General features: G+C 42.6%; 5 protein-coding genes across 5 annotated transcripts; 3 read left to right on the forward strand and 2 right to left on the reverse strand.

Annotated features, from left to right (window-relative positions):
- Window positions 1-15,165: 15,165 nt before the first annotated feature.
- Window positions 15,166-30,286, forward strand: RXFP1 (relaxin family peptide receptor 1). The gene is given in 16 exon segments (XM_088528141.1): window positions 15,166-15,271; window positions 16,596-16,667; window positions 18,082-18,153; window positions 19,320-19,391; window positions 19,912-19,983; window positions 20,739-20,813; window positions 21,109-21,180; window positions 22,035-22,106; window positions 22,851-22,922; window positions 23,494-23,565; window positions 25,205-25,276; window positions 25,405-25,634; window positions 27,295-27,705; window positions 28,203-28,421; window positions 29,984-30,159; window positions 30,161-30,286. Coding segments are annotated over 16 exon segments (1,890 nt in total). The 5' UTR covers window positions 15,166-15,266.
- A 2,208-nt stretch (window positions 30,287-32,494) lies between these two features.
- CUNH4orf46 (chromosome unknown C4orf46 homolog) lies at window positions 32,495-33,675 on the reverse strand. The gene is given in 5 exon segments (XM_088528142.1): window positions 32,495-32,815; window positions 32,960-33,002; window positions 33,004-33,045; window positions 33,047-33,097; window positions 33,584-33,675. Coding segments are annotated over 5 exon segments (384 nt in total). The 3' UTR covers window positions 32,495-32,659.
- Window positions 33,674-47,046, forward strand: ETFDH (electron transfer flavoprotein dehydrogenase). Its single transcript, XM_088528092.1, has 13 exons — window positions 33,674-33,707; window positions 35,246-35,392; window positions 36,150-36,379; window positions 37,009-37,090; window positions 37,324-37,442; window positions 37,744-37,821; window positions 39,622-39,768; window positions 41,586-41,726; window positions 42,711-42,854; window positions 43,541-43,709; window positions 45,469-45,651; window positions 46,009-46,230; window positions 46,483-47,046. Exons 1-13 carry the CDS (start codon window positions 33,674-33,676, stop codon window positions 46,644-46,646), a joined length of 1,860 nt encoding a protein of 619 aa, XP_088384218.1. The 3' UTR covers window positions 46,647-47,046.
- Window positions 47,047-47,492: 446 nt separating this feature from the next.
- Window positions 47,493-56,765, reverse strand: PPID (peptidylprolyl isomerase D). The gene is made up of 10 exons (XM_088528093.1): window positions 56,672-56,765; window positions 55,095-55,235; window positions 54,871-54,977; window positions 53,980-54,168; window positions 53,059-53,181; window positions 51,699-51,805; window positions 49,912-50,053; window positions 48,353-48,439; window positions 48,221-48,263; window positions 47,493-47,676 (listed from the first exon to the last, which is right to left on the reverse strand). Exons 1-10 carry the CDS (start codon window positions 56,754-56,756, stop codon window positions 47,588-47,590), a joined length of 1,113 nt encoding a protein of 370 aa, XP_088384219.1. The 5' UTR covers window positions 56,757-56,765; the 3' UTR covers window positions 47,493-47,587.
- Window positions 56,766-81,873: 25,108 nt separating this feature from the next.
- On the forward strand, window positions 81,874-110,904 carry FNIP2 (folliculin interacting protein 2). Its single transcript, XM_088528094.1, has 18 exons — window positions 81,874-82,188; window positions 87,280-87,406; window positions 90,610-90,744; window positions 91,287-91,387; window positions 91,466-91,537; window positions 92,221-92,321; window positions 92,487-92,576; window positions 93,607-93,678; window positions 94,292-94,421; window positions 98,719-98,920; window positions 99,454-99,542; window positions 100,383-100,529; window positions 100,651-100,820; window positions 103,256-104,552; window positions 105,276-105,432; window positions 106,593-106,793; window positions 109,559-109,674; window positions 110,763-110,904. Exons 1-18 carry the CDS (start codon window positions 82,007-82,009, stop codon window positions 110,839-110,841), a joined length of 3,468 nt encoding a protein of 1,155 aa, XP_088384220.1. The 5' UTR covers window positions 81,874-82,006; the 3' UTR covers window positions 110,842-110,904.
- The last annotated feature ends 10,992 nt before the right edge of the window (window positions 110,905-121,896 follow it).

The raw sequence follows: 121,896 nt of genomic DNA on the forward strand, positions 1-121,896 counted from the left end.
GTAGAGATATTGAGAAGTTATTTTAGAGAGCATCAGGGCTGAACAATTATGATGAGCAAAACACAGGGAGCAACACTGTGATAACAGTTAATTATATCCCAGTGGAGATCCTGTGTTAAAATCATTTAAGTGACTCGTGGTTTGCCTCAAGGATTAATAGCTTTGCTAATGTGTCTAATAGCCACTGCAGCAAGGTGTATGTGGGTCTACAACTTTTACCCAGGGGAAAAAAAGATATCAGCGGTTTTTATTCTTATATGAGACTCTAGCATTTAGTTTTAATAAATTATTTATAGAGGGTCTTTCCTATTAATAAATTTTAATAGGACAAGATTACCATTACTTATTCACAGATCATTAGAAACATTTTCATGAAAGTATCAACTTCAAAAGAATATTTATGCTGCTAAAACTGTGATATGTTAAAAGCACGTAAAAGTTAACTTCTTATTTTGATCACAAAATACACTGGACTAACTTTATTCTCGTCCTTATCATTAATTGTCCAAAGATTTGCTTGTCTCCTTTCATGGGAAGAAGCTGAATAACTCAGAAAAGAACTGCTAATTCAGCTTTAAAAAACTATCTTAGTATTTAAAAAGGTTCAATAATTGTGTGTGCAAGATTTTTTCACTTTTTTTTTTTTTCTTCCCCCCTCTGCCATTTGGCCATTCAGATACTTCTGATTAGAGCTGCCCAATCAGTTGTCATCAACATTCTTGGTCAATCGTTCATGTTTCTTTTTCTTCTTCAGTTGATTTGTGGTATTGGGCTTGGCTGATATCATCATTTTAATGATATATCTTTGAAAATAAAGGTTACAGTCCTATGAGCTCTCCTCTATGTGGCAGGAAAGGTTTTTGAAAACCAGTTCATATAGCCTTATAATAAATATCAGCAGAAGTGGGATTGTTTTTTAAAATGTACTATTATTTTGAAGTATTCAGGCTAGTAAAAATGAGACAAAATCAACTCAACTCTTTATTGTTTCATTGTTGACTCTTTCCATTTTAGTTTAAATATTCTCTTTTTAGACTAATATTTAAAAAGAAAATTTTAGCTGTCTTGTTCTAGCCCATTTACTACCAGGTATAGGCAAAATACAGGAACTAAAACTTGTGGGGAAGAAATAAATGACATTTTATAAATTTACATTGGTCTTGCTGAAAAGAACTTCCTTTTAAAATAAGAACAATAGCTGCAGCAAAAAACCTACTGACTACTGTGGTTAAAGTATTAAAAATTACTTTAAAAGTAATCATTGAAATTTAATCATTTCGAATCATTGAAATTTAATTTTAAAACCAAGATCAAGGGCCTCTTTTTGATTATTCATCTTAGTCTACGTTTTGGTCTCCTCTCTTGACATGTCCTTTTGCTGCTATTTGCTCTCCCAGCACTTCAATCTTTTCTTATGAGTACCAATCTCCTGTTAGTTTTTGCTTCGTGTCAACAGCATCACATCTTTCACGTGTTGCAACAGAATGAGAACTTCTTTTCTTTTGGAATTTAGAACATCTGAAAATAATTCTGACATACTTTATTAATCTTGGGAATGAGGATATATTGCTGTTATATTGACTTTAAAATATTCTGACTAATCTCCAGCTGAGGACTTGGTAAAGGGCAGTAGCCCAGACTGTTCCTCTCGGGCTTCTGTAATAAGTGCAGGGTCTCTTTTTTGGTTGGTTGGTTTGATTGTATTTATTTATTTATTTTTAACCAGCAAAATCCTGCTTCAGTCCCCTTGCTCTGAGAACTGCTTTGTGAAGTAGTTTCATTTCATCAACCTCAACACTTTCTAATTGATAACTGCTTCAAAGGGAAACAGACATATTGGCTTATTAGGCTGATGAAATTTGAGTTATTTTGAGCTTGTTTGTGAAGTTGGGTCTTCATTTGATAAAATTTAGCAAACTGTGAAAATACTTTGCTGCTATTATGATATACTTTTATTTGAGGCTATAATAATATGATTGACGCAGATGTAACTAACAAGTACCAAACAGTGAATCATACTGCTTTGATTAATTTAATTGCTTTTGACTCTATCTAATAAGCTTGTTCTTTTTCTGTGATTAAACCATATTCATTTGTCTTTTGGAAGCTACAGGTGATCAGCCATTTCTCCTCCAGTGTACACGAACCTTGTTTGGTTTCTCATACACAATTTGTGATTCAAAAAGAGGATCTGTCTTAAAGGCTTCATGAAATTTCTTGAAGAGTACATAGAAAAAGTGAGCTTTAGGAATCAATTTAATCTGAAGGAAAAAAGTATTCTCAGTGAATACCTTGCTTTTGACTTGTCCAAGTGTGTTTTTGCTGTTGATTCAGTCTGCTTTTGCTTTCATGCTCTCTTTTTGACAACATGAGAGGAATCGGAAAAAGATGGAAAATAGCTAAGTATATGGTAATCAGAAGTGTATTGTTTTCAGAATCATGAATATGCACTAAACTGCAGAACATTGAAATGAAGTGGCAAACGTTTTGTCAGCAAGTTGCTTGTTCTCGTCTCTGCTATTTCTTTTCATAACAGTTCACCCATTTCTTTTCCATTTATTCTAGATATGCTTCAAATATACTAATGCTTATTGCAATCATTATGAAAAAAGGTACTTTGCTCATTTGGAGTAGCTGAAATGTGTGAGATTACCTCTATACCACTGAAGAGTCAAGTAGTGCTTCTCTATATTATCTATACAAAGGTGAAATTTTTACTTGGAATATCCGGAAAAGCAAACATTATGACAAAATCAAGTCTGTCACAGATTTGCTGTTCCTGTCCTTGCAACCGAGGCACAAACCAAGCTGTCCTGAATTCCACTTTTTTTTTCTCTCATTTCTGCCTCTGTAACTAATTCATTATGCATACCTTAGCAATTTTTAGGCTTTTTTTTCTTTTAACCTCACGGTTTGCTGTACTTCCAAGGGCAGGTTCAGGTTGGTTTTCATAGGGTTTGCTGATGGTCTTTCTTTGCTGTTATAGGAGGTCTTATGCTTTACAATTCTAGAAGAAGCAAAGATGAGATGCTCTATCCTGGCTGAACTGTGAATGAGACCCTGCTAGACAAATAGAGATGCCTTTGGAGCTTGATGTACATACGAACCACAGGAGTAACCTGAGGGTTAACACAAACAACTACGAAATAAGATATTTCTTGGTTCAACAGCACTGTAAAACAGCGAAGGACATGATGGAATAACCACTAATCGGTAGTTCTTGGAGCTATTCTATCAGCAAGTTTAGCTGCTTAAGAATTGGACAGCGAAGCAGGAGAGATTAGAAGAGCAGTTCAACCACTTCATAGTGGAAGATCAGTAAAGGGTATTAAAGTTAGCACCATTAACACAACATGAGAAAGGTAGTATGATAGATCGTTATCTTGACATGATGGACTCTAGTGCCAGAATACCTTGTAAAATAAGAAAGAGGTTTTCGTTCTGGTTGCACAATGTTATCTTTATCCATTCTCCTCCCCTTTTTAATTTTCTCCTCCACACTTTTTAATTTTCTTAATCCAGAAGAGAAACATTACAATTTTGTCTAGCATTTTACACTTTCTTTTCCTCTCTCATCTCACTTTCTATCTTTGTCATCTTTGCCATATATTTCTTCAGAGGTTTGGGTTTTTTCCACTCATAAATCTCCTATGATCTGCAAGCTCCAAACTTCTGTCTGTGTTGCATAAACAAATGATGTTAACAAGTCAGGGCACAAAGACTGGTGCTTTCCACAATCAGACTGGGAAAAACTTGTTCAAGTTTTTGTGGCCTCGATACCTTCTTTCCCAAACAGATCAATATCTGTCATGCCAAGGTCATCCTCCTGAACACAACTTGAGTGATTCAGGTTACCAAAAAGGCAATAAATTTACAAAGAACTTATAAAATTAAATTATAAGAAATAATTCATTCTTTCACAAAGAATGGTTTCTAAACTGTGACAGAAATTAAATGACTAAATTCAGGAATTAACATTTATTGGAAAATTCTACGAAAATCCATTCAGTGCTACCTTGAGAAGATTAACGTCATAATTTGGAATATAAGCTCTATAGAGATCAACTTTTTTTAAGCACAACACTCAACTGTGAGCATCTTCAATGTGCAGTGAAAAAGGCCTGACAAAATGTATGCTCTTTCTTTTTTCCACTTCCATTTGCTTTTCCATATTGTTTTCCTTAACAGAATCTGAACTTTGGTCATGACAGATGTATATGAAAGCAAATTAGCTTTTCAAAATCATGCAATAGTTGTCTCAAGGGATGCAGAACTTTCCCTTTCTATGGAAAACACCCAAAATACACAGAATTCTCTTTGATATCTGGAAATAATGGGAATAATTTCCTTCTGATATTGTACCTACGTTTCAAAGTTCAACAGCTGTAAATATTTTTAAGGGTTCAAATGCAATTTTTTTCCCAGATGAACTTTTTATGAATTTGAAGTACTTAATTCACTTACAGATGATTCCTTTAGTCCAGAGGAATAATGAGAACAAAAGCAAAATATTGTAAAATAACATGTTCCTTGTTGTACTGAGAAACTTGTATAGAAGTTTCACATTTTGTGCTACAAAAATAGCTTGAAAAATAATTGCATGTTTCAAAAGTGGAAATTTATTATTTGAGCAAGCATTATGTCATGGTTAGTGGAGGCTGTGGAGTATTTCAAGTGCTTTAAGAAATCAGTGAAGCTTGAAATATAAATTCCAAAATAAAGTGTATGTTCACTAAGACAAATGTTAGTGGTAATGAAGATTTTTTTTTAAGTACTTCAGTAATTAAATTTGCAGGTCTCTGCAGAATGCTGCTTTGCTGGGCAGGCTTACCAACGCTTGGGGAGTGCGAGAAGCCTTGGTAATGTTCTTACCTGATTGTACTTTGTCCTGTTCCGAATATATTGGAGACTAAACCAGTTTTCCTCTGGGGTAGTATAAAACTCTCCATCAAGCGCTGCTGGGAAAAAGCTCATCCTGTCATGGAGCCTGATGTAGAACTTGAGCTGGCACCCTGCAGTCTGCTGGAAAAGCAGTACCACGGTTGTTCTTCACCTGGAAAAAGTGGCAGGATTTGCACTGGTGGGACTGGTGAAAGGGGGAATTGAAGTGCTGCAGTGCAGAGTGCTGAGGAGCAGAGGATGGGCAGAAACCAGAGCCAGTGCTCCAGCCAGCCCAGGTGTCCCCCAGCAGCATCTCTCTACCTTCTCTCCCTCTGTTACTCGAGGGAGGTCTCTGTTTTGTCAAGGGACTCATGAAGCAGTGGGCTCAGCTCAAAACAAACTGTGCACCTGAGCTCCAAGTGGACAGACTCTGAACAACGTCTCCTTTTTGTGGGGGTGAGGCTGGTTGCTCTTCCAAAAGGTTCATAATTGCAGGTACACGTTAGTCATCGTTCAGCAAAACTGTGCCACAGAGCTACCCACATCTTTCCTGTTCTTTGATACTCAGTCACTTTACATCTAGTAGTTGCTTTAAAATTGGAATGTATTTACACGTATCTTTAAGGTCCTTTCCAACCATAACGATTCTATGATTCTATAATTCTGGCTTTGTGTAAGCAGGATTTATCTATCTGGGGCTGAAACTTCAGCACAAATTAAGCTGTGTAGATATGGGCAGTATTATCTGGTGTATTGCTATAATAATATCTAGTGCAAAGAGAAAGTATCCATTCAACCTGTGGCTGGAGGTCATTTGTCCTGTATGATCAGTGTTTTCATCATATTCCTGGGATATGTGGGGAGGAGTTACCTTGTTGCTTTATATCAAAGCGAATTTTACTTAGTTTAGAATATAAGTGTTTCCTGCCAAGTTAAAAGCAGTTAATACACTCTTACAAACTGCATGTTCAATAAACTAGTGTGTATTTATCACTTGATAGATGCATAAATGAGTTTATAGGAGCACCATCCCAATGATTTTAAGAAATGTCTTAAGTGAGCACGTTCCTTCTGTTTTTCTTTAGTCATTGGCGACTCTTTAGAAGATCCCCTTTCCGGAGCCGGTGCCACGTGTCCCCTGGGCTACTTCCCGTGTGGCAACATGACCAAGTGTTTGCCCCAGCTGCTTCACTGCAACGGCGAGGATGACTGCGGGAATCAGGCTGACGAAGACAACTGTGGTAGGTGACCAAGATCTCTGTTTCTGGAGCAGGGGCGTTGGACTAGATGATCTCTAGAGGTCCCTTCCAACGTCAACCATTCTGGGATTCTGTGGTTGCAGTCTAGCATTCCCTTAAACCACACGCTGTTGACCCTGAGACGACTGCAGGGTATTAGCAATAATAAATGTTCAATGTATGTAGAGGGTGTAGTAGCTATTCTCCACCCTCTCACCCCTCCCACACACAAAAATAGACCTAATTAAGCTGACAAAAAATAATATCAGGAGTTTCTCCTATGTCCCTTTTGATTTTGGCCAAACGTTGTTTTTCCATTAATGGTAGGAGAACATTTCTGAAATAGATCAAATGTGCCTATTGTTGGTTACACACCAACATATGCAAAATGCAGAAATTCTTTGTGGTATGATATTTTCAGCTGAACCTGTTGTATAAACATACATGTCACGCTCCCAAAAAGTTCAAGTGGTCTTATGCTGTAGCTAGGCACAAAAATTCATATAATACATGCTATCATGTGCTGAATTTCTTCCATTTAGGTAGAAATCTTTCTAGAAAATCTGCTTTGGACAAAGGGGAGTTTTCAGCCTGAGCAGTAGATGGTTGAATGTGAAGGTTTCCCCTGTACAGGATAGTACATTGGAGGTGAGACAGATGCTTGCACTTCTGGAAAGGCACAGTGAGGGCAGCTGCTCTTCGTCTTCGCAGGACTTAGATGGGAACGTGAAGTCTGTCTTCGTTTTTCTTGAACTGTGGTGCCCAAACAAGGGCACTGTTCAGCTGGTTCTACTCTAGTGCTGTTGGACTGAGCGTTTTGTCGTGTCTTTTTGGTTCAACCCTGGATGATTCACCCCGCTGTGAAGTTTGTTGTCTTCCCACGTGCATCATCAGCTCCTATTCTGAATTCTCTGGTCCTCAGATACATCTCTGCAGAGATGTGTTCTTGTCATTTGTTTTCACTGCTGGTGTATGCAGCTGATTGCTGTGCCCACATGCAGGATCTTGTCTTTATTCTTCTCACATTCAAATTTCAGGGTGTTACTCCATATAAAAACCTTTTTCTAGTTTTATGTCCCTTCTTGATGTCATACCAATAATGAACAAGAGCCAGTTTTATTTAAGACTTTGTTCTCTTTCTGTAACTATTCTTTTGTATAATATATATTCTCCTAACTAACTTCTGTATTTGTCACACAGTGGCAGAGGTTGCTGGAGGTGGTACCCTGTCACACTGAAGTCCAAGCACAAGTCAACTCTTCAGTATGTTTATTTGTGCTCTATTTCTGTATCAACACGTACCAGCAGCTCTGCTCTTCAAGTGCTTGCTAAAAGTGTACAGCTTGATCAAGTGGGGATTAGGATAGACACAGATTTCGTAACAGGATAGATGAGATTTCTTAGCCTGCAAGACAGTTCTGCAATACCAAAGGCTCTTCTAGATATAGCAGTTCAAGACTGAGTTAAACTCAGGTTCTGAAAGCCTAAGTAAGAAAAGATGAAGAGGCATCGTACTGACTCATTGATCAAGCTAAGTCATTGGTGCTACTCTTATATCTTGACCCCATATTCTAATTTAGAAACAGATAAAGTGTATAATGCATGAAGGTCCTGTTCAGCAGCGATGTGTTGCTGAACACTGAGAAATTAAATTTTATTGTTTGAACAAAGGAAGAATCATGGCATTGCTTAAGTACAGTGTATTCTATTAAGATTTTTTTTAATATCATTATAATACCCCTACACTCCAGTAACTGTGCAAATCTTTGTGGGGTAGCTGTTTTCTGTCTATCTTGCTTAAAATGTCAAGGAAAGAAGCCTCACTGATTAGCTCCCAAGAAACTATCCAGCTGTTTCTTCTGCTGTAGTTTCCCGGTACCACTTCAGTGTTCCTGCCCTGTGCCAGGAGTTGTGTCTAGTTCTTCCTATCCATTTTTTGATTTACGAGTAGTTTCCAGTTGAAGTAACTGCTACTGGTTTCAGAAGAACAGTTTAAATTAGTCCATTTTGGTGTTTGCATATGTAGCACCAATGAGAATTATAATTTTATACAGTTAGGTAGCTCAATTTTAAACTCTTGTGCGTTTCTATCTGTCATAAAACTGAAAAAGAGCTTTCAGACAGGCATCCTACAGGATTCAACCCAGCATTATAGGATAAGAAAATTAGCAATTACCCTCAATTCAGAAATTCTTTATGTACCACAAGTATAACTGGGTAAAGGAACTGCTTCAGTAATTATTTTTTCAGTAATGATAGAGCATTTTCCTAAACCTACAAAATATTATTGTAGGGAAGACTTGTATGTATCTTAAACCAGTGTTGCAACTTAAGGAAACAGAGCAAAAATCTACCATTAACAGGAGGGCTGTTTGTTTGTTTTTGTGATGGAAAGGACAAATCTGCTGAATGATCCTGGAAAAACTTCACCATGCTTATACCATACTTGAAAAAACAGATATTCTAAACATAAGCAAACTTAAGGTGTAACTGTTTAACAGAAATGAGTAAGTGTGCTGCATATTCATAGCATCTGTGTAGCCTGGATGGCTGCATCATGAATGAGGCATTAATGGAAGAGCAACTCCTGGTGCTTATTTAACTCACACTCTACTAGCTGGAAATAATGAAAGGAGAACGGAAAGAACATCATGCTGGAGTGTCCTATCCCATCTTTTTCACAAGCACGGTCTTTAATTATGTAGTATTCAGTGGGGCAAAGTAGCTTGAGCTATTTTGAGAACACCAGTTACCTCAATGTTCAGAAACTTGGCTTCTGGACAAATTTTCTGCAAACCCTTTCTTTTTTTTTTTTTCTGTTTTTTTGGCAGCTAGGCCCTGATTGTGGTGTGTGCACTTGTCTCTAAATCACAGTGTCATGGCCACATTTTTCCAGTGCACTGGGGCGAGCACAGGTTTGCAGATTCAATTCAAGAGGTTTCTGACCCTCTGGAGGAGCTTTTGGCTAAATGAACTCCTAAATTTCTCCCAGGCCCAACGGTGCTCGAAGCAAGGAACGACGTTCAGCTCCCCACAGGTCGCCCATCGCAGTTCCTTTGGCTCCGTAGGGTCCATGGGCTGGGGGAATTGTGGATATGGATTTCCCAAAGGACTTTGAAAGCCTTTGCAAGTCTCTTGCACTGCAGCTGTGGGTACCGCAGTCAACATGACTTGTTAAGCAGCTCTAACTTACTATCCCTTTTTAACAGGACCTATCAAATTCAGTAGGTTGAAAGATAATAAAATTCCTCCATAGACTATAGACCTGTTTCCTTGGAGCTTCTATAAACTTAAAGAATTAAGTTCTGTAGAGCCTTTAATTCCCCTCCTATAGCAGAAATCCACAGACTATTTCAAAGCATCTATACAAGATATATATATTTTACTATTAGCAGATTGCTTTTAAGGGGTATGGGATTTCATGGACACATGACTTTTGTCTTGGCACGTTACAGAAGTCTTTGATAATTATATATTTTAAAGATTAATAATGAATAGTATTACAGTTAGACACATCTTTTCCTGGCATGGCATTTTTCCTGTCATACTTGAAATTAAAAAGTGAACTTTAGGATTTTCTGAGACACCATTCAGTTTTGAAAACTCTAGTTTATAACTATGTTTTGGAAGCAGAAGGGAAATACTTGGAAGTCAGTGGTGTGCTCAGAATGTAGCAAATATCTGGCAAGAGATCAGGTTTTCAAGCTTCACATATACATTTTTCATGCGTACAGTTATCTATGGCCAATGTTCTCTCTGTCATTGCCACTGAATCCAGAATAAATGCCATTGAAATAATAGCAGATTTGCACTGATGTGCAAATATCAGCGAATTTAATAGCTTTGCTGGAGTTCTGGAGGCTTTTAATCAATTTATTTGTTGAGATGTTTAAATATTGGTGATAATTAAGAGGAACTATACCCATATGTATATCTGATCTGTTAGTTTTCAGCAGATTTTGTCTCTACTAGTCTCCACAGCAGGGACTTAATGCTAGAGGAACTCTCGAGAAACACAAAGTTTTAGAAAAGTATTCATGATACTAGGTTATATTAATTTATTGCCACATGTATTTCAAAATTGTAAATACATCAAGAAATAAGAGTATAAAATAAGATTTTTATATAGAGTTCAAAAGTGTTGTTGTATAAACTTATGAAATTCACCTATGCAAGTATTTCACAGGAGTAAATTTAAATACATTTTCAATATTTGGAATTTTTTTGGAAATTCAGGCCTATTTTTTTGTCTTGCACCGAATGACTTAAATTGCCTTAAAATCAAGAAGAAACTGGTGCAAACACTTCATCTGACTGATCTAGAAAAGTGTACACCTTATTTGAACTGATTTAATTCATTCCTGCTTTCCCAGGATTGCACTGTATTGTGTAAGTACCTGAGCTAGTTTTCAACTAATCATTAAACTAAACTAAAATGTCATTAAACTAAAATGCCTTTTCTTTGGCTGCTCGGTGTCCAGTTCTTAGGTTCTTCATTTTTTCCATTTGCCAGATAGAGGAACTTGGGTGTCTAAATTGGGGCTGTGAAATTCACTCCCAAAGCCAGGTGCTCTAGGCATTGCCACAGCCATCACTGCAAAAATCTAAGTTTGGACTTGCCGTAAGTAAAAAATATCTCTGCTTAAAGAAAATAAGTTGGTAGCACCAAGAGCACAGGCAAAAAACAAACAATGTCACCGTATCTCTTTAGAAAGCCAAACAGCAGAGCTTGGGCATCTAACTGGAACCATGTCTCTGTATAATGACCCGTGCAGACCATGGGAGAAAGACAAACTCTAACTGATAGTGCTCTTTTCATACGTGCTGTGTTAAATATGAGTTGTATTTTTAATTGAGTGGAGCAGATATTTTCTTGGATCTGTCATCACATGGATTATTCAAATCTGTAGCTTGCTAGGATTAACATTCTCGTCTGCATTCTCATTCGCACCAGAAATGGTAGTTGACAGAATTTTAGCAAGGAGCAGTGTATTAAAGCATAGTCTGATAAGTCCAGTTTACAATTACTCATTACATTTATGCTACGTAGTGGAAGATTTGCTGATGCCTTGCTTTCTCAAATCTCATTTTCACAGAAGTGCAGCCAACATAATCTATTTTTGAACTGGTTCAGGAAAAAAGACATTTCTCATTTGAGCTGTACTGCCCAAATGACAGATTTGGGATCATAAGACCAGTACTATGACTAGTCATTTCTTAAACTGTTTGAAGAACCTCATCTCAACGGTGATAAACGGGTCACAAACCAGCCAGATAAACTTTAAATGATCACAAAATGCTTTACAGTTCTGGCATGGTGAGGCTGACTCAATGGTTGTACTAAATATAGTTGTTTGCACAGTTTATGCATCTGAGATTTGACAAAACAGTTTGGATAAAAGGAAGACCATCCCATGCTTTGGCACAAAACTTGCTCCAAACTAAACATTTTTAAATGTCAGAAAACTTTGAATAACTTGTTTTGTTTTATTTAGACATGCCTTTGTATTTCTAGTAGAAGAGAGAAAAAACAGTGCCATGAGAAAAGCCAGTTATTTGAAATGAATTGACCAGAAAGTCCAGACAACTGGAGCACTTCCAGGACAAAATAATCCCTCTTCTTTTCCCTGTGCCTTTTTTCCCTTCTGTTTGACGGCCACACAGCAGCCTCGTGGCTTTCTTGACAAGGTGGAGAACTTCCCTTTGCAGCAAAGCACCACTTGGTTTCCATCAGCGCAGGGGCACTGCTCACTCTCCTCCTCCCAGGTACAAACTGCAGTGATGGTCTCCTTTTACAAATGCTTTAGCACTTGGCAAAGCATTCTAAAAGTGCTAAAAGCTGGAAGAAATCCTCATCTATCCACACTTTCATCAGGAGAGAAATGGAGAAAAAAAGGCGACTTATCTGGCCCTTGGTTTGACAACACATTTAAGGCTTTTATGGCTTTTAAGTATATATTCAGATAAGTTGTCTGAACCTTTTCCTTATTCTATTTCTACACTAGTTCTACTACTAAGTTTGAGGGATGCTCTCCCATTTGAAGAACCCGTGGTTCATTAGCCCTGAAGGCCATCTCGTCCCAGGCCCAACTGCAGGGCAGTTGCCTTGCAAGGTGCTTGCTGCTTGGCTCTGTTCCCAGCACTTCATTCATTGCAGATATCTCTGCTGTTCTGTAAAACACTCCTGAGAGGAGCTTCTGCTGAGCACCTAGAGCAGGCAATGCCATGGGGCTGCAAGCTGGCAGGCCCCTTCCCCTTCCTCTGCAGGGCAGCAGGCTTCTTCCAAAAAGGATCTAATCTGGCAAAATTGCTGGGGGATCCAGGCCACCAGGTGCTCTTGGGGAAGTGACTAAAATGTGCTTGAGTGCCTCTACTTTCTCTCTCCAAGTGGGCTGCTGAATTTCAGGGCATAATTTGTTTGGGTTTTCAAGTCACCAAGAAACTTTTCCAGTCTTTCTTTTCTCTTTATGGACCATTCCTGAAGACAGAGATTTAGGTTTGCCTTGAGTCTCCTTTTCCGTTTATACATAATGAATGACCAAGCAGATGAGGTTAGTCTGCCTGGAGTGCTTAATCTTTCATAAGATCATTTACACAGCGTGTAGAGCGTGCAGCCTTTCCGAGCAGCTCCGTCTGCCCGCACAGCACAGACAACCTGCTGGAGATGCTTCCAGGGCAGGGTGGTTTTGTTACAATTTATATATAAATTATATATATATATATATATATGTAATATATATAAATTATACAATTATATATAAATATAAATTATTTTTATATATATTGTTTTAAAAATATTTTTTAATTTTTATTTATTTTTTATTTTATATATACAATAAATTATTTTATTTATATATTTTATATAATATATAAATTATATATATAAATTATACAATTATATATAAATATATACAATTTATATACTCTATATACACATTTTTTTAATATTACATTTTGAATTGTAATATACCATGACAATATAAGCGTCCCTGCAGAGAGGGGGGTGTTATGGCGGTGTAAATGTATTTTATTTCTCCCACCAGTTTCCAAACTAATAGATAGCGTAGCAATGCTTACTTGAATACAAAGGCTTATGGAAAAATGTCCACAGGAATGATACTGGAGTATAACGAGTATAGTACAGCCCAAAGGAGAGAGCTAAGCCAAGTCATCCGCAAAGTTCTTAATACAGATGTTGGGCAGGGAGTTTCATTAGAAAGTAAGTTTAAATTGCTTTGCAATGCTTTGGACCCCCAAGCGTGCCATTTCAGAAGAGAAGCTAATAGTTAATTTTTGTGTGCGTGGGTGGTGATGGTGCATGTTCCTGTCCTGTTTCGGAGGCGGTTACACGATCAGTTATTTAAAGATGTCAAATGTGTAATAGTCCCCAGAGAAAAAGATCTGTAGTGTTTTCCAGCACCGCCGTAAGTAGGAGTCCCCATTTGTGGGAAGGAAGTGAAAGATCCTCACTTTCTTATTGCATTCAGAGCTATGAGTTACTGTGCTGCACTATATCTATGCACAGGGACCAAAGTGGTAATATGCAGTAATGCTTTATTTAAGAAAACGCCTACTGAGCGCAAGTTAAGCCCCATGATTGGAGGGTGTTACATGTTCTCTGGAAAAGTGCTGTTTGTTTGCATTTAGATTTTGAGCAAAGACCTTATTTGGGTATGAAATAACTGTTCACCCATTAGGGTGTAATTGTTGAAACAGCCTCTCAAAGAAGTGCTGAAAGATACAGTAATCATTTTAGCTTTCCTGGACAAAGAAGTATAACGTGAGTAATAAACCCACACATTTAGGGAGGTAGAGAAATATGATTGCTTTAATTAGTGCACTTTCTTGTGTACTGTGGCAGAAAGTGAATTGTTGAAGGTAAAATAAACCGATCCTTTTAGGTAGATTGTAATCTCAGCACCTATTAGTGGTTAAACAGCCAGCTAAAGAAAAGGTCATTAAATATGCTATGAAAAGTTCTGTAGAAATCATGTTGCTGCAGTAAAAACTGAAGCAAAGGGCCATACAATGAAAATTACTGAAAGTCTTGTTTTTTATTATACTATTAGAAAATACTTTGAAGTGATATTTTTCTTTTTTTTAATTAGGAGACAACAACGGATGGTCTCAACAATTTGATAAACATTATGCAAAAGGCAGATACAATAAAATGAAATCTCCGTATGTATTTCAGACGAAGACACCTGAGTGCTGTGAGTAATTACAGGAATTAATTTTGTGATTATTGCTGATGATTCCCAGAAGGAAATACATACAAAATATGCTTATCAGAAATAGAAATACAGTGCAGTGTCATTTACAGTTAAGAAGAATGAATGTCTCAGACTAGTGAATGCACTGAAGCTCATTTAAGTGATTCATTTTTTGTAAAGGAAATATCAGATGTGCCAATTAGAAGGGTAATATAAATGTTTATCTAAATATCTGAATATAAGAAAAAGCCCGTGAAACATGCATATTTCAGACTGAAAACAACCTCCCTTCAAATCCACTTCTTCCCACATTAATTGTTTAAAAATATTTTCAAAATAATTTCTAAGAACTCACTTTTTTGGACATTCTGACTCTGTCCACTCCAAGTACTAAGTTAAATCTAATCAAGTCTAGGGAATAGAGCATGCAGAAGGAATCCTGATCCATTGATATCCTGTTTTCACCTGGTGGAATTGTGCTCCCTCTTGTCAAGTATAAGAGAACTGAATAATCAAAAGGATAGTCCCAAAAATCTAAAACAAACAAACAGTAAACCCTACCAGATGAGATTCCTGTATCGAGTCTGTATCTCCTTTGCAAAATCAATTTTAGAGAAGCCAGGAAATAATAGAATTGTTTCATTACCCCTTGGTGTTCTTTTGCAAGGATCTGCCTCCATCTAAACGAATTATGCAAAAACAGTGCAAGACCTGATTTAAATTCTGTTTGACGTAGTCTACGTGTCTTTGTGCTAACTACTCTTTTACACCATGCTCTTTCCTCCTCGTCCCATCCTACCTGTTGCCACAACCCCTTTCTTGTCTCCATGCAGTGGCCGCCCCCGTGCCAGCAGAATGTAGGTGCCAAGGGCTGGAGCTTGTCTGCGATGGTGCCAAGTTACGTGCTGTCCCTTCCGTCTCTCCAAATATAACCATGATGTAAGTAGAGCAGAAAAGTGGCTGCTTTGGCCACTGAATATCAGTTCTGCAACCGTTTTGCAGCTACAGCCTTGTAATTACGACCAGCTGGCTCGGCGCGGGGCTGTGGGAGCCAGGTGCCCCTCTCTGTGAACACACATTCATGGTTTTCAGTCCAGGTTGTCTCTGTGTAAAATAAGAGAAAAGGAGCTAAAACAACTCTATGTGAAATAGTCTTTTTGTATTTGTAACCATGGCCTGGATTAGCTACAAAATCACAGAATTTAAAGAAATCTTAGGGAAGTGTTACCTTTTAAGATATAATGCCCCAGGACTCTTTCATTATTCTGTGGTCTTACCAATATTCTTATTCTATATTTCTCCTGATAAAGTTAATAAAGTTAAATTTTGCAGACTCACCTGTCTGAGCAAATCTTTTTAGTTCTCATTCCATCCCTCTGAATAGGCCATTATTAGAGAGGCCTCATCTGGGCTGGGTCATCAAACAGACAGGCATAAACTAAACTTTGCAGGAAAAGAGAGGAGGAAAAGAAAACAGCTGATATTGCTGGTGGATCTTTATCTGGTGTTATCTTCTCACTATGCCCCCAAGGACAGCGTGCCACAGGAACAGCTCCCTGCGTTTGCAGGGATGGATCCTGGTTTTCTCCTGTCACTCAGCTGCCCGCCTGACGGCTTCATGGTGAATTTTGGAAGGAAGCCTGAGAAATGCAGACTGTGGTTTCCCATCCCCTATTGCCCTTCCACATAGACTTAAAATCTATTAATTTAGTGGTATGCCACGTGGCACATTTTTGATCAACAGCATTGTTCTCTCTCCTGGTTCTAAAGGTGATACCCTTGATTTCACTCCCCTAAAATTAGTTGGTGATTTTGGATCGTGTAGATAGGGAGGATTGAGAGGGAACCCCTTGTGTGTAAAGAAGAAAGTGGGGCCAAGTGCTTGTAAATATGGAGCAATAGGTAAGGCACATGTGTCTGTCCACGGTCTCCTCCTAATCCATTAGCCCAGATTCTCCCCTAGGGTGATCTCTTCATTTTCATCGATCAATGCAGTGAACTTTGATTTGGTTTAACATATCGGATGGAATTTAACACTAAACAACATAGCTACTCTTGCCTTTGGTTAATAAAATGTATGGAGACGCTCCTGAATATATAAATTAACCTCTCTGGAAATGCTCGATTTATTACAGAAATTTCTACCAAATTATTTACCGTGCAAATGCATTTTACTACATGAAGTCATTGGACTTGCACCAGACAGGATAAACTCAGCTTCAGCATACTGACAGAGCTTTGCCATATGTGTTTGTTTCCACAGGTCTCTCCGGTGGAATCTGCTAAGGAAACTTTCTGCTGATATTTTCAAGAAATACCAAGACCTTAAAAATCTGTAAGGGAGTCTTTCAACTTAAAATCTCTATGAAATCCCTTCATTATAATCTCTTTCTGTCTCTCTCTTTTTTGTCTCTCATGCACTCATGTCTTGATCTTAACATATATGAGACAAAACTCCACAGAACTATTTTCAAAATTCTTTTTTATCTTTCCCTTAATTCCATCTTGTAATTGTGTAAACCGCTTTCCTCAAATAGCTTGTTTTGGTTTCTCTCTACCCGCAACATCATGTATTCTACATATTAAATTTTATTGTCTTGATTATTTTATACCAGAAAAAAAGATGAACTTCTATTGCGTCTTAAGGAAATTACATTTATAATGAGCAGTAATAAGCTACAAGCAGTGAAGGTAACTGAACCCATTTTTGCTGCTAAAAGTTTGAAAAAGCTGTCCATTGCCATAGGGAAGCATAGTTACATGGCACTTAGGTTTGTTTCTATTTATGTTTGGAATCACAAGTCATTCATTAATTATGTCAGAATAGTATATGCTTTATGATATGTTCAAAAATTCATAACCCTAATGAGTTTGATTTATATAGAATTGGTACAATTAAGAAACTAAGGCAGAAGTCTAAAGCAGGCTGTATTGTAGTGCGTTTAAGGTTCCTAAAAAACTTACCAAAATTAACTTCACTGAAAACTGTTTGTACTGCAGCACCATCTTGTGTTCACCAAGGACCATATTCCCTTAAAACAGCATTTTATTGACTTGAATAGTGCTTAACACAATCACATTTTGTAAAAGTCACACTTCTCATTGGTTTTTCTTTTTTAAATTGGTATTTTAAATATTTCTCAGAGGATAAGGCCACAATGCTTTACAAGGATTTAATATTGGTAGCTGATAATGTGTTAGAACTTAATTGTCCATCAAATTAGATAAAATTAAACAGAAGGGGGAAAAATTAATATCCTTTATTTTACAGAAAATCAAGTTGCATTTTACATTTTATTATCTTTAAGTAGCTGAAAGGCTACATTTTATATTAATATAAATAGCAACTTCCACATCTAGTGTAAATTTGACCTTTGCCATGCAACATTTTGCTGACAACAGGGCGTTTCAGCTGAGTGTGGAGATGTGGTCACACAGACAAGGCTGCAGGATGAGGGCCTAAAGGAGAAGCTCCTATAAAATCATTCCTTTGCACATCTTTGCTAACACAAATACACCTTTGAATGAATTTTGTAACCCTGCCATTGGTTTTTGTTTCTTTTAGTACACATTTGAAGGCTTTGCAACTGCAGCTGTGAAGTGGTTATTGTGGAATTTAAGATGTAACAAGCTCGACAGCTTCTCAACTATCACACGTGAATTCAATTTAGTTGATAGATTTTGATTGGTGATTCTTGCTTTGCCTTTGCATGCTTAGAGAATTAATTGCTGCTGCTGTATCTTCTTAGGTATCTTCAGAACAATAAGATCAGAGCTGTCTCCGAACGCGCTTTCAGAGGTTTATACAATTTGACAAAGCTGTAAGTATTACTGCACGAATATTGAGGTAGAGAGCAATGGGAACAGATTGGAAAGTTGCTAGAGCTGTTTTTCTTATTTGTTTCAATATTAGGAAATTGCAAAATGTCCAAACCTTTAGCTCAATGGTTTGACTGAGAAAACAAAGATCGATTACAAAGTATACATGCAACATCTGTCCAGACACGTTCATCTGGCAGGAAAGTACTTTTGAAAATACAAGACGGCTCCATGTTTTACTTCTATTCCACAAATCTGCTGCATTTCAGAGGAAGAGAATATGGTAGTTATCTTGCGTTAAGTCAGTGGGAATGAATAAGGAATAAACAAAAAAAAAGAGAGCTTGGGATGAACAAAAACTCTTTAACTTCACTTTGGCTAAAATAAGCAAACCAAAGCAGGCCAGTATCAATAAAGAACTTTTATTTTTACTTTGCAGCAACTTTATGTATTACGTTTCTAACTTTGAGGGAATTAGGTCAGTGAAATAGATGATATATAAGCTGCATTGTTAAGTTCAACTTTGTTCTGCAATGGTTTTAAAGAGTTTTTTTTTTAAAAAAACGTTATTATGCTGCTTAACTTTCCTTCCAATAGACGTGGATGATTATCTGTTATTCTACCTGTTACCACATTCCCAGCCTGTTTATAGCACCACCTTTACTTGCTTTTTAACCAGTTTTGGTGACTAAATTTATGACAAATGTCTTGAGCAAAACCTGAATTTGTTCCCAGGGTATTTTTTGTAATAATTCACTCCACAGAAGTAAACTGGAACAGGTCTAAAGTATAACAAAGTGAAGATGGTTAGCCTGAGTTTTTTTGTTGGTTGGTTGGTTGTTTTTTTGTTTGTTTGTTTGTTTGTTTTACACATAAGACAAAAAAAAAAAAAAAAGATTTATACCTTGCTTGACTTTTCTGTGAAAGATCATCTGCACATTTTCTGCTCTCGTAAGCACTGGCTTTCTGATAGACAGAGACACAGACTGGGAATATATATTTTTTTCTATTATACTTAGTGAGTTCTTTTTCAAAAAAAAATCCATAATTATAAAAAAAAATCAGCACTATGATAAATTATAAAGGAAAAAAAATCTTATAATTCATTTTCACATAACTCATACTAATCACGTGTTCTATTCTCTATCTTTTACTGATTTTGTTTCAGATATCTGAGTCACAACAAGATAACCAGTTTGAAGCCTGGTGTTTTTCAAGATCTCCACAAGCTAGAATGGCTGTATGTTGTTTTCTTTGTATGTTTACTTTCTTAAGGAATAATTAAAGCCACAAAAAGAAATATTTTTATTGCTTTGATTTCTGTGGATAACATTATTTTGTGCTAGATAGTAACTAAGGAACTCCTATCGCACTCTGCAGCTGCTTTGGTGTTGCACAGAATCCATTCAAAGTATTGATCAAAAGTGTATTAAAAACTGTGAAGAAAATAGTTTTCCTTAATTGAAAGTAATTCACGTAAGCTAAAATATTTCAAGAATTATTCAAACTATGCTGAAAAAGGGAATTAATTTGATGAATGCTCTGATCATCTACGGAGCAGTACATTTATTTCTTTAAGTAGGGCTTTTGAATATAAGACTCTTTTATATATATATATATATATATATATATATATATATATTTTAGTAACTGGCACTTGAAGAAAGCCGCTTCCAAACATGTTATTTTTTTTAATCAACTGTTCAGTTTAAGACTGTAATCCTTTGTCAATCTGAGATTTGCTTTGCTCTAATTTGTAGGATAATTGAAAACAACAGGATCAATCGGATCTCTCCGCTAACGTTTTATGGGCTCAGATCACTTATTCTTCTGTAAGTACGGAATAAGAGCCAAAAGTATCACTTGAAAAAGCGGAAAGAACAGATAAATTTAAAAGTATGTTTTAAATAAAAATGTAATTTGAATTTTAAACTCCCCATGCCCTTGTGCCTGCTGTTGTGGTGGAGTTTATTCCTCAGAAATGTAGCCATCCCCGGGGAGCCCATCGCTGCAGGCCTTTTTGCATGGATAAATGACCCAAAGGGAGCTGTGAACTGCCCAAATCCACAGGAATGGAATTGCTCTTATCGAAGTCAGGCTGGAGACCAGCCGGGATGTCTGTGATTCTCCACCTATCAAAGGAATTTACGATCAGTGTCCCCAGCAAACACTGAACTTGCCCCTAGGAAAATCCGTGTCTCCGGGTCGATAAGGAGGCGGCTGAGGAGCTGTGGGTTGGGATGCGCCGCACGGCAGCGGGAATTCCTGCCGCAGGAGCCCATCCACAGGCTCCGGTTCCACTGCGGCCAGGAGAGGAAGCTCCCTCGGCTGCCCCGTTCCTCCCTGGCTCGTGGAAATTGCAGGTTATGGCGTAACAGGAAAGCACGAGCCGAGTCGTTAACTGGTATTTCAAAGAATGCCACAGAAAACCTATGGAGGTTTTAAAAAAAATTGTGCCTCCAAAACTGTGAAAAACGATTCTAGCTGTGACTACCTAATATTCAAAAGTAGAAACATAGAGACATTTTTTTTCTATAATGTCATTTTTGGTTGATACAGCCAGATAAGCTGTTTTTCTTTTCTCCAGAGTGATGATGAATAATTCTCTTGCTCGTTTGCCTGATAAACCTCTATGCCAATACTTGCCAAGACTAAACTGGCTGTAAGTCTACCTTTTTTTCACTAAAAAAAGAATCGTTACTGTGTTGTCCTTGAATGGCATTCGATGCCTGGGGGCTCCCTGCATTGGCTCGATGACCTGAAGTCGTCAGCTAGGGGTGTAGAAAAACTACATGTCTGGTTATGATTCTCTTGTGAAATCCTGAACTTCTGGTGAGATTTATTTATTTATTTTTTTATCTTGGAAGACTTGTCTGAATGAAATTAATTAATTTTCAGTGTGTTTTTTGTGTTGTTGTTGTCTGTTTGTTTGTTTTGTTTTGTTTTTCATACCACAGAGATCTTGAAGGCAACCATATCCATTACTTAAGTAACGTGACTTTCATCTCCTGCAGCACTCTAACTGTACTGTAAGTAACAGCACATACCAGGCCACCCTGATGAGATATATCCATGCTGAACAACAAAGTTATCCATGATAGCTAACATAAAAGTTCCTTAAATATTGTGTGATATATAGATTTCAAGGATATTGGATATATACGGTGGAGATATATAGATCTCAAGGCTCTGTTTTAATTGAACACAATACACAATAATCACCATTTATAGCATTTTTCAACATCAATATATGTGATTAAACTTTTACTGAAGTGATTTTTGACTGATATAAAGATTTAGGTTTTTTTATTATTATTTTCTTACCTGGAAAAGAAGACAAAAATCTTCCCATAGAAAGACACAAACATCTTTACACATACAAAATCCTTAGCTCACTTCATTGGCTGACTCGCTGGTGCTCTTCAGTTAAAGAAATTTCCCCTAAGTTTCCTTAATGCTGATGTAACCATTCAGAAAATCCCTTTAGCCTTTTGGTAAATTCGTAGGCTCCACAGGAGCTGCCACATTCAGTCCTTACTGTTCCACAGTACTCAGATTCTTGGTTTTCTCCTTAGTTATAAGATCTGGGTGCTACATCTGCAGGGCATGCACAGTGCTGTGTGACAGAAGGTGGAAGGAAACGCTGCACAACCACGTGCACAACCTGGAATTCTCAACCACCACCGGTTACTAGTACTGTACTGTCCTGCAGGCATATTAAAAAATCAAGGCTCTGAATTAATGGGGCAGATGCTTGAAGATGCTTTTCATAACAAAAGATAACAAAAACAATGACAATAAAGTTTAAAACTTTACACAAACTTTCTTTAGAAAACAAATATATTTCAAGAAGCAGCAACATAAGCTTGTTTTATTCTTTCAGGGTGATGAGAAGAAATAAAATCATCTCTTTAAATGAAAACAGCTTTTCTTCTCTCCGGATGTTAGATGAATTGTGAGTTGATTTCTTCTCTTATTTATAGAAATGACAAAGATTTATAATTTAGAATTGTGTGTTTTGTGTGTTTACTGTGAGTTCTGTTTCTTATAATCGGAAGATATCATCCATCCACAGTTTTATTCCAAATATTTAAGGAAGAAGAAATAGCCAATAAAATACATACTCAGTGTGTCAAATACTATTGCTCTTTTGCTCATAAGACTGTTATGCTTCCTGAATAAAGTCGTATTAATCAAGTATCACTCTGCAGTTGTTGGCACCTTCACTGTTTTTAAACAAGCCTGTGGTTGCAGTCAGATGGAGACCTCTACTCCTCTCTCTCCAAAGTTATTAAGATCTTCCAAGTTCAGTGAAAACAAGCAGCAAGACAGAGAAAAGAATTAAGGAGAAGGTGCAGTGCTGGCCAACCCAGATGAGACGTGAGGGGAATTTTCCAGGTTCTTGAAGCCCTAGTTAAAAACATTTTTCCTTCTTTTACATGTAAATACAATAATTAAAAAAATACTCATCTAATTACCTATCTGAACTAACCAGGTAAAGAGGGCTTTGATGGATCATGTTTTTCTATCTGCTGTTTTAACATTATTTTATAGTCCAAGTTTCCGATAACCTCTGTAAAAATGTAATAGTCTACTTGGTAAATGGCATGAAAATCTCTCTTGAAATTATAAAACTTTTCTGTATTATTATTGAATCTACTAAAAACTTACTATATCCCACCTATGGCTGTTTCCACAGAGATCTGGCTAACAACAAGATTGAATCACTTCCTCCATATATATTTAAGGATTTAAAGGAGCTTTCACAACTGTAAGGGTTTTATTATTATTATATGTCATTATTCATTCAATATGATGTTTTCAGTCATAAATGCCTGGAAGGAAAAAAGCATCTTTGCTCATTTAAGCTCTGCCTAAAAAATACTTATCTGAAATTCACTTTTATCTAAGGGAGCCTGCACGCTGAATCAGAACAAGGGTTTCTCTGCAGAATCCAGGAAGTCTGAGCTTTTTGTAGACAGAGCTGAAATGGTTAGCAATGAAAAGTTCCTAATGGGAAAATGTTCAACCTGGAGAGTCCGGCCCCAAATATGCACTTCTGGGGGAATAGGAAACGCAAGAAAGAGGAAAGAGTTGTAGTCTCTAAATAAAACAAAGTCCAAAAAGTTTAATTAATAAGTATTTCTATGGTCAAAAACCTAAAGTCGGTCTTTCCACTGGTTTAGTAAGCCAAAGAGCAGTAGGTGAATGTTGCTAATGCCCGTTCGTGATCCCGTGCAGTAGGGCTGAAAGTGCAAATGGCTCATGTTGTTTGACTTTCACCTTAGAACAAGATGTAAAGAAAATGTACAAACATACTTATGTCCATGTTGCATTTACAGGAACCTTTCTTATAATCCAATTAAGAGAATACAGATGGATCAGTTTGATTTTCTAACTAAACTCAAATCCCTGTAAGTATCAAGTTTTTATGTACAAGAATCTTAGCCATATTTTCTTCATGATTAAGCAAATCTCTATAGAAGGATGTTACTCGTAATACCAGAATATTTTTTATAAGAAATAATATTTGAAATATTTTGTATTTATTGATGTCGCTCAAGAACTTTAGTCTGGAGAATAACTACTAACAATATTCAAATTTTTCTTCTTGAAATACCATCTCGTGTTGGAAATCATTCCAGCGCAAAGGGATCATAAATCCATCTTTACAAATGACAACCTATTCCATCATTACAGAGAAAGACTAAAGCAAATTATGTGGTTGGTGCCAGATGACTGTACCGCAGATAAGTTATTACAATGCCAAATTCTAAACTCATTTTCAACTTTGCACAACTTGTATATAGAACTTAAGGGCCATACAAAGCTCAACTGAGGCTATTAGTGCCAGGGACAGATAGCATTAAGATACCTAAAAACAGTAATTTGAAAGGAATTGGGTATATGCATAAGTCTGATTGGGATATATTTCAGTTCTTACATACACTGGTAATATAAATCAAGTCAAATCTAGCTGTCAGTTCAGAGAGGGGGGTCTTCCAAAAATCTTGCTGAAGAATGTAAAGGGAACTTGCAATGGGTGCACTCACACAGCAGCTCCGATGCAAATTCCATAATTCCCTAACAGTCGGGATGCAGCTTATATGTTAGTCATTATTTAATTGCCAAAAATCCATGCACTTGAGTGAAAAAGAGCTTCTATATATTTAAGATAATAAAATCAATAGATCTTGAGAGAAGATCTTTTCTAGGAAACAGAATGTCTTTATGTTCAGCACTCTTTATATCTGTGGCTTGTTTATTAGTTTGAAAAGACAGGAGTAGCCGGGGACAGCATTCCCCCAGATTTATTCCAATCCATAAGTAAAACAAACCAGTTTCCATGTTTAGGCCTTATTATTTTCTCCTAGCAAGACTGCCTATCAACCCAAATTTGTTTATTTGCATTCCATGTTACTCTAGTGCATACCATTGACCAGAAAACTTAAGTTGTAAAAGAACATGTACAGTTACATGTTACTGATCTGACACTGCAGAGGAAATAATTGTGCGATTCTCCTTATATTAAACAAATTCTAAAATAAGCAAACCCACCTATATGGTGTGAGTAAGCCCTTGCACAGAGTGTTGCCCATGCCAGTTTCCTGCTGTTCTTGACACAATAAAAAGTGAATTCCTGCAGTGGCTTGTCTGTCTGGTAAGCGCTCTCTGGGATTAAAGAAAGAGGAGAAATGTGAAATATTGCTATTGCAACAAGTGGTTATTTTTCCAGAGATGATGAAAGAACATCAGTAGATCAATACTTTGGAAGGGCAACATAATAATTGTATATTGTCCTGCTGAGAGCACTAAAAGAGCCTCCTTTGCGCTTTTGGCAGAACTGAGTTTATTGGAATTAAGTGCAATTCATTTTACTTAATTTTTGCTTCTATATAGATTTGCCATTTAAGTTTCAAAGGGATAACAGGTTAGATGCAGCTGAAGTTCATCTCTTCATATAATTATAGGAACACAATTAAATGCTCAGTAAGCTTGTTGTGTTACTACTGAGTTTGTATTGCCTTTTTATTGAGAGTGTGTTGTTTGCAGCAGCTTAGAGGGCATTGAAATCGGAAACATTCAGAGAAGAATGTTCAGACCGCTTAGAAACCTTTCCCACATGTAAGTAATCTGCCTTCTTTGGTTTCAGTTGTGCAATTTACAAAATACTGAACAATTAAAAACAAAAAAGTCTGAATCAAAAATCATCCAAATTGAAACTTCTTTCTTTTTCTCCCCCTCACAACTAGATACTTTAAGAAATTTCAGTACTGTGGATATGCCCCTCACGTGCGCAGCTGCAAGCCAAATACAGATGGGATTTCCTCCCTTGAGAACCTCTTAGCCAGCATTATCCAGAGAGTGTTTGTGTGGGTGGTATCCGCCGTCACTTGCTTTGGGAATATTTTCGTTATCTGCATGAGGCCTTACATCAGGTCGGAGAACAAGCTGCACGCCATCTCCATCATGTCCCTCTGCTGTGAGTATCCCAGCGGGACGCGGCGCGCTCACAGGGAATGACAACGCGGAACGCTCTAGCTTGTGCACCGGGAAGTCTTCGTAGATGATGTCTCTGTTCAGAAACGATAACCAGGTGCTAAACTGCACCTTTCGTGCCTGATTTTGCTGCTGTGGACATCATGTCAAATTCCCACTTTCTTCAGTAAGAGGAGATAAAATTCCAAATTTTTCAAAAGACCATAAATCTAGATTTTACTATCTAATTGTGAATAAATACTAATTCGTGTGTGTAAATATCGTGTGTGTTCAGATAGTTATACTTTTTTGCTTGAGCAAATAGTTGCGTGTGCAAATACAGCAAATCAATCACTCCCAGCTCTCCAATACTGAGACTTCTGCTTCTCAGTCCAGTCCTAAAATCAAGGCAGTCTTATGGATGAACTAACTGAGAGTGCAGTCAGGTGAAACCCAAGTACCCTGTGTTTAATTCGTACGCAAGGGGGTCAGTCTAAACTTACATATTTCACAAATTGATTTAGTTGCATTTTGAAAGGTAACTGACAACCACGTATAAAATAAAATGGCAGCATTCCTAAATAGAGCATGCCCATGATTTTGAAACTTTGTTGGCTTCTTTAGCCATCGGAACCAGAAGTCTGAATACCACTGAAAAATTCTAGCGAAAACATGTGAGAAGCCTCTGTTGAATATGTGAGAAGGTCTGTGTTGACAGCTCCTCTTTTCTTCCCGGGGCTAGTATGACACAAACGCTTATCAAGCCTTTTCTTAGACAGCTCATATAAAACAGCCTAGAGGATAAAAAGAGAAATTATGATATTCCAAGGTATTTAAAAAAGCAAGGAAGGCTTTTTGTCCTTCTAGTTGCAGAAGACTTGAAAATGAGAAGCAAATTCATCCCTAATGCTTAGAAATTAAACAAGTCTCCAAATTTATCATCTCTTAAGCTCATAATTTTTAAGCCCATGTTGTCATTTTCAAGGGGAATCAAGCATATGTCTGCACATGTAGGATCCTGAAGGATTTACACCAGTGACAGTCATTTTAATGCTCAGTGTGATCCCTGTGGTGTTATTCCGATGTGCCCAGGAGCTTCCCTTTGCCTCCTGCCTTTCACTTCTGAGCTAATGGGAGAAGCGGGGTTGGTGTCTGCCAGGTTTGCCGAGTACCTTCAAGCCTTGCTAAAAGGTTATGCACATTATTTTGGAAAACTGAACGTGGACAAATCAAAACTGACCTCTGAATCTGGCAGTTTCTCTATTCAAAGCAAACTATCCGCAAGCTAAAAGGCAATGTCAAAAGAAGACCTGTTCAAAAAAGTGTCTTTTTTTTCTGTCTTTGACAGAAATACAAATACATAGATTTGAGCTTCTAAAAAGTAGTTTTGGAAACAAGTATGAAAGCAGAAAATCAGTCCAACAGATGAAAATTCAAAAGGAGAAAAAAAAAAGTTACAAAAAAGGAGAGAACTTTTATACTGCCTTAATTATAAATCTCAATAGCATTCTAACTATAATATTTATATCTATCTACTCATTAGCTGACAGCTGTAACTATACATTCATATGTACTTGTTTGTATGTCTGTTTTAATATACATATACACAAAGAGCATGGAAAATTCAGATGTGTAAATAATGATGTTAAGCACTATGCCCACAGGTGCTGACTGTCTGATGGGAATATATTTATTTGTGATTGGAGCTTTTGATCTAAAATATCGTGGAGAATACAACAAGCACGCTCAGTTATGGATGGACAGTATTCATTGTCAGTTGGTGGGATCGCTGGCTATTCTGTCTACAGAGGTGTCAGTTTTGCTATTGACTTACCTGACTTTGGAAAAATACATCTGCATAGTTTATCCTTTTAGGTGTTTGAAGCCCAGAAAATGCAGGACAATTTCTGTTTTGATTCTTATCTGGATAATTGGGTTTGCTGTTGCTTTTATCCCACTGAGCAATAAGGAATTTTTCAGGAACTACTATGGCACCAATGGCGTCTGTTTTCCTCTTCACTCAGAACAATCAGAAAGTTCAGGAAGTCAGATTTATTCTGTTGTCATTTTTTTAGGTAAGTTGTTTTCCTTCTTTACAACAATTACAGGTATAATGAGCCTAGTTTTTAAGACAAGACAGCTTTGTGTATGTGATGTCCACAATTCATATTTAGATGCTTCTATAGGCAGTTATAGACTTTTTCTAGCCTGAATATTTCATATTAGATATTTACATATCTTGAAATCCATAAAGTGCTCAGAAAGTAGAAGTTAGATCCACCAAGCACCTGAATAAATAGATTTTGTCAGGGAAGTAAAGAAATGTTAAGACTAGAGAGCTATATAATTTGGCTCTGATTAATGGCAGCCATTAATCAAGTGATGATAATTAAAATATATATTTTAGTAAAGTGTTCAGTGTTTTGAGTGAAGACACGCTCAGATTGGCCACTTAGTGGACTAACAGTTTGGACAAAAGATATCTCTAATGTTCCCCAATACACAAATAAGTGGCGTGTGGAATTGCTGTTATGTTTTCAAATAATAAAACTAATTTTAACTTCTCAAACAGGTGTAAATTTGGCAGCTTTCATCATCATTGTGTTTTCCTATGGGAGTATGTTCTACAGCGTTCACCAGACAGCTATTACGGCTACTGAAATTCGGAATCATATTAAAAAAGAAATGACTCTTGCTAAACGTTTCTTCTTCATTGTATTTACTGATGCACTATGCTGGATACCCATTTTTATCTTGAAACTCCTTTCTCTACTTCAAGTAGACATACCAGGTATGTTCCTGCTTTTGTGCACTTTGAAGCCCATAATTTTTAATTTAGAAGAATAACCGAATGAATTGAACTATATTGCTACAGTGAAATGTACACTATGTATCTCTGTAAAATCCACATACACACTATAATGAACTATATAGTCCATTATATTACTGCACTGAACTATTAGTGTAATCATCAGAGATTACTTATCTTCATTAGAGACAGCCAAGACAACAGATCTTGAAAGTCTGTCTGCGTAAGATACATATAAAATGTCCAAAATGTCCTGCTTGAAGTTGTTGGCTTTTAGCATTTCAGTCTTTTGGTGGTGCTGCTACCTGAATACAGTTCAAGCACAATGACGCTTATAGTTGAAAATATCAGTTATATAAGGCAGTTTTATCAAAGTATTTCCTTATGCTGTGAATAAATTCCTGCATGTGAATAGCCTTAATTTTAGCCTTCGTAGCCTTAAAAGGTAAAAAATTAAACCTTATTTTTTCCATTTCTTTGTAGTAACAGGAAATGCTAGAAAAACAGACCCCTTAAGTAGGGCTTGTAAATGCTTTTGGAAAGAACATGTTAGTATGAACAGTGAACACAGACAACTGTGTGAATTTACCTACAGGTGTGTGCATATATATTTGTGTATATATATATGTGTGCGCACACACACACACGTTATCTCATACTTTGGTGAGAAAATGCTTGAGCTTTGGGGTTATCTTTTGAAATGTCTGACTTACATGAAAGTTATGAAATATCTGAGTTAGGATGATCATTCACAAAATATTTTCAGTAACACAAAGTCTTCAGAATGCTTTGTTGTGAAGTGATCCACTACCTGAAAGACTTGACTTTTAAAGACAGGATTGTGGGGGGAAAAACAGAAGCAATGCCTGTCCCACAGGTAATGAGCTGACTTACCTTCTGAGCAGGGAAAATGACAGCCTGGTGTAGGCAGCAGAGGACAGGAAACCTTGGCATGGGAAGAAGGTACGAAAGGGGGATACCAAGAGAGCAAGAAGAAAATAGGGCTGTACACACTGCATGTTGCATCAGGAGTGGAGAACTCCCAGTGTAGACGAGCACAAACATCTCAGGGAAAAGGGATGAGAGGAGCTTTGGACAGGATCTAATGGACACCATTGTAATTATGATTAATTAGGGGAATGAGATCACAGGAAGAGAGAGGGAGCTAAGTGGATACAAACAGACGTGGGGCAAGTAAATGCAGCTTAGGGAATGCATAGGGAAATGGGGAGCCTTGTCACAGATGTCTTAAAAAAGTGGGAGGCAAATGGAACTGCTGGGAAAGTGGAAATCATCAGGATTTGCAGGGAGCCCTTGAAACACGGGAGGGCAGTACCCGTGAGGCCGTGGGAGGAGGGGGTTGTGACTGTCACAACAGTGTCAGAACGTGAACTGAGCCCAGCAGCGCCAGACCCCACACGCTTCTGGACTGCAACTTTTAAAAGGCAGCTGCACCCCAGCAGCGTGACGTGCTCCTGCTGACTGATGGGTACAACCACTGCTACATGTTACTGCCTTTTCTCTTTCTCCCCTCCCTCCTGAAGGTACCATAACTTCTTGGGTGGTGATCTTTATACTGCCAATAAACAGTGCTTTGAATCCTCTTCTCTACACTCTGACTACACGACCTTTCAAAGAAATGATTCATCAGGTCTGGTACAATTACAACAAAGAAGATCCAAAAAGAGGCAAAGGCAGTCAGAAAACATATGGTCCATCTTTTCATTTGGGTAGAGATGTGGCCAGCGCATGAAATCAAACCAAAGCTTTCGAAGCCTGTTCTTTGTACAGACTCCTCTGAAGCATCAGTGACCACGCAGTCCAACCGACTGAACTCATGCCCATAACTACCACTGTGAACCTTCATGGGGACATGTGCACTGTTAGCTTCACCCATGTGCAGATACTGCTTTGCAGCAATGAGGAAAAGAAAGGAGGGGACACAGAGACTCACCAGAACCAGAAGTCAGAGCAGGAAGATCCATCAATGCACCTACTTGCAGGTAAAACTGATAGGAAAATAATTTCTGCATCTTGCAACAGTTCCTGCAAGCTCATCCTTGACCAAGATGAAAAGGCTGTCTTTAATCCCTCTTCCTCTCCAACAGCACTTGAGGAGTTTTAGTCTTAATATCTTAATAGGTATCCTGCCACCTAAGTCTTAATCACCTTGTGAATCTAGTTACATGCATTATGGTTAACATAACTTAGAGAGCACAACATTCAGCACTTTTTTTTTTCAGTATTACTGTACTCTCAGTGTTACAAAGGTAAAAGTCATTTTACCTTTTTTTCTGTGTACAAAGATGATTATTTTAGACTAGGTCTAAGGATCAGGTAGCAGCAGTTTCTTCACGTATATCTACTCAAGAGTGCATTTTTCCATTACAAATGACCCTGACTTCCTTATGCCTCATCTAATACTGCACTCTCAGTCCAGCAACCTAGAAGTCCAAGATAAGAAAAATGCCTCTTTTGCTGTGAGGATTTTAAAGATTTCTAAAGCAAAGCTAAAAGATACTTTGATGTTTGCACTTAACTTCTTAAATATGTAAGAAGTAGAATTCAAGTTTAGTGTGACTCACACTTTAAATGTTTACAGAATTTTGGAGTATCTTAAACATCTTGTTTCCACTGCTGTATGTTTTATTGAAATAAAGGATGATCTGCAGATCAAAGTGACTTCTTCTCCAAGTTGTTTAGCAGAATTTTAGGTTACTGGAAAAAAAAATGGCCAAGTGAAATCCTATAATAAAGATCGTCCTTTTGATTACCATTAAAGCTCAGCATACTCAGTGACCAAAACTGCTTTTTATAAAGAAACTAAGGACAGTTGTCCTTACTTTTACTTCTTTATATTTATAGTTGTTTATGTATGTATTCAATGTGTGTGGGGGGGGGGGTTTGTTGGTTTCCTATGAGTAACCTTAGACTATCAGTTAATTCAAAACTTGATGCAACTTCTTTATTCTTTTGTTAACAAAACTACAGTTTGTCTTTTAAAAATCCTTCTACCACTGAAAATCAGGCTCACAACAAGTCACGGTACAGCCCCATTCTCCTGAAGCTTCCCATTGCATTTCAGTGTTATTTTTTCACAGTGGTTTGGTAGGGGTACAGACATTTCGATGCAGCATCATAGAATACATTTCTATTTACTACAGGTCAGTCATTTCTTCAGACCAAAAGGTCCTGCTTAATCTAGTGCCCACTGTAACATATTACTGCTTGAGGCAGGTCATACAACAAGCCAAAACCATAAGTTGCTGTCCTATAGATGTGAGAACACAGTTCACAGACTTTTTCTCACTGAAAGAACTTTGCACTAATACTTAAAAATAATCCATCCTAGCAGGAACTAAGACAAGTATATTTCCACTATACATACGTTTATGGTTCATGCATAAGGCACTTCATATTTATTATAAGAAGTCAGGTGTAACATTGTTTGTAATTATCCAAGTCTTTGTAAAAGAAATGCAAGGAAGAAATATATGAAGAAATATATTGCAATACTGCCTACAACAGTGAGATGGGGGATAGGGTGGCTTTATCTGTAGCACTTAAATAAGACCTTGTAAATAAGGATAGTGAGGTCTTACCATCCCATCCTCAACCTGAAGAAAGAGAAGAAAGAGTGTGCATAGCAGGACAGAGAAGTTATTCTGACGGGCTTCTCTGGGGTTACCAGGACTTCTTCTAGCCCAGTGAAATGGTGATGTATCTTCATTGGATACCACTTTCCCACAACTGCTGAGTTCTAGAGGTACCTTACAAGTTACCTTTGTTTCCCTTATATTAGCAAAAAGGAAAGTTCTTTCATAGATGAGATTACCTGAGCACAAAGGAAGAGTCTTAAAAGTTACAATTGACTACTCCCCCTAAACAGTTATTTTACTCAGAGACGTATACATAGTATTCTTACACATACAAGTTATCAAGTATTTTCCAAAGAAGTCTCTCCTACCTCAAGGGGAGTAGTCGATGAAAAACAAGATAAACCCATCACATGAAATTGCTAAAAAAAAAAACTTGTTTAAAAAACACTAGGCACAGTGTGCGGTAACACGTGGAGGTCTAACATGAGCATACAACCTGGTATGGCATGATCCCAGCCACGCTGCACTGTCACAAGGCAGGGCCAGCAGGAGGGAAGGGCTGCGCGATGACTCCCCTTTCAGCGGGCGGCAGCCGTTCCCGCGTTTTCCACCATGGCGCGGTTACTCGCTGGGCTTCAGGGAATCGTAGCCCTCCTTGAGCAGGTCCCGCCACGTTTTGAGAAACCTGGCGTTTTCCGAGCATTTGGTCGCAAGCTCCTCCACTTGGGCCGATACTGCAGACGTGGCCTCCAGGATCTTTGTCAGCGAGAAGGCGGCCTGGAGGGCAGAGCGAGAAGCTGGCGGGGGTCCCAACGCACCGGGAGACGACCCCGCCTTCCCCCTGCCCCGTTCTCTCGGTGCCGCGAGTCCCGGAGCCGCCGTTACAGCCCCGAGCCCGCTTCGCGCCGCCGCCTCACTCACGTCGCCGATCTGCATCTCCACTTCCTCCAGCAGCTCCGCGGGCGTGCTCGGACGGCCGCGCCGCCCTGCTCCAGCTGCGGCGCCTGCGGGCCGGCGCCGGGCGAGCCCGAGGGGAGCGCCGCGGGCTGCAGCGGCCCGCTTCAGACATCGACCTCCTCCTCCACCGCCCCAACGGCTCCGCGCGCGCCTCAACGGCCGCTCCGCCCCGCCCAACGGCTCCGCGCGCCCCAACGGCCGCTCCGCCCCGCCCAACGGCTCCGCGCGCGCCTCAACGGCCGCTCCGCCCCGCCCAACGGCTCCGGCGCCCCAACGGCTACACACACGCCCCAACGGCCGCTCGCCCCGCCCCAACGGCCGCTCGCCCCGCCCCGCCCCGCCCCAACGGCCGCTCGCCCCGCCCATACCCCGGCCGGCTCGAGGGGAGGCCCCGCCCACTCCCGGCATGCCCTGCGCGGCGCACCGGCGCCTCCCGGCTCGGGATCGCGGGCGCCGCGCGCGCTGCACGCCGGGAGGGAGGTGGCTCTTCCCGCCGTCCCAGGCGCATGCGCGGCGCCGCGCGCGGGGGCTCCTGGGAGCTGTAGTCCCCGCGGCGGGGGCGGGGCCGCGCTGCAGCAGCGCACGCGCAGGCGCGGCGGGGCCCGGGGGCGAGCGCGGGGGTCACGGCCGGGAGCTGCCGCCGCCGCCGCCGTTACAGCCGCCGTCGTTGCTGTCGCCATGTTGCCGCCCTTCTGCTCGTCCTCCAGCCGAGGTAGCGCGGGGCGCCGGACGCGCGGTGCCGCCGCGCGGAACTGGGGCAAAGGTCGGCGCGGCTGTGGCGCCGCCAGCCGCTGCTCCCGGCCGCCTCGTCGGCGTCGCCCCTGGGGAGGCTGCGGGGTTGTCCCCTCCTTTGCGGGGGCTCTCCGCTCGGGTAAATGTCCTCGCAGGGTGGACTGATCCTCTGGCACCTGCAGCGTCTGGACTAGTCCTTCGTTTGCTTGTTTGTTCGGTTTGACGCTTTATTTTTGCCAAGTCGTGAGTGTATTTCTGACAGTGCTGTGTGGCTGCCTCAAGTAAGGCACCTCAAAAACGAAGTTGAGGTGTCGCGTTCAGGTGTGTATTGGCGCAGTTGTTACCCTGCATATGAAGTAGCTTGTTCCCAGGTGCCCTTTTGAAGCTGTCCTGTAAAGGGCTCCTCTGCGCCTTGGTAAGGAAACACTTGTTGCTTATGGCAGGAACTTTTATGCTATGCACAGTACGTGCAAAGCTGCTGTTAAGAAACTGTCCCAGGTGATAGTTTTGGGTCATTACCGTGCATGCAGAGACCAGCGCCTCAGCTGCCACCATGCAGTTATGGTGGCGGATGGTTGCAGTGGCCTCATTAGTCACCGCTGGCCGTTTCCATCGCGCACCTTTGCAGAGTTCCTGCGTTGCAGGTGCAGTATTCTCCCCCTCGGCCTTAAAATTGGACTAAGGGAGTCTGTAATGAAGGAAAAAATACCTCTGAGCGTGCATTAGCTGACAAACTCGATAACCGTAACTAGTTTTGGTGCTGCGCTTACTAGTTCTCTGAGTACAGATCACACAAATACAACTTGAAAACATGGTTGATTGATTTTTGTGAAAGTGGGAAATTAGAACAAGCACGTGACGTGCCCTTTGGCCTCATTTTGTTTATTTGAAACTCGTGTATTGGTCAACTTGCATAATGAGAATGACTAATTTGTTGTGGCGATAATTAAAGTTTCTCTAGGCTCTACCTGTATCTCTTCCTAGCTTTACCAAGGTATATTTATTTCAGTCGTGACTTTTACTGTAGATTGTGACACTAACCTTAGATCAGCTGCTATGAACAAGCAGCCCAGGCTGCGTGTCTGAATATGCGTTAAGACTGTGAAATGGATGAACTTGCATGTCCTCTCTGCAGTTGGTTTAGCCCTATTTAGTGATGTCTGCAATAAATCTTTTTGACATTAAAAATGAAATAGGAACCTAAAATGCCTTTTCCCTTTGCACGTGCACGGTATGGTATGTCAGCTGTCACACTTACTGGGTGGCTGGTGTCCTTGGTCCTTGAGTGGTATGCACTTAAAGGGAAAGCTCCCTACTTGGTACATTTGTAATTTTATATAAAAAAGAAAAAATCATGGTTGCTGAAAACTTAAAAATCTGTACATACATTTCCTCATCTTCATTTCTCCTTCATTAGTCTTCTAATGTGCTGTCTTTTTTGGTGTGCCACTTCTATCTCTGAAAAATAGAAAATTTGAGGAAGCAAATGATTTGACAAATCTGTTGTTGTTCTTTCAGCATGTCTGTGTTTTCGTGCCTTAAAGCTGATAAAGAGAAGCTGCCTCCCGTCAGTGCCTACGGCAGGATACGCATCTGCTCCCTCTGTGCCTCGCATAACTACACACTATACTATTCACCCTCGGGACAAAGACAAACGATGGGAAGGTAAGGGAAACCAGGCCTTTTAAAAGCTTGTTTGTATTATTATGACTGAGTTTTAACAACACTGGAATGTGATGCTGCTTTTTTTTTCTTTTTGCAGAGATTCTGTTAAGTACTAGTATCTGAAGTGTAATTTTGTGTCATTGGCTCACAATTACTGTATTTAGCAGTGTAAAATTGGGTCAGATTTGAACTTGATTCTAGCTATGTCAAGAAAATACATAAATTATTTTTACTTAGATAATTAACACAACCAGATTTAATTCATTTGGGTCTGTATATTTTGCCTTTTTCAGTTATTCTCGCAGGGGCATTTTGTGACAAAATAAGGGGAATATATATCTCTGGCCATTGCTTGCATGTACAGCAATTTTAATAGCTGAGTTTCCAGAACTGTCCCTGATGAATTAGGGTAAACTAAAATAACTTGTTCTGAGAAAGGATTTTTTTCTTCTCTTTCTCTCTTCCCTTGAGTTTTACCAAATGTCTTCAAGACAGCTAAGCCACTGTTCTCTTATTTTTAACATTACTGGTGCTTTTCTACAACATATAGAGGTTGAATATGTTTTTATGGCACATCTTATCACTGCCAAAGAGCTGATTTTAAAGTGACTAAGTAAACGCTGATGTCCTTCTACCCTACCAAGTATCCTGTGGAATTATCCTTTTTTTATTTGTGTGTGGTAGCAGTGTCACAAGGTGTGATTTAGTGAGAGAGTCGGGAAGATCTGAAATACGTCTGTTTTGTCATGTTTTGTAGGAGTCAACATGGAAAGGTTTGCAGAGGAAGCCGATGTTGTCGTAGTCGGAGGGGGCCCTGCGGGTCTCTCTGCAGCTATTCGGCTCAAGCAGTTAGGCACAGAGCACGGCAAAGAAATACGTGTTTGTCTGGTGGAAAAAGCCTCCCAGATTGGAGCGCACACCCTTTCCGGTGCCTGTCTGGAGCCACGGGCCTTAGAAGAACTTTTTCCAGATTGGAAGGAGCGGGGGGTATGTATGAACGTATACACATTGCAGTCCATCTCTAGGCTGGGATAAACTCCTTCTTGTATACCTTTGTTCCATTGAAAGTGTGGTGACCTGTAAAAACCAAAACAATCAAAGAAACCCCCACCTAACTTATTTCTAGTCTGTTTCCATCAGTGCTAACTTTTATGTCTAAAAAATATCTTGTGGCCTTAGGTTTTTCTACGGTAGCTTTACTGCACATGCAAAGTACGTGCAGGTTTGCTGCCTCTGTGCAGAATCCAAGTCCCGTGCATAAGCAGTAAGATAATGGATTCTTTGCAATGTCAGACTTGCTGCTTCTACACAGCATTTTTGCATGTGCTCAGAAAATGATATCCAGTACACTGATTTTTGTCATGTGGTACATGCATATGTACAAACTCAGAAGACATTGTACAGTTTTGTTTGTTCAGTAGCTGTGTTCAGTCTCGCCTCATGACTGTTTCATTAGGGTACCTTATCTTTCCTATTGTGAGAAGTATGTCTGTCCTATAGAAGTGCTTTATTAGGTCTTTCACTGGCTACCAGTTTGATTTATTTTTTATTTTATTTTGTCTTTTCCTGACAGGAAAAAATCATTCAGTAGTACTTTTTTTTTTTTTTTTGTCTAGGCTCCACTTAATACTCCTGTAACTGAAGACAAGTTTGGAATTTTAACAAAGAAATATAGAATTCCAGTGCCAATGCTCCCAGGTAACATTCAACGAAGAACTCTTTGGTGAAGTGCCTTTTCCTTGGTGTCTTTTTCACCTTTTCCATAAATGAAGCAATTTTGTTTCGCTGTAGGACAGCGAGTGTCTATACAATACGGTAATTGACTGTGATAAGGCTGTAATGACACATGACCCTACTGTGTCTTCACAGCTGTGAAGTTGCAGCAAAGGATGCAAAAGGTGACGTGTACAATTTTTTTTTTGTTTTCTTAGGACTTCCGATGATTAATCATGGCAATTACATAGTGCGGCTGGGACACCTCGTCGCGTGGTTGGGCGAACAGGCAGAGGCCCTGGGGGTTGAGGTGTACCCAGGCTACGCAGCTGCTGAGGTAACAACAATATCAGTGTCTATGGGAGAGGTCCTGCACCCTACTTCACCCCTTAGCACTTGTGCATTCACAGGATTCCTCTTCACAGAAGTGCACTAAAAAAAAAATGTTTGTCAATGCCCCAAATTCCCAGCCCAGATCCAGAAAAGGGCAAGTGGACCACAGAGTACCTGAGCAAATGCATAATCTTGACCATTAGATGACTGAAAGACTCAGTGCTTATAAATTCTGAAGGTGCTTTTTTAAATGAATGGATTAAAATGGAAGTTATTATTTTCTAATTTTTACAATATTTTCGAAGGTTCTTTTTCATGAAGACGGTAGTGTGAAAGGGATTGCAACTAATGATGTAGGCATTCAGAAGGATGGAGCACCTAAAGTAAGTAACCTTTTTTTCGGTATCTAGAACTTCAATTATGGAATTGATATATCTGTTTCTGGTGTCCTCAGTAACTTTGACACATCTTGAGAAAAGTTACATTACTCGGTACTGAATCTTAAGGATTCAGTTCTTCCAGCCCTACTTATGCAGAGGTTTGACACATGGAAGTTTTAGTTTCAGAATAATGCAAGCTGCCTCTGCAATCAGTGGGAAAAGCCTTTGCAGAAAAGAGGCTTGCTTGAGGGACTCGAAGGGCAAATTGCAAGGGTGCTTTGGCATATTTGTGTTCAGGGAGCAGAGGCAGAGTTCCAGGAGCTCCCAGAGGAGGTGGCATGGAGAGCTCTCATCCAAATGGTGGCTGACAGTGTAGGAGAGGTTCTGTGGCCGATTTTTCCATGGCATTTACAGCTGCTGTCACATTTGTTGACAGACTGTCTGCAGTGCTGGGGCAAGGTACACACGGGATCTTCCTACCTGTTTGCTGGTGGCCCACACAGCTTTGCTTGCTGGGTCTGGCCCAGAGTGTTGGACTTCGGCCACCTCAGTGGGATCCACAGCCCCTCGCAAGCCTCTTGGTTCCCCATGCAGCACACAGGGCAAACCCAGCACTTCAGAGTAACTCACAACAACAGAAGTAGCTAACTACAGGAATGCCAACTACAGGATTCCGTCTGAAATTTCTCTCAAATTTGACTATAAAGCTTTTTCTCCTACTTGCATAAAAATTCAAGTTTAATTCCACATTAGGAAGCCTCTGGGTTATTTTCTCCATTTAAAATAGGGGGTGAGAAGAAAGGATTCATTCTTGTTTTAAAATAACAAACCATTGGAGGAGGAACTGAAGGTAGGGAAAAATAAGGCTATTGTGTAATATTGCCTTTTTCCAGGACTATGCATGTGGATACGCACACACTTCTTTTCAGCTATATGTTTTCTTCAGTAGGAGGTGCAAGTAATACATACCTTTGCTGTAGCAGTTAAAAGCTCATTTAATTTGCAGTGCCAAAGCCCCAAACTATGAATTTTTTTAAAGCTTCTGCAAAATCTAGAAAAAAAAATCCTTTTTCTTTTGTGAGAACATGTCTTTTATAAACACTTTATCTGCTCACTTCTTAAATTTGTAAATATGTAGTCTGCCACTGCTGCAAACTTCTGTGAGCATTCAAGTGTATGAGCAGCTCTTTTATTAGGTCAGCTGATACTGCCTCCAGTAAAAAATTTGGGGAGAAATTGTTCAGTGCTGATACCTAATACTAAAGCAATTTTATTATGTGTTTTAACATTTAAGACTGAATATTTGTTACGGAAACATTATTCTGAGGCGTGATGGGTTATTTCATTTTGGAGTGAGAGTAATATAGGTTTTGATGGTGTGGTGTTTCTGTGTAGCCTCTGTCCCATGTGCATACCTGGAACAATGGTTCATTATAATGTGATTTTTATGAGCAGAACTTAAAATGTGAAGTTATGGGTCAAGATTCTTTGTTCTCTTGGGACTCCTTTGCAACTGGTGAACAAGCTGATGTGATATAAGGATCTGTCTGATCCAGAAAAGATTCTTTGCAGTAGAAGAGTGATGATTAACTGTAGTGCTGCTCGCTCTAATCAGATCCCCTAACTAGCCTTGCTGGGAATGCATCATGGTTAGATGGGAAGGCCAGCTGGATTAGAGCTGCAGCATGTGATGGTTTGCAGTGGCACAAGGTGCTGTAAAATCATCTTCCTGACCTGCGTTCTCTTGTGGTGAGTTTGGTGTGGCACAGATCTAAATGGCTAATTCCATGTCTGCTTTTACAGGCTACTTTTGAAAGAGGCCTGGAACTCCATGCTAAGGTCACAATCTTTGCTGAAGGTTGCCATGGACATCTAGCCAAACAGCTGTACAAGAAATACAACCTGAGGGAGAACTGTCAACCCCAGAGCTATGGCATTGGCTTGAAAGAGGTATCCTGTGCACAGTTGTAACAGCTAAAGAAGATACTGTAAAGCTATAAACTAGTTGTTTCTGTTTATAAAAGGTTAGAATGATAAGTTTCGAGCTTCACTCTCAAACTCCGCAATCTTTGTTTAATTCTAGACTTGGTCAGAGAGGCTTGTTCTCTGAATGTTGCAACTGTTTCATTTTGGCTACTTTTTGTACACTTAGAGCTAGAAGTAGTGTAGCCTCTGAATCCACCCTGCTAGATGCCTTATGCCACTTTAATTTCGCCTGTGAAATCTGTTGCCTGTATTTAATTTCAGCAGTTTCAGTAAATGGGCAAAGAATTCACACTGTCTAATTTTATATTTATTGGGGTTTGGGGCAGGGGAGAAAGGGGCACCTGCTCAGGAAAGAAAAACCTTCTGTGGGCTCTCTGTGTGCTCATTAGAGAGCGAAAGGGGCTGTTCCAGGAGGTGATTCATGCTATCTGAAGCACCTTATGAATAAGCTTTTTTTTTTTCCCAAAAATTCCTGAATGGGGGTCAATTTTTATTTTTATCTTTTATACATATATATCTTTTATACTTAGTAAAACTTGAACTAAACTATTACTGATGAAAAAGAGCTGTTCTATTTAGAGTCTATACATGGTTTGACTATAACAGATTCATTTCTCCATCTCTTTAAGCATGTATTTCCAAATACAAAATATCTGTAAAATGATTATTTTATAATTTTATGGCTATTAACTGCTCTTTAAATGTTGCCATGTATATCATAGTCTTAATTACAATTTTTAATACCTAAGTCATAATTCAAGCAGAGTTTTGCCATAGAGTTCCTGTGTTTTCAGATGAGACTGAGGTTTCACTACGACTGCTTTAGCAAATGGTCCAGACCAATAGGAGTGGATCTGTAAAGTGAAATGGTTGGTGCTTTTGAGCTCACATCCATGCTATGCACATTTCAGGGTTATTTTTACTTTGCCCTAGCCTAGTCTGGTCCCATGAACTGAGTGCCCATTTACAGCTGGATGCTCTAGATGGGCTCCTGGAGCTTGTCTTCCAGTTTAGTTTCATGTGAGGAATCCAGTTCATGACTGCTTCATGATGCAAACCAAAGTACAGTAAGTGGGGACAACCAAGAGTCTTGCTCAAAAATGCACTCCTTAATCCATTTAGACAGTACCTAGATGTTCCCTCCATGCCTAAGCTGATCTAATGGTGCTTGACTGCTAAATAGCTCCACTCTCCTTCTGTCACGAGGCTGCAGCTGGAACTGTACTTCCATGGTAAAGAAATGTTTGCTCAGATAATCAGAAATTTGACCCATTAGTAAAAAAAAACGAAGGTGTTTCTACAAAATCAGCATGGGTCAGATGAGTACTAGAGCTGTGCAGGAGAGAGTGGACACAGGGCAACCTGTTCAGGGCAGCAAGTATTTAGATCAACTCAGCCAACCAGTTAAGCTCTAATAATGTTTCTCAAAGAAAAAGGTCAATGTAGTCACTGCATTCGCTGCAGAATTATTCATTGATATCACCAATGAAAAGCAAGATCTTATGGTTAAAATAAAATTTGGGGGTTAGTGCTGGAGTCTCAGGTTTTCTGATGTACAGCATTTCAAGCAAGAGAACTAATAGCAAATACTTAAACAATAATCCAACAGAAGTAGTTGTAACTCATTGCTTCATCTTTAGCTGTATGAACTTAAGTGATAGCATAGTAAATTCAAAGTATTATTTATGCAGCCTTTTTCCTTATGTACTTAGTTATGTGTTTGTCTTTTGTATTATTGGCAGACCCTTACTTTGGTTATTAAAACACTTTCTTCATTTCAGTTATGGACTATTGATGAAAAGAAGTGGAAACCAGGAAGAATAGAACATACTGTTGGCTGGCCCTTAGACAGACATACTTATGGAGGATCCTTTCTTTATCACTTAAATGAGGGTGAACCTTTAGTTGCTCTTGGGTTTGTGGTGAGTAAGGTTTGAATGAAAACATTAATATTACATATTCGTATCTCCTGTTCAAATAGGAGAAAATCCAACTTCTTTGTGCACATACACGAACTTTTTCTGTTTGAACTTTATACCTTTGTCATGTCTCGGCTGATTCTTGGAATAGTATTATCTTATTTATTTTGAAAATCGTTTGTGAAATCTAGCAAGAAGAGCAGGTGCAGTTCCTGAAAGCACTGAGTGGCTAGAGAAGTCGAGGAACTGTGTGTTGCTGACTCGATATGTGTGTTAATTGTCTGAAATCTTAAAGGAGCCAGAAATAATTCCTTTTGACAAAGAGAAAATTCAGCAATAAAAGTTCTTTAAATATATATTAAAGATGGAAAATGCAGGGTGTATCCTTGGGCAAGTTCTCACACGAAATGTGAATCCTGGGCTTTCAGCCCACTGGAGTAATCTTTTTCTTTTGCCCCCTATTCCCATTTTCTGTTTACCTCATTGCTCTCTGGTGCATTATAGAATTTATTGAAGTTATAACTGACTCAGCTAAATCATGTGAAGAACTGCTTAAAATCTGTGAGTGCAAGGACATAACTATCTAGAAATAATTGTTTGCCTCTCTCCTCCTGCTTGTCTGGAGGAAACAGTTTTTGAACACAAATTTAAAAGTTAAATTCTCCCCACTAAACCATTTTTAATGTAATGTCACTGTTTTATTTCAAAGGCAGATGGAAGGCGCTTACAGTGCAATTAAACACTTTCCATGCTTCATTCAGGTTTTGGGTAGGTCCATCAAAATCCTCAGGCTTGCTTCTACCGTAGTGTTGATAGAATGCACTTTTGGCAGTAGTTCTTTAAGTAGAAAGATCCTGGGGTTAGTTCAATGTGAAATAGATTTGAAGTGTTGATGTGGCAAGACACAATTGTTTTCTTTTCCGACTTCGTTGAAATGTCATACTTTATTTTCTGTGGTTTGCATTTAATTTTTCTTTTTTTCTTCAGGTTGGCTTAGATTATCAAAATCCCTATTTGAATCCATTTAGGGAGTTTCAGAGGTGGAAGCACCATCCCAGTGTACAGCCGACTTTGGAGGGTGGAAAAAGGATTGCCTATGGTGCCAGAGCTTTGAATGAAGGTGGTTTTCAGGTAATTCTACTGTGGCATTTTTTACTTTAGGTGCTGGGTCACGCCGCTTGTCTTGCAGTGATTCCGCTTGCATACTGTCAGGAAATGAAGAGGAATGGGGCCAAAAGCTTTGCTGGGCAGAGGAGCCTCCTCGTCTCGTTGTGGACTGGCTGCTCAGACTAGCTAGGCTTAGGTTCTGTCCAACTCGCAGTAAGCTGATCATGAAGTTGCACGATTAAGTAGTTCCTCTGTACCTACTTTCAGTAAAAACTCCTTATTGAGGAATCACTTCAGTGTGCATAACTTAAGCATGAAAGCAAATGTTTGTCTCACTTGTATCATGGGAGTGCAGGATATTTTCTTAGGAAAGAGGTTCGGTGTCACTAATTGTTTTTAGATTTTGATGTCGGTATTGCTTCACACGGATGTACCGTTGACTTTTTCTTATCAGCCTGCTGTGGCAACCCTCATGACCATGCTCTTTGCTCTTTTAACATGCAGTGATGCTAACTGCATGGCTGGGGGAAGCTGTGCCTAACTCTTGCTTGCTTACTCGAACAAGATTACTCACGATTAAGTAAAGCAGTTCTGGTGTATTTTTAGACAGTCCACATGAAAAACATTCATGGCACTCAAGCCTTATGCCAGTTTGATTTCCAGAATGAATTTTCTTTTCAAAAAAGGCAAACCTTTTGCTTCCTTTTCAGTCTATACCCAAGCTCACCTTCCCAGGGGGATTATTAATTGGTTGCAGTCCTGGGCTCATGAATGTTCCTAAGATTAAAGGGACGCACACGGCAATGAAGAGCGGCATTCTGGCTTCCGAGGCCATCTTCAGGCACCTGAGCAAGGAGGATCTCCAGTCAAAGACACTAGGTAAGATGGCTGCACTTTGCTCTCTAATGCAGTCTGGGCTCAACTGAAGCACCAGCTGTTTAGCTCTAACTAAACCTGTCTGACAGAATTAGTTGGAAATAAAAATAAATCACAAATGTGCTGGTTTTAATATATGCGTGTGTGTGTGTGTGTATATGTATGTGTGTGTGTATGTATATATATATATGCTGCTTGTAGTGACAAATCATTTAAGAAACAAGCAATTTCACAATTTTTCTTGGTTATTGTGATGCTCTAACGCTAGTGGTAGAACAAAAGCTTTAAAGAACATCCAAAAATAAGCTTACACTTCCTGTATAAGTAAAGAGAATATATGACTCCTCCCTGAAAGTGTGTTTAAAAATTACTGCTTTTGTTTTATGATCCAGAAAGCCTGCAGAATCAGAAGGCAAAGAATTCTAAGTAAAATGAAATGTAAACAGAGGTGTGAGGGGTAAACTTGAAAAATCGCACGTGATTTTAGTAATTGTACTGTTAAGATGCCTTTCCCCCCTGTACTTCAGGCCCCTTCTTCCATCTTTTGCTTTTCAAGAGCCTCTCGCTGTCAGACTATTGTGTATTTCCTATTACATGTGATTCAAACACATTCCAGCAGCCACCTGATCCCAAGCGCACTGCACTGGTTATTTAAGCCTTGCTCATTCCCTTGGCTCTGTTGACAAAAGCTGAACAGAGAGGTGACCCAAGTGGAATTCCGTTGTTCTGGCGAGGGACGCTGCAGCCAGGTGCCACCTGATTATCGTTTCAGAAGGCTCTTCTCCATACTTTGGATTCATCCCTACAGAAATCAATCTGGTCATCTGGTTTTGGGTCAATAAACCACACAATGCGCTGGGCTATGCTAAACAATTGAAACTTGTAGTCTAGTATAGCCAGGCAAAATGCTTGGAGCCCACCTAAAATAATAACCAGTCTCACCAGGTTAGTGCACCGCTCTTGTTTGATTATGGACAGATTTTATAAACTGGTACCAGTTTTGTTAAGACTGCGGAGTACCAAAGCACAGCCTCTCTGCTGTGCAGAGGTAATAAGTGAAATAGAGGATCTCAAAAAATTCATTTGAAGGTCTATATATATATATAAAAGATATTTGCTCTGATTTAATTACACTGCAGTAGAACGGTGCATTCAGTCATCTGCTGAGTGTGCAATGTTTGTAACGTGCATAAAGGTTGTGCTCAAAGAATGCAAACCAATCACATGTTTTTGGTGGGACATCTTTCTTGTTAACTTGCTGCTTAGAAATGGAGGGAAAAAAAAAAAAAGAACATTCTCTAGCATTGAAGTCCACCCTTGGGTCATGATGATCATTACTGAAATCAGAATGATGATGGCTGCATAGCTCGTGAAGCAACTCTGTTGAACAAGATAACTCCAGTACTGAATCACTGGGCCGTAGATTCTACTTGTGAGTATCTGTTTTTCCATAGGGGTGCCCCTATTGTGGCCTTGTCTGTCTTTTTGTTGTTGTTGTTTTCTTGCTAAATTTTGAGGCAGGTCAGTGCTTCCAGTGGCTTTTGTAATAGCAGCTACAAGGGAGCAGATACCTGTTGATAAGTGCCAGTGAAAACATGTTTTAAAGAGGTTCAAATAGGTAGTCTAAGTAGATATCCAGTTTGCCGCTCGGAAATTATTTTGCTGCCTTCGTTGCTAACAATTATTTACTCAGCATTTATGTTTTATTTCAAGGATAGCCTTTCTGTACTGCAAGTACCTAACAAGTCCTCTGTTGCATTAGGACTTCACGTGCAAGAATACGAAGAGAACCTGAAGAAGTCCTGGGTTTGGAAAGAGCTCTATTCAGTCAGAAACATCCGCCCATCCTGCCACACTGCACTCGGCTTGTATGGAGGAATGCTTTACACGGGTGTGTTTTATTGGATACTGAGAGGAATGGAGCCGTGGACGTTAAAACATCCAGGTAAATATTTTTATTATCTTTTGAAAGATACCGAGTATCTATGTCAGGCTTTTCTGGGTGAGGTTGAAGCTAGAGCAGATCTGGTCAATATTCAGGCAGGGAGGTCTCAATGTCATAAAGAAATTGGTGCTAAAGCAGCAAAGGAGATTTGGTCATATTACTCAGCAATATAAATGAACACATTAGAGTAGTCGTCTACTTAGCATAGTTTTGTCTCGTGAAAAAGACCACCTGCTTCTGTAGGCAACTTCATCACACTAATGGCAACAGCAAGAGAAGTCTGAATAGCTTAGTTCAATTCCAGTTGAGTACTACAAATTATATTAATTCTGCAATACATTTATTTACTGTCTTTAGGACCAGATTTTGCTCAACTCAAGCCAGCCAAAGACTGCACACCTATTGAGTATCCAAAGCCTGATGGAAAAATCAGTTTTGATCTCCTATCATCTGTGGCTTTAAGTGGTACAAATCATGAACACGATCAGCCTGCTCATTTAACCCTAAAAGATGACAGTGTCCCTGTGAACAGAAACTTGGCTATATTCGATGGACCAGAACAACGATTTTGTCCAGCAGGTAGGTAATAAAAATGAAATGAGTCTGAGTCTTTTTTGCAAGATAAAAGGCAAAGTACTTCAGGATTATTCTGCGTAGCCTAACACGTCCTGCAAGTTTGCTGTCTGTCCCAGCTCTCCTTCCAGAGAAGAGCTCCCATGGAGGTGTGAATTCATGAAAACTCCCTTCCTCACACACTGTTAAGGAGGAGTAGAGCATGTGTGCAAGGGGAAACTATTTAATGAAGTGCTCCCACTCTTTTCCTCTTCCCAGGAGTTTATGAATATATTCCTCTGGAAACGGGAGAAGGATCAAGACTGCAGATAAATGCTCAGAACTGTGTCCACTGCAAAACATGTGATATCAAAGACCCAAGTCAGAACATTAACTGGGTAGTCCCTGAAGGTGGAGGAGGACCAGCTTACAACGGGATGTGATCAGCTGAAAACTGTTCCATGACTTGACCTCCAACAGATAAGTTGGAATGTTTTATGCTGCAGTGTAATTGAAGTGCAGCACTGACTTGAATGTTAAACAGTTTGAGAGTAACGTGCTGTGCCAAATGTTAGGTATGACCATTACATTAAATGGGAAGTCAGTGCATTCAGGTTAGACCCCAGCCTTATTTAAAAAGAACTTCTTCCCAGAATGCAGTGGCAGGCAGAAGAAAAGTTCTTCTCGGGCCTGAAAGGAAGCCTGGATCTTTCATTTACTGCTGAAGTTCAGTGAAAACAGCAGCCCTATGCAGAATCATGGGTGTGGAAGAAGAATTTAGTACCTCCCCTTAAAAAAAACAAAAGGTATGTTTTCTCCTTCTATTTGAAATTATTTACTAAAGGCAATTGTAACTTGCAGTACAGAAAATAACTCAGTCTAGAAAACTGTCACTGATTGTTACACGTTAGATAAAAATCTATATTTATATATTTTTTCCTGAGAATAATAAGGAACCTGTTTGTAATACAAGGAAACCTGTTCGCAATACAATCTGTAAAGCATTTAAAAAGATAACAGTATTTTTATTCCTTACAAGAAGGAAATCAGGCCTGCTCAAATAAAATAATAAAACAAAAACTCTCATAGAAACTGCCTAGCTTGTTTTTATGCTAGAAACAAACTTCTTCAGAAACTTTAATTATTAAGCTGAAATAAACACTATACCTTAGCAACTACCATATCTGAATTACAAAGCCCCTGTTAAAGCTAAAAAGAAAGAAAAACAACTTAATCCTTGAACAGTTTATCTTTATTGTTAGACTTTTAAGTTGTAAACACTGAAAACAGCAGTACAGGGCAACTGAGAGAAGAAACACTTGCCTACAGCTCCATTATTCTTTTACAGAGTTAGTGCTTAGGTTTAAAACTTCCGAAAAAAATATCAAGCAAACATTTTAGCATAAGCTGCCTTCTCTTTCTCCTTTTGGGCTTTCATCTTCTGCTTGATTCTGAGTGTTTCCGTTTGGATAGCTGCTTAAAAATAAAATCCATGATCCCGTTATAGTAATCACTTTTCATTAGGCTTCCTAATATGCCAAGCAAGTTACTTATATTTATTGTAAATGCTAGAACTGCATTTAATTTCTATCAGGTCAGATATTAACTGCAAAAAGACTCTTCCCTTAGATGAAACAAACTAAAACTACAAAATGGGGTGATAGGAAAAATAGTACTGATGTCAACATAGAATTTATAATGTAAAAATCTTACCCAATAAGGTATTAATAAAACCAGAAAATTACACTTTGAGGGGGCAGAACTTCCTCTGGGTGCTGCTGACCTACATAAGCAGAAGGGGACCTTTTACCCCACGGCACCAGAGGCATCAATGTTGTATAAAAAGTTTTTTTTATACAACACTCAGTGGGCCTTGTGCTTGACGGATCAGCATTTAAGTGTCAGCAGCTGTCAGAAGCCAGGATCTTATATGGGTGTAATGGGTATAATGTCCCATTTTAATTTGTTACATTCTTTAAAAAGAGATTAAAAAAATATATAGAGAGACAGTTTTTACCTTTGTCTTCAGGGGCGATTTCGTGAGCCTTTTTAAGATCAACCTTAAAGAGACAGAAGTATAAGTGAGTAACTTGATAAAGCATTTATATTAAATATATATGTATGTGTATATATGTAATATGATCATTACCAATGCCTGCTCGAGATCCTTTATTCCCTGCCATCCTTGAGCCCGTCTGTAGAGAGCTTTAGTATTTGCTGGATCTATTTTAAGAGCCTGTAAAATGAAGCAAATAGCCCTGTTAGCATCAGCGCGCTGCACAGAATACAGAATACTGTATTTTAAGAATACAGTTCTATGGTTAAGGAAATCTCTTTGCACAAATACCTGGCTTCATTAATTTATCATTTTTAATCATTGAAGAGTTACAGGCAGTAGAAGCCACATCCATAATTCTCTCTAAATCACTTTACTGTTGTCTGTGTATGCAAGGAGCTTATCCTGGGCTGCGTGTCCACTACAAGCCTGTTCTGGGTCAACACAGAATTAAGTGTCTTATGCACACATATGAGCATTGTTTTTCAGAGGGACAGATGTGCTCACGTCTATCTTCAAGGAAGGGTGTTGAACAAGTTCAGCTCTTTCCAATTCCTAATTTACAGCAAACAATCCCTGCAGTGCAGACTGTTAATTTACAAAGCATCTGGCCTGGGGAATCCTCCCTGAAGGAAAGGGCAGGGTTTCTCATAAACCATTACCTTGGCCCGTACTGCTTAGTCAGTTCTTAGCAGACTGCTGTTCCGATTAAAACAGTGATGTGGTGTAGAATGCATCTTAAGAGAGCTAAGCTAAACACATTAGAGAAATCTAGTGCAGCTGCAGTGTTGTATTTATTTAACAATTCTATCATCTTAAGGAAGGAGAAAAGGTTGCTTTTTCCATACCTGCAACTATTATGATTAATGCCACTAATTTCTATGTGTAATACTTAAATGCTGTCTCAATTTTATCATTTTCTAGAGGTCTGATAACTCATGATTTTTTTATCGTTCCCCAATTTGTCCATTTAGAATGTGAGCTTATGGCTGTTGTGCATATCCTCAGGCTAGACAGCAAGCTAGCACTTTAAAGACCGACCCCTCACACAGATTAGCTGAGATCCCACCTTCCACTATAAAGTCCCAGGAATGTTCAGATTTTCTGCTAACAGATGGAATTCCATACTCAGTTTCCTTCAAAATTTCCAAATTTAACTAAATTCATGCTTCCTCAACTGCAGTTTTTTGTCAGTAGGTCTAGGTCACTAGTCCTATTTTTTCTCCTTAATTTTACTTTTGAAGTACTTTCATATTTATCATTTGTTTATTTTTTTCTTTTTTTTTTGTTTCTTTCTATTAGCTGGTTTCATATCACTACTCGGCCTCCCTAAAAAGACTTGAATTAGAAAAGTGACTTTAACTGGCAAAATGGCCCCAGTAAGTAAAATGCTTTGCTCACACTAGTCTTCTAGAAGTGATGTGCTCTCATTGTGAACAGTTTAAGTCCTTGCATTGTAAGAAACCAGCTCTGATCTTGGGGAACAAGACCCACATTCACAGTTGGAGCTTTGCTGTGGCAGTAAGCACCCGAGGTCACCCTTCTGCCTTGATGACCTTCAGATCAGGAGCCTGTTAAGACTCCAAAAAGTTTTCGGGCTGCCCTTATCTGTATAGCCCAAATATTAATGAAAACATTAAACACTAAATTACCTCTGAGCAGCTCTCAATAGCTCCTTGCCAGTCTGACAGTTTTAGTTTACAAGCACCAATGTTTAAAACGCAGGTCAAAGCAACGGTCTTTAACTTTGGTTTGTCTGCTGCCTCTGCCACTGCTTCAGAAGCTTCTACATACCTGCAAGCGAAGAAGAAAAAATAAAATAAATTAAAAAAAAATATATTTACAAAGAGCATGTACTAGTGCTGTCAGCTTAACTTCCATTTTGGCCTGCCCTTGGCTCTCTTTCCAAAACTGCATGCAAACAAACTTCTCCAAATTAGTATTTTCTCCTATTTGGAGAAATTCCATAGTCTTAACTCCAGGTTTCAATTCCACTGTTAAAAAAACTAAATGTATCACACCTACCCTGACAAAAGGTGAAGGTTTCCCTAGAAAGCATGTTCCTATTCCTTAACTGTATTAACTGCATCTTTTTTCATTTTTCTTTAAATAACCGAGCTACTCGGGGTGGCAGAAGCCCCTGGAATTTATTTCGATGACCTTTTGCTCTCTCCTTCTCTGTCACCAACGTGTGGCCAGAAGCCCCCAGGCAGCCCTGCCGCCCTGTCCCGGTCCTGGAGAGCTGCCTGTCTTCCTGCCATTCCATCAGTGGTCACAGCTCATTTCCCTTTGGAAAGGAGGGAATTCTACGGGCTTTCCTAGCTCCAGCATCTCCCTTCCCCTGCTCATCCTGACCAGCCGCGCTGGCACTGGCTCCGGACCCAGTCCCCTCCATCACTGCTCCCTGGGGAAGGGGACAGGCAAACTCTGCTCATCCGCATGCACGACGTGTGATGCTGTCAGGTTTTTAGCACAAAGGGTTTAAGGACTTTAAGGGTTTTACTTAAAAAATACATAGGGAATACCACATTTTCACCTAAGAGAGAGGGAGAGAGGGAATGGAGAGCTATAAGATATAGTTCCTTGAAGATCCATTCCAGCCTTTTTTTCTGTAACATTCCTAGAACGTTTATGTATACATCCTATTTATTTCAGACTTTCTATGGGGCTGTGATAGGTTTTTTGAGCACAAAGGGAGAGGATGCATTTTGGGTTAATATTTTAATGTTTGTGCTTCAGAAGGACATCATTTCTTTGAAATGAAGGCAGTTATAACTCAGATACCTCATTAAATAGGCCTCAGTTCTTTCTCTGTCGTTATTGTTACTGCTAGTGACTGGTAATAATTACGAAGCTAGGGATAAAAGTCAGTATAAATTAAAACAAAATCATTGGAAGAAGCTCAACTGCATAAAGTATGAAAGAAGGAAAACAAGAACAGAAAAATCATGATTTTGAATTACACATGAACTCAGGATGATGATGGCACAGTGCCTCAGAGCACAAATAAGGAATAGAGATGAATTAAGTGTCATATTTAGATGCGATATCTGCTGAACTTACCATGTCCTACAGCTACTGATTGTTAGAACTGAGATGCAGCAGCATCTCCTGCCCTTCCCTCTCCAAATACTCAGAATGCTACTGTGCTCCTCCTCCCCCTTACACTCAGCTCAGCAATACTGACAGAGGAGCATTAGCAAATGGGAGCTGTAAACAACACCTCTTGCACATAACTCTTACTTAGCAAGGAGCAAAAGTACTATCTGAGTTAAGTATCTAAAAACCAAGCAGTTCTTTTCTTGATTCTGGAGTCTTTACAAAAATTAAGGAAAAAAAAAAGCACAGCATCAAGCATTTTAAAATACATTTATCACTGCTTGATTGCAATGTTAATTTGCATTACAGAAACTACCTGATTTAATGATGATAGCCTTACCGTAAACTTTTACTATACTTTTTAGCTGCCACTGCCCAATTTTGGGATTTGAAGAAAGTATTTCCTATATTCTTTATGTCTTCTGCTATGGCCACAATCTTGTCAACCTAATAAAATAGATGAAAAAATATAAAGTATCAAATTACTTATGAAGAAAGTCTTGATTTACTTCATCTTTCACAGTAGGATTGTATGACTAGCCTCTTTCAAAAAATCACTATAAAATCTCAGAACAAAATTATTCCAATTTAGACAAATAGTGGTTTCAAACCACTCCTACAATACTCCCTTCTCTATGTAATACCCCATAAGTAATGTGAAAGATGAATTTCCTAATACCTTTAAAAAAGATAAAGGAAAAAGAAAAGAGAGAAAGCAGTTCAATCCTCCAGTGCTGCTGCTTTATCAGTTAAATATGTAAAGGTGTTGACTGACTGCTATTTGTGGAAAAGCAAGATATCTTAATAATCAAAACATAAGTCTATGACTCCTTAATCCCAAGGATACTGTCTTCTGCTTCTCAAAGCAGTATTAATCACCTGAACACACTTCTTTTTCTCTCAGAACTCTTTTCCCTTGGTTTTCTATAGCTAGCTTACATAAACAAATTTAAAAACAGGGAATACTGGCATCTACCAACTTCGGATCTGAAGCACAACAAATGCTACCCAAGCAATTTTCCAAGTTAAAAGTGTTTCCCAGCAGGCAGATATATGGTCTGTCTGGATTGAAGTTGTAATGTCTTTTTGCTCTTCCCTCCATTTCTGTTTTTGTATTTGGAATCCACATAGGCAAGCCCACTTTCCCCTCAGAAATCACTGTCTGATTAGCACAATTTGTGCATTTCATTCACACAGTAAAAACCTGCACAACAGCAGAGTTGCTTTCACCCATCTGCCTCCTAACCCTCACTGCAACCTGCAGTAGTTAGATCTTCAGAAGAGGTTGGTCTTTAAATATACCCTTAAAATATTAATAATGTCATACAAGAAAGTGTGCAGGTGTGACATGAAGTTACACGTTTGAGGGATGGAGTCCGGATAATTCTACCATATCAGGACAAAAAGTCTAACAACAAAAAAAAAAAGCTAACATGAAAAAAAATTAAGTGAAACATTGTGCTTTTAGTTATTGGGAAAAATTAGTTGTAGTTAGCACTGGAAAGAAAAAAGACAGCCATCCTCTCCCCCAGCATTCTCTAAAACTCACTGTTACATCTGATCAGTACTTTGACTGACCTTGAGAAAAAATGCCTAGTAAATTGCTCCCAGACACCATATAACTTGGGTTACTTACAAATCTTGCTTTCTCTTTTGTAAAATAGTTACCTAGAAAAACAAACAAACAATCAAACACTTACATCTTTTAAGTCTATATCTGAATCTTCAGGAAAATCTGGATGAGCATCTCCAGAGCCATCCTGGGGAACAATTCCCCAGTCTTCTCCTTCCTTCAGCTCTCCACATTCTGCAATAACACACAACTGGGAAAAAAAAAAGAAAAAAAAAGAGCATAATACTAGTACTGTACATCAAGACAATTTCAGGAAAAAAAAAAAGGGATTCTGTGTTCTCTGAAATTCTGTAAAAACGCTCTGTCATCTGCTGTTTGGGCGCAGTGATTTCAGAGGCCACTAAGGTCTTCTACTGCCTTCAAGCACCAGGATCCAACCACACCAGACCCCCTTTCTACAGAGCTGCAAGAGGAACCAGCAGTAGAGCTGCAGCAAGCGAGGACTTCACAGCTGTCATGTTAGAGGTGACTGCTCTTTTTTTCAAATTGACAAGTCTTTTCAAGTTACAGGTACATTTTCCCAACAGTGACAAGCAGACATGAACTGCACTCTGGTTGCTTTATCAGACCTACAACAGTTTCTGACATAAAACTGAAAAAAATCCACTGTTTCATTTTTCTAAAACACCTCAGAAAACAAGTAACCATTTTAATAGTTTTTAATCACACAATCACTTTTTTCCCTTCTCAATACCTCTAACAAAAATGTTTCAGATCGGAGGAATCTACAATCGTGTTAAGTCTGTACTCTGAATAAGTGACAAACAAGACCTACAAAGTGTTTACAATAGGAGAGAATGAAAGGCTATGGCTCAATACTTCCCCAAAACAACTTGCTAAAAACAATGCCTTTAGCATTCTTCTCTAGTAAACGGAAAATAATTTTTAATCCTCCTGAAAAGGAGGTCAAAGCAATTCACAGTTTTCAGTCGAGACATCAGCTAATGGAAATAAAACCAGGCTTCCTAGGCAGCGGGATATGACTTACCTTAGCAGGCTTTTCTCCGTTTACCTCTACGTTCTCTAACACTTTAAGGACGCCCATTCCCTTGATCACTTGGCCGAACACCACGTGCTTCCCATCCAGGTGAGGAGTAGGCACCGTTGTAATAAAGAACTGAGAGCCGTTGGTCCCAGGTCCTGCGTTCGCCATGCTCAGCAGCCCTGGCTTATCGTGCTGCGTAACAAGAAAATCACAGCCAAGATGTACAAGATGCGCTACAAAATCACACAGCTATTACCGTGTATCGCAATGACAACTTAAAGAACAACTTCGGAGATGTTGCACACAGATTTACTAGTGCTAATTTTAACATGCTACTTGTACCCATCACGAGGGCACGTGGCAAATGCCAGTTCTGCACGTGTACTTGCCACCTCCTTGGGGGTGGCCTGACCCTGCAGCACTTCTTCCTTACTCCTTGTGCAGCCTACAGACTGAATTCAGAGCTGCTGAATTTAGAGACCATCTGAGACGTAAGTGATGCTCCTGACGGGGTCATTCAAAATCACTGGCTTCACCAAGAAATAAAACCAAACGCCACTTAAACCAACTTCATGTGATGCTGTCAAGAGCAGTACGTATCGGTAATTTGCCGTTTGTCAAAATAATTTCCCTACTTCAGGCAGAACTGAAATATTGTTTCAAATGAATTTCTAATGGGGCAATTAAAAAGTTTCAAATTATTGCTGCCTTTGACATGTTTTCTTTAAGTAACAGAGACTTTAAGGACAAACTAGTTTAGCTTTTTTCATTGCATTCCCTTTCTAGTGCTTAAAAGACATGCATTCTGTGGGCTGAAGAGCACTGGGATTCCATTCAAATAAAAATCACTAAAACTTCAAAAACTAAACTCAAGCTCTATTTTCACTGGAATACCTTATAATGAAAGTTTTCATCTTCAAATTTTTCACCGTATATACTTTCTCCTCCTGTGCCATTTTGATTTGAGAAATCTCCTCCCTGGACCATGAATTGCTTAATAACTGTAAAAGAAGATAATGATTAAATCTAGTGCTCCTGGATTTTATTTAATATTATTTCAAATACCAATTTAAGATTTCCATTGTCAACTGTGTAACAGAGGATTTCCTAGAGCTTACTTCTATGGAAAGGGCATCCTTTGTAATGGAGGGGTTTTCCGGTGGTGGGCCCCGTTCCCTTCTCGCCTGTACATAACGCACGGAAGTTTTCAGCAGTTTTAGGTACGATGTCTGCAAACAATTCAAAGACAATCCGGCCAACTGAAACGACAAACAGAGGGTGAGACGTTTTAAGGCTTCTCCTAGGCACAATCGTGTGTTGAGCACTGTAGGGCAAAGGCATTTTTATTAAGAGTGTTATTAAGATTATTAAGATTATTGCTTCTGGGGATTGTTTCATGGCAAGCACCAGCGAAGCTCTACTTAAGCTTTTAACAAAAATATTACCAGCAATGAATTGCATTATCAAGAATATCAAAAATAGATATCATATCTGCACACAACTTATTCTCTCTGGAGCTAGAAAATACAGACTCATAAGACTGATGATATTAAAGTCTGCAATTTTTAGACAAAAGCAAGGCAAAGGTTTCATACATATGCACACACAAAGAAGCATCATGGTAACTCTCATCTGAGGCTAAATGTGCATTATCAATCTAACTGCTCATTCTCTAGAACACTAGTTTTAGTTACTAGTTACTAGAGGGTAACAGTAATGCTTAATATGTGTATGAATAATGGCTGTTATGGATGCAAGAAAGAAATCATTAAATCCAAAAATATGCATGTTTTACCTAATGTAATCGAAAACTAATTAGATAACAGAGCCCCATAATTGATAATCAAGTTCTATAATTTTTTTTTAATAAATTGGCATGTCAGGTTTCTCGCTCTTGGCAGCTGCCATCAGCAATGCCACAGTCTTCTCATCAGCCTAACATCAGTCAACTAGTTAACATAATTTCATTCATTCTAACGGCAGCCACATGTAAACAAATTAATTCTAATTAATACAGGAACGAAAGCAAATTACAACCACTGGCAGTCAATAAGGCACTTCTGAACCATCAAACAGCGCTCCTGACTTTCTCCCAAGCAGCAGGGCGAATGGACCGGGCGCAGCGCTCCGGCAGACGGGACCTTGCATCCCAACCTGCGCTGTTTGGGAAGCCCAAGCTTGTGGACGGGGCGCTCAGGCTTCCACCCCGGCATAGGCCGTGCCAGCCTCGACACGGGGGATCTGGAGGAGGAGGCCCAGGCCGCCAGCTCGCCCTGTGCCTGCTCCTGGCCAGCCTTCCCTCCCACCCCGGCCCGGGTAGACCTGGCGCCCGCCGCGCACATTGCGCCCTGGCCCGGCCCGGCCCGGGTAGACCTGGCGCCCGCCGCGCACGTTGCGCCCTGGCCTGGCCCGCGTAGATCTGGCGACTGCCGCGCACGCTGCGCCCTGGCCTGGCCCGGGTAGACGTGGTGCCCGCCGCGCACGTTGCGCCCCGGCCTGGGTAGACGTGGTGCCCGCCGCGCACGTTGCGCCCTGGCCTGCCCGGGTAGACGTGGTGCCCGCCGCGCACGCTGCGCCCCGGCCCGGGTAGACCTGGCGCCCGCCGCGCACGTTGCGCCCTGGCCCGGCCCCGCCGCGCACGGAGGGCCGCGGCGCGGCCTCCCCGCCTCGCTCCCCGCGCGGGCCCGGCGCCCACCTCGCTCGCCGCCGACATCCACGTCGAAGAAGGCGCGCGGGTTGCGGGGGTTGCCGGGCCGCGCGGCCGGGCTCGGGTGCGACATGTCGCCGCGGGCGGCGGCGCTGGCCGTTCCGGGGCGGCGGGGACGCGGCCGCTTCCCGTCCCGCCCGCTGCGCGCTCCGCTCCGCCCCGCGCGGCCTGGCGCGCGGCTGGCCCGGAGGTACCGCGCAGCGCCACAAAATGGAGGCGCCGCGCGCGCTGGGGGCACAGCGGGGCGCCGGGCCCGAGCGTAGCCCCCCTGGAAACGCTGCTCGCCCAAAGGAGCCTCTCGCTTCCCCAGGCTGCGCTAGCGCGTCCTCAGGCACTGCCTTCATTTCAGGGCTCATCCTGGGGTGCGTTAAGAAGAGCGTGTCCAGCAGGTCAAGGGAGGGGATCCTGCCCCTCTGCTCAGCCCTGGTGAGGCCACATCTGGAGTATTGTGTCCAGTTCTGGGCTCCACAGGACAAGAGGGATGTGGAGCTGCTGGAGAGAGTCCAGCGCAGGGCTACGAGGATGATCAGGGGCCTGGAACATCTGCCCTATGAGGAGAGGCTGAGGGAGCTGGGCCTGTTCAGCTGGAGAAGAGAAGGCTGAGAGGGGACCTGAGCAGTGTCTAGAAGTACCTCAAGGGAGGCAGTGAGGAGGATGGGGCCGGCCTCTTTTCACTGGTGGCCACCGACAGAACTAGAGGAAATGGCCAGAAACTGAAACACCAAAAGTTCCACAGGAACTTAAGGAATTTTTTTTTAATAGTGAGGGTGACAGAGCCCTGGAACAGGCTGCCCAGAGAGGTTGTGGAGTCTCCTTCTGTGGAGATCTTCAAACCCGCTTGGACGCAGTCCTGTGCCACGTGCTCTAGGTGACCTGCGTGTGCAGGGGTTGGACTAGATGAGAACCTGAGGTCCCTGCCAACCTTCAGCATTCTGTGATTCTATGATTGGCTCCTGCAAATGTTTCCTCCCCTAGTTCATGTCGCATTTGAAATTTTGGACGTGAGCTCCATCAGGCTGGTTTTCATCTGTGGCGCAGGATGGCTTCAATATTAGGAAGAGCAGAGGGCAGTTGTAATTCCCAGGTTGAAAGGAAGGAAAAAGTAGCGCTGATATTAATAACAGTGCAGTGCATGTCGTGCATTGTGATTGTTCTCACAGCCTCTGTGCAGATGTTGAATAAAAGATCAGCCTTGAATGCTGTTATATCTCACATCTGGGAAGCCTCAGCAGAAGGAAAAGTCATGTGCTGCCATCTGGGAGCACTTAGTGAGGGATTAGTGGAAGCAAATGAAGGCAATTCTCTCTCTGGGCCAGAGGTAGCCAAGAGGGTACAGCCTAGAAGGAACTTCTTTAACACACACCTGAGTGAAATGCTTTTTATTGATGTTTGCTTGCTTGCTTTCTGTAACTTCCCTTGGGAGCTGCTGGCAGCTTCCCCTGGGGAAGAAGCACCGATGCGGTCCACGCAGTCCCTGCAGGTTTCTTCCCTGGCCACGTTGTAATAGACCGAGATTCTAGGGTAATCATTCATGTTACAATACGTTCATGTTACCCTATTTGCTCGGAAGAACCCACGCGCAAGGTACTTCAGAGGTACCAAGGAAGAGGCAATCCCTAGGTAGCCTACAGCCTGACCAGACAAGACAGGAAAATAATGTGAGCAGAATGACTTACCTTACTCCGATAGTCATCCAGGCACTATACGACTGTAATATACTCTAATATAGTGTATATATACTATAAGTATCAATATATAGTAATTGACAATTGCAAAAAAAAAAAAAAAGGCATAAAGTCACTTCTTTTGAGAACTTACTGGCTGATTTTTCGTGATCAAATTAATACATTGTCGTATGCTGAATTAATAGGTAAATAATCCTTTTCAAAGTCAGAGATATTTTTAAAAGTCCTTTGAGCTCTCTTTTCAGGTAGTAGAATTACTGACTTGTGATCCACTAATGCTTTGTGATCTCGTAAATTAAAACTATTTCCTGTTATGCAAATATTGCCTATAGTTAGATACTTCTAATAGTTTGCTTGGTACATATTTGTAAAGCAATACCTCTTGGATATAATTAATAGCTGAGTTGCTTGTTAAACTGTTTTTATTTTAATTCAAATATTTATTTTCCTGCCCATACAGCTTGGGCAACCCAGTAAAATTAGTTTGAATCTTACCATTAGAAAAATGTGTATTGGAAAGGCTAAAACCTGAGGCCTTTGGCAAGTCATTCTTGCTAGGGGTGACACTCCAGGGTGAGTGCACTCAATGTCAGTCAGAGCAAGGGTCCTTTTCATGTGGATCTTATATAACCCCTGGCCTCACTTTCAATATATGTCCTGTATATTTCTATAATTTCATGTAAATATATAGCGATATTTTTAAAAAAAATTATCACCAAAAAGCAGCTAAGTAGGCCCTCATCATGACTGTATTCTTTATTATAATAGAGAGTCTTTTTGGTCTGTATCAAATGTAGGTAGCATGGAGTCCAAGATGATCAGCATGGATTAAAAGATGATAGTGCAGCCGGTAAATAGTGAGGCCAACCACAGATTTTGCCTTTTAAAATTTGAGACACGGTGATTTCCAGCTAAGCTTTGGAAGGCTTCCCAGGCAGGAGGGCTACAAATGCAATATGCCAATTCTGACAACTCTGCTGCACAGGGGAAGCAAACCAGGTTCTGAACAAGCGAGGGGACACGAAATGCACCTTTGTTTCGTTGCATGTTTTATTATGTACATTAATATTTACCAATGATTCTAAAACAAGTAGTTTAAGTAATTAAGTATCACCCTTTAAAATGCCTTTATTTTTTCACTGACTTTATCCTTCATGTAAAAAGAGGGTGAAACTGCCTGTCTATATTAAGGCAACACCTTTATGTGATTGTTGAGAGGTTGGGGAAAGTTGCTGCAGCAACAGCACGAGTTACGTAACACTGCACTCGGTGAAGGATGAGTAAGCTGGTTTGGAGGGGGCTGCAAGCTCAAACTGCCTTCCTGCCGGCTTCTCCCCCTCTTTGTGAGATATAAGACATTTTGTAATATGAAGTTCTCAGTAGGAAGTCATTTAGACTTACTGTGCTAAATAATAAGATTAACGATGTGTATTTGTTAACCCCTAAACTCTCCCTATTTCTTGATACCACATTTTACTCAGGCTGTGCGAGGTGGCAAGGAATCTGACTCTGTTTATTTTACAGTATCCAAGATGTAGCTGATGCCTTGTAAAGCACCGCAAGACTTACGTGAATTCATACAACTTTATAAAATATGCATCACCACACCAAGGAGTAAGTAGGTCTTTGAAAGACGTCCTGGATTAACCAACTTTTTTGTTAAATCTTCAGCACTTACCTGTTCTGGCTTCTGGTTTCTTTTTTTGTGGTTCCTGCAAAGCCTAGTTCTTGCTACAGATGTTTAGGGTGATTTTGGACCTGTGCATTCAAGACTGGAAAGTCATAATGGAGCTAAAAGCTTAATCTAAGTTTAGGTGGTGGATAGGCTAAGTATGACTTAGTAGACTTGGCTTTTATTCCAGCCTATCCTGGCCATAAAACTTAGTTCCTCTAGAAAAAAAAAAAATCTTCATAGAGATGTATGTTCTGTAAAACACAAGAACACATACTGAAGCACTCACCTATTTTAGGATGTAAATGATCCCTTTTATGTACTGACAGCGCTCTCTGTACAGAAAGAGACTGGCCCTTCAGTACATATTATGAATAAGATTTTGATTTTCATGTGGCATACTTGTATTTTTTGCATCTCCTTTAAGAGTGAGGACTGTAGAGACACCATGTTGCTCTGAATGATGTTTGCTTTTGAGGTGGTACAGCTTTGCTTCCTTTACACCTGCTCATATTTTGCACACATGGGATAGTGAAAAATCTTGTTTTGCCAGGTGTGCTTTCCAGCCAACTCCATTTGGGATGGGATGGTACATGCTGATTTTGAAAGCTCCTTCCAGGTCCTCTGCTGATTAAGCTGTGTTTGCCCCATGATTTTTGAAGAATAAGCTTCAGGAATAGCGTGCTTCTACAAGGAAGCAGTGTCCTCATGTTCTGTTATCACTTTGAGAACGTACTGACAGTTGCATATATAAACAAAAAGTACTGTGAACTGCTGCTGGGCATCAGCCAAGGCACAGGGTGCATTTACTGTACCATTTTTGCCCAGATCAGAAGTGCACTTTTGCATCGACTCTCCCATTGTCCCCAGTAACTGCCTTTCTCTGCATCTTGGAGCAGTAGCTGGATTATTTGCAGATGAAACTGAGTCAGGTATCAGGAACATACCCAGCGTGCTCCGGCCACTGGTAGTTGTTGTGTGCGCAGACCAGAATACAACTAGTCCAAAATAAGTCAGTTTATGCATCTCTATTACAGTAATTTCTGTGTGAAAAAAAAACCCTGCTATACAATCTACCATGTTGCTGACACCCTTTTTAGAACTGTGAGCTTGCCAGGTAAAGGGTATTTGGCCTGTCACATCTGCAAAGTACAGTGATTTGCATTTGCTGTCAGCTAGTAGCTAATGACCCAAGCATTCAAAAACTTCAGGGTAGTATCCTTCACTCCTCTTCAAAAAATATCACCCTATCACTATCTGATTTTTTTTTCAGATCTTTTCCCTTCTTTACAAAGCACACAAGACTTAATTTGTACCCCTTGCAGTGCTAAATATGTGCAGTGAAAGAAGATGCAGGACTTGTCACAGGGGTCTCTTGTGCTGTACATTTCAAAAGCCTTTCGTGATTTTCTAGGTTTCCTGAAAAAGAGGGAAGATGCTGTGATTCTGCTTGCTTGCTGCACCTCAACTGCTGGTTGAAAATGAGCATTCAGATGCATGTTCTCTCGATGGACCTGTGAAAATGTAATCCCGCTGGTGGACAAAAACGCACAGCCCTTCTCCCTCCCAAGTTAAACAAACCAAAACAGGCTCCAAACAGTGCCCTGGCAGGGCCAGGCTAGGCTAGGCGGCAGGGCTACTGGGATGCAAAAATGTGCTGCTTTGCACAGGCCACGATTGAAGTCAACGATCGGATTCCTGAAAGGAATCAAAGTATTTCCACAGTTCTGTGTTAGGGAGCTCTCTAGTATGGAGACCAAGTCCAGAAGAAATTAGATTTAAACTTCTCCAGATCAGATCTGTAATTTGGGTTTCTATATGTAGCAAAGATTAGTTGCAAGGTGAGATTTTTCCCCACAGACTTTTTTTTTTTTTTTTTTTTTTTTTGGACCATGGATTTGGCTGTTGTGACAGAAAGTCAAAGCCCAATCTACTGTAGCAATTACTGTAGCAGTGATATTCCAGGATCAGCCTGTGGAAAAAAATAAAAAAGGGAAAAAGGAGTTACTATTTTGTACTAGTTTATGATGTGCAATATATAGTGCAATTATGATGTGCAATATATAGCGTCCAGAGGTTTCCTTAACTGGGAGGAAAAGGTTGCTGGAGCTCAGGAAAGGGAACAAATAGATGCTTTACACGTGGGTATGTATAAAATGTACACAAATGGAGCAGACACACAGGTGGTACGTTCCATAGGTACAGGTGTGTGTATGCGTATATACACAGAGCGCTGCATGCTGCGTGTATGTGTACCCATGCACACACACATAAGTGCTGCCCACGTGAGTGGATGTCGCGACAGACACGTGCGGGGGCTTTGTCGCGCCCCGCCGCCAACGGCTCCAACGGCTCTAACGGCTCCAACGGCTCCAACGGCCGCGCGAGCCAGGGGCGTGGGGGGCTCGTGCCCCTTTAAGGTTGGCTCCGGGCGCTCTAACCACGTGCTGGGGGCGGAGCCCGCGGCGCAGCCAATGGGGAGCGCCCGAGGGGTGCGGCGCGTCCCGTGGGCGGGTCGGCCCCGCGGTCCCGTGACCGGCGGCCGCCGGCAGCGGGGCGGGGCGGAAGGAGGCGGGGCGGAACGGGGCGGAACGGGGCGGGGCGGAAGGAGGCGGGGCGGGGCGGAAGGAGGCGGGGCTGCGCTGCGTGAGGCGGGCGGCGCGCGCTGCCCTCGTCTCCCCCGCGCGGTGCTGGGCGGCTCCGCGGCGGCGGGGATGCTGCGGCCGCCGCCGCCCGCCGCCAGCGCCTGAGGCGCCGCGCGAGCCGGGCCGGGCCGCGCCGGGCGGGCAGCATGGCCCCCACGCTGCTGCAGAAGCTCTTCAACAAGAGGGGCGGCGGCGCCGCGGCGCCCCACGGCCGCGCCCCGCGCGAGGGGCCCGCCTTCAGGTGAGAGCCGCGGGAGCCGCTGCGGAGGCGGCGCGGCAGCCTCGCGCCCCTCGCCGTGGGGGCTCCCCGCGCCGCGTTCCCCCCTCGTTTGGTGTCTCAGCCATTTTATCGGCCCCGCATCGCCACCCCGCTGCCCAGCGGAGAGCGGGGCGCCGCTGCTGCTCCCCGCTTGTGAGCGCGCGGATGCGCGGCGGGGAAAATGGCCAGCTCTGATCGCCGGTGCCTTATATAATCTTTATCCAACGTGGATTGCTGCTGCCTCCTAATCCTCCTTGGCTGGGGTTGGGGGTTTGGAGCTATGGTCCTGCTGAGCATGTGTCCTGCTCCCAAGGCCAGCCCTGGTGAGAAGAGCTCCATCACAAGCGTGTGTGGTAGCCCCGTGTCACCCAGCGTGGGCTGCTTGGTCTTGCGGCCACATAACCTGCAGGCTCGACCTGGAGCCGGGGCCTTCCCTGCTTAGACTACCGGGAGCGCAAAGGGAGGCCGAAACTGTCCCTTATCCCTCGAGCGAGGGCCGTGGGCAGGTGTGAGGGATCCACCTGCGGAGGGATGCTTGGTACTTGGTACAAGTACTTGGTATCGGAGGCAAAAACAGCTTGACGTTGTTAGTTTGAGGTTCTTGAGCTCTTTGAGGAGCTCCATGCAGGCAGATCCTGTTCACAATGTGTATCCTGTTTTAAGTCAATAAAATTGGTCTATCTGGAACATGTTGGAAGGTTAGGGGCCCCCTCATTCCTTAAGTTTGATATTGCACTTTTTTTCCCGCATTTTGAATAGCATTTAAATGATGTGGCACTTTTTTTTTTAACAATATTGTAAGTGGTCATTCTCTTTATTTACCAATTCACCATCCTCCTGCCCCTTCCCAGTTGTGTTTTCAGTATATTTAAGGTTAACAAAATTATGAGAAGCATTTGGCATGTGAAATCTTTTTTCCTTTCATTATTTTTTTTCCTTCCTTATAGTTTTTAAACGTGTTGCAACGTTTCTTTCCAATGATCTCTTAGCGATTTGCAGAAGCATACTTAATTGGTTCTTAGAAACTGTACTGCAACTTTCTAACAGGCTTTCTGTAACAGTAATAGGATAGTGATAGCGTAGTGTAGAATAGTAATAGCATAGGAATCTCTGTTGAAATGGAAACAGGTGATTGGACCTAAGTAAGGGGAAAGACTCCTTCAATAACGTCGACGTTAGGTGTGTGGTTCTGGACGCTGTTGGAGGCAGAGTTTGGGGGTGGTTCTTTGGGGTAGCAGCAGGGCTGCGTTTAGGGATGTCCCTGCTCTCTGGAGAGGCCCTGGAGGGCCCCGTGTTGATAACACGTAGCCCTGCACCTTGCATTGCTGGGAAACTCTTGGAAGTGCATCTGCCTTGCGCACCGCCTCCCCAAAGCTCTAATAAAAACACCGAACACGTCGTTATTAGATATTACCTCCTCTGGGTTGATTTACCCTGGACCCTCCAACGTAGCTGAGAAGCCTTGCTGCTTCAAGCTTGGTCTTCTTGTCTGGAAACTGCGTTGCAGAGGGCTGAGGCTTGCCTGGAACAAGTCCTGTGTGTTGGTTCCAGCGTCCTGCCCTCCTTTAAGCTCGAGTTAAAATGTGACCAGGTGTTGGAGCTGCTACCTCCCTTTGGTTCTGTGGAGAAAAGCAAGCTTCAAATTCCATGTTCCTTACCAGGACAAGCTGGCACAGGCTCGTGGGAAGAGCGTCACGGTGCGTATATGTGAATGTGGAGCCATGGGGAATGCTTTCCTGGGTGCATCAGCATTAACATTTTAATTTGGATGAGCAGTGTGCTTTTCAGAAACTCTCCCAATTGCCTTTTCTTGGGCTCACGCAGCCGAGGGGCTTCAGCGTGCAGCCTTTGGGTTAAGCAAACCTGGAGTGTTTAAACTGCTTCAACTGCTAATGGGCTTCCAGTCCTTGGGACCAGGCAAGCAGTGCATTTGAATTCCATGGTACAAGGGTAGTCTTTAGATTGGTAGAATATTTATTTCTAAAAAGAGAAATTAGAAAACAGCTGCAGGTTTGGGTATTTGTGTTGTAATACTGTATTTTTTTCAAAAAGTTTTGTGCACAGTGCAAAATATTCAAAGCTTTTTTAAAAAAATTATTACTGTTATTACTGATTTCTGCTTCTCTTAAATAAAAATGTTGGGTACTTTTCAACAGAGAAGTTTATTTGACTGTAGTTTAATATCTTTCTCTTTACCCCTAACTCTGAGAAACCCCAGTTACCTCACTTGTAAGAAATCGCTATTTATGTGTAGCCCTTAAAATATTTCGTATCCCCTTAGCAACTGTAACTTCCCTTAGAAGAGTGAGATAGTGGATGCTTAGTACATTTTTGGAGTGCAGTGTTCTGTGCTCAGCAAAAAGCCAGTTATTACTGCAAAAACATCATCATCTCCTAGATTTTTTTAAATTTTAGGGATGAAGCAGGGTATTTAATAAGCACAGTGTTTTAAAACTGGAGTATCTATCTCTGATGCTAACTGAATACTTGGGTAAGGTACCAGGGAATGGCTTTAAAGAAGTGAATGTGGGTTGCAGGTCATTTGATTGTACTTAAATTTACAGCAGTTCATGTGTAATTGATGAGATTTGCTTTGCTGTACTTTTCAACATGAAAGACTGAAGTTCCCTTTAAACCGAAGCTAAGATTTTTCAAATCTCCTGACAAGGGATGAAACTAGTATAAAAAAAGCCTCTATCTAGGGCATGTAAGAATGAAGAGAAATGCTTCAGCCTTCTTGCAAGATTAGGCATCACTTGTAAATGTGTTGTCTCTGCATGCTGATCTCTGGTAAGATTTCTTTGATATTGATATATGTAGCAAAGGGGTGTTGAGAATAGGAAACAATTTAACTTCATATGAATTCTGCAGAATGTGAGGCTGGTGTTTCAGCTCGGTTTAGAACTGGCAAACAGGCCATTACTTCAGCTTTAAATATCAGTTGCTCCTTCTGGTGTGTCTAATGGAACGGATGTCACGTTGTCGCTGCAGGATATCTATCTGGTAGCAGTTTGTTAGCTTTGGTGTATGAGATCATTTATTTGGCAGTTGATACTAGTAATTCCTTTGGTCATAGTGCTAAAGTGCTTGGTGAGATCCCACTCACTAAGCATTATTTCACAGTATTTATTAGCAGCCTGGCAGTATTCCACCCTGTGAGAGAAGGAAGGAAAGCAGTAGCGAGCTGTCAGCTTGCTTGCACACCGTTTTGTGTCATCTTGGTTCAAATGAAGTGTGTCCTGGTAAATTCTTGCAGCCTCGCTGGGTTTCTTTTGAGCTTCTTGCAGCTTTGCAGACATCCAAAGAGCAACAAAACTACTAAGCACCTGGGGACCTCTTCACACATGGACTCTACATATCTGGTCTGTAAATCCCTTTAAAAACATTTGAAGAAAAATAACAAGATCACTATTTTATGTGCTCTAGGAGGGGAAATAAGTTCTGGATCAACTCTGAGCAGGGGTGCAGGGCACATTAAATGGCAAGTGTTGGTTGTATACCTCTTTACTGACGGCTGAAGGTGGGCCTTAAGGTGCAGTATTATACCTCTGTTTTGACATTACCCTTTCTTCAGTAATGCAAGCTAAAAAGTAAGTTTTGCTGAAAGACATTGATTACAATCTCACAACAAGGCAACAGCTCGGTGAGGAAGTGACTGAAAGCGTGATCTTCTAGAAAGACCATACCTGGAACCTAGACCTACAGCCTGGGGCTCTTTGCAAGGAAAAAGACCAAAAACCCAAGTCCTTAGGTTTTTGAGCTTTGCAGGAATAAAGACTGTTCTTCTCCCTCCTAAATTGTTTGGTTTTCCGCTCCCCCTCCCCACTTCCGTCACTGAACAGCCTCTTGGTTTCTGTTAGCCCTCCTATGAGAAAAACTCATTCTCTTTTAAGTTCACAAGAAGAGATCCTTACTGTTTTTTTTACCTTGGGCACCTAAAAAGCTGTGCGAAAATGTATAGAAAAGCTGTATTTTATGTGTAATGAGAGGGAAGGGAGATGGCAGGGGTTTGACTTAGATGTTATAGTCATTAGTTATCATGCTACCCTGCTTTGACGTGGTGGGATGCAGACGTGTGTGGCAGTGGCCTTTCGCTGGAGTTTTGGTCCAGCAATAACAGCAGACCAAAAGCTTTATGCGAGCAAACACCACTCAACTGCTGTGTACTACAGAAAATGTGGTAGTCATTTTCATAAAAGCAAATTATTTCTTGTTCTGGCCTTTCATTATTTTTTCCCGTGGCATTTGGAAGCCAGAAGGCTGCTGCAGTGAAGCTGCTGAAGACTCTTCTTTGCAAAGAATTCCTTGCTGAAAGCAGGAGGCACGTGCTGCAAACCTCCATGAGATACCTGCTCCCGTAGCTGTTCTTCCCAACAGCAACCATCGCTTGGTCGTTTCTACTAAGTGCATCCTTGATTGAGGATCTGTATATCATCTGTAACGGTAATGTCTTAGACAAAGTACTATAAGGAGAATGTTTTTAGAGTATTCCCATTGTCAGTATTTGCTACGCAAAGGTTTGTTAGGTGGAAGATGAGAAGTTTGATTGTGTAGGGTCGTTAACAGCCTTTCTGGAGTGAATAAGTGAGAAAAGGAGGGCTCCAAATTGGACACTTCTTCTGTGGAGACAGAAGATGTGTCTGCCTGCACCTTCCCACGCCCTTCCTGTGCTAAGTGTCTGATTACTAGGGCTCTGGCAAGCGAGCTGAGCGTGGCTGCTCGCCGTCATTCGCCCGTCGTGCATGAATCATCTCTCCTGTGTGTTCTGCTTCTCCTTCCTACTCCTGGGCTCGGGTTGTTCTCTGTTCTGCTTTCTCCCGCTCTAGCAGTGCTTGCATCACTCCATCCACCCCGTCTGGACGTGTCTGTCACCCAGGTGCTGTAGCAATGTCATGGTTCGTGTGCGAGATCTGGGTCACGAGACGAGCTCCAGCGCGGATTGCGAAGCAAACTGCCGAGGCGCGAGAGCTCTGGTTTGGTTTCCTTTGTAATGCCTGCACCTTCTCAATTACACTTAGGGCAATACTGGTGCTTTTACGTAGTAAACAGACAAAATACTTCTGTTTTACCTGCCGGAGCACTTCCAGAGCAGGGGTAAAATTCTTGATTGCATTGATTGTACAGACATGATGAGTTTTACATTGAACTTACTGCCGTTAGAGCTGGCTCGTGCTCTTTCTTCCATGCATTACACTGAAGTGAAAGTCGAACACTGTGGTGTAATTACTGAACCAGGCTGGAGCTTCCTCTGCAGCCTGTTCCCACCGAAACGTATCACAGCTCAACTCCTCTCCTCCAAGGTGCTCAGTGAATTCTCACATGTGCTAAGAAATCAGGTGTATTAAGTAAACAAACTGTCAGTATTCATTTACCTTTCTAATAGGGGTGCTAACAAGCTTAACTTGGTGTTGGCACCTTCAAATTACAAGCCTGAACAGCTTACTATGGTGTAGCACTTTATAGTGAAACCTGAAGTTTTTTGGCATAATCACTCCTAGCCTTTATTATCATCATGTCTGCTGACTGTTTCATCAAAGAAAAGTGGCTTGAATAAACTTGGTACTCTGGATTTCTGTTAGGAGTCTTTGCACTGAATTCTGAATCCAAATATGACCCAAAACCTGAAACGTGTCAGCTTTGGGGGCTGGATGTGTGAGTGCATAGATCCAGGGCACAGGAAAACTTAATAGATTAGATAGGAAACCCATGAGAGAATGACCTGCAGACTCGTGTGTGTAGTTGTAAGTGGGTTATTCTTGAATAAGACCTTGACTGAATGTGGACCACTTCACAAAAGTTAACATAATGTCATAAAGTCAAAGCCTTGTCTGCTCTGGAAAAACAAACTTTCACTGACCTTTGTAACTGTCAACAGAGACCAGTTAATCGACATCTTAATGACCACATGCTTCTGTCACCTGGTGGTGTGGGCATGAGAACTGACCCAGCTGCCACAGATGAATTAGGTGCTTGTAGATGCTGCTTTTGCTTGCCTTTCCTTTCACATTCACACAAAATGACCATTTCCTACGTGTTAAACCTTAACTCTAACTTGTGCTTTAAAAGAGAAACAAAATCTCCTGTAAGAAGAGTTGTAGATGTTTTGTTGCTGAAATGCTGCCTTGTTCAGCAGAACTGGGCTACACAAGGTGGGCAGGTAGCTCCTCAAGCTGCCAGAAAGGAGGGTCAGTTAGTGCTGGTGCAAGGAAGAGGCTGAAAGGGAAACGGGGAAAGTTCATGCCTGTTCTGAAGCTTCCAGGCTTGGTTCTTGGCAAGCTGCTGCATGGTTTAGCCCTTTAACCTTCTCCCACGCCGTGTGGGAACTGATTCTTAGCTGGAGCTTGTGGCTGCCCTGGCAGAGCTGCTGGAGCTGCCCGCGGTCCCATCCATGGGGAGAGGCTCTGCTGCTGCCGGAGCCGCTTGGTGCTGGGCTCACACCGAGGTGGCCCGGAGGGCTCCTGCTCCAGCACTGAGCTCCGAGGGGCTGTGGGAAGAGCTGGGCATTGGTGGCGGCTTCGCCTCGCCGGGCAGACAACCTCGTGGCCGGTGTCTGTGCCCTAGAGCTTGGCTCTTGTGCTCTGGAGCCTGGCTCCTCGCCTGGACAGCGCGGAGCGTACGTGGGAGTCAGCTGAAACGGCGTCAGCAGCGTTGCACAGAGCTGCTAAACCACAGCAGGGCAGCGAGCAGGAAAAGTCAATCCTCCCTGCTTATCAAGGTATCATATACAGTGTCTGCCTGCGGATATATAAGGCTTGCTTACTAAGCACCCAAAACCATTTCACGATTCCAGGGTGAGTGAATAATACTTGATGACTTTAGTTTTTGGGAAGTTGTAGAGGAATGGTTAGAGAGCCGCGGACATGGCTGCCTAGCAGGCCTGCTCAATTCCAGCCTTCAGGTTTCAGTGAAAGAACAAAGGGACTGCTAACTAGGAGATAAGGAAGTAGACCAAGGTCAGAGGGAATAAAAGAGCTGTTGAACTAAAAGGATGAGCTAAACAAGTAAGGGGGGCTGTAAGGGTCTTAGTTAGATCATTGTCTACCAATTAGGAGCCTGTGTAATTACATCACTAACTGTTAGAATCATATAAATGTACTGCATGTAAGCTAATAGAGGAAGTCAGTTCCAGCTTCTATGAAGTTGATGTCTGGCATTCCTGACCCGCTCCAAGCTGCAACAAGTGGCGCCCGAACAGGGACAAGATTCCGAACAGGGACAAGATTCCGAACAGGGACAAGATTCCGAACAGGGACTGGTACAGGGACCTGGCACAACGGTGCGGGATTCCGGAAGCGACGACGTATGAGTGCAGCCGAGTGATCCGACCAAGAAGGTGGACCGGAGCGGGTAAGCCGGCCGTGATTGCGCACACGGAAAAGGCGACGTTGGGGGGTGAGAAGCCGGGACCCGGGACAAAAAGTCGACGTTGGGGGGTGAGAAGCCGGGACCCGGGACGAAAAGTCAGCGTTGCGGGGCGAGAAGCTGGGACCCAGGTTGCACGTGCAAGAATAGAGCGAGAAGCTGTGGTACAGCTGCTGCAGGCGAAAAGAGAAGCAGCAGTGAGTACGAAAATGGAGCGAGAAGCTGCTGTGCAGCTGCTGCTGGACTTATTAGCAAAGAGGGAGGCAGCAGTGAGCATGAAGAAGCTGTATGAGCTGTATAAATGGGCTAGAGACAAGGGACACTTGCAAAGACCCAAGCTGAAGCGAGGGGGTTCTGAGCCCCACCGTTGCCCAAAGGACATCACAGGGCCACCGCCAGATCGTGAGCCTCCCGAAGCTGCGAGCAGTGTACCTGTAAGGGCCTTTGCGAGCACTTCAGGACCAGGACCGCCACGCCACCGAAAACCGCTGGTGTCTGGAGATCCATTGCCAACCCCCCCTCCACATGCGTCCTCATCTGTGCCTGTGGTGCCTGCACTGTCTGTGCCCCCACTCCCGGACCACCCCGTCGTGCCTAAGAACGGCCCGGCTGGGTCCAGGACTTGTTAGATCACCTTGAAAAAAGGAGAAGGGGGGCCGGGGAAGAGAAGGCGAATGAGATCAAGGAGACTTATGTTGCTGAGGGCTTGACAACAGCCAGGAGGGAGGTGCAGGGGGATTTGATCCGTCTTTTAAAGTGGGGGTTGAAGAACTGTAATGCTTTAAGTGAGGACAGAAACCATTAGTAGGGCTATTATTTCTGTTTGCTATGTTCATCTCTATTATGTGTTGTATCCTTTGTATATTGATGCCGAAACGAGGTATGGTTGAAAGGTGGAAATTTGTATGATCCGTAGAGTCATAAAACTATTGTACAAAACAGAATCCAAGACCTTGAGAAAGAAGATGTTTGCCTGCCCAGGCTGAGTGATAAGGAGCATGGAGGCGGCTGCTCAGCCAGGCTCATAGCTGACTCCTCCGAAAGCAGTTGAAGGCAGCTGCTCGACCAGGCTTGTAGCCAACTTAACTGCAAACATCCTCTAAATTAATTTGAAGGTAAAACATCCGAGAGGGAGGGAGATGAGAAAGGCAGGACCCTCGGACTGACGGCTGGGACCACTTACTGGTAAGCGCACCTGCGCGACCAGGAGGGAAGGTTATGTGACTGAAGGCGGAGTTTGTCCGCCCCCTGGTCTGCCTGCTGGCACGTACTGGCCCTACGTGGCAGGATGCACCGGGCATAAACAGACATTGCAGAGAGAAAGCGGGGGGGTGAGACTCCTAGCACCGAGACCCACGTTGTCTCTGCGGGGACGCCCGCCGCGTTAGGAGCCTGTCAGCAACCCTCTAATCTGCCAACTCAAGAGAATGTTCAGTCTCAGTGTCCTGCCGACAAGTATTACCTCATGAGTAATTAGGCATACTTTGCTTCTTTAACGTGCTTTCACCTGAATAGCCGTAGCAACTTTTTTCTGTGTGATTATTGCCGAATCCCAAACCCATTCGCAACCTAATTGACAACGAGGATGGGACTTGGCAATTGAGACAGTGGAACTCACTAGTGGAGTGCACAGCTACGTGAGGTCGTGCCACTGGATGGAAACTGTGTTTGTGCTGTTTGTGTGTGTGGTCTTTAGATCTTTATTGTGTAATATATATATCAGCAGAGAGGGCTGAATAAGCACAACAGGAAAGTGCAGAATTTGAAAGCGGGAAAGCCAGGAATAACTCAGACTATGGCACCCCCCCGCCCCCCAACCAGTGGAGGATTGGGAGCCGTACTCTGACTTGTATCCTTGGAAAGAGACTAGGGAAATACTTCAGCATGGGAAACAAGAATGAAGCGACGGCCAAGCTCCAGTGCAACTGGCACGGAAGGACCTGCAACAGTCCTTACAAATTGTAAAAGCCTCAATGCTACTGGAGCGGGGGCCTCCTTAATATATGGAAATCCCAAGCAATTTCTGGGGAGGAAACCAAATTGAAGCTATGCAAACATAAATAGAAATGGAAATCGAGAACCTTTCAAAATGATTGGGACATCTTAATAATCGATTTGAAAGATTGTTTTTTCACCATACTATTGCATCCTGAGGACCATGACATAGTGGAACATATGAACCAAACGCTGAAATGCCAGCTATAAGAAAAAAAAAAAAAAGAAAAAAAAAAGGAAAAAAAAAAAGGAAAAAAAAAAAAAGGAAAGAAGGAAAAAAAAAAGAAAAAAAAAAGGAAAAAAAAAAGGAAAAAAAAAAAAAAGGAAAGAAGGAAAAAAAAAAGAAAAAAAAAGGAAAAAAAAAGGAAAAAAAGGGGGAAAAAAGGAAAAAAAAAGGAAAAAAAAAAAGAAAAAAAAAAAGAAAAAAAAAAAAGAAAGAGGAGAATTGGGAATTATGCCTGCAGAAAAATTGGCAAGAGCAGAATATGTTTTAAAATTTTTGAGATTACCCCAGGACAGCCTAGTCCCTCTGATGGTCAAACACAGGGCTGGGCTAAAGGGAGCCCTGACAGAAGTAAAGTGGGGTCCGTGTAAGGTGGTGCTGAGAGACTGGAACACGGGAAAAGTGACGGGACCTTTGGTCTTGATAACCTGGGGAAAAGGGTATGCTTGTATCGTTACAGATGCTGGAACCAGATGGGTGCCAGCAAAATGGGTAAAACCCTGGCTGGAAGCAAACTTGCATACATCAGATGTAGCAGGCAAGCAACCGGTACCCTAGCTGTGGAAAGTGTGAGCCTGCAGAAGAACAATATGGGAGGAAGAAGTGTTACTGTTCTTATTAGCTGTATATTGTGGCTGTTAGGAGGTAACGTTACTTTTAATGCTATTATATAGAAGCTGATGCTACTTTTAACACTAATGGATATGTTATGCTTCTTAGGCATATTGTTAATTATACTCAAGTTAAGAGTTGTTGGCTTTGTGGGACAGCAGACCAATTTGATGCACTGGTGTTAGGTATTCCTTTAAACAACTGAACAGTGTTGTAGAGCGACAAGAAAAGGATCTTAATAAGCTCCAGGCAGAGGTGGAAGATCTTGAAGAAAGGAACAGAAGTGTCCAGGCAGCACTTGATAGTGCTTACAAGGAACTTGCAGATCTTCATAAAGCTAATGCCACAAAGGACAGTGAGGCACAAGAGGCAGCCCTAAGTCGGGAAATGAAGGCAAAGGAACAACTTGGTTTAACTTTGGAGAAGGCCCAGGATGAGGCATGGCAGCAACAAGAAGCTTTGGCGATTCAGGTGGCAGACCTGTGGCTAGCGCTGCAACGTGCAGAACAACAGGCAGCAAGAAGAGAGGACTACTTACGGCAGGAAATCAGTGAACTACAACAGAGACTGCAAGAAGAGGAGAGTCGGAACCAAGAACCGAGCCAAAGTGTTACATCTGCTACACGGCCACTGCTTCGGCAGATAGAAAATTTGCAAGCCACGCTGGGAGCGCAAACCTCCTTGTGGGAAAAATTGGAAAAGAATCTTTCTAACAGACTTAGTGAATCTCAAGCCCTTTTGGCAGCAGCTGCCGAAAGAGAACGGGCTGCAACAGAAGAACTTCTTTCTACTAAAGTTCAGATGTCTTCTACTGAATCGCAGAATAGTCTTTTAAGGCAAGAAAATGCTCGTCTCCAGGCTCAACTAGAAGGGGAGAGAAACAGACTGAAGAAAATGGAAAATGAGAACAGTAGATACGAGGTTGAACTGGAAGGTCTCAAAGTTGAGTATGCAAAAACCCTTGAGGAGGCAAGAGGGGAAAAGGAATGGTGTAACGGAAATGTTACCCACAATACGGGAACTATCCGGCTTAGGAAGGTTCCCACCGGGTGGTTTTTGATATGTGGGAACCGAGCTTGGGCTGGCATTCCGCCCCAGCCTATGGGTGGGCCTTGCACATTTGGTCGCCTTGGTATGATTTGGCCACACGGCCCTCCGGGGAACAGCAAGACCCTGTTAAGGTGATCAAAAAGAGCAGCGAACTCTTTTAGCTCAGAATGTGAGGATAGCGTTGATCTCTGGAGCACTTGGGGGTCTTCGTCCCTGGGGTATCAGCCATGCGGGCACACTGAAATATTGAGCTCCTTGCCTGCTAGGCCTTGAAACAAGCGAATGCAACCAGTACTGTGCTTAGTGAGTTGTCAGATGATTTAACCCAGGTACAACACGCTGTACTGCAAAACTGTGCCACTGTTGATTTCCTGCTTCTTGCTCACGGACATGGGTGTCAGAACTTCGACGGAATGTGCTGCATGGACTTGCAAGATCACTCGACAACTCGGCGATACATGGACAACTCCACGACTTGACCAAGCATACGGAGAAAGTAACAAAGGATGCGGGATTTTTCGGTCTAGACGGACTAACGGACTGGTTAGGAATTGGGGGATGGATAAAATCGTTGATGAAATCGCTGTTAATGTTGTTACTATGGGGACTGTTGCTTGTAATTAGCTTAATGATTGGTAGTACCTGTTTGCGCGCTTTAATGTCACGTTTGTTAACTGCTTTTTCACGCAATCCGAATCTGACACCTCAAGGCTGGCTTGCTTCCCGGGGTCACCTAATCTAAAGAAAAAGGGGGAATTGTAGAGGAATGGTTAGAGAGCCGCGGACATGGCTGCCTAGCAGGCCTGCTCAATTCCAGCCTTCAGGTTTCAGTGAAAGAACAAAGGGACTGCTAACTAGGAGATAAGGAAGTAGACCAAGGTCAGAGGGAATAAAAGAGCTGTTGAACTAAAAGGATGAGCTAAACAAGTAAGGGGGGCTGTAAGGGTCTTAGTTAGATCATTGTCTACCAATTAGGAGCCTGTGTAATTACATCACTAACTGTTAGAATCATATAAATGTACTGCATGTAAGCTAATAGACGAAGTCAGTTCCAGCTTCTATGAAGTTGATGTCTGGCATTCCTGACCCGCTCCAAGCTGCAACAGGAAGTGGTGTAAGTGTCATCTACATCAGACTACTGTTTAGTTCAGGAAACAATCTGGGTACAAACTTGTGCTCAGAACTCCCTAAGCTCAGTCTTGCATACAGCGCTATGGGAATGCTTCTGGCTGGAAGTAAGGAAAATAATATGTATTTAAAAAAAAAAAAAGCTATTATGCAAAAAGCTATTATGCCACTTTTACAGTGATGTGATAATTCTAAAATGGCAATGTATAGCTGGACTGCACAATGTACTCCATTTGTAATGGGAAATGGGAATAGATTTTTTTTTCTTTTTCATTCAGTTTAATCTATGAAGCTATATACACAGTTGATGATAAATTTGCTGGATTTCTTTGTCTGTCTTGGGTAAGAAGCAGTTGAGTCAAAGGTAACCCAAACCCCTGAATTAAATTGTGTTTATCTTTGAAGGAGCGATTGCCTGTTTGTGTTCAAATGTGGGGTTGGCATGTGAACTAGGGATCTGATTGAAGCAGTGGGTATTTATTTGCATTACCGAAGCACTAGAAATTGCTTACAGAGTAGACTTCACTAGAGTTCTGTCACTAGGCCCTGTCCTGTCTGGACCAGAAGGTGAGAAGTTTGGGTTTCAGTTGGTGTGTCTGGAGCTGTTGAGAAGATGTAGCTAGCCTGTCGCACTAGATTTCAACTTATGGGAAAGTTAGACCCGTTTCTTAGTAATCCAGTCCTTTCTCATACATCATTTTATTAGAAAATGCGTGGAGTTTGTCCGTTTTTACCCTTTCCGAAGGAGAAAGATTTCTAATGTGTTTAAGTACATAACTGCTATATAAACTTACTGATATTAATATAATATTTTATCTCTATTACCATATCTCCAGTGTGTGAAGTGTTTTTCTATTTTATGACAAGGTTGTGCCTGGCTCTTTTCGGAGATTTTTGTTTAGGTATTTGGTGGTTGGCATAGATTTCTACTTGCCGCCCATATTTTATCATGCTGCTCTGTGCAGATAACTGTACTGTATACATTTTAATCTAGCCTGACTGTATACATTTTAATCTATGCATATCAAAAATACAATCTATCCATATAAAATACAAAGTGTGTGTATGTATGTTTTAGGAAAATGTTTAGCCCCCTATGAAAGCAGTTAGTGCAGTTGCCCCACTTTAAGCATGGGTCTATTTCATAACTTAATGGCTATTTATGCATTCAGAGCCCTGCAGAACGTGACCCCTGCGTACAGCCCATATGGGAAGCTTGAATCCGGCCCTCCAAGTGAGCTGCACGACTGTGGCCTGCCTGGTTTGGAAGGGATCACACTTGGAGTGCTGTGACTGCCCTGATCTCCTCTGCAGGGCTTTGGGGGCTGGCTCCTCCTGCCCTTTGCAATGACACCTGAAAGGAAAGGCATACAAGCCCTGAAGGTTCCGTACCAGGTCCTGGAAAGCTGCCTCCAGCACTGCACACCTCCGAGGGTTAAGAAGAGCCTTTTTAGATGGAATAGACAAACATAACGAGGGGAGCAAAACACGTTTTTGTCTGTAACTACCAAAAAAAAATCCCGGAGTTGACGTTATATCCGTCTGCAGTTATCGCTTCATTCAATCTAAGTCAGGATTTCCTGCTATTCATCCCGGCAGGGGCGATGGACTTGTTGATGTCGTAGCAATTTTGGGGTGACCAAGCATGGCTGCTTGCGTGTGTGTTCTTTCCTACTCTCTTGCCGCTTGGCTAAATCGGTAAGTTTTCATGCAGATTCAACACGTTTAGTTTATCTTAATTTCCTTTTTGGATCTGCCAACGTGTTATTGCAGGCTAACTTTTCAGTTACCTGTTTATTTTCTGTTTTAAAAGCATCGCTACTCTGATATTCTTGTAAGACTTTGAGCCATCTGTAAATGGTTACGTTAACATTCTTTAGTTGATCAAAAAATTGGGCTGTTTCAGCCTGTGGCAGCACCAGGTACACAACTGATATCTTTGTTTTTATGCATTAGAGGTCTTAATATATTAAAATAAAAATTGAGAACTGTGAAACATTGTGCTGCATATGGTAACTTGGACTTTAACAGCTTGATATTTAAGTGGATTATAAGATTTGTGTTTGAAGTAGAACCTAAACAGCACCTTGAATTTGCAAGGAAATGTGTAGAACCAGATAACTCTGTGTGCGCGCATGTATCGGAAAGATGCTGGTGAAAATGAGCTTTTGGATTGATGGAAGCTGCTGATTCCCTGGGAAGCGGTTTTCCTTGGAAGAAGGAAATGTCCGGGCAGAGCTTGGATCTCTCCTGTTGCAGAGTTCTCCTGGAAGGTGGGAGCAGCTGTTGGGAGCAGGGAAGAGAAGGGCGCTGGAAATGACCTGGGTAGCCCTGGAGTGGCTGCAAGGCTGGAGAGCGAGCGCCACCTCTTCCCAATCCACAGAGTCCTCCTGGGAGCCAAGGCCTCTCTGTGGACGTGTTTAATTACCTCAAAAATTGTGTGTGTTTGAGCCAAAAGGAGTATTTTTCACCTAATTAGAAAGAAAGCAGCGGGGGTTGGGGGTTTTGGGTGCCAGTGGCTTTTATATCTGTATCAGTTGGCATCAAGATATGCTGACCTAAGTCTAGTGATGTTTCTTAGTTCTTTAATTTATAGTTTCATATTCCAAAACAACCCCTTGAATGGGGGCCAGAAGAAGGCTGCAAACGGAGTGCTCTTTTCTCTTTCCCTTTCTTTCTTTTTTTCTTCAGGAAAACGAAACTCAAAACCAGGGCTTTGCAGGAGAAAGAAAAGGAAAGAGAAGGCAACCAAACCCATGTAGGATCCCACCCCTAAGGTGTGGTTGGTGGTGATGTCTGTGCCAGCCTGCTGATTTATGGAGGAGATATTAAGGTCTGAGATCAGTACTTCAGCATAGCTCGGAAATGCAACTGCAATGGGGACAGTGCTACAAATCCTTCCATTATATTCCAAACATTCCATGCTCCTTCCAAAGTTCAGTGTGTCATTCTTCCTCCTCCAGTTCAAAAGGAGGTGGTAAAGGCACCCTGGCTAAAGCTGGCAGGATAAGAGGTTTGTGTTCCCCTCGCGTGCCCGTGTTCAGCAGCAGCCTCCCTGTCAGCTCTGGTGTTTCGGAGCAGCTTGTGGAAAATATTTGACTCCATTTCCACAAACTGAGGTCTCCCGACTGTTAGAAGCTACCGAGATGAGGAGAATGGCTCTTGTGGGACAGTTGAGAAAGGTGATTAGGACTAAGCAAGGATTTCTGGGAGAAAAGACTGGATCGTGGACCCGGGCAGCTCATCATCTTTTTGCTCTTTTTAAAGGTCTGCTTGAAGTCCCAGTTTTATAACAGATGTCAATACCCTCTCCTATTTGTAAAATTCAGTGAAATATGTGGATTTTTCTTCTCAGTGCAGTTCTGAGCTTTGATTCCTTATCTCTTTGCTAGAAGGAAGCCCGTTTCTGGAGCCAGCAGCTGAAAGTTCTATTTCTGTGCAGTTTACAATGCAACTTCCAACACACAGGTTTTGTCTTTGGCTTTAGCCCTGTGTTTCAGAGAGTGCCTCAGTTCCTGAAGCTGCGACTTGCAGATAAGGCAGCGCACCGTGAATTTAGCATCCAAATTTACAACTGATTCCTGGGTTCTGAAGCTCTCATTATTCTTCATATTTGTGGCAAGCCGATGTGTGCTTATGCTGACGTTAACTTGGTATGTAGAAGAGCTTGTGTTAGCCTCTATCAGGTGCCTGTGGTTTTTGTGGTTGGCTGTTTGGTGCTGCTTTCTAGTCTAGTGAAAAACTCTTCTGGCTTTGCAAAAATTCATTATAACACCCCTCGCTAAGCCCGAGTTGTTTCATGTTTGCGTAAAAACGCATCTAATGTTTTGCTTTTCATACAGCACTATGTAGGACTACTTTTTATTAAAAAACAAACCTTTCTGTGCAGTGATCTGATATGGAGCATTGCATTTCCCCACCACAATTCCTCCTGCACTAAAAGCCGAGCGGGGAGAAGTGCTGTAAATAACATGTTCCTTCACTTGTTGCATGACTAATCTCTAATGTATCCTGCTTAACTTGTGTGAAACTAGTAACCATGCATCACACGTAAACAAGGTGGTTCACCCCAGGTTAAACAGCGCGTTACCATATTAGGGCTGCTTTAAACGATTATGGAAGAGGAACGCCGTGTGGCCTCAGCACCTCTTCCATATTCAAGGCTTTTAAAAGAGGAGGAGTAACTGGGTAAATACTCAAAATGGGGAAGGAAGGCAGGGGAGGCGGAATCCGCATCTACATAAACTGTTCAACAGACTGAAGAAAGGAAATGCATCCTTAAGCAATGCAAAATTTATTCTGCTTTACCTATAAACATAAGCTGTTCTGGCACTCATCCCAAATGTCTGGGATTGGGCCTTTTTATATGCATATATTGGTTTTGCTAAATATATCTTTCACCAAAAAAATCCTCACGGAAACAGCAGGCATGATTCAAAGTGTTTTTTCTATGTTTCTCTAGTTGTTTTCTAAAAGACATTGTGGAAACTAATGCAATCTTTTCAAAGTCTCCAGTAATGTTTTAAGTTTGAAAACTTTTTAGGTTTAATGGACAAGCTGTAATTCATACAAAAGTTATTCTTAATTAGATAACTATGGTATATATTTCTCTCCTCCCTGCCCCAAATTTCCTTGCTAAAGTACCATCCTAAATTAAAAACATTTGGGCAGTTGTCAAGATGAAGGGCAGGAAATGACCTACAAAGGGAGCAGGTGACAGACATGCTGTCACACAGCCTAGAAAAAGAATGATTAAACCCTGCGTCCCAAAGGGCTGTGTCTGGAGGGCAGGACACTTTCTTCCATTCCATGTATAATCTATTCATTGGACTCAGGTGTTTTCCTCTGTGGATTTATTTATTTATCTTCTCTCCCAGTGGTAATTTGCAAAGTATTTTGAACTTTATAGGATTCTGCAGCTGAATGCTACAGTACTGTGACAAAGTGCATCTAGTTAGTTGGCTTATGGGTGTTCCCAGTCCTAGCATTGGATGCGAGTCCAATAATGCAGTAATTTAGCTAAATGTTTCTGAACTGTGTTTTGTTTTGGTTTGGGGACAGAGTTGAATGCTCCAAGTGTGACTGCAGGACCCGCTACCAGCTGCCTTTCCTTCAGGCTCCCGAGATAAATGGGAATGCTGAGGATGGAAGCAGTGCTGGTCCATGAGGAGGAGGCCACAGACTCCCCTCGCTGAATCATTTGAGCGTCTTGAGACTCGGCCACAGCTTTTCCCTTCTTTCGGGCAGTTGGGACGAGGAGTATGGCCCTAATGTGGGGATTAGAGCGAGCGTTGCCCCTGGCTGTTACGGCCTGGTGCAGCAGAGCAAGATGTGCATGTGCTGCAGCTGCCCTCGTGCCTCGGGGCAGCGGCGGTGCAGGATGCTCCCAAGGGAATGCAGAGCTGGGCCTGGGAAACACGCTCCTCTCTCCAAGCCTTGCTCCTGGATAAGCATTAGCCAGGTCATCCCCTTCTACATCTGCAAAGGGAACAGCCCTGCTGTTGTTATCGTCTTGCAAAGTGTCTGAAGCTCCACAGGTGGAAAAGGGCTACCTAAGAGGTTAAGAACAGTCGTGTGTGGATACTTTTATTTTTTTTTTTTAAAGTGAGGATAGGAAAGAAGAGTTTGTTCCGCAATGGAATTGCCTGGGCAAAAGGGGGTGTTCCTCTGCTTTGCTTAAAAATTTCAGTTTTCTTTGTCAGAAGTATTTTATGCTATTAAAGTGTTAAATACGAGTTATCTAACTAATTTTGGAAATTTAAAAAAAATGTATCTGAGAAATATTTGTAAATTTGTCTCTTGGAGTGCTTTTTAAGTTATAGACAGGATTGTCTTTTAGGCACGTGATTACAAATCTAGCATCAATCAACTCGATGTTTGCTACTGGAACTTCTCTAAAATGCTTTTTAAAATAGTAGTTTCAGACTCCTGGCCAGGTGTAAGTACCCTTTATTCTCATAGGTAAAAAAAAAGAGTGAGAAATCTCTGGGGTGTTTCTTGGTGCTTGGGAGGAGGGTGTTTTTTTCTGTTTCCCTGTTTTTTTTACTGATAACCATATGGCACTGCTGACAAATTCAGCCTGGCTTCAGAGCTCTCCGGGGTTGCTAAGAGCTGTCAGATGACACTCGCTCACATGAGAGCCATTAACAGGGTGTTGTAGCTGGTGTTAGAACAACCTTGCAGCAATGAAGGGCGAGTCACTGCAAAAGCAACTCGGCCTTTTTTTCCCTCTCTCAGAGGCCATATGGTTCGGTCTTGTGACTACATAATTGCCAGCTACCTAATCACATACCAGGAAGCAAACATAGTTTAAGTCAATATTAGTTGTTGTATCTGCTGCGGCTTGGTACCAGGCTTGGGAGAAAAGCTCGGCAGCAGGAGCAAGCCCTTGGCTTCCAAAACGTGGAAATAAAGTCATGGTTGCTCTGCTTGGGATAATTACTGCGGCATAGCAGCTATGGATCTCCTTCTGCATTAATGGCTTGTAAAGCCTTGTTATTTTTATTTATTTTTTATTTTTTTCCTTCTCCTTAACAAGAAATTCGACAGACCGTGTTCCTGTTTGAAGAAGAAAGCTGCTAGTAATTACTGCTGTTAATGGTTGATCTATAGTAAAGAAACCTGCTTGCGGCCGCATCTCTCCAGCTTGTGTTTTTGAAGGAACCTTGCAAGAGCATCTTCAGAATCAGAAAATGTGTGGTGGGGCACCAAAAGCTACGAATGGCAGGGAGGGGCGAGGGGAAGGAGCACACAACAACCACGTTTTACTTGGAAATAATCTCTCTCATAGCAGACTGGATAAAAGGATTAGAAAATCTTTAGGAGAGCGAAATGTCAGCCGTGTGAGCAGAGGCACTGACCTGCTGCGAGACAGGTATGCATGTCATTTTTCTTTTATATACATAATTTCTGACAGACAGTGGATATTCTAAGCTGATACTGAGTTTATAATGATGATGTGCTTGAGAGGGTACACTGTGAATAATTTAGAAAGCTTTCCTAGCACCGTAGTCTGGTTGCTGTTGGTGACTGATATTCAGAAAGCCTTTCTTGCTTTTTGGAGCGGAATCTACATTCTTGATTCTTTCTGTGTGCTTTCAAACTGAGGTCTGAAGCAAAACTGGCTTCCTTTTCAGATGAGGTGAAATAAAGTGAGATAATCTTACCTTTCTAATTTTCTAATTAGCTCCCCTCCTTTTTTAATTTTTAAAATTTTATATATTTTTTAACACCCTGTGTTAGTGGGTCAAGTAGTAATAGCTTGCAGTGAACGGGGGGAATGCTGTGAAGTGAGGGAAGAGCGGAGAGGGGCAGCCACCTGCAGCACTTGTGGGTGATCCCTCGAGCCCTGTGTCAGTGCTGTGGATGAGTCCCTTAACTTGGTGGTGATGCCTTTTCCAGGCGTGTGCCAGGGTGGCTCTGGTGTCCTCATGTGTGAGTGTCTATTGCTGCACTGCTGTAATGTGAAAATACAGTTCAGGGCAGCTCTGAAGTTCTAAGCCAGGGTGTGTGGGTAGAAAAGGTGCTTTCAGGACTGCTGACCTGAAAACCAGCAAATACATCCTCGTGTGTGTGTATAAATACATGTTTAAGGTCCTTTTTTTATTTCTTTAGCCTGCGGTGTTATACTGAAATATTGGCTACTATCCTTCTAAAGTCGTTCTGAGGACAACTGAAGGAGCTTTCCAGTCTAAACAAATAGATGACTATTTAGTTATTGCATACATGCAGTGATTGCTAAAAAGATGAGCTGAAAGCTGTCTTTGTAAAGATCAGTGTTTCAGGATCTACATTAGCTGAAAATAGTGATTCAATATGAGGCAAGCTTGCATAACTTTTCCAGAAACCAACTACTCTGCTTTTCTCTAATTAAAGATCTCCTTGCCTTCAAGTCTCATACTGAGAATTTCTTCCATAACAGATAAGTCAACGCAAAATGATTTATTTGCTACCTTAGGAGAAAATTAAGCAAATGTTGAGCATAACTCTGTTACGGAATCTGGGGAGAAGGCTTGTTGGGTATCTGTAAGCTCTTTCAAACTTGCATCTTACTTTCAAAAAGTATTATCCATAATGTTTTATTATCTTTAGCGGACGTTTTCCAAGCAGAAAAACTGATGTTCCTGCTGTGTAGGCTTAGAAAGCTTGTTTTTGTCCTGAAGATCTGCCCTGCAGCAGAACTCGGGTGGCCGCCTGAAGGGCCCAGCAGTTATTGGGGCTGACACGAGCGGGAGCTGCGAGGAGGGGAGAAACGACACGTGGGATTGCTTGGGTTTGTTAGCAAATACGGTGTTTTATTCCATCAGAATAGCCGTGTCTACCCTGAAGAGTGGATATCTACATAAACTTGTGTTCTTTTAATGAATTCAGCTTTTTTTTTTTTTTTTTTTAATATGGAGGACCTAGCATAGTATATTACCGTTAAGCCAAACTGAAGCATTTGCTAGCTGGCAGATGTTTCCAGAACTTCAGTCTCATAACCTCCGTATCTTTCTAGTGTGTTCTTAATGTCAGAACCATTTTGCAAAACAATCAGACCTAGGTAGCTTCAAAAAACTTTACTTTTGTTCCTTGCATTTTTCAAATTTGTTATCAAACTCACTTAGGAGTATAGATGCCTTTAGCACAGATCACGAGAGACGTTTTAGTATTTTGGTTTTGCTTAAGTCTTTTTATATAAGCAAAAGAGAATAAGTTTTGCATAAACAGGGCCAAGGCAGATGATATTTCAGTTAGTGTATCGTGAAATTCTTATTTTTGGAAGAGGCTTCTAAGCTGGTGGAAAGACGCCGCAGTTGCTTTGCTATCCAAAGGGAGTAATTGTGTCTTTTGCTCTTGTCAAGCATTCATACTAAATGTGAAGCTAATGCTGGGAATTACGTCTCCCTTTTCAGAAGTAACGCTGTCAATAGTGGGTGTATATGGCAAAACTCCCCATATTACAGCTGCATACGGTTAGGAAAGCTGCTCTGGACAGAAACTGAGCACAAAAAAACACCCGACGAGGAGTTCACCAGCTGAGCCTTGAGGCATGCGGTAGAGGAGAGTGTGAACAGTGGTGAGGAGTGAAGAGCCTCCTTTTTGGAGTTCATTAAACATCAATATCATAGCAATTCATCATGAAGTGCACCGCTGAAAGCTTCCCAAGTGCTGCAGGCGGGAAATAAGGGCTTATTCTGCAGCATGGGGTGAGGGGTCTCTTTCTGTTTCAGAAGTAGAAGAATTGAAGCTTTTATGGCAGATTTGTCTTGATCATAGAAAATTCAATTTTGTAGTGTGCAAGTTCTGATAGAAGCTTTTTGTACAGCATTTACCAAACCTTTTCTTTACCTATCCACTACTAGCTAGGAAATATGGTCATCATGGTAATTTCTGTTCCATTAAAGCTAATGTGGGTATCTGATGCGGCCATGGACGGGAGCGGGTTCAGAGTGCATCTTCTCAAAAGTGTGTTCTTGGGAAGTGTTGAGAAATGCGTATCCCTTGGTCAGACCTGGTGGTTGAAGTTGATTAGTGACTTAACTAATTGAGGGAGGTGAATGCATATGCATGAAGGTGGCCTGAGCTCATCTAAAGCTTTTTTTGGGGGTTAGGCTAAAATATTTGTCACATGTATCTGATGTTTTGGTTTTACTTTTTAGGAAAAAAACTCATTTATATGAGCGAAGGGGACTTTTTTTTCCTTAGTCAAACCCTTAAGCTATTACTTTTGAAAATCTGCACTATGTAGGCCTAATATTCCTTTAATGTGCTTGTGTTTTTAATATACGAACTAATAATTAAAGGAATCCTACCTCTTTTCTAAAATATCATGCATGAAGAACAACCAAAAAGGATTGTCTTAAGTATTGCGAAATAAGCAGGGGGTTGATATAAAGATGAGCAAATAATATTGGGGTTGTGATTTCTAAATACCTGCAGTGGAGCTGACCAGAGAGGGTCGGTCCTGTCTGTACTTTTCTCTAACACTCTGTTTTTAGGGAATGATCAAATGGCCTCCTTTGGCCCCTTTGGGGCTGTACCTTATGTAATGCGGCTCAAACAATGAAGGGTGGAAGCCCCATAATTGCTCATCAGCTTTTGTGAAGGAATCAAAATCCTGGTCATCTGATTAGTCTTGTGCCTGCTGCTCGCTTCCACATGGGGTAATGACACTATGGGCTATATATGCCTCGAACTTGCCTGGAAATAGGCTTGATCTCATCAGATGAGACTTCCCTGGGATGCATCGCTTGAGCAGCGTGGAAGACCGCTCCGTATCGTTCCAGCCGTGGCAGGGAAGGCTGAGACTCTTGTGCAGGTTTTAAATCAAGGGTATAGAAATCCTCCTTTACCTCGTTGAAAGGAAGGATGACCTCTTCAATAAGCTAGCAAAGTTACTTTGAAAATGGCTCTAATATTGCTTGTTGCCTGTTCCCTCACTGCTCAGGGCAAAACAGCCTTGGCCTGGTCCACGGCCAGCTCCGATGTGTGCTGCACCCTCACGTCTTACTAGTGCACCAAGTCTGCTTGCATCTGCGTATCTTGCAGTCCAGATAGAAGGGAGATTCCTATTTCTGACAAAAGGTCGTTACAGTAAAAATCTTCCATGTTGATACCATCCTTCAGTTTTGGAAAGGACACTTATTTAGTCTCTTGCTGTTTGGAGGAGGAGTTGGTCTCTGAAATTCCGGAGGCGAGCTGAACCCTGGAATTCAGTATAAGGCACAAGGAAGTGAACCTGGCTTTTGTTGTGCTGTCTGAGTGTGCTTTTAAAGCAGGTGCCCATGGCAGCTCGCCGGGACTTTGGCAGGGCCTCCTCACAGTGCTGTGGCTGTTAACAGCATCTGGAACACAACAGCTTCAAAAATTCTTGTCTTTCGGCTGCATAGGGGTTTTGTGGCCTTCCAGCCATTCCCCACGTACAATCTCTGTAAGGTGTAGTTTGGGAAAATTCCTAACTGAAACCTCCGTTTAGCGCAGAGTCAGCGTGGCCTTGGCTGAGTCAATTATGCAACATGTTGAACCAACAACCCCTGACACCGGCTGTACCCTCGCCCCGGAGAGGGGCTGTCCCGCGCGCGGGGCTGAATGGACGATAGTCCTTCAGTACGATGGACTTCAGGACGATAGTCCTTCAGTAAATGTCCAGAGTATTTCAGGGACTGTAAGGACAAAATTGGCTTAGGCTGTTAATTTGGGAATATCTTTAACTGTGAGACAGGCTTTATCTGCTGGGGTGCTTGAGGAGTAGCACCAAGTGTTACAGTCACCACAAATGGACCAGCTTGGAAGGGTGCTAGTGCAATAGAAGGAACTGCCAGGTGGAATTCACTTCCCAGAACCTGTCACACCTAACACAGTTGCAGCAATGTTTCTTCTTTTGCTGGTAGGGTCCAGGGTGAGCCCTGTGTTCAGCGCTCGCTGTCGTGTGCAGTAAGATGTGGATGTAGCAGCCCTTTTTAAGGTAATGCTCCTTGACAGAAAAGAGCTTGAAGGGAAGCAGCGTTGTGTTGCTTAGGTGAGAGAAGAATGAAGGAGTGCCTGTTCCAGCTCAGGAAAGGCCGTAGCAAAGATGGAAATGACCCGTTCTTCGTTATCACGAGAGAACTGCCAGAAATGGTACACCTGCTTCGAAGTAAGTGTGTCCCAGACTGCCTGGCCAGGGAGGGAAGGAGCACATTTAATGGCTGGCGAGTGCTGGAACAGGTTGCTGAGACCATGTTTTGCCTTCCCTTTGCACAAACTTCTCCATAAAGGATGGATGAAAGCGTGGGCTGGCTGTACCTGCCTGTGTATCAATGACATTTGATATGCAGAGCACTTTGAGTTCCTGTTCAGTCAAAGTTCTGTGTTTACAGTCTGATTCTTGTGAACACTAAGATACATTCGCTGGATACCTGTTTCCTCTCTTAAACACACTTGCAAATATCATTAACCCTTAAACCACCTTTTTTTTTTTTTTTCTCTTTTTTACAATCTACAGCTGGTCCTGCTCAGAGTTTGATCTGAATGAAATCCGCCTGATAGTTTATCAAGACTGCGAGAGAAGGGGCAGACAGGTCTTGTTTGATTCCAAAGCAGTCCGTAAAATCGATGAAGCTGTGGTTCAGGTATGAAATGCTGATTTTGCTCCTGTTCTGTCAATCTTCTGCTTCCTTCCCCAAAAGTAATAATTTTAAAATGATGCTGTCAAATTTTTAATCTAGCTTGTGGCTTTTCGCTTGATCTGAATTCTGTGATAACTTCAAGAAGAGTGTTTTAGATTCCAAAGAGTCAGTGAAAACGTGTCTGCTACCTAGCATCTTTGGATATAAATATGGTACTGGTACTGAACAATTTAGTCCCTATCTTTATTTCAGACAAAGCAATTTATATTAATTTGATTACTTCCTGTCATGTTGCATAGGATTCTTTTGTTCTTGGCCTTGGTTGCCCAGCCTGGTTATTGCAGTGATATCTCATATGCCTCTAACAGTGCTTGCCTTCCTTTAGTGTTTGGATCAGTAAAGTTGTTGGCATTTTGTGAATTTAAAGTCACTCTACCTAGGCTAACCACTTAATGTGCAAGACTGGTGCTCGACGACATATGGTCACATAGCAAACTTCTCATGACACGAATGGAAGCAAGAGTAGGTGCTGCCAAGATGCAAATTCTTTGTGCCACTCTCCGGGCACACAATTATGGACTAAAGTTTTGGCAAACTGAGGTGACTGTAAGTCAAATAAAACAATAGTTTTTTTCCTACTAGCTCTGTACTTATTTTTCTGCATTGAACTGTTTCAAAATTCTGTGTTGTTGGTGGTATTTTTTGTTTCCTTGATCATTTTTTGTGGTGTTTTAAGGCTTTTGCTACAAGCAGCACTTTTAGTCTAGCAGAGGAGCTCACTGGTCGCTAGCTGTAAAGCTGAGAAATAGCAGTGACTTGTAGAAATGATTCTTAGCAAGATGCCTAAGTAACAGCAAGCATTAATTTCTTAATTTCCAGCTTAAGTAGCACCAATTTCTAACTATTCCAATCACACTGTGAAGATGCCCTGTTGGGTTTAAGCCGTATTGGTAAGGCTGAGCAGCATCTGCTGGTGAGCAATCATCTGCTTATCAGGATAAATAGGACAGATGGGACTGTTAATTTCCACCCCCTCTCTCCTTGAGTTACAAGCCTCAGTTATTACAGCAGCTTTAAGACCCAAAGTAAAACACCCAGCGTGTAAAGGACAAGTGTGTGTGTTTTGAGGGGAGTGGGGAATTGTGTTTCTGACTTCATTTAAATGCTCAGGTCATTCCACTCATGTTAAAGGTTAACTCCAAAATCTCATCAAAAACTGTGTGGAACACTGACATAAAACAGCTTATAGCCAGCCTCGTAACACATGGTACAGGATATAATCTGTTTTCTGGCCAGACACTGATCTCTGTACCCTTTAAATAAGCCACATGCTTTTGAACAGTACATAGCACATAGCTGTTAGAAGCAATTTGAATGTTTATCCCTGTTTGTTGCTGTGTTATGTTATCAAGCAGCGAGCCTAGGACTGCGTTCATGTAAACGGAAGGCAAAATTGCCTTTAAGCTCAGGCCTGTTTAAAGTGAAATCAAGAATGTGTGTGTACTGTGCACCTATCCATCTTCCAAAACACAGTAGAGCTTTTCCACATCAGCTATTCAAATATACTATTTTTGCCTTTAAGCAGTAGATTTACTTAGGAGAACTAGCAGATCCATATTTGGTTTAACCATGTGTTTTTTTTAAGTATATTCCATTTCTTTTCAGTGTTCTTAATCAAATGTCCTGCTCTTTCTAAAGATGCCATAAACCAGACCGTGTATTGGGGCACTCATAGTCATGTGGTGACTAACACTTGTGCATTTGTAACCACCTAGTGATGGTCACATTGGGATTAGATAATTAGCAGTTACACTGGCCACACCAAGAAAAGCTGCACTAGAGGAGTGCAAATGTGCCATAGAGTAAATGAGACAATTCAAGCCATGTGTGCATAAAAGGCTTTGCTTTTTTTGTAACATGCTAAGTTTATTTTTAAATTAATGGAGGAGCCTGAACAGTGCCTACAACTTAAATTTTTACAAAAATGGTAAGTAAACTTAGCCCACTGCTCTTAGCTCGCTCTTTCCTCTGTATTTTCCCTTTCACCAAGGAAAGTTTTCACTAAGGAGTTTCCAATTTCTTGGTCATTATGCCTTGAATATTCTAAAACTGACCACACCTGCTGAGTTGTAGTATTCAAAAGTATTCGTTTGAAAATGGGGTTCCAGTGCAGTATTTGGTTCCACTTCCATTCCATTTCCCATTCCAGTTCCTGTCATGCCTTACCGAACCCAAAATGTGTGACCTACATTGGGCTGCAGCTGTTTTTATGGTAGCACCTTGGTTATTGCTATTTCAGGTTGACTCTAGCAGTGCACGTTTCCAATGAGGTAAACCAGACCGACACAACATGAGCCTTCCAGAGCGGTTGTTGGTGCTGCTGTGCACCAAAGAAATGCATGTGTATATGGATTTCTATTCAGTATACATCCATTAAGCTGTTGGGACTTTCTGAAGTATATCTAAAGTTTCATAATAGGAGCTTTCTAAGATTTTTCTGGGCAATTCATGTTGCTGCAGAGTTGTAGTTTTGTTCCCTTACTATAAATTATTTCAAACACACCTGACAAGCGTGTTCTAAATAATACAGACTTTTCAATTAACACCTAATGGACTTTCAATTTAAAAAACTGTTAAAGAAAACAGGAACTAGGGTGCTTTGTCTTCAAGGTAACTTTCCTTATTGAAGGAAACCTCCAAAAACTTAGTACTGCTTTTCTTATGAAACATACACAAATTCTACCAAACGAGATATTACTCACCCTTTGTTTTTGCTGGCTGTTCTTCTTTTCAAAGAATTGATTACCAGCTGAGAAACAAAAATAATGCAATTCGGGTGACTAATTTTGCAAATGATTACAGAATGTAATTTGCAAGCAACCCATAAGCTTAGATTGATTTGTATAAACTTTGGCAAATATTGCACAGAACATTCATAGCATCTGGGAGTGATCTTCTACTTGAGCTTTATCTGGCTAATTATTTTGGACTTGAGGCTGATGCTATGCTTGTTTCTGTGGAAAGCATTTTAATAGTGGAATAATTCTGCTCTTGCTGTGATTTTTTTCTTTTAAAAACCTAAACTTTTTTTGGATCTAAATATTCTTATTTTGTTGTTGTTGCTGAGCAGTTTTTAAACAAAACTCTTAGTGTGGTATATTTACAAATGGACATTTCCATGTTAGTTTTAATTATTTTTGCCTCAGAAGATGACAGAGGATGCTTCTGCAAAGGCTTCTGCCAAGAACTGCCAAGCAAGCAACGGGAGCAACAATGTTTCTTCACATGGTCCCTCGATGAGTTGTATGCAAAATATCAAAGAGCAAATACCGAAGTATCAGGTAATCTTACAAATTTTGAAATGTGACATTTCTATCCAATCTTTGAAGCGTGATATAATAATGGTTTGTGGGTACATTTTCAGCTCTTAATCTGCCTTGACTTCTTGACTTTATAATTGAAAATTTTAGAAAAAAAAATTATTTAAGTCAAAGTGATACATTGCAGTCTCTTTTTTTTTCCCCCTTCAAAAAGAAGTTTGTCTATGTTACATATATGTTCTGGAAAAGATGTAGAAAATGGTATATTAGGGTCTTCTTAGTTTGTTCTATAGGAATATGATTTTTTTTTTTTAGATATTTGGGTTGAACCCAAGGAAAAGTGCAATTACTTGATCCGGAATAACGTAATTTGAAGCAGAAATAGGTTAAGGGTGTGGAGGGAGGAGCAACTTAAATTATAAAGCAAGGAATTTCCTTCAGAACAACAAACTTGTCTTCATGTCTGCGATTGAGATAGGTCTTTGCAATGTGTAGTCCTGTAGCACTGTGTTCAGTTAAAATACTGTGCTGGGCTCCTGCTGACTCTGCTCCCGTGTGCCTAGTACACCAGACCAGCCTCTGATGTCAACATGCTGGGGGAGATGATGTTTGGCTCCGTGGCAATGAGTTACAAAGGCTCCACCTTGAAAATCCACTACATACGGTGAGCATCCTTCCCTGGGATACTGGGTCTTGCCAGGCGCTCGGAGCTGCTGACTCAGATGCCTGTTTATCCTTGCAGCTCTCCCCCACAGCTGATGATAAGTAAAGTCTTCTCAGCCAGGGTAGGAAGCTTCAGTGGAAGCAACAATAAGTAAGCATCTTTGTTTTGTCTTATTCTCCCCTCCTCCTGCCAGTACTGTCATCTTTCCTTCCTTACTGCCTTTTCTTCTGTTGGCCTTCTGCCACTGCCTCTAAATTTGCCTTAGCTGAAGTGGGAAGATGTAGCAAAGAAGAGGAGAAATGGAGGATGCAAGGGGAGAAGTGTGCAAATGCTAGATGTTAGCTAGCCCACCTGCATTAAAAATAACTCACTAAATAAAAAGCTCACCCACTTTCTGCTTTTTGATTTGTCCAGAACGTGCAGCAAACTTTAGAGGTCAGGTGCTTTAAACACTCAAAGCCTCTGACTCTGTCCCTTCTGAGTGCCACAAGGGTAGAGGGTGGGTTTATGTTAGGGTGTCTTTGTGTCCCTATATCTCACTTCTGTTTCCTTCAGCACTGGCAAAGGATGTAGTGTTTCCCATCTGTTCCTGTTTTAATTGTCCCCCAGATGAGGAAATAGGAATAGATTGAATCCTAAATGGAATGTAGAGAAGTTTACAGTAATCAAAGGAGGGACCTTACTGCAGAAAATAAACGGCTGCTTCTTTATTGTCTCAGAAAACTTATTGGTCCTTGAGCTGTTTTCCTCTGATTAAAATGAGCCTACGCCTCAACCTGATGCTGACTGTTAACCACCTTCTTTAGAAACACTGGCTTTTTCCCCCTTTTTAGCTTACAAGATAGCTTTGAATACATCAACCAAGATCCCAGCCTGGGAAAGCTGAGCTCTCATCAGAACGGTTTGGGAACCTGTCGCAGTGGAAGTAATTTAGGTAAATATTTTCAGGTTCTATGTCCTCGTCACAATATGAGGCCATCTGTTCATTTAGTTTGGCTTCTTTTTTTTTGTTGTTTTTTTTTGTGCGTGTGCATCACCCTTAACTTTATTTTATTTTTTTTTTGCGTTGCGTTTTCTGTCCGTTGCTCTTGTCTCCTAGGTGTGTTGCAGCTGTGCAGCAGCAAACTGCTGCAGGGTGTGTCTGAAGGAGGCCCCCTCCGCCTCATCCGCAGCGCTTCTTTCTTTGCAGGTTTGTGTGGAATGCAGCCACAGTGTGAGCCAGCCCCGTGCACACAAACCCAGCTCAATCCTCGCAGGGGAGCCATAAGCACTCTTCAGAAATAGAAAGGGCTGAGACGGAGAAGAAACAAAACTGAATTTATACTAAATTATTTTCCTCAAAAAAAAAGACTGAGTTAATTATTACTTGTTCATTTTCTAACTTCTGTGTTCAATTGAAAGATATTTTTGTAATATGTGTTTGATAATAAACGAGCCCTTACATTTCTTAGAGACCTTATGTTTCCTGGCGTGTACGTACCTGGTTTCTTGCTAGCGTGCAGCTCTTGCTGGTGTGCAGCTTTTTCTTCTTTCAGCTCTTGAGCTGTCTTGGGACCCTTTAAGGCCTTTTCTTTTTAACAATATAAATTTCTTGAAATTTCAAAACTTGATACTGCTTTACCTAAAGTCTCCTTTTACAGGCGTATTGATGACCCGTGCAGGTGGGTAGATCATAGGCTTAATTAGTTCTGTTAATTGCAAAAAAGTAAACTAAAACACCAATGCAATTTCAGCCAGTGCAAATCCTGCACTCTGAACTACTAACACTTCTATATAGCATGACAGTGTTTCTTACTGTGTTTCTTACTGTGAAGCTTTGTAAATAGTAAAAAATGACGTGGGGAGTAAATCCAAAGCTTAATGGAAGTAGTACTGGACTGTTCTGTTACAGTGGGACCCTGCTCAAAATGGCAATCTTGCCCCTTCCTCCTTCCCCTGCTTCTCCAATAACTAATCCAGCGTGGCACTTCCACAGGCTGCCTGGATGCTTTGAGTTTGGGGTGACTAACCAACCCCATTCAGTGATACGGTACTCAATATGGAAATGCTGGTTGCTGTTCCCCCTGCTGGCACCATGCTCTGCTTATTTGGAGCAGCAGCATAGGATGCAGCTTTGCTGCTGTATGACCTTTAAGCTTAAACATCTTTTTTTTTTTTAAATGCCAAATAGTATGCTGAGTTATGTAACATTTTCTGCTGATCTGATCTGTTTGTTTTAGCACACAGCACACCTGTTGACATGCCAAGCAGAGGACAAAACGAGGACAGAGACAGCGGCATTGCTCGCTCAGGTATCTGCTGTCTTATTTGCCTACTTATATAACTGATACACTTCTTCAGCTAGGTTCATCTGGGCCTTCAGCTCGTTCACCTGAAACTTTTAGGTATTTTAAGACCCCTTGGTCTGAATTTTTCTGGGTTGGCTAATTAGTTTTGCTTCTGCCTTTATTTTTTCCCCTCCAAGTCTGTACGTCGGAATACTTTTAATTATATTCTTTGTTGACAGCCATAATTCTCTGGAGTTTTACTGATTTATAAGCTGGAGGAAAATTGGCTGGAGCCCTCCTTAAAACAAGGGAAGAGCCACAGTTTTGCACTGAGTAGGAAGCCAGCCATTTGCTTGTTGTAATAGGAGGATAACACCTCTCAGGACAGAAAGCTTTTCATGGGAGTGAGGCAACTTGCTGTGCTCTAGTAGAGAAGAGCTCTGGCTTTATGAGAAGAGGCAGCAAGAATTGCTTAAAGTGATTATCATCTCTCCTTTTGAGAGTGAGTTATATGAAAAATCTCTTTACTAAATTCTTAGGTTGGGGAAAATTGTCTGAAGTTAGAGTGTAAAAGAAAATGTTTAACCAGCACTCAGTATAATTCAGTGTATGTTGCATCTTTTTGCTTTCTTGATAGCATCTCTGAGCAGTCTTCTGGTCACTCCCTTTCCATCTCCAAGCTCTTCATCATCATCTTCTAGCAGCTATCAGCGCCGCTGGCTCCGGAGTCAGACAACCAGTTTAGAGAATGGGATTATCCCAAGGTGGTGAGTGCAGCAGCTTTCTCTTTAGAGCAGCTGTTTGGCAGCAGTAGCAAAATAGATCTTAAGCTTCTCTTCTCTAAAGGGACAAATTCTGTTATTAAAAGGTACTCTTACTTCAGACTGACTTCTTTGTGTTGTGCAAGACTGCCAGTTTGAAGAAAGATCAAGTTTTGGCTGATTACAGGGCTGGATTTGAAATACAGTTGTTTTTATTGAAGGTGTACAGGCTATGTACCAAAAGACCCCCTTCTGAAAAGCAACTTAAACCACTTCTGCAAAAGCAGGGTAGCCTGTTGAGATGAAAGAGATTGTAAGAGCACTGCTGCTGTAATTACATTATGCTATGATGAAGTCTGACTAGTGAGCAGTTACTGAAAATTTGGAGTAATAGCCCATGACGACTCTTGGCTGGTACAGGATGTTCCTGATGTGACTTCTGCCAAAACAGGAAGAAAAAGAGCTGTGATCAAAAAGCTTGGCTTCTGTTTTGGAATTTCATTAGCTTTTGTAGCTCAGTGGAATAACAAAGCAGGGAATGCAACAGACCTTTTGTAGCTAACAAGCAAATTCCTCCCTCATCAGTGGCAGAATAGCAAATAAATCTTGAGTATTTGCTCACATGTACTCACCCACCTGCACCCAGAACCAGCATGGAATTAGGGCTGTCAGAGCCTCCTGCTGTGTGTACTTTTGCTCTTCACTATCTTCAAATAAGCTTTAAAAAGCTGCTAATTAAAATTGGTCATTTTAAAAATATACTCCTTTTGGAAGAGGCCAATTGCAAATATGTTATAGTTATGCCATAATTTACTTTTCCTAGGGGCATCGCTTGGATCTCTTTCTACAATATTCTCACAGATTCATTTTTAACATGAGGAATCATGCATCAGTTCAAGTCAAGTGCAGCAGTGTTGCTTTCCAAGCCACGCTTGCAGGCGAGAATAACCCAGCAAACATTCTGCATTCAGTCATTGGTGCTTTTAGCCCAGTTTGCTAAGGAAAGAAGTCTGAGAGCAGTGTATGGCAAATGGGTTCAAACTTTGAGAGGGAAACGAGGCAATCTCAGCACAGTGTAAGCAGCAGCCAAAGTTTCACAGATAGACTTGTTGAGCGTTACAGGATAAATAAATAAAGTAGCAATATTTAGCTGCTTATTCACTGAAGAGAATAGTTTGTTCCATGTTGGAGAATCCATTCTTGGAAAAGATCTTGGAAAGCAGACACACTAAACCTATTATCTGCAACTGCTTTTGCCTGGGGCTCTTTCTAAGTCCGAGGCTCTTCAGGTATTTGCTTGCTGACCACGTGCTGGCCAAGCAGCGGGTTCCTGTGTGCACAGCCAAGTTTGCACCATCCCCAGCTGGCAGGTTAGGCCCCGAGCTCAAAGGAAGAGGGACAACTAGCCAGGACTCCGGGCAGTCCATGGGGGGACAGGCTGGATGAGCAGCCTGGGGAAAGGGCCTCTTGCACAGCCAGCCCGTAGCTGTGGTCGCCGTTCTTGGGGAGCAGCACAAAAACCTGCTTTGTGATGTCTCTTAGATGCTGACTGGCCATCTTTTCCCAGCTTCCTTGAGAATTTCTGTCTCTGCATGTAAGTTCCTGAAGTTCAAATGAGGTTATGTTTTTGTCCTGAATGCTGTTTTCCCACAAGGTTTATTTATTTATTTATGGGTTTTCTTGTTATTTTTACCCTGTACTGCTGCACTCATATCTCTTTGAGAAAATTTTATTTAATCATAACTTTGTCAAACTAATTACACCATAAACTATTTATTCTTAGAATGAACTCTAGAATGAAAGCTTAGCATTCAGGCTTTCCTCTTGTTAGTTGTTTTACAGTAATCTGTAAATGCCTCAGGCTCCATTTCAAGATAATTCTGATGTGGAAGCCTTAAAAATCTTAATTGTACGATTCCTATAGCAGTTTTAACTTGTAAGGAAAGTACAAAGCCAAGCTATTTCCCCATGAGCTGCTGCTCTGAACATATTCATTCATGTTCTCCTGTTTTTTTTTTCTCTTCCTCTTCCCCCTACAGTTTCCTAGTATATAGAGTAAGCACCATTACTGAGTTTTCCTTCCAAAAGAAATTCCAACCATGTTCTTTTAATCATTTATATTTACTTATTTTAATATTTTTTTTTCACAGCAAAATTCATTCAGAAACATGAAACATGAGAGAATAGCTCTGCAAATTCAGAATCATCGGAACTTAATCCTACAGTGCATGTATTTGTAGAGGAATGGGTGGAATTGCCACCCTTTTGTCTAATCACAGAAAGTTTTAGCCTGGCAGAGACCTTACAGGTCATCTAATTGGGCTGCCTGCTCAAAGCAGGACTAGCCTGGAAGTTGAATCAGGTTGCCCAGGAACCTGTCATGTTGAATTTTAAAAATCTCAAAGGATGGGGATTCCACAGCCACTCTGGACAGCTGGTCCTGTTACCCCATTATCTAATTCTTTTGTGATCTTTTTTTTCTTAATATACAACCAGAAATTTCTGTGCTGCATCTAATTCACAGCCAGAGGACGAGAGTCACTCTTCACCTCTGAGAAGAGTCTATCTTCTGTGTAAGCACTGCCTGGATAGTGGAAGATTGCTCAACAAGCCCAGCACTCTCAGGCTCTCCTTGTCCGTCGCGTGCTTCAGGCTCCCCTCCGCTTTGGGCCTTCCCTGGACTTGCTCCAGTTCTGGCCTGGACACAGTTCTCCTGGTGCGGCCTCCCAGGTGGCAAGCAAAGGGCAAGATTGCCTTGCCTTGGCTTCTTGGCCTTGGCTCCAGGTTGCCTTGCCTTGGCCTCTTGGCCTTGGCTCCAGGTTGCCTTGCCTTGGCCTCTGGCCTTGGCTCCAGGTTGCCTTGCCTTGGCCTCTTGGCCTTGGCTCCAGGTTGCCTTGCCTTGGCCCTGGCTCCAGGTTGCCTTGCCTTGGCCTCTTGGCCCTGGCTCCAGGTTGCCTTGCCTTGGCCTCTTGGCCTTGGCTCCAGGTTGCCTTGCCTTGGCCTTGGCTCCAGGTTGCCTTGCCTTGGCCTCTTGGCCTTGGCTCCAGGTTGCCTTGCCTTGGCCTCTGGCCTTGGCTCCAGGTTGCCTTGCCTTGGCCTCTTGGCCCTGGCTCCAGGTTGCCTTGCCTTGGCCTCTGGCCTTGGCTCCAGGTTGCCTTGCCTTGGCCTCTGGCCTTGGCTCCAGGTTGCCTTGCCTTGGCCTCTTGGCCTTGGCTCCAGGTTGCCTTGCCTTGGCCTCTTGGCCTTGGCTCCAGGTTGCCTTGCCTTGGCCTCTTGGCCTTGGCTCCAGGTTGCCTTGCCTTGGCCTCTTGGCCTTGGCTCCAGGTTGCCTTGCCTTGGCCTCTTGGCCCTGGCTCCAGGTTGCCTTGCCTTGGCCTCTGGCCTTGGCTCCAGGTTGCCTTGCCTTGGCCTCTTGGCCTTGGCCTCTTGGCCTTGGCTCTTGCCCATGCAGCTCGGTGGGCAGTGAGTGCCCGTGGCACCCCAGCGTGTGCTCAGCCCCTAGGCCGGGTTGTGCTGGAGTATTGAGCAGTCCTGATCCCAGTGCTGTGGAGAGAAATGCAGCAGGATTGCCAAGTGAGAAAAGGCCTTGGAAACAATAAATGGCTGTAAATGGCCACTGTAGTGTTTTTTTTTTTTTTTTTAAGCAGGAAACAAAGCTTTTAAATTGTAGCAAATTTTGAGCTAGGCATACGTATATTTGCAGGCATTGAATTGTGCTTTCACAGTTATTAGTGAATTCTGAACCTTAATTAAAGTAGAAGCTTTCATTTCATTTTTTTAATGGTTACTTTAGAGCAGGCATCTGAAGATGCTGGGCAAGTGGAGCGTTTTCCAACCTCTCTCACAAACAGCAGGAGAGGTTAAGAACACCCCGCGCATAGTGCTGAGGAGCTGGGCACGAGCTGGAGAGCTGCACTGAGTTCCCAGCTCTGTCAGACTCCCTTAAACTTTTTCTTTTCAAATTCCTGTCTGTCATGTCCCCATTTTATTTTTATAAAATGCAAATAAATCCAGGAGGAAGGATTTTGTAGCTGTTTTAGAAGAAGGCTTTCACTGCACTTTACTGGTCCCTCTGGGGTAGCTTTTCTCCAGTCTGTTTTAGTAAACACAGGTCTTGTCCATCTAAATGCTGGCTGTTTTCTCTGAAAGAGGTGACAGCAAATTCTTGTGTAGATGGTCAAAGAAGGCTTAAGCATTAGTTCAACTCTCTATAGAGTAGGTGGGTAAATGGTAGCAGTAGTAGATCTGTAAAAGGCAAATTGTCTTTAATGTTTGGGCAACTGACCTAACAAATCTCTTGCAGGTCCACTGAAGAAATGTTTAGTATGGCTGATGAAAGCTGCAGCTCCAATCCTGCAATGGTTCGGAGGAAAAAAATTGCAATCAGCATCATCTGCTCCCTGCCTGAAAAAGAAGAAGCACAGAGACACTTCCAGGATTTCTTTTTCTCTCACTTCCCTCTTTTTGAATCCCACATGAACAAACTGAAGTATGCAATAGAAAAGGTACAGAACAGTGGAAATGTGGAAAAATAGGTGACAGTCTAGAATGAAATATTCTGGAATCTGATAGATGAAGTCTGGGAAGGAGTGGGAGAAGGTTGTGTGGCTTCAAGCTTCTCCCTCTCCTTACACATGTAGCTTGACCCCGAGCCCAGCGTAGGAATTCAGCATTTGTCTGTCCTGAACTAGCAACAGGTGCTGAAAATGAGTGTGGATTCTTTTCTAGCTGTTGAGAATGGAGAGCTGCATGTTGCAGGTCTCTCTGCTTTCCTTTTCCTCATATTCCACTGAGGTTGTCTCGACTGCCTACAGGCAATGGACAAGGTTGTATTCTGTCCTTTCCTGCAGTCATTAAGAGATGGGAACTGTCTGCTGCTTCCCCCTTCGTGGTGAGATAGGGGGGACTGACAGCCCTTGCTGTCCTGAGTGGATGTGTAGCACTGGGCTTGTTAATTATCCTGACATGTTAATGAAACAGAAAAAACGGAGAATATAAATCCTTTAAGAAGCTGTTTTGTGTTTAACTCTTAATCAAGGCCATGATCTGCTGTAGAAAAATAGCGGAATCCAGCCAAAGAGTGCAGGTTTATATCAGCCGTGTCATGGATGCCCTGGGAGAATTTAGGTGAGTTGATGGAGTTCTCAGTCAGTCTGAGAGCGGTTCTCATGCCTCTCTAAAGTTACCTCCCACTTTCAATTATTCCAAGCAATGGAATGCAAATTCTTGTAACTCGGCCAATCTTGAAGTCAGCGTGACTGGATTTTCTGTGCTGGGTGAATGTTTTGGGAAACCTCCAGCCCGCTGCAGCCATTCTGAGCACAAGGGCAAGCACAGGCTCCGTTCTGCTCACCTGTGCCTCAAACATTGGAAGGCTTCCTCAGAAGCTGCTCCTGCTGACGTCTGTGCAGTTGCTTGAGTTGTTTTGTTCAAGCAGTTGAATTGTCTGCTCCTAGTTGTAGGCACTGAGCATCACAACCGACTGGAGAGTTTCTGTTGGGGGTGTTGGTTTCTGGTACCAGCAAAGGAGGAGACAGCCCAGGAGGGAGACAGGAAGTGTATTTGGGATGGAGGTTGAGCAGCAACCAGAATGTGAATAGGATGGCTTATTTTTCCTCCTCAAAATGATTTGTATTTCTCCACCATGCAACTGTGCACTGTGTGCACTTCTCTGCACAGGAGAATGCAAGAAAGGGAAGAAGAAATTGCATTTATGTTGCATGTGGTCACTGTGCTGTGATCATCACATCAGTGAATCAGAAGTTATCACTACGCTGATTAAACAGACCAGTGTTTTGGCATTCTAGTAACTAGTGCATGTGGAAAACTTTTCCAATTGGGTCAGTGTCTCCTTGCTCTTACAAAGAAAAAACGTGTAGCTAATAGAAGAGGAAAGGGGCTGCCTGTGTGTGCTCCTTTGGACTGCTGCATGTTAACACTTGTTTGGGGCTTTCTTGTTCTGCGCAGAATCACCATCTGGAACCTATATTCTGTTCCAAGGATTGCAGAGCCTGTGTGGCTTAATATGATGTCCAACACCTTGGAAAAGAACCAGTTATGCCAGCGTTTTCTTAAAGAATTTACATTTTTGATAGAACAGATCAACAAAAACCAGTAAGCTTTCCCGTTATTTCCTAAAAGCTTGTTGACTTCCCAGGGCACGTGATACGTTTGAGCCTTTAATGGGGTATTCTTTTGCTAGTATCATGTTGCTAATGTCATTTTCTTCCCCTAGGTTCTTTGCTGCTTTGCTAACTGCGGTGCTGACCTATCACCTGGCTTGGGTCCCTACCGTGATGCCAGTTGACCATCCTCCCATAAAGGCCTTCTCCGAGAAACGCACATCCCAGTCTGTGAACATGCTGGCCAAATCCCACCCCTACAACCCTCTCTGGGCACAGCTGGGTCAGTAGCACGTGGAAATCTTCAGCCCTCCTGGGCCAGCTCCTTCCTCCATGCATTCCTCTTATCCCAGAGCTGCTGGGAAGCGTTCGCTTGTGCTTAGGGGTGCAGGAGGAGCTGGGTGGTGGTTCTCATGCCAGCCCTAAGAGCAGGATGGAAACCTGAGCTGGTAGTACCTCCACTCGTTTGCTTTCTTGAGTGGGCTGGGACCAAGATTCTCTTTCTATACTGAGCTCCACAGGCTGTTTTTTAACAAATATTACATGACTTGTAAGTTATTTCGATACTGGGAATTAAATGACAACTGTCAAATGAGTAGATGAGGGAGAGCTGAGAGAATAACGCTGCCAGCACCTTGAGAATTCCTCCTCCTCTTGGCAGCAGCTGTGAGCGTGGTATCAGCTCAGTCTTAACTTTAAATTCTGTGCGTTGTTGCATGTAGGATAATACACTTGCAGGCTGTGGCAAAGCAGAGCAGGGCTTTTGTGCTGTGCTATTGGTCATGTTTCCATCTTACCATCTCGCTTAGTTCTGTTGGCTCTTCTCAGTAGCCTTCATGGCACTAAGAATTGCTACGTTGGCCATATAGTAGTAGTAAAAGATGCAGATCTGATTCCAAGATGAACTTGAAACATTATGCAGGGAGTAATGGAATAGATTTTCTAGGAAAGAGGAAAATGGAAGCTGGCTCAGGGTGTTGGGGCTGGAGCCAGGCCCGTGGTTTCTAACAGCCAGCTGGACCAGAGGTGTAGGATGGGCAGGAGCTCTTGTGGCTCCTGCAGGAGCCACTGCTCAGACAGGAGTCTGTCTCCCTCTCACCCCTGCAACTGTCTCCACCAAACTCGGAGCAGCTGAGCTCAAAGCCCTTCCTGGTTCTGTTCTGTTCTGGGAAGCCCAAAACCCAGTATCTGCTCCTGGCACGGAGTGAGAGTGCAGAGTAAGAGGTTGCCCTCTGCTGGCTCCCTTAAAACAAAACTTAAAAAAATCCTTAGCGCTTTTAAAATGAAAATTACTTTTTATTAAGGTAAACATTTTAAAATGTCTGTCTCTACCCTCTGTGATGTGTTCTTGTTACTTTTTATGCATTAATTACATGTAAATACTGATACAAGTGTAGATAATGCTGCAAGTAAGGCTTAATACTCTCTGTTTAACCTCCACTTCAGTCTGACGTGCTTAGTGGTAGGAATTAGCATGTTGCAAAGACCACAGTTCTGAGGGGCCTTCCTGTTGTGGTAGGAATGGGTTTTTGTGTGTGTGTGTATTAAAGTCATTTGTTCAAATGAACATGAAGCCTGAATCCGATTTCCATAGCAACTGTGCCCAACTTGCAGGTAAAAAGACTTATTCCCCTTTCTGAATTGCTGGTGCTTGTGGCTCATTAGGTATTGAGATAAGGAGCATTCCTGTCCTTCCTTGAGGCTGTTTGCCATTTTTCCCTTTTGTAGTTCTAGCCCTCTCATGGTCCCCTCAGCTTGCAGAGACCTTCCTGAGGCTCTCGGTGTGGTTTTATTTAGTGTCAGTGGAATTCCATGAAGTCTGGGCAAAAGCCTTGGGCAGCCTTGGTCCAGAGCGCCTGAGAAGGCCTGAGCAAGGACTTAGCGTCCAGAAAAGCTGTCTGGTAGGGCACGTGTGGCTGGAGAGACCTGTTTGCAAGGTGAATATCTATGCTGAGGGAAGGGAATCCAGCTTCCAAGGGCTGCTGCCACCTGCTCGTGACGTTGGCCACTGTTTGGTCAGCAAAGAGCAGCCTGAGCGCGTGCCCTCTGAGGGGAATCTCACCTAGGCATTTCCTCCGAGCACACACAAATGTGGGGGCTTTTGCCCCCAAAGTGCTGGGCTCTACACCTCTGCTTTAGAGCCTTGTTTACTAAAATAATACTATTTTATTATTATTATTATTTTATTTTTTGGAGGGGCAGTGGGTAGATATCTCAGTCCTGAAATGCATCATTTAGTTTTTATCTGAATGAAAACTTGTGCTTGCCAGAAAGGAGAGGAAGACGTGGTCCAGATAAAGCAGCTTTGCGAAAGAAAGCAGAAAACCTTATATTTGTCTTTAGAGCTTAGCTGGATCGATATTCTGCTTCACCCCACGTTGTGCCAGTTTCCAAGGGATAATGTCTTTTGGCCATTTTATAAAATGAAACCTGCTGTAGTTTAGAAAGGCAATGAACAGTAGTAGAAAAACTCTCCTAAAAATAGCAAAACCCCTTGTGAATACATGCCAGGCAGAAGAAGTGTCAGGGGATTCCTTTTGGTGCTATTTTAAAATGTTATGAATTTACTGTGAAAGAAAATAACTGTCTCATTTGTCACTAAAAATGTTGCTTTTTTTTGTGTGTGTGAATTTAAGTAGTATACCTTATATTCCAGCTGTATAACTGTATGAAATGTATAATTTCACAGCATGTGAATTCTTCTTTTTCGCTTTGCAGGTGATCTTTATGGTGCCATAGGCTCTCCAGTCAGGCTGACTCGGACTGTTATTGTTGGAAAGCGCAAGGAGCTGGTGCAGCGATTGCTCTATGTCCTCACTTACTTCATCCGGTGCTCTGAGCTGCAGGAAAATCAGCTCACGTGGAGTGGGAAGGTTGGGGAAGGAGAGCAAGTGCTAAACGGAAGCACAATCACCACTGCCCTGGAGAAGGGAGAGGTGGAAGAATCCGACTACGTTGTCGTCACTGTTAAAAACGAACCCGCGCTGGTGCCTCCCATCCTACCTCCAAAGAATGGTGCAAGTGGGAGCAGCAGAGCTGCCGAGCGGGCGCGGGGTGCGGAGGGCTCTCCCGCTGCACCAGCCTCCTCCAGGGAAAAGCCCGCGGCAGCGGGAAGGACGAGCCAGAGCGCGGAAGCGTCCGGCGAGGGTCTCGCTGGCCTTCTCCACAAAGAAGCCGCTGATGGTAAGAGAACTGTTGCTGATACGGGAATCCTATCCTGCCACTTTGAGGAGCCGTCAAAATTAAGGGATCTGGATCTAAAAAAGAATCTAATGGAAAGCAAAGTGGAAAAGCAGCTGCCCTGTAGGTCATCTGCCTTACCTTGTCCTGAAAGGTCTGACCACAGGAGTGCACACATAGAAAAGGTCACCTTTCAGATCGGAAGCTCTGCATCACCGGAGTCAGACTTGGAAGCTCGTAGAAGAGAAATGGAAAAGAATCTGAAGGCACTCAGAAAAACTCCAGAGGTGATGCACTGTGCCTGCTCCCCAGGGCCGACTGTGGGGACTGCACAGAATCAACAGGAAAGCCGTGAAGCTGCTTTTACACCTTGCAGTAAACACAGTATTTGTTATGCACAGGTTCCACCTCGTGAGGGGAAGAGTGAACTTAATGACCAGTGTGTCGAAAGTAAAGAAACTAAAGCTAATTTAGCAAACACGTCTAGTGAACCACTTTCGGCTGTAGATAACGTAATAACTATAGAAATGCCAAATGTGAAGGAATCTAGAACTTTGAGCTCTGGCAATCTGGAGAGCTGTTCACCTGACGGTGTACAAGTAGCTGCTGCTGTCAGACAGGATTCTCCTCAAGTAGGTGCTAAAGATGTCCCCTATGGGGATGCTGGTAGGAAAATCCCGTTCAGAGCTGAAGGGGACATTCCAAGGAACGAGAGCTCAGACAGTGCTCTGGGAGCCAGTGATGAAGAGGGGGATTGTTGTGTCTCTGAACTCCATCAGGACAACATCAGCAAGAGACTGGAAGAGTTTGCAGAAGTGGAACTTCCTTTACCAAGGTAAAGAAGTGGTTATTACCTTAAAGGTGTTCAGGATTTCAAATCTGAAATCCTGGAATCTTGATTAAATTATTTGCTGAAGTCTTCCTAGCAGACACTGGTAACGTAGTTAAGATTCTTGTTAGCAGCATTGACAGAAAGAAAGTCAAGACTAAGTAGCCTGAGGTGTTGAAGTTTGCTAACAAAGTCGTTACTCAGATGTTTAACAAAAAGATACCAAATTTGTTAGTATGAAACTGCCTGAAACTTTTAATCTAGACATAATTCTGAGGACAACCAAAACCTTAGTTTTGTCAAACTGATATCTACTGCTGAAGTCAATTTTAAAAGACCTAGGGGCATCTTATTTAAGAAATAAGCTTTATAGGTGCACAAGTGCCGTGCTCAAGGTAAGGATGCATAAGTAGGTAGCCTGGAGTTGGCTTCTTAGTCTGAGAGCACTCAAGCTTAGTGAACCTGTTAGATGCAGAATGGGGAGCTCGTATGTACCACAAACTCTAATACATGTAGACTTGCCTTATCTGAAATCTGTAGGAATCAATGCTGTGTTAAAAATATAGCTTTTAAAATAACTCAGGGAGCACCAATAACTGGGTCTCTGTATCTTGAGTAGGACTGCTGCAGGAGAAGCAGGAGTGATAAGGCAAACATTTCATTTCACATCAAAATCTGAGTACAGTTTGTCAAGCAAGATGCTTAGCGACCTTGTTCTCTGTATTTCAGGTCAAACACGATCAGCAGTCAGTGCATGAAAAATTTTGGAAGATCACTGCTGGGTGGCTACTGTCATACCTATATGCCCGATCTAGTGCTGCATGGAATAAGCAACGATGAAAAACTCAAACAGTGTCTACTAGCAGACCTGCTGCACTCAATGCACGTGAGTTAACGCAGTGCTCCACGCAGGAGATGGGATGGTACTGAGCCCTCACAGAAGCACAGGTGTTGATGCTTCGAAAGGAACAGCTTTTCTTCCACTAGCCCATTCTTAAAAGCAGCTCTCGACGTGTCTGTCTGTCTTGGAAGAGATTGCCCCTTAATTCAGTGCGAGAAGCCTGTTCAGGGAGATTCACTTGTTTATTTCTCTCCTCTTAGTTCTTTGAAAGATAAGCACAGGGAAGACTTTCTGCTGGCAATTTCAGATTGCAAGCAAGAAGAAAAAACTCTAATCACTTCTTTTTCCAATCAAAATCTCAGATAATTATCCATATTTCACAAAAATGACCTGCAAATTGTTCCAAGTTTCCTGGCTGCTTAGCGGCAACGGAGATGAGTTTTGAGGAGGCCTGTGTGGTACTAGACTAATAGCATAAGTAACTCACCATGGAAATTTTGTGGCTTTGCAGTAAGGTAGGGATATAGATTGAGTCTAAATTCAAAGAAATTCATAGCTAACCTCCCACTAAAATAACTTCATGTGCTCATAGTATGCAGTTCTAAATATTTAATTGTTTAGAGATAATTATCAAGAGCTTCTGTCTATAGCAATTAAAACTCATCTTGGACTGAGTTCATATGTTGCCCAAAGCTGTGGGGCTCGTATACATGCGCTTTTTTTATACAACATCAAGTTGGGCTAATGTGATATTGTCTCTTCGTATGTGCCTTGCTTTGGTTGGGATTGGTGAAACCCCCCACAAAATGCCTCGGTGGTGAAACACTGCTTATACTTCCTCTACCACGGAGTCAGTCCAGTTCTTATTCTCTTTTTGGGAGATACTTACCTTGGCAGGGAAGCAGGGACACTTTGTGGAAGAGCAGCGTTTCTGAAGCCCTACCTATGCAAAATAAAATGCTGGGTCAAATTGGCAGGTATGACCTAACAGGCTCAGTGTTAATGGCTGTAAAAACTGGTGCTAAAGTTGGTATTCCTGCTTGTTTTTGATTATCATGTCTTGGCTTTTTTTATTGGATGAAAACATTCGTTTGGATCATTTTCTTACCCCCATCCCAGTATGAATATAAATAGAACCTTCCACTAGTTGTGGAAGAACATATAGGAAGATGTCCCTTCATGTTTGCATGTTGTGTCTGTTGCAGCACCCGGTGCTCGATGAGCCCATCGCAGAAGCTGTCTGCATCATTGCAGACACGGATAAATGGAACGTGCAGGTAGCCACGAGCCAGAGGAAGGTCGTGGACAACGTGAAGCTGGGCAAGGATGTCCTGGTGTCTAGTCAAGTATCCAGCTTATTGCAATCCATTTTACAGCTTCACAAACTCAACCTCCCAGCAGACTTTGTAAGTATTTTTTCATTGAAAACTGAAGCTAATGAAAATCTACTTAGCTGAGGTTATCAAATACAGCATCTCTTATACTGGGTATTTTACTGGTGTAGCAGTAAACTAGTACCTGAGTGTCAGTACCACATACTTAAAAGAATGCCTGCAACAGTCTGTTTACAGGTACTGTTTTCAGCTTGCTTTACATGTAATCAAGATTAGTCGACTGCTCTAAAATAGATGAGCCAGCATTGAAGTTTTTAAGGCATTACCCTTATGTTTATGATGAGGGTTGTTAAATTTGGCTCACGTTATTTTTTGCTGTAGAATTTCCCTCCACTTTTTCTATTGAAGCTTCTGTTTTGCTCTGCTATGTGCTCAGCGTGCAAATCTCTGTCCTTGGGACCCGTGGGCACCTCTGTACCCTGGGTGCCTCTCCCTGGCAATGTGTTTTCGTGCCCATCACCCCTTCCAGGCTCTGCACGTTCCCTGTGTCCCCGTGCACAGGCGGCTGCTCGGAGCGAGCCGGAGCCTGGGAGCGTGGGTTGTTTCACCATGTAAAAAGGAACAGTGAAATGACCACGCTAGCAGCTTATTTTCTATAATCTGTGTTAGATGACAACTCGGCCCTCCTGTCAGGGGATTTTACAGCAGCAGATCAGTGGGGAAAAGTCAAGTGTTGGTCAAACCGTGCAGGGTCGGGGGAGTGTGACTTAGTGATTCTTGTGGCTTAAATTCTGACCAAGACAAACGTCCTGATGTCAATCAAAGGTGAGCGTCATGCAGCGTGTTTGAAGTTTCCTTTTCCAGCTTGCTGTTCAGGTAACAGGTTTTGATTTTTTTTTTTGATTTTTTTTTTTTTTGATTTGCTTGGTGCCCATACTGCAGGGCCTTGTGCAGTGTTCTGGAGTGAGAAGGGAGTGCAAGTCAAAACTGCAATAGCTACACATCAGCAATCTGTCACGAGCTTTTACCTGCACCTTTAAACACATTTTGAGCTACTTTTCCTGGTATTAAAACTAACTTGGGATTTATTGTTCTCATTTAATCAATGGGAAAAGCTGATTTAATCTCTGGACCTCGAATAGAATAGGCATTTTGAACAAACTCCCTAACTCGGCGTGTACTGAAATTAACGAGGAAGACTTTTCATTCATCCAGTCATCATTCAGGAGGAGCAGATAATCCTTTATATTAATGTCTCTATTTTAAGAGTAATGCAGGATGCCTCATTTGTTCTCTCAACTTCAATTCCAAAATCCTGTAGCACATGAATAACAAAGTTTTAATACGCTGAGCTGCTATTTTGGGAAACCACTGTGCACGTCTCTGAACAGCTGAGGAAATATTAACAGGATTTTTGCATTGCACAGTTATCTGGAATGAACAAGATAAAGAATGCTTCCCTTTAGGCTAGTAGCTGAAGTGTCGTGACTATAATGACTTAAGGGAACACTTGCTCGAAGCAAAAAGCTCAAGCTGCTCTCAATGAGCTTTACCTTTCCTCTACTTGGGGCAGTTACCTCGTTCTGTTTGTGCTGTTTTGTAGCAGGCGTTTCAGAAGTGTGTGTTGGTCTTCCCTAAGACCTGTTGCACGCCCAGAAAAGTGCTTAAAATCTTGCTCAAGATCTTCAAAAATACAAGCATGAGTGGATTTTTTTTGTTTGTTTGTTTGTTTTTACTGGCAGAACTGATAGTACATATGGTATTCATTAAACTTGAAAAGTATTTTGTATGATGGCCTGAGGCCATTTGCTGCTGCTCTTTCTAATTGCTGTCTCCACCTGCCAGAATATTCAACATTTGATAATGTATGATTTGATTCTGCATGGGCTGCTTGCTTTCCTCCTGGAGTCTGGAGAGCTGAGCTTAACTTGCTTTTGAAGTGGTTGTCACTGTGGAAAGAAAGAATATATTAAATGGAATGTAGCTTTTGTCCTAGAACAAAATATTTGATGAGCCACTCTACCTGTTCAGCTTCTGCTACCAAAAAGGGATAACTCTCACAATTTTTTCAGCATCTTTGAAGCTAAGGTTTATCTGTTCTCTTGCAGCTTTGGTATGAGAAGGAACCTTGTACCATGTGGTTGCACAAAATGTATAGCACGCTGTTCCACTTCTAGCATGCCACTGATGAAAGAAAAGGGAATGATTAAACCTAGGTGCTGTTTGCCAAAAGGTGATAGTTCCAGTCAGCAGTCTTGGTCAGCAATGAACTTCAGCAATCTTAGACCGGGAATCCAGCACTGGGAATGGCAGCTGTCTAGAAAAGATCCCTCAGCTCCTCCTGTAAGCCGGAAAGCAAAAGGGCTATCGCGATCCCATAGGGGATAACAGGGATTTCCATTTCTTTCAAGTTTTATTTCCTTGAATGGCAGTTTCTCTGAGCTGAAAAGATGCTCCATTTTGGGAAGTGTTGTTTAAATTGCATCTTTCAGAAAAATAGTACTGACTGGTAGCAGGCAAATCAAGGTCCAAATATTCTGGTTTCATTCTTAACAAGACATCTTGAGTGTCTTTGGGCCTGATTTTATATAAGTCAGCAGAAAGACTTTGGCTGACTTGAGTGTGAATTGGGTGCTTTTTTGTTTTGTGCAACAAACTCGTTATTTGGGAAAATACAAAATGCCACAATTCTTTGATGGCAGGTGGGAGACAGTGGTGTAATTTTTTGAATGTTGTCAGCACAAGGGTAGCAGAGGACTTCCTTTTATTAAGTATGTTTATATTTGTGCAATGTTTGCATGCAAATTCTAACTTTGTTCTTTGGTCTGTATTTGCAGTGCATAATGCATCTTGAGGATAGACTGCAGGAGATGTATCTCAAAAGCAAAATGCTTTCAGAATATCTGCGAGGACATACAAGAGTGCATGTCAAAGAACTAGGAATCGTACTGGGGTAAGTACTGCAGATATCAGCCTTAAATCTTTGGATTGAAAAGGATTTTTTTTGCATTTTTTTTTATATTATCTGCGCATTCTGAGGTTATATGCATGTTTGCACGTTCTCTTGCACCTGCATACTTGCTCTCTTTATATATCTATATGTAAATATAGATATAGATATTTATCCAGATAGATACGTCCTTATATATAAAATCTGTAGTTAATGAAATTAATTTTGTCTCAACAAATATTGGGATTTTTGGCCAGCTCAGTGGTGTGGTACCTTGGAGGAAGAGGGGATCTCAAAAAGCAAGTGCAGAAAATCAGGAGGAGCCCCGTGCAGCTGCTGGCTCCGGTAACCGGGCACGCGGGCTGGGGAGATGTGCTGCTGCCTGCCAAATAGATGGCAGTTAGCACCGTGCCTAAAAATCACACTGCTCGGATCTCATACCGAGAAATGTGCTAGTGAGGACTGCTGAACTGAACACTTTTTTCCAGAGTATATATATTAATGTACATACATACATGTATATAGGTAGATATAGATACTCTCCTGGCCTCTGAGCAGCGTAGAGTGGAAGTGGTTTGAACTCAGTGTCTCATGTGAGTGACATTGCTGTTTTGATTGCATACAAATTCCACTTTTTGGTTATTTTTTGGTAAGAAGGTGCCACCATGTGACCATCAGGGTTATATTTGGAACACAAATTGCACGGCCTCCCATGAGGTGCTAGTTAGTAGTTGTAAGGTGGTATTTTAGACCAGGCTTACAGGGACCTGCTGACTGGTAAGACAGTAAGACTGTAAGCTAAGAATTAGCGAATAAACTAAAGCATAAAGATTATAGATCACAAAAAAGTGCTAGTACTACTCTTTTTCACTTAAGAGGTAGCATACTCCTGTTTTTAAACATGAACACCTACAGTTATTGGTATGTTATGAATAATGACAATAAGTATTAGTAAATGATAAACTCGCTTGTAGCAAAACAGCTCTGGTTTCTGGAGCATGGATGAAGAATACCCTTGTGCCTTCCTTCTCCGTGAAAGGTGACTGTCTGTTTTAAAGTCTGTCTTCCTCTCTCCTTTTTTTAATTTCTAGGATTGAATCCAATGACTTGCCTTTGTTGGCTGCTATAGCAAGTACTCATTCCCCGTACGTGGCTCAAATACTCTTATAAATCAAAATCTCAGGATAGTCGTTCCCTTAAAGTACAGAATATGGGAATCTTGAACGAAGAACAGAGATGCCAAGCACTGGTAAAGGGGAACATGTTGTGAGGAGAGCGGGCGATGACTGCGCGTGCTACCACCTCCTGCTTCGGATTGCAGCGGGGTGCTTTATCCGAGGACTTCAGTTTACATAATGTAAAAAGCATTCAGGTTTTTCTAACAACCTCACTTCTGACGTAAATCAAGAAGGTGACTGCACCCTTGCATTTTATTATTATTATTAATATTATTTGAAGGACGGAAGTTAACACTACGGCAGCCCGCAAGCTGCCCTCAGAAACGCTGCTCAAGCCGTGAAGTAACCGTTAAAAGAACAAACGGGACAGAGTGTTTCCCTCGCGCGCGTGGGGCTGTGCGCGCCTCGCCCTGGCAAAGGGGAGCCCTCAGCGCCGTGTCTAGCCTTCCTGCGCAGGCGTCTGCTCCATGGAGCCCGGGGCGCTTTGGCAGAGCGTCGGCATGGCTGAGGTGAGCAGCTGGGAACGAGGAAGCGGGATCCGCAGCCGCATCCCGGGCGCGGAGGGGCGCGTTGGCGCCTTTGCTCCCCTCAGACACGAGCGCGTTGGCGCCTTTGCTCCCCTCACGCACGAGCGCGTCGCTCCCCTCAGACACGGGCGCGTCGCTCCCCTCACACAAGCGCGTTGGCGTCGTCGCTCCCCTCACACAAGCACGTTGGCGTCGTCGCTCCCCTCATGCACGGGCGCGTTGGTGCCGTCGCTCCCCTCAGACACGGGCGCGTTGGCGCCGTCGCTCCCCTCAGACACGAGCGCGTCACTCCCCTCAGACACGGGCGCGTTGCTCCCCTCACACAAGCGCGTTGGTGCCGTCGCTCCCCTCAGACACGGACGCGTCGCTGCCTGGCTGAGGCAGCAGGGCAAGAGCACCCGTGGGAGCAGGAGCCCCGAGCCGGGCTGAGCTCCGGGAGGGGGGTTTTGGGAAAGCCTCACGGAATTTCTGCTGCAAGTTTACATTTGTTGCTCCTCTGAGTTTCCGTGATGCTGGTCCTGGGAATAGCCAAACCTCTGTTCTGGTGTCGTCAGGTATTGCTGTCTGAGGGCTCTGCATGGGACAAGCTTACAGATGGTCTCAGTGCTGCTGTTCTCAGCATTTTACCAAGCAATCAGCATAAACTCAAGACAATCTGACCTGAGTCCCACAATTCTGTAGCCAAAATTACTTTTCTCTGGCTCTTATTTCAAAATGTCACAAATAAAACAAAGGCGGGCAAACCCTGCTATTACTATGAATGTTTGCAGTTACCCTCTACAACTCTAGAGCATTCTCAAACTATCATCCCGGTGCCTTTCCTTAACAGAGAAATTGCTTTGAGACCAGAAACTACTTCTCCACTAGCTGATACTGGCCTTCTGTGTTTCTAGAAAGTAAAATAAGATTTTGTATTTTCCTGTTTTCACGTGGCTGATAGCATGAATGTAAAAAAACACTTTTTTTTGCATAAAGTACTGTTAAGCTGGATATGAAACTATTTATGGACCAGACTAAGGAAAGAACAAAGGATCAACACAAATATCCTTACAGAAAAGGAAAACTGAGCACTGGAGTCCCCAGTGGTGAGCCGGGGCACAGCATGGATGACAGCATTTGCTTGGAAGCAGTGAATCCTAGTTGGAAACGCCTGGTTGCCTGTTGGTGATTCCAGATTTTTGGCAGTGAAGGGACAGACTTTTAAAAGTGTTTTATTTCATACTACCTTGATGTTTGGACTTCTCTACAGTGAACTTTGAAGGGTTTGAAGCAATGATATGTGCACGTTGCGAGTTGCTTACCCGGGAGGGGGCCGGGGGTCGCAGGGAACCTTGTGCCGCTCCGAGGAGCCCGAGGGGACAGCGCTTCTCCATGTGCCCGACGGCTCATCTAACATTCCAGAGGCTGCTCTTGAGCGCTGCTTCATACACGCGTTACACCCGGTATTCCGCCTCAGAAGGCTAAAATCTTTCCATGGATCCGTTTTTCTCCTCCTGCTTGTAGCAGAGGTGTTTTCTTTCTTTATTCCCGTATTCCCTGTGAATCCTTCAGTGTCTCTGCAGGAAAGCAGCCGTCCCTCCGCACCGAGCTGCTGGCAGATACACCGTGTGGCGCAAGGTTACGGCCGCGAGGGACCATGCAGCAAGGGACACATTCCCGCCCCTGCCCATGGCGGAGCGCGCACGGAGGTGGCACCGCGCAGCCCTTCCCTGCGCGCATGGAGAAGGGTCGTGCGCTGCTCCCAGCGCTCCGGAGCGTTAGGAGGCAGCTCCAGTTTACCTGAAGTATGAGTTGGGCTTGGATCGGAACCGCCTGGAACGGCCTTCAGGGAAGCGCAGGCGGAAACTGCGCTAGGTCAGCAGCCAGCCAGGTTCAGCGGCTCTCCAGGCTCCTACTGTGACCAGCAACACCCAAGTTTACTGCTGAAACTATGAAAGTCTCCCTCTTGGCAAGATTTTACACTATTCGAGGAGGAGGCGTGTGAACTGATGGTCAAAAGCACTTGGATTTTCTTCAGCCCAGGCTAAAACTTTATAGTTCTTGCTGCTTTCTGTAACATTTTGCTGCTCTTCAGAAAAATACATGATGATCTGGCTGGTTTAGTTTTGGGGGACGTGGGGGGATTTGAAATTCAAGTCATTTACTTGGAAGAAGTCTGAGTAAATATTTTCCCCTCCACTAAATATACTACCTCAGTTGACAGGATACCACCTTCTAGGGCTTTTTTGGACTCTAAGTCTTTAACTTGTTTTTGGTAGCATCTTGCTGTTTATATAAGTTAGTGTAGCATGACAGAGCAGTAAATATTTACAAATGTTGTGTTAGTCATCTTTAAGGCATGTTTCTGTCTTTATTTTAATAGAATGAAAAGTGATACGAATGTACCAAGGTGTGTAAAGTTGATAATGTAGCTTAATTTCAAATATTCCAAAGTTGGGGTTTTATCAGTATTACATAGGGTTTTTTCTAAACTTAAGTACATACTTTCTTGTTTAAGTGGGAGTGAACAGACTTTCTAAAATCCCACATAAATGCAGTTTACACAGTGCAATTTAAAGAATGTATTCTTTGAGGCAAAAGTAAACATTCATGCATGGGGGGGTATAAATGGAAACTGCTACATTGCAGTATTTAATTGAGCTGTCTTTAGCCTGAAACAATATGAACATCTAAACTTTTTAATTCAACTTGGGCACCTTCCAAACTAACGAATAGAACTTTTTTCTACTTAGAATTAATTACTCAATTTTAATTTATCATTCACACTACAGATTGGTCTTCCCCGCTGCCTGCTTTTCTCTGAAGCTCAAGTCTCTTTCCAGGCACACCAAACTCTTATATGAAGTTTACACAAGTGGTCACTTATCCCTGAAGTTCCAAATTCATTTGGAAGAACCCAGATCAAAAGAGAGTCTAAACTGCTGAGTAAACTCTAGACACTGTTCTGAAGTTGTGGGCTAAATTGACATACTTAACAGGTTATCTGTAGTAGAAAATGTGTGTTGCTATTGCATGTTTGGAGAGCATAGACTTTTTTAGGACTGACTGAATACCAATGTCAAACTACATGTTTGTTTTTCTTTTCTTATAGTTGTTGTTTATGTACATTACCATTTTGGTCTATTTCGTTGCGGCATTTGGTGCAATAAACTTTCTGAAATGAATGTAAATGGTATTTGGCACCTTTTTGAGGATTTCCTTCCCAAAAACAGGCGGCCGCTGTTGACGTAGATGATGTCTGACACTTAACGCTTGACCACCCAACTAACCTGTTGTTGGGCTGAGTGGAAACTGGAGCCCAGCTCAGACGTGCATGAAAACGGCTGTCAGAAAAACGTGTCGCCGTTGCGTGCAGCGAACTGCTGTGGGACTCTTCATGACCTGAACTTTGGTTTATTCTACAGCAGGAAAGATGAGTGCATGTCATGAGTAAGTGCAATGCCCATCTGACTTTCAGTCCCTGAAAATCTGCTCTGTTTAAAACTGACAGTCAGGGCAATGAGCGGCTCGGAAGAAGGGAAATTTCGGTTCAGCATAGCGCTCTAAAGCGGTCACTGGGTTAGCCCTGACGCTTACTGCAAAGCCCTTGTTTACAAAATGAGAGGATTAACTGTATTTGTCCAGAGCATCTGTGAGCTGGTGCCAAGGCAGGGCCCGACACGCTGTGCGTAGGCACTGGTGACCCCTGCGCTAACCCTGGGCCTTCCTCTCAGCCAGGCGGGCAGGGACCACGACCCGGGCACCCCGGCATCGACGATTGGCACAGCTTTGAGTGCAGCTTTTGCCTTTCTGGTTGGGCTGCATTATCAACTCTAGAGTTTTTGAACATTTCTCATGCTCAGGGATGCTGAATTCTTGCATGCGCCCACTTGAAATGAGGAGAAACTTGCCTGCTCTGCTGCCTCTTTGTTCTCCAGTTAATACTTTTGCATCTGTGCTGACCTGTGGAGGGGTTAACTACATGTGGTGCTCACGTGAATGGAGATTTCTCATATGAAATTTATACCGAAATGCTGGCGATGAAGCCTCCATCCAGCTCCTGTTCTTGTTGAATGCTGTGGCTGCCTCTCTCTTCTCGAGTCTGTATTTTCATGCGAAAATGGCTTGAACCAATTCAGCAGCCCTCTCCTGGTGAGCGAGAAGACCCTGTTTCCCTGCCCCAGCTCTCTCCTGAGCACAACAGCTCTACCCCTGCCCTGATCCTGCCGCTGCTCACTCTGGACCCCTCATAGGCAAGCACAGCTTGTTTGCAGGGGAAGAGAGATGTTGATGACAGTCTCTTTAATTAAGAAGGTGAATCTGGCCCCACTGAGTGCTGCTATCATGCAAGGAAAGAGATAGATAGGGATAGCTAGAGATGGGAGAGAAAGTGAGATTATCCTCCCTCCTATACTTGATACCTGTGCGCCACGGGATTAACTCAGCTGTCGGGGCTGTGCAGCAGCCCTTGCTTCCACTAGAGGCTTGGAAGATTCCATATTGTTCCTCGGCTGTGATGCTATTTAAAAGAACAAAGGAAAAAAACAGTTAAGTTGTAGATCACATCCACTGCTTTTGTGTTTTCTCTAAAGGGCACTTTTTCGTATAAATTCTGTAATCAAGAGATTGACTGTGTGCCCTGGCTGGCAGCTTAGCAAGGGCAGGTGTGCAGACTGCTGGTGTAAAATGAACAAGCATTGGGAGAGGGTGTAGATTTCTATTAATAATGATTTATGTGGCATGTATGAGACTACCAAGGAGCTTTAAAACTGATCACTGCAAAATAGCAAATAGGTGTTTGAAAAACTCTGGAATGTGGTTGCATAGCTGATTTAGCCATTTTTCCCCTTCAAATAAATGACAATGAGAGTCACAGAACTGCAGGAGAGATTCTCACATATAAGAAGGAGCTCAAGGCTACAAGAGACATACGTAAGTGAGCATGAACACGACCAGAGAGCAACCAACATTCTGCCCCAGTCCTTCTCCCTCCTATTCTTACTGAAAGGAAGAAGAGCTATAATGCAGGGAAGTTGGGCTAATAATAATAGTCTATACGTTATTTTCATTTTCTGGTTGTGTATATGCAAACGAAGAGGGTGCAACCAGAAATATAATGGGCTTTTAGACTGAGAAGAGCTGAGCGATAAGCCATGAGACTTTGACTTATAAGGTCTCTGATCCCATATAAAATTAGCTTAAGTGGCCACATGCTAGTAAACCGCATGCTGGAAAACTACCCCTCTAACAGTTGCAGTCGGTTGTCTGTTTGGCACAGCCCCAAAGCTAAAGCAGCCCAAGAAGTACAAGGGGAGCTGCATCTTGTGCAGAAATCCTAAAGGTCAACGCAAGGCCACGGGGCTTAGGAGGGAGCGCAAGGCATTTAAAGCAAGTATAATCTTGTAAATGGGATTTCTTCTGTTTGGAGCAGTAGAGCTCCCACGAGTGGTCTGGCAAGACGGTATCTGACAGGGACCTGAGGAGGGAGTTTCCCCAGCAGGAGGGCGAGCTCTGCTCCTGCTTGAGGCGCAGGAGCGCGAACCCTGACTGCTGCCTCGAGCTCCTCCTGCCAGAGGGACGTTTGGCTGGCAAAAATGTTCTTCCTTCTAGTGCAGTGAATGCCAAATGCCAATGCCGTCCTTCCCAATCGAACCTTTTGCAGTTACTAGCACTTTGCTGCCTCATCTCTTGTTCCAGAAACCTGCAGGGTTTGCTGCTCTCTTCAGTTCATCCCTGGCACACAAGTAGAGCTTTTGTGTTTGTTTTCCTACATCATCGTGCCTCTTTTCTAAGACCCGAACAGACCCTGATTTCTAGTTCCTAGAGGGACTCCTGAAGTGGTTCACCTCAGCTTTGAAAAATGCCAAGTTCGAATTAAGTGTTTTTCAGCTGAGCTGCTTGCGCTTCCCTAGACCGTGCACCTTTTTCCTGTGAGCAGAGGGCCCCGCCACAGGTAATGTACAGCTAACAAACACGCGCTGTCTTCCTCCCCAGGTGGGCGGCTCTGCCCTTTGTAGGTGACTAAACGGGGTGTTGCGGCCGCGGTGCCAACGCGGGGCTCGTTTGTGGGAGCGGCAGTGTCCTACCTGGCGGCGCGTGGCCGTGGTGGCGCCGGGCGGGCGGCGCGCGCGGCGCCTCCTCACAGCCGCTCGCGGTCCAGGCCAGCCTGGCGCGCGCCCCGTGCCCCTGCTGCTCCAGGACGGCGGGCGCCGGCTGCCTGCGGAGAGCGGGACCAAGGCGGAGTTAGCTCCTGTGGAAACCCGGCCGCTTCCCTCGGCCCTCTGTTGTCAGCAGTGACTCACTGCAATATCCTCGTGCCCCATACGAAACCGTGGCCCAGCCTGAAGACTTGTTGAGCAGGGTCCTCTGCGGGTTTGCCTGATGCCTTCCCCATTCCCAAAGCGAGGGAGGGATTGACCTGACCATGTCAGCTTGGTGCATCAAGGGATGGAGCTTGGACTCCAAAGCTCCAAGTGAATTTGTCAAGCCTCTGGTATTTAAACCATAATATTAGGCCTAACTATGGCTACACCTCTTAAGGTACGTGGCCTTCTCTGGTTTTCCACACCCATTTCCTCCCCACAGGAATGCTGTATTCTCCCCTGTTGCACAGTAAACCCTAAAAGCCGGCGACGTGAGGCTGATTGGCACCGTTGCTACGTAGTGCTGAGCACTGAGGGAGCCCGTCAGGCAGTGGGAACGTGAGGATAATTGTGGGTTGCTCTGTGCTTGATGGGAACTGCAGCCCTGGAGAGGGCCTGGTGGCTGCGCGGGCAGGTCGGGACGCTCTCCTCGTCCTCACCCGCCTGCCCTCCTGGGCCTCCTGACGTCTGGCCTAGGCTGCTGCCACTTCACTCACCTCCCTAGTTTGTCAGTGGCCGCCTATGGACCTGAGAGAAAAGCTGGCTTACGCACGCTTTGCTTTCTAAAAAGAGCTTTTTTTCTGACTTTTGTTCCAAATATATCTAAATGTATTTTGTTCTGAACCTCTCTTTCCCTATATCTATAGCCACTGGTAGCTGCTCTGCCAGCCCCGGTGAAAGCTGCTCTGGGTTTTGTGGGTATTGCTGAGGAGCCTTCAACTCTTGCTCTGGTCTGAGCGCAGCAACGGTGACACGAGCCCAGGAGACAAACTGCTCGAGGCGGGAGCCCTGCGAGGAGCTCCTCGAACCCGCTGCCGAACCCGCCTCGGAGCGGCCGCTCTACCTGCCCCTCGCTGCTCCGCACCGTGCCGCCGCGCCCAGCGCTATTCCCACAACCACCATTCCTAATTCTGGAATGAGGGTCACTGATGGCAGCTCAGGAATTTCAGCCCCGTGCCTATGGCTCAACATAAAAGAATCTGTTTTCCTCAGCCTTCTGGTAATGAATATGGTTGGATATGGAAGGATGACCCGATTGTCCAGAGGTACGTGGGAAGGCCGCGGCCAAGATCCGTACCTGCCCTCCTGAGTCCCAAGGTAACGTGTTCATCGCTGCACTGCTTGACAAGTTGTTGGGATTTTTTAATCAGCACAGCCAGCTCTTCCCTTTCCCCTCCTCATAATTCCTTTAGGAGTCAGAGAAACTTTATCTGGCACCCAGGCATCTGCCTTTCCTTTGGGGAAAGGCAGAAGGAGAAAAAGAATACTCCTTCATTCTTGCACTGCCTCCATTGCTTATTATAGGCACAACTGTAATTGTACACAAGGGCAGAGGTTTAGCTAAAAGTGTCTGCCAGATGGATGGTGCCAAAGAAATATATCTTGCTTTCCAGCCACCTGCTTCTTTGCTCTTTTGCATCTTTATTTTTTGCTTGGGATGCATTGGCGAGGTGGAAAATAACTCTGGGCAAGCTGCTGAACGACCCTAAGTGAGAAATAGCAAGAGTAGGCAACTGCTCAGGGGAGAGAAGTGCTAATTTTCAGGAAAATCAAAGCAGAAGTGAAAGATCTGAAAGGGTTTCTTGTTTAAGGCGGTGGGAAGGTGTGAGAGGCAGGACTGCAGCATGTACAAGGCGTTAATTTAGTGCTCCCCAGGAGCAGCTTTTATACCTGCACGTCGACATGTGAAAGCTGGTGCGTTTGTAATGAATGTTCTGCTGTGGCAGTGCAGGCTGCTTCCTCTTAGCACAGAAATGATGTGACACTGCTCTGCGCTGAGCCGTGCGTGTGATCTGAAATAGTGTGACTGCTGCAATGGCTTTAAACCGTGCGCAAGGGTAGGAAGTTTAGGCATGAGCAGAAAAAAAAAAAAAAAAGGTAAAATTACGGATCATAAATCCCGCTTGTCTGTTGCAATGTCGTTTATGAGTTCCTGATTCGATCTTGGTGCTACTCGTTTTAATCTAAAAGGTAGGGGTGGGAAGATGAAAAGCATCCATGACTAGACAAAACGTGACGGCCGCGCTCCGAGGGGATGGGTTGCCATGGCAATCCGGGCCGTTGCGCTCGGAGCGCGCGGGTTTTGGGGCAGCTGCGGGGTGTCTGGAGGTGACGGGTCTCCTTGGGAATAAGCCACCTTTCGGATAATTAGGCAAACATATAGGCTGCGTATTAGAGCAAAGGGTTTAAATGATTTCTTAATGCTGCTTGAGATGAAATAGGGCTTTTGTTGCAAGACAACCGGTTGAGATGAGCCACAGGCTTCTGAGGAGAAGAGCAGTAGGTGCCAAACCCAGCTGCAGCCCGGGGTTTTCCCACATCCCTTTTAACTGGGGCTCTTCCCAGAGGGGAAGAAATGCGACGTTCAACAACAAAAGGAAGAAAAGGCCAGGTCTTTGCTGCGGGAAGGGAGACTGTTTGGGTGGAAATACTTTTTTTCCCCATCTCTGTTCCCTGCATTAAGCTTCGGTGAGGTCGGCTCTCTCAGCCCCTAGGTGTGTGAGCGCTACTGCCCGCGCAAGGGCAGCTGGAGAAACGGGAGATCTGTCCCATCCAGCAGAGCCCCTGGAGCGAGGGAGTGAGTTACCACTAGCACTGCTGGTGCTCCGAGCACAGGCAAAAGAGGTGCTAATAAATCAGGTGCGGCAGCAAAACCGCTGTCCTCCTGGCTAGCTGGGAAAGCAAAGCCATTGGAGAATGAAGGTGAAGCGCTGAGCATCCTCCACGCTCAGAAAGCAGCTCCGTAGGAATGAGAAGGAAGAAGGGGCTGTGTAAAAGGCTCTAACTTCTCCTGGAGCTACAGCTGCTGTTCTTCAGGCTGAATATTCTTCCAGGGGACGAAATGCTCCCACTCCGCTCCTCCAAATAGGATCAAAGGGGTCAGCTGGAAAAATCCATCAGGAGGTGGAGCGATTCTGAGGAGAAAGCACAGGCTTTGAGCAGGAACTGCTGGGGAACGAAGGTCAAGCAATGCCTGAATAACTAAGAGTTTGCCCAGAAGCTCAAAGCTCTTAAATCAGACCCCAACACTCACAAGTGCATGAAAGACAGAGTCCACTCCTTTAATTAAATTCCTGTCCAGTGTGGGAAAGGGCAGTGTTTGCTGCAAGCCGCAAGAGGAGAAAACGTGACTTCCTTTTTCAAAGCTTTTTGCTTATGCGAGCTCAAAACTCCACACCAGGCATTGCAAAAGCGCTTATCAAGAGGACTGATAGCTCAGAGCATTAATGATCCTAAAAATGGTGCTCTGTTGGAGACACGGGTGTCCTGCTGGAACTGGCACTCGTCATCCCATTAATCTAGTTAAAATTTTATTAAGATCATCCTAGCTTGTTTTTCAAACTGGTACTTCTGTGTAATCTGCCTGGATTTGACCTCAGTTATCTTGGTCACATGTCCCTCCACTTAAGCACTTGTGACTGACCGCTAGTAATAGCTGTACTTTTTGCAATTTTTTATCTTAGCTACACGGATCTTAAGCTTCTGCAATATGTTTTATCTAACTTCCTGTGCCCAAGTTAACCGAAAGCTATTAAAAACTGTAGATTTAGACCTAGCTGTTATAGAAATAAAGCTACTTTTTGCCCATCGCTCTTGCAGGCACCCAGGCTTGCTAATGCAGTGTAAAATTCCATCTGAAATCCTGCGGAAATGTGACTAACTGAAGCTTTGAAAACTGAGGGTGCTCTTTTTAAATGGAAACTGGTACTTCAGACTGCACACAGCTAGAGAGCTGCTTCTAGAGGGCCAGGTCTACGGCCCCATTTCTGGAGAGGATGGTGGGAGCCGGTCCCTGCGGCACCTTGAAGGAGCGGAGGAAGGACCGCAAGTTCTGCCTCGCTGCCAAGCAGAGCAGATCACCAGGTGGGTGAGGCATCCAAAGCCACCTCATTCCCAGCGGCTCCTGCCCAAAATGCCTCGGTAGTCAGGAGAACATGAACCTTCTCTGTTACACCTGGAATGTGGCGGCTCTGCTCCTTTCTGTGGGCACCCTCTTGCTGTTTGCTGCCTTGTGCCCAGCACGGACAGCCCTTCTGCAGTGATCCGGGCGCTGCGTGGCCACCAGCGCCGCTCAGGGCTGACGGAAAAGGCCTGTTGTGAAGCTGCCCAAGGGATGGGGCCTGATTTGGGAAGTGTTCTTCTTTGAGCGGAGCGCAAGAACCCCATGGGGATGTTTAA

This window comes from Tinamus guttatus, unplaced genomic scaffold (assembly GCF_059628265.1).
Source record: "Tinamus guttatus ecotype Peru unplaced genomic scaffold, ASM5962826v1 Tinamus_guttatus_pri_ptg000301l, whole genome shotgun sequence".
Classification (NCBI taxonomy): domain Eukaryota; kingdom Metazoa; phylum Chordata; class Aves; order Tinamiformes; family Tinamidae; genus Tinamus; species Tinamus guttatus.

Coding starts and splice junctions, on each gene's coding strand:
- PPID (XM_088528093.1), bottom strand. CDS start 56,756: ATGTCGCACCCGAGCCCGGCCGCGCGGCCCGGCAACCCCCGCAACCCG. Junction 50,054..51,698: donor AAGTATAGTAAAAGTTTACG/GTAAGGCTATCA, acceptor CTTCGCTTGCAG/GTATGTAGAAGCTTCTGAAG. Junction 48,264..48,352: donor AGGATCTCGAGCAGGCATTG/GTAATGATCATA, acceptor TGTCTCTTTAAG/GTTGATCTTAAAAAGGCTCA.
- ETFDH (XM_088528092.1), top strand. CDS start 33,674: ATGTTGCCGCCCTTCTGCTCGTCCTCCAGCCGAG. Junction 37,091..37,323: donor TCCAGTGCCAATGCTCCCAG/GTAACATTCAAC, acceptor TTGTTTTCTTAG/GACTTCCGATGATTAATCAT. Junction 45,652..46,008: donor GTGGACGTTAAAACATCCAG/GTAAATATTTTT, acceptor TACTGTCTTTAG/GACCAGATTTTGCTCAACTC.
- FNIP2 (XM_088528094.1), top strand. CDS start 82,007: ATGTGTGGTGGGGCACCAAAAGCTACGAATGGCAGGGAGGGGCGAGGG. Junction 99,543..100,382: donor GATGCCCTGGGAGAATTTAG/GTGAGTTGATGG, acceptor TGTTCTGCGCAG/AATCACCATCTGGAACCTAT. Junction 109,675..110,762: donor GAACTAGGAATCGTACTGGG/GTAAGTACTGCA, acceptor TTTAATTTCTAG/GATTGAATCCAATGACTTGC.